Genomic DNA, 143,193 nt, shown 5'->3' on the forward strand with positions numbered 1-143,193 from the left:
TAGAGCAAACAATGATGCTTCAGCTATTCAGAGCTGTGATCATGAGGAATGCAACATGTCCACTTAAACATAGTAATATCCATTCTATTGAAATTAAAATTGAAAACTGAATGTAACATGCTGACACTGACCTGAAAGACAAGTTCATAAATTCATAATTTGTCAGATTTTTAAAGAAACATTAGTCTAAAGGTTCTTTTTCTCCTGCCTGAAAACCAATTAAATGCTATTTAGTTTTAGAAATAAAAAAATCTGAGGTTAAATGAAGGGGTTTTTGCTTCATTGTGCTAATATCTATTTACATGTTAGATAGACACTGGCTGTACTCATTTGGACACAAAATGTTATTTAGTGCAACTTTCTCAGCTCTACTGGGGCGGTGAGATGGAGAGTCGAAAAAGAGGAGTAAAGACAAGCAAGGGTAAGAAGCTGTAGCTAGTGCTTTTTTTTTTTGCCCCTCTGGCTTTGAACACCCAGCGGTTCATGCCTCCACCGGACATTCAGCTGACAATAAACACCTTTGATGCTGACTGCTGTTGGGCTGTAAAGTTCCTACTAAACCCCTACGGTCTGGGTGTTGGGGAACACATCCAAGCCGACCGCCTCAGATCCCTCATGACTTAATTAGTGCTCTCTGATTCTCCGCATTAGTTTACTGTATAGGAACAACTTTTATCCTTAACTGTAATCAGCTTGCCCAGAAGAATAGAACACAATAAGAAGCCTGTTTGAAGTTTTCTTTGTGTTATCTCTAGCACTTCAACAAAAGCCCAGTGCAGCTTGCCGAGAGTATAATCTTGGGCCAGTAGGCAGCCCAGTTGTTGAAAACCTGCACTGTTGCACATGCCACCTGCAGTTCCTTTTCCCCAGACTAAGCTTGGAAAAGCAATTGTTTTTATTATGCCTTAATCATAAAACGAGTGTTCTCAAGCTCAGGGGCTGATTAGTTCCTAAAGGATGTGTTTTTGTGGATAGGTAATCATAGCCCATCACACACACACACACACACACGCACACAGACAAAAATCGATTTTCTTAAATTATTTAAGAACTCAAGCAGCCTGCCTACCAGTCTCATGAAAGTTTCCTCCCCTGATTAAAGGAATTATTCCTAAAGTGAATAAATTCAGCCATTTATTACCATTTGCCCTCCTCGCCCACTGAAGAAAGATTTTTTTGTGTGTGATGAATTCTTGAGGTGTCATTAATATGCATAATCAAGCAAAGCTGGACATTAGTCTAGCCTTTTAGGTCTGCTATCAAGAGATGACCATGACAGACTGCAGCGCTATAATATAATATTATAAAATATTCTGCTCCCACTGATGATCAAGGTGACCGCTAATTTGATGGCAGTCCTCTTCATCTGTCCTAGCCAGTGCAATTATGACATTTGCTTGGAGTGTCTGAATGTAAAATTATTTATTCCATGTGAAAAGGGCAGTAACTCAGTCTTTTTACACTGACGACCTTTCTGAAAAATAAGCTGGTGGTTTTTGCGCAGAGAGAAATCTGTCTTCTTCTTTTTTTTTATTACAGATTACACAACCTGTTAATGAGAAATCAGATTCTGTTTTGTTTTGGGGAGTTTAAATTAAGAATCTATGAGATTTGTCCTTTAGGTTCTTTTTTCCCTGCATCCTCCAAACACAATAACTCCAGCACCAGTGTGGCAAGTCAGCCAAAGTTAGTGATGGTGTCTTTATTCTAAAATGGTTCTTTTATCGGGCTGTCCCTCTACCCATGTGGGCTAATGATGGCCTCTATTTATGGTACAACTGCGCCATCTAGTGTCAAAAACCAAATTTTTATACTTTTCTTTTTAAGTAGACGTACAACACTGATGAGCAACTCCTTTATGGATTGTTTGGAGATGATAGCCTTTCTTAATGTTCTACAGTAAACACTGTCAATCAATGCAAGGAAGCAATTAGCTGTTCTTTTTGTACAGGAACCAGCAACAATCAAACAGTCTGTGGAAAACATGCAAAGATGTTTATACACCGATCAGGCGTAATATTAGGACCACCTGCCTAACACCTGGCTGGTTCCCCCTATTGCTGCCAAAACAGCTCTGACCCATCAAGGCATGGACTCTGAAGGACAGCTGAAGGTGTCCTGTGGTGTCTGGCACAAAGATCTTAGCAGCAGATCCTTTAATTCCTATAAGTTGCTGTTCCTGTAAGTGGAGCCTGCATGGATCGGATTTGCTTGTCCAGCTCATCCCACAGATGCTCGATTGGATCGAGATGTGGGGAAACTGGAAGCCGAGTCAACATCTCAAACTAATTGCTGTGTAGGCTACACATCCTATAGCATTAAAAAAAATATAAAACACAAAGAAATAAAGCAAAATGAAAACAAATAAGAACAAAAAAACGGTCCCTGTGAGCTAACATTTGACAACAGCGGGATGGAAAAACTAAACTTCCATTTAACAGAAAGAGTTCTTTGAGCTCAGATTGTCCCCAGTCTATGGGCAGCACACAGAGCATTGAGTCTTTTTGAGTATGATGCTAAAGGCTTGGCACACTAGTTTTGGGCAGTTTCTCACAATCTTCTTTGCAGAATCTCTTGAGCTCCATCCCGAATGATGAGGAACATCTGTGCACATCCGTTTTCAGATATGTCTACCACTCAAGTATGTTCACAGAGTGGGCCTGAAGCTGCTCCTTTGTTATTTTGGCTTAGTGTCCTGCTGGAAGATGAAGCGTCACCTCAGTCTGAGGTCCAGAGAGATCTGGAGCAGGATATCTTCATGGATGCCTCTTTATGTTGCTGCATTCATTGTTGCCTCAATCCTGACTAGTTGCCTCAATCCCAGTTCCTGCTGCCAGAAAACATCCCCACATCATGATGTTGTCACCACCATGCTTCACTGCAGGGATGATATTGGGCAGGTTATGAACAGTGCCTGGTTTCCTCCAGGCATGACACTTGGCATTCAGACCAAAGACTCTAATCTTTGTTTCATCAGTCCAAAGAATTTTGTTTCTCATGGTAGGAGAGTCCTTCAGGTGCCTTTTGGAAAACTAGTTTTACTGAGAAGTGACTACTCTGTCTGGCCACTCTGCCATACGGGCGTGATATGTTGTATATGTAGCAGTCAGGTTGGTCGGGCTGTCAGCTCCAGGAAGAGTCCTGGTGAGTTCTAATTTCTTCAGTTTATGGATGATGGAGGCCACTGCGTTCACTGGGACCTTCAGTGCAGTAGAAACTTTTCTGTACCCTTCCCTAGATCTGTGCCTTGATATAATTCCTTGGACTTCACGGCTTGGTTTATACTGTGACATGATCAGTCAGCTATGGGACCTTATATAAACAGGTGTGTGCCTTTCCAAATCATGTTCAATCAACTGGATTTACCACAGGTGGAGTTTTAGAAAAGTCTAGCAGATGATCAGTGGAAACAGATCAACTGAACACACCTGAACTAGCGTTTGAGTGTCCTGGCAACAACAATGCTTTATTTCTGTATAATATAGCATGTACCCTGACTGATCTGTGACCATGCAGTCCCATACATAACAAACTGAGACACAGTTTTGTTTTGTTTTTTAATGCATTTACAAGAATTTCAAGCAAACTTTTTTCATTTAGTCACTACAGGGTTGTGTGTAGAATTTTGAGGTAAAAATGAATTCAATCCATCTTGAATCAGGCTGCAACGTGACAAAATGTGGAACAAATGAAGCACTGTGGATACTTTCTGTTTAACAGCAGCAATTTTAACCCTCACAGGTGCAATATGGTGGAGAAAACCCCGAGGAGGTTAGTGTTAAAATGATGGAGCCGGTCATCCACAGACTCTGCTGTTATATTGGATATCATAGCAATGGCCTCCATAAATACAGTAGCGTGTTCATTGAAATGCCTCTTTTTGATAGTTTTCTGTCTGGCTCTGGTGACTGAGGTGATCAGCCCATCAAAGAAAACACAAAAATGATTAGACAGGGCGTCATTCACCACAACATTAATAAAAGTAATACTAAGGTCATCACCATGAAATTATCATAACTGAATCAAAAGTACGTTTTTACAAAAACCTGTCCACCAACGAAACCAAAAAAAAGTTTTCCCTGAAGGACACCTCCGGCACTCCAGGTTTGATTTACAGTCGTTGTCTTAAAGATCAAAGAGATGACACCACATTATTGTATTTTTCCTCAGATTACCAAAATGATGCAGGAACAAAAATCTTATAGGTTCTCCCACTAATTAATCTAATACTCTCAGATTTTAATACTTAAAATAGGTAATGTTTTAAAAGAAAAGAAAGAGAGAAAAAAGAATAACAAACAATAAAAGTGTGGTTTTAGTGTACTGCAAAAGAGGCCAGTCTGTACTCAAATAGAAATCATATGATGCTATTTATATTTACTGCCTGAAATGTCCACCATTGACAGCAGATCGTTTCTGTTGAAGTTTCTGTGGATGTTATTCCACCTTACATCCAACAGAGGGAGCCACTGTGCTCTGTTTGAGAATTGTCCACCGAATCACCAGGTATGTGCTATCATATGCTTGGACAACTAAATGCTGGAGGTGTGTGATTGTGACGAAGTAGCTGCAGACGACTGCGCTGCAGTCAGATTTCCTCTATTTTATTTATTGGTACAGGCAGTAAATAAAAACACATATCTTTATCTTTCTTATACGAATACTTAAAGTATACCTATAGTACATATAGGTGTCAAACTCTGGCCCGCGGGCCAAATTTGGCCCACAGCCTAATTACATTTGGCCCGCGAAGCCATACCAAATTATTATTAGAGCTGGCCTACTGGTATTATACAGCTAATATATATATTGTTTAGTATTAAGCTTTTCTTGTCCCATATTCAGTTTTTCAGCAAAACTTGTTTGAATTTTGGCCCACTGTGTATTTGAGTTTGACACCCCTGCTATAGTAGGTTTACTCAATTAAGTTCTGGAGCGATCTAAAAAACAATCCTGATTTACCATTAAAAGAGAAAAAAAACAGATTTTGAACTGCAGTAATTATGATTGCTTTGTGGATTTGATTGAGCAACATGCTCTCTTTGTTCACCAGAGGCACTGAATATTTGAATGGAAGAAATTTTTCACAAGTCATAGCAGGAAGAACGGGACTAATTATGAAGATTAATTATGGCTTCACTTCCAAACTTTCTCAGAACTGTGGCTTACAGAGCATGAAAGCGATCGTTGCGCACAAACAGACATATTCAGCCCTGAAAACATGGCAGCGAACTCACGTTATAAGTAGCAAACCCATAGTTGGATACCACGGGGTTGCAAATGTCAGTTTTTTGCCACCACGAAACTCTCATTAAAGAAAGTTAGTTGGTATGAATGTGTTTGTTTTATCATCTGAAAGTTGTTCATGTGGGATGAAAATTTTAGAATTAGGGCTATCTGGTGTTTCCAGAAGTGTTTTCAATATTGAACTTTAACTTTCCTAAATTGATATTAGGAAGATTTTTTGCACATTCATGAAAAATCACAATAAATCAAGATCAACACAGTGTCAACAGCAGTAAACCAAACCAACACTGTTAGACTTGCACTAGCCCGTTTTCCTGTAAACCTGGTTCTGCCTGATTAACCAGCTCAGCTGACACTTAGGCAAAGACAGAATATTGGATTTAATTTATCCACTATTTTTCTAAGAAATGAGACTACGCACTATTCATTTGCCCTGCTACACATTCATTCAGTCTTACAGATACCTGGAAGCTCTCCTGGAAAACTGGTCTCCCTTTGACTACTTTGTACTTCAAAAGTACAACAATGGTTTAGCAGATGGAGTCAAATTTAGATGCAACCTAACATTTGGACCTGTGGTGACATCTATGGTGGAGTTGTTTAAATTGCAGATAAGAATCGACAGCTTGAAACATTCTGCGAAGCGATAAACTCAAAGAAAGGGCAGACGCTGTGTGGGCATGGGCTGTAATGTATGCAGTTGCTACAAAAACATGTGAAAACAGGGCAAGGCACAAGAATCAGATATTTATATCGTTTTTTTTCTCTCTTTTTCACTACCTGAGTTGCCCAGTACTTGTCCCAACAGCAACAAAGAATGCTTCATATGAAGGCATGCAAAAACAAATTCCAAAACTTCAGGCAGACCGTTCCAGAAAAGAAGTGAGTCCCTCTGTGCTCTTGTGGAAGTTTACAGTTGCACACCCTGTACTACTAAAAACTGCAGACGAAAGGAGTTTTCCTTATTCCAGATATGCTCTCTTACTTGTATTCTTTCAAGGCAAATACTCTTTCTCTTTGTAGTTAAGATGTCTACTGGCATGCTTCTCCATCTTCTGGCGTAGTATCCCCATCACTGAAAAGAGCTCTCCTTACACTGTAAACTTTCCAAACAAAGGCTTTCTCCTTGACCTGTCTGTGGAGGAGATTTCACAGACTTCACAGGTAATAATAGGTGGAAAAAAATATTCTTTAGTTTCATGTTAGTTATGAATTTCATACCTTTGCACTGAGGTATAACATAAAACACAGCATTCAGATTTCGTATTGTGCTTGTTAAATAAAATAATTCACAGTCAAAACACAATTTGCTTTCCTCGTGATTATACAGGTTTTTGGGGGGTAAAAATATGCCATCGGTACAAGGGCGCTGACACCATCAAATGTATTCTAAGAATTAAGACTAAATCAACAAAGCAAATTATTAATTACAATAATTAGTTTTTAATTGCTTTTTGTTACAAAATGATCAAATTTAGTTACAGGTGATATTTCTTTTCTCATTTTTATGCAGTATTCAAGGTGTCGTGTCAGGTTGCATCCATATCCACAGCATGTCTCCAAAGTAAACAGCCTGTAGCATATTAACCCTCCTGCTGTCTTGAAGATATCCTCCTTTAATAATTTAATATTTAATAATAATTTGGAATGACACCAACTTATCTTGCTCTTCGCTTTTTTTCTGTCATTCACTTTAAAGATGGGGAAGCGCTCTGTTATGCACACATGGTGATGAACTTTGTGATTTGTGCCCATAGTTAAATATTCATTTGACAAATTCATTATCATAATCATGATAATCATATCAGCTGTGTGGATTGGAGAGACTTGGGGGGTAGTGTTTTGATGATTATGATGATGAACATAGAAGAACAAGTACAATATTCCACTTTATAAAATTAATTATATTACGCTTTTTTTCACTATTGCAAAAGTCTTTTTCTCTGGTTTTAATGTGCACCAGTGTTTTAAAGGGTAATTCAAGACGGGCTCGTACTAAATGATTTGTGAGTTTGTCAAAACATTCTGTAATAGAGCTCAAGTGAACAGACCATGAAATACCTTTTATATGATAAATTTATGAGATAAGAAGCGGGATTAAAAATTCTGGCTGAAGCAGCCGGGATAGCGTTGGGGTCTGTTGTCAGCAAATTAAAAATATGTGAAGAACTTGCAAGTCTTCCCTATAATTAAATGATACTCCAGGGATGCGGAGGATTTACGGAATATAAAACAGAGCAGAACGCTTTTTCTGGATCCTAACTGGGGTGTTCAGAGACATGGGATGGATTCCTGGCTCAATAAGATTAAAATGTGAAATGATAAAGCCAGTGGAGTCATCTGCTTAATTTGACAGAACAAATAAATAAGTAAAAGATGGGGTAAATAGCACAGTTGTTGCTGATTTGTCAGCTGCACATCCATTATGTGACTCTCCCTTTCCACCACATCCCAAAGGTGCTCAGTTGGATTGAAATCTGGACACTCTGGAGGCTGTTTGTGCAAAATGAACGCATTGTCATATTAAGAATCTAGTCTGAGATGATATGAGCTTTGTGACGCTGCATGTTATCCTACAGAAAGAAGCAATCAGACGATTTGTACAAAAACAAAAGACATCATCAGCAATAATGCTCAGTTGGTGCCAAGTAGTCCAAAATACTCCAAAAACATATCCCCCACAGTGACTCTACCATCGGAATTTTGCAGCAGAAATCAAGACTCATTAGACCAGAGAATGTTTCGCCAGTCTTCTATTGTCCTATACTGGTGAGCGCGTGGGATTTGTAGCTCATTTCCTGTTCTTAGCTGATGGAAGTGGCACCTGATGTGGTGTTCTGCTGCTGTAGCTATATCCTCTTCTGCATACCTCGGTTGTAACAACAGATCATTTGAGTTACTGTTGTCTAATATTCAGACAAGATCCCTGTGCCAACAACAGTCACTCCATATGCAAAGTCACTTGTATCACCTTTCTTCACTGATGCTCAGTTTGAACATGGTGCATTGAGTTGCTGTCTGTCTTGGCTAAACAGATGCTTGCATTTGCAGTTGAGCAGTATCTCTAATAAAGTGTCCACTTGTTATATACTCAAAAAAAACTGACAACAAAAAAAAAAGTTTGGGGCAACTGAGAAACTTTGAAAAAAAAGAAAAACTTTATTAATTTAACAAGCATACAAAACAACAAATCATTTTCTTCAAACTATCAATGCAGTTTCAGTGCAATTCCAAAATATACATTTTCAGCAGGGCATGTTAATCAAAGTTATTCACATCCAGACACAGCCATTTAAATAGTTCTTCTGATTATCATTTGACAATTGTCCTAGCCAGAGGAAGCTCACGAGTAATACCTTCTTGAGGTAAAACTGCACACATTCAGTCTTTAAATGTACAAAACAAAGCACTACACAATTAAATATTAAATACAGAAACAGAGACATAAGTACTACAGCACAAAACAAAACAAGCAGTTGTAAACAAATTTTGTAAACAAAAAAACCCCAAAGTAAGTATGTGGTGATAGATATTTGGTTTGTGGATATAATAAATACCTAGCTGATGCACTGTATGGTATCCACACAGACAGTATTTGGTGTGAAAGTGTGACAGACTGTCAGTTATAATTTTTAAAAGGTGATAGATGTGGAAAATACAGAAAAAGTTTCCTCGTTTATGGGTGTATTTCCACAACTAAAGGCTATAGCATAGACAAACAGAGGCCAGTTAAACATTTTAAAAAGCTGCTTCCTTTCTTCTCCTCTTCCTTCACCTAAAAAGTGGGACATTCAACATTTGCTCATTTTTTCCTTTTTTAAAATAATGTTCACCGGCAACACAGGAAGTTGTCAATCACCCACAGAAACATTGTTACTTTAAGACAGGATCATAGTATTAGCAGGGCACAGCAGTGAAACAATAACAAGAGCTTAAGGATGGCACTGTGAAAAAGAGGCTTTGAGTTGAGTCTGTTGTGAATGGAGGATTTTGTAGCTTGCTGAGTAAATGGCCTGGTCACTCAGTGATGACAGGTTAATATACAGCAACAGCCCAGAGGTTACAGTTTAACAGAGGTTCATTTCAGTAAGGCTAAAATATTCAATTTTGGGAGCTTTGTAGCACTGGTTTAAGCATCATTTCAAACAGCTCACAAATAAAAAGTCAAAGGCTTTTCTATAAATCAGGCGCCACATGAAGTAATTATCTTTCTAGACTAGGAGGCAACCTGTAAGTTAAACACTGATATGTCCCATGATTCTTTGGAGTTCACTTTTTCCATCTCCTCAGTTGCTACAGGTATGCTGCTACATAAAAAGTGAACAGTTGTGCAACAGAAACAGAGCTAGGACACTCGCACCCATTTGAGCTCATGTTTTCACGATCTTGCTTCATGATCGGCATGCTTTTTTTAAATTGTCACAAATGTAAGCATTTGTTTATATTGAGCTATTTATTGTTTGAGCTCTGGGTGAATACTCCACTCAGCTGCTCCACAGGCTTGTGTGAAAGCACAACCCATTCATAGGTTAGTAAGTTAGTAAGGAACACTGCTACAGTCAGACTCGGCTGGGTGTTAAACACTTAAATGCTGCTATCACAAGTGCAGCAAACACTATGTCAGCATCTCAAAATCCACCAATGACAGAAGAGCAGATTGTAAGGTAACCTAAATTAAATATGCCCTTTACGACCAAGGAACATAAATAGATACATCACTCTGTAATTGTGCTATTTCTTCAATATGAGGGATTCAAAAAGAACTCAAAGTTTCAGTTAGCGCCTTTTCATTAATTTGACAGCATCTGAGCATGTTAGCTTTGTGCCTGAATGGGCACCCCGATAACTTTTAAGCAAAAGTCGTGACAGTAATTTTTCCGGGTAGAAAAAATTTGTGTCACATTCGACATGGCGTAAATCTGAATGCATGCCTCTGCTGCATCTGTGCGAGTTGAGTATCTCACGAGTTGATCCCAATAAGACAGAAAAGCTCTTTTTTTTCTTTACGCGTCAATAGCTGCTGCCAATAATTCGACATATCACTCAAAATATTACAAACACACGTTTGTCTCTTTGTCAGTCCCCTTAGTATATCTTAATAAAACCTCGAGGAACATGAACGTAAAAGTCACCCATGTCTGAAGAACAGAATGGTGTCACTTTAACATTTTAATGTCCCATATCTGAAAAGGCCTCCAGAGATTAAAAGATTACCGTTATTAGAAGTTTTACTTATTACAGCACATTCAACATAAAGATAAGTGCTATTAAAAAAAAGGATATAGGTAAATTTCAGACCTCCTACCCAGAAAAATCTGATGGTGTTAATGGTGTGAAAAAGCAAAGCATTCACTGGTATGTACCATTAATTAATCACACCACACCCAACTTTTCATAAGGCTGATCAAAACAATGAGCTCTGAAAAGCAGAACACACTACATTATGGAGTGTAGCTGTCTGTTATTTTCAATTTAATTCAGCTGCATGTTTTTTTTTTTTGTTAAAATAATAGCACACAAATGTACAAAAATGAGAGAAAGACTGAAAAGAATGTGTGAATGTGCGTGTCTGTGCTTTTAACAGTGAAAAGTGATCAGGAAAGGCATGGTCACAGGTTAAAGGGTAATTAAAACACTCAATTACGAGCACCAAAAGCTTCCCCTGTACCGCTCTCTTTGGGTTTAAACCTTCCAGTATTTACAGCCACACCCCAAATCACTAATGTCAAGGCAGGTGTTCTCTGCCAGCTTATAGTGGAAAAACACCTGCTGTGACACCACTTTTTTTTTCCAGGTAGGGTCATAAGTGAACAATGGTTTAATCTTTCAGCCCACACAGAGTAGTACAGCAGGATTGCTGGTCCCATGTAACTGGGTGTTCATTTACCCTTTTGGTTCCTCTTCTTTTGTCTCATCCCAGCATGGATTATACACTTTTTTTCTTTTTTTAAATCTCCACCTCTCAAAAGCTGGCACTCCAGGTCTCTCACATTGTCCATATCCCACTCTACCTAATACACTCCTCCTCTGATGGGCTTTCTGATTCTTCATTCTCGCTGTCATCTAGCTCAGGAAGATCTCCCCAAAGGAGCAGATTAAGGCCTGCAGACACATGTGAAGGGGACTTATGAAGTCTTATGTACACATCTCATGGACTATGCAATTGCATAGCTTTTCAGTTTTATCAAAGGTGAATTTATACTGACCCGTTGAATCCAGTCTGTTGAGAGTAGAAACAGCATCGCTATTGAACATCCAGAAGTGGCCGTTGTTACAGGAGAGCAGGCAGGGTTTGCAGGGGGCTACAACGTGATAGCCCACAACATTTCCACTAAAAGAGGGAGGGAGCGAGGATAAAGAAGAAACGTGAGTCAGCTATTTGCTGGGGGCACTTCTGAAAAGTGCCAACACTACTAGTGAGTTTCCATTATCTAACACATGTTTGTGTTTGCCCTGCGTACAATAACAAAAGCCCATGAACACAAATGAAGCTCTATAAAGGTTCACTGTTTACTGTACTGTGCTGTAAATATGATTTAAAATTAATATGTGCAGACATAACTGGCAATGGCTTTAATATTTATTTAACTGACATTTTTAAGTAAAGACAAGTATTTTCCGGTATCATTTGATCACTTGTGCTAAAGTGTATAAATTGTAATGTTGCTTTTCAAGCACTACCTAATGTTTAGTATAGCAACAGGCTCAAAAATAAAATAATCAGCATATAAACTTACAGTTGACAGGCCCAACAATTTGTACAGATATGTGTACATATGCAACTACCTGTTTGGTGTCCTTCTTATGAATATCAACAGATTATGTTTCCAAAGTAAACACTGCAAAGACGAAAAGGAATAATATAATATAATATATACCATTTGAGACATGCGATGTCTCTCAGTTTGCATTTACAGCTTTCAGTGGAGTAGCAGCTGGCCACAAAGTCAACAGTTCTGCGGGGAGGGTTCGTGCAAGGAGACACAAACACACCCATTAAAGGACAAAAAAACAACAACACACACACTTATTTTATATTGTCATACAACAAACCCTATTAATTATAACGGCAGCTTGGCCAGAGCATTGTGTATCTCCTCCAATCGGTTAAGCAGACAGACATCACTTTGCCACAGTTTTGCCACTTGCCTTGGAAACCGACATAAACAAAAACTAGCAGCACTACTAAGAAAATTAGCTCTTACCTATTGGGAGGTATGTCAGTGGAAAACAGCTCGACCTCGGTGTCTGCAAGAAGCACTGCCTTCATGCCTCTCGTGCAGAGCAGGCTGTCACAAAATATGCAGTTCACCTGGGTCACACACTTGTTTTTAAAATTAGCGTTTGAAGTAGACATTGTTGTTTTGCTAAATGCGGACTTCGCCCTTTTTTTCACGTTCTTTCTGCCTCCGGACAGCAAACGCAGAAAGGGAAAAAAGAACCAGACACTGAGAATTCTCACTAACCGTTCACTTCGGTTTAATAAAGCTGTAAATTAACTTTGCAAGCGTCAACGCTAGCTCCAATGTCCTTGTGCAAACGTTAGCCTTTCCTAACGATATAACGGAAGGCAGCTAACGTTAGCTTGTGAAACGAACATACGAAGGGATATATATATATATATATATATTCTCGCGAAACCCGCTCTATATGTATAAAACAAGCTGTACTGTTAATTAATCCACGATATCGATGAACAACTGGCCTGTTTTCACGGCTTACTGGGCATCCATTCATGTACTTAACAGCTAACTAAATAGCTGTCAGCTTTGTTTACAACTTCCTGGTATTTAACGGGACTTCCTTAAACTATCTTTAAAAGACCCTATACGCTATTTTGATTGGATGTACACTTTATAGTAACCAACGCTATTGGTCAAATTCATTACGGATTCTGAATGCGATTGGGTAAAAATTCAACTTGACGAACCCTGATTCAAAATTCTGAAAAAAGCTGATTGGTGGACTTGAATGTCGTTCACGTGTGACCGTTTGACCAATCGTGGTGGAGTGGTAGGTATGAGGCGGGGTCGTAGTTTAGCCAGTGTAAAAGAAAAAGAAAGTTGACGTAGTAATAGGCTGAAGATGGAATGCATTTTAATATATGTATACAGGTATTCTGTTCTTATAAAAGCTGAATTTATGAAGGAATGTATGTATTTATTCACAACTAGCGTGTTACCGTTTAAGGGTTAGAATTTACATGCATTTACGCTAATGTTCATAGCTAAATAAAGCACGAGGCTCTCTTCAGCCACATTTGCAGTGACCTGCTCCTAAATAGGTGTTCCTCTACCAACACATTTAAACTAAGCTCACCTAGGCAAATAAATACCCGTCGGTCCTGCAGCATGCAAGCTAAAGGCTTGCTGTAGCAGATGTAGTTGTATGTACTCGTGAATGTGTGCATCCATGCCTGTCCTGCGCACTGGGGGCTGACCAGCAGCCAGCCCCTCCATCTCTCCACTTGGTTTCCTCTTTCGCACTTCAGGAGGTGGGTGGTGGAAGAGAGGGTAGCACTTTAGTTTAGACAAGCATACGGGCAGCAGTGAGATCGAGATTCGCTCGGGGCAAGTAACAAAAGAAAAAACTTTCCAAAGTGCTGAGTAAGAAGTTAATCGGGTTTTTTTTTTCGTAAAGGGAATGACTCTCCTTTCTCATGAAGCTGTTGGCACCATTACTCTTGAGGAGGCGGTGAGGCGCGGCGTCGGGAAGGAGCACAGCAGCAGCAGCGCCAAACTCACAATGCGCCCTGAGTGAGCAGAGGCAGGGAGACAATACTTATCCACGGGAACACTGAAGAGCTGTAAATATCTCATTTTGGCTGTTTTGTTTCTTTTTTCCTTTTTTGAAAAACCGGCTCCAGATTGACAATCCTTCCATCTACGGCTGATTTGTTGAATTATTAAGAGAAATTTGACTTTACTGCGAGGACAAGTGGTTGATCTCCAAACTCAGCCATGACGTCTCCAGCGAAATTCCGAAAGGACAAGGAGATCGTGGCCGAATATGAGACTCAAGTTAAAGGTAAAACTTTTCAAAGCCCCTCAGATGTTTTCATGCAGTACAACCCGGAGAGATTTAGCGTCAAATCTGTGCTTACTTTACTGCGTGCTGTGTTTGATCTGACTTGGCGTAATGCATCCCATTTTTTTCTGTTACCCTCACCTCTCCTATCCTACCAGGCGTAAAGGACAGACTTGCCTTTGCATTTCACCAACCATTCGAGAAGGTTGTCATTGTGCAGACGTGGCGGATCACTTTTTGTGTGTATAAATAATGGCAATCATAAATGGTACATGATGATCAGCGTGCCCCCAAGCGTGTGATCGCTCTCCTTTAAGGCAACGCGCCGATGGCCAACAAAAGGCGAAAGGAAACGCTCACAAATTAGGTGTCGTCCAGATGTGGTCTCACCGCGGCCTCCTATCAAAGCATACGTTAAGGTGATGTGTGTATGTTTGCGTAGAGGACCCACAGGGCTGAGGTTTCGACACTGTACAAGGCAGGGCGTTTTCTTTCCCCTTCTGTGTCTCCTGCGTGTCTGTGCTGCTGCTGTGCACCGGCACCGCTCGCTCATGCGTTAAACGCAGACTGCAATTAAATGATCGATTTGTGCCCTGGCTTGTTCATCGATCGCAGTTCATCGGTGCAGCTTCTGCCGGTGATCAAGGACACGAGAGGGCTGGGAGAGTAGATTGTAGCTGTTAGGAAGGATCGTTTGAGTTGTTAACTAGTCGCTAGCTGATTGTTGTGTTTGTTGATTTTTTTCCCTGTCATCAGGCAGTCACACTGGATCCAGCACCCACTGTCACTCAGAGTGACAGTGTGTGCTTATCAGATCTTGGGGGGTGAGGGGTTGTGTGGTATGTACTTGAGGCTGGAGAGGGAAGGAACAGGCTCAGAGGTACCAGGAAGGGGAGTGGGTGTTACAGCATGTTTGCACTGTTACTGCAGTGCCAGATGACTAGATAAGATGGGCCACTGCTTGGCTTATCCCCCAACACCACCACCACGACTGCTTGATTCTTATTTCCATTTCGAAGAGAAGACACCAGCCCACTTCACGCCCTCGCCTCTTTACTGGCACCTCTCAGCACTCCTCTTCTGCCGAAGAAATTCCCCATGGCGTTCTTTGACGAAGCTTGATAGTCAGTAAGGAACAAAATACTTTTGAAGCGTTATCGGAGATCACAAGGTTGTTAAACTGGAATTACTGGTGTCAATGCACATATGAGTGGCAAACACAAGGAAGAGCGCTCGTCGAGTGTCTCAGTGAGGTGTGGAGCAACGGAAAGCAGACAAAACACACCTTTGATGTCCCCGTTGGCATAGATTTAACAAGTTTATGGAACCTCAGGTCATTGAAGCTAGTCATCCATAAGCTGTTGTTTATTTGTGCAGTTGAACTGAGGTTTATTTTAGACCTCTCAAACCTTTCCTTTCAATATTCTTTATTTTATTTTTCTGACACTAAATCTGCAACAAATCCTGGCAGAGGTTTGATTTGGCGATGCACTAAAACAGGTATTTCTGGCATCTGAACAAAACACCAGAGTAATTCAGGGTAACCTGGCTCACAGTTAACCATTTCTTCCTTCTTTGCTTCATTTGAAAACTTTGGCTGGCACCACAGTGGCATTAGCGCCGTTGTCTCTGTGTCCTTTTAGACTGCTGTTTATGCCCAGCGGCACGTGTAAAGACTTTCTGTCTGTGCTGTTTTGTGGGCACCGTCTGCTGGGTTTGTCAGACTGCGGACTTAATGTTTGCCCATCGACCCTCTGCATTGATTCCTCCTGTCACTTACCTCACTGCTCCCCATCCTATCTAGAAGGAACTGATTATAGGGTAAATCTGTGCATCCTCATATCTATTTGAGGGGTGTGTGTGTGTAGAGATGCATCGAGATGGTGTCTCTTCTGTGACATTCCCAACAGCATGCCTTCACTACAGCCTGTCATTATCCTGTGTGCTGCTGCTAAAGACTCTCTTGTAGAAAGCATCAGGCAGCTCTCACTCTTTTTCTCTCTGTGTTTGCTAACGCGTGTCTGTCTTGTTTCCCAAATCTTCGCTAGATCCGCTCTACAAATTTCAGTCCTGCTAGCCAAGAAGGGCTCATGCGTACCTGCATGACTCTGCTATTATCAGGCAGAAGGGATAGACTTTACATGTCGCAGCCATGCACTGCAGCATCATGGGGAAAATGGATTTAAATCCTCCCCAGATGACATTCATGAAGCGCTGCAGCAAGAGAGGGAGAGGCATGAATGCTCACGCTCTCACTGATGAGTGTGCTTGACAGTGTTTGTCAAGCACACGGTGAATGGATTTCTGCTGATTATTCTGGCTTATTAGCTACTATAAATTTGTGTTTGTGGCCTGTGGTTTATTGTTTCTACAGACTGGTCACACTTCTGCAGTATTGTCATACATACATACACTGATCATCTGTGCCATCATACTGTGTTCTAGCACAGTTGTTACTTGGTGGAAATAGAGATGGTATCCACGTGTTATGTAGTTTTAGTATTCCATGCAACATTAGGCAGTATTGGGCAGAAAAAGATGAAAAATCATCAAAAGCTCTGGTGAGATTTTGAGATTATTTGTTCCCTTTATATGGCTCAGTGTTTTAAAGCTTAAAATACACTCAGTAACTGGTGACTGTTTGACTTTTACAGATGGAAAATACTTGTATTTGACATTATGATTTGTAATGCTCTGTATTCTTTTGATTACCAAAAAATGATGTTGTGACTCGATACCACAGGCACGGCGATGTCAGTGGACGTGGTCACCTCATCTGTTGACAGGGTACCTGGATAAGGTTTTAAATGCACACCGGCGCTCGAATGCTGTCATCTCTTTGTCTTTGTTATTTCACACAGACAGAGTCCCGATATTCTAATATTGGATTCTGGCTGATGAAAGGAATTTTCCTACTTGGTTTGGAAGAGGGTGTGTGTGTGTGTATAAGTGCCTGAAGAGAGGCACACACACACACAGACAGATGTGCTGAGAAGTAAAAGACAGACAGAAAGAGAATCAGGAATGGAGAAAGAGGAAGAGAAAATACGACATATTTGCAGAGGGATAGAGAGGTTATGACTTCAGAGTATTGAGTTTTTTGGGAACCAAATAAAAAAAGCTGTGACTATTCACCAGCACTTTAAGTAGATCTTTCTATTGTAATTTTAAAAATCCACACGTGTTTGCAGGCAGGTAAACGAGGGTTAGGGTGAAAGCCTGTAAATGTGTGTCGACCAAACACTAGAGAGCAACTTCCTATATTCCAGTGGCAGCCTTTAATATCAGGAGCAAGAAATATTTTAGTGGAAAATTAAGGTGTGCCGAGTCTTTTAACAGATGTTTCATTTTTCAAATGCGTTTTGGCTCAGCCCTTAAGCAGCTGTCGGTGTTTTACACATCTGGGAATGTTAATAACTATCTGCCTTTGTTGCCACTGATCAATTTTGATTGGCCGTGGTGTTTTTGTGGTTTGCTGAAAAAAAATACAAAAAGGGTACGAGTGGCCATTCAATTTGACGTCGAACTGAATAACTGTTGCTGAGTTTTAGAGTAAATACTGAGAGACCCATTTAAAGAAACAGTATCCTTACTTTACTTACTTTTCCTAGCAGGCTAATAAGCTCAGTCATCTCTGCAAGTGTGATGTGCGTCTGTCTATGTGTACATATAAACTGCGTGTTTACGGTTGCCAGAGAAACATATGATTTAGGATAAATGGCTGCTTTCACTAGCACACAATAGGAAAGGTGGTGTCACAGCAAGAGGTTTTGTCTGCATGACTGTGGCTCTCTGTCTTTGTTTTATGTGAGGTTCTGTGCTTGGCCTGTATTTCTCTTTGCGACTCCATTGTTGTTGAGTGATGTTTATTTGAAGAGAAGGTGCAGGGACAGTGTGGAGATCTCTGTTTTGTCTTTATCCACGTTAAGGGGCAGAAGGAAAAGTGAAACGACACTTGAAACACTGACCCACTTTTGCAATGGCTTTCATATCAAATGGCTATGAACCAGGAATCAGGGTTAAGCTCTTAACTACTGCTTACTGACCAGTCAAGTTTAGTTGAAGGTCTTATAAACCATAGTAAGACACTGTAGGCCTTTTGGCGAATGTCTCCACCTTTTGGCTGTACTGCAGGAACATCAGGTCTAGACTCTTAAATGGTATGAACTTGCTGGGAAGCCAACATTTCAAACATTTAATTGTTCTATATGTCACATTTATTTTGTGGCATGGCAAGTGGAAAATGGAGAGTTCCAAGTTCTTTAGGCTACTGGACTTTATAAAAGATAGTTAAAGCCTACTTATGGTTTTAAATAATGTTTTCTTCCTCATATCTGTTATTTCAGTTGATAAACTGAGTCTGAAATAGTTATTATGTGTTACAAGAACATGTCTAGGTGTCATATCAGTTTAACAGTAAACAAAATTATAACCTGTTGCTTAATGCCAGGGAAGTGATAGCAATAATCTATTAACTCAGTCTGTGGTTTTTGGTGCTGTTTTCCTCATATTTGTTTAGGATTATAGTTTGCTCTTCTTTTGGCTCCTCATTCCTAGATTCTGAAAACCTGGGTTTACTCATTGACCTTATAACCAGTGTCATTTGACCATTTGGCGTGACTGTAGTTAAGTCAGATGATGAAAAGATATCCTGGTTGTAGAGCTGGGCGATATGAGATTTTTTCATATCACGATATGTTTTTTTCATTTCAGGCGATAACGATATCTATCACGATATAAGCCAAATAACTATATTTGTAAGATTTAAATGTGCCGTTGCTCACAAGTAAAATGTGAAATAATCAGCAGCTTGTTTTTATTTAAATATTTATTTCCCATAATAAGTTCAACAGATGTACTTAAGGAACATGAGACTTTTTCAGATAAATAAAGGCAAATATTGCAAACTACACAAAAGGCAGCCGCTAAAGCGTTTAAGTTTCAAAATAGAACAAACAAAACAGACTAAATTGTCAATTCCACTTAGAAACAAAATATTAATTCTAAAAATAAATCTTAGTTTGTTTTACAGAATAACAGACAAAACTGACTAACTTTTGTCAATATCAAATAAACTGAGAACTAAAAGGAAATTCTCAATCTCTCCTTGTTGTATAGCTGAGCTTTTCAAACAGTTTTAACAGTTACTTTAGTCTGACAAAAGCCGAATGACGAATTAGCGCTTCCAGTCAGACACTGAGGCTACGTCCACACGTACACGGGTATTTTTGAAAACGGAGATTTTCCGTTTTCGTTTTAAAAAATAATCCCGTCCACACATAAAGGCAGAAATGAAGGAAAACGCTGCTATGAACATGCCAAAGCAGCAGGTGGCACTAGATTCCTAACCGTGCCGAAATGTCGGCCAATCAGAAGTCTAGAAGCCTCGGTGGGAAAAGTAAACAAAGCTGGGGCATAGAAGCAGAACTGAGTCGTATGTGTGGAGGGACAGTAACTGTGTGTATATGTAAGCATTTAAACACTGCAGAGAGTAGGATTAACAGTATTGTAGAAATTCATTTCACCGAAACAATAACGTGGCGCACAGTGTGACGCATGCACCAGTTTATTGTATTTCCAGACTTGCTTTCGGCACAATTTACAGTGCACGCTACTCTGTTTTTTGTCAGACTTGAAATAGCCGAAATACCTTCACACTACGGAGCTTCTATGGCTCTTCCGTTTGACAATCTCTCCGGCGTTGGAACCATCATCTGTTTTCTCTTCGGTCACGCTCGGTTGATTTTTCTAGTCGGCACACTCATTTCCTCCATTACCCGCTGGCTGCTTCCCAAACAAACACACGTGCGGCTTGGCACTTGTGCTGTACGTAACAAGTCACGCGACGTGACGCTGCGGCTGTGATTGGTTCGGCTCTGCGCTACTTAGTTTGGATTGGCTGACCTTTTTTTTTTTTTTTGAGGACAAGAGCGGCGAGGTCTATCGCGATAGCTTAATTTCTCTATCGAGTAAAAGTTATATCGCGATACATATCGTTATCGTTCTATCGCCCAGCTCTACCTGGTTGTGTTGAACTTGTTTGCAGCACAGGCCCTGTTTGTGGGTGTGTGGTTGTGAGGACGAGGAAAAGCTTCATGTGTGTGATCTTTTTAACAACGTCTGGCTAACTAGAGCTTGACTGCATTGACTTAGTGGTGCAATTATCAACCGTGAGTCAGTCACACAAGTCTCTAACATTATTTGGCGTATCCTGTGTCAGTGTTTGTGTGTGTGTTTATTTATCAGTGTGTGTTGGTATAATGGGGCAGAGGAGGGGGGCCTTGGATTTGAATGTTGTATTGTAAGCTGACTAAAAATGCTGACAGAGCTTAAAATAATCACTCAGGAAGGATGTTTGTGTGCAACTTAGGTTTCGGAGGCCGGGACACACAGGAATCATACAGGAGTGTGTGAAGCTTCCTGTTTGGACCCATGGCTTTGTGTTTGGGCAAAGGAAACGAATGTCTTTCATGCACACACATATGCTGTGACCGTGATTCATGCGTGAGGGTCGTTTTCCCTGCAGTTACCGTATTTGCCTTTCATCATATAAAAGAACGGAGAGAAAGATTTTTAAAAACAAGTTTATATATATATATATATATATATATATATATATATATATATTAGGGGTGCAACGATATTCGTATCGATATTGAACCGTTCGATACAGTGCTTTCGGTTCGGTAGGCATATGTATCGAACAATACAACATTTGTAATTTATTGTATCAATTTTCCTTCTGACGATGCTGTCTGTGTTGAGCGCTCAGTGAATCTGCATTCGACTACTCCGCCTAGGCTCGACAGTGCAGCCTAGGCGGAGTAGTCGAATGCAGATTCACTGAGCGCTCAACACAGACAGCATAGTCAGAAGGAAGAGCGCAGGGCAAGCTAGCGAGACAGAAGTTAAGCTCTCCTTGCAACAGGCAAATTGAACCTCATTCAGATCTGGCGTTTGGAATTATTTTGGTTTTCATGTGACGTATGACCCTGAAGGTAAGCGAGTCATGGACTAAAGTAAAACAGTATGTTGGATGTGCCATGCAATGCTCAATTACATTGGTGTGAACTAGTGTGTTAGCGCAGTTAGCTCGTTAACGTGTTGGCCGTCTAGCCCCATGCACGGAGCGATCGGCGGTAGCTCATTAACGGAGATTTGCCGTGTTGTGGCGTTAAGGTCATTTCAACGAGATTAACCTGAAAGCACTAGTGGGAACACAACGAATATGACTGCACATTTACGCCGACATCATCCTAGTGCAAAGACAAGTGGAAGCAGAAAAAAAACAAGCAAGCATGCTACTAACTTTAGCCGAGTCATTTAGACAGCTGTTAGCACATGATTCTCCTTATATGTTTAATATGCTGCTGAGAATATAGCCCAGAAGAAGCGGATAGTATAGCTTTTATTTTGGAAAGAGCGTTTGAATTTGCGCTTGTTTTTTTGCTTTCACTTTGCAATCGCGCGAACTGTGTATAGAGAGCGACAGCACTGATCTGTGAGTGATGATAATTTGTGCACCAATTCCTCTGACATCGTCTTATTAATCGTTAGCTTACTATGCAAACATGACAAGTGAAATCTCCCGCAGCTTACACATGTGAGAGGTTGATCGCGCAGAGAATCGCTGAGCTTATGTGAGTGCGTGTGTAAAAGCATTTCAGTTCTGCTGAGCCAAATAAGACAGGTCAGGGTGAAGAAGTGACAGCCAAAGAAAAGCTTACCACAAAACGGAGAAGTTATGACAAATCAGACTATAAGGCAAAAAGAAAGTGCAGCTTTATGGTTTCATGGACAAAAGAATTTCTGTGGCTGCAATATGACGAGCTAAATAACCAGGGCTGCACATAAGTGGTCCGCAGGTGCGCATTCGCTGTCAAAATAAAAAACACGCACAAGGGTTAGGGTTAAATTTAAAAACTGTACTTTTGAGTTAAAATATATATTTATAATTTTAATAAATGACAAATTAAAAATGCATGAACATTTTTTTGTATCGAAAAAATATCGAACCGTGACAACAAAGTACCGAACCGAACCGTGAATTTTGTGTATCGTTGCACCCCTAATATATATATAGATATATATATATATATATCTATATATATATATATATATCTATATATATATCTCCTCAGTTCTCTTTGCAAAGTCACAATAGAACAATGTGTTCCAAACCAGGTGTCCCACTGTCCTTTCAGTTCTGTGTGTGGGACAGTGCGCAGTAGCAGTCGTCTTGTGCCATGTCAGCGGCAGACATAACATGGCTGAAAAATCGCATTGATTTTCTGTTCCCGTTTGCTTGTCTGCTTCCCCATTCTTCACTATTCAGTATGACAATTTACTGTGAGGCTCCTGCGGCACCTGAGAGAAAACACACAGCATTAAATTGACTAACTCTGTAAGTGCTGATCTGGCCTCCTTCAGTGCAGACACACACAAATGTAAACACAGATCACTAGTAAGTGAGTGTTTTGTTGCGATGTGGACCGAGATGTCTCACTGACGACGCAGTCGATTGCTGAGAGATAAAAGAGAAATGTCTGTTTCTTACCTGGTGCAGTAGCAGATCTAAGATGTGACAGCTCATCAGAGAGATGATGACATGTACGGTGCTTTAAAGTGAATGATAAACACAAGAAATAAAATAGCTGTTAGAGGGGCCAAGTGGGTAAGGACAGAGGTCATCTAGTCATCTAGATGACTGCTGTTAACTACTGCCAGATGTTCCAGATGCAAGGATTGGGTAACAGATGTTGTGTTTGCCCTGGTTGGCTACTCCCGACAGTTTGGCTGATACCCCTATACAAGGCCAACAGTGCTAGGGCATGCTGTGATTGGCTGAAATCTTCCCTCCCTCTTTTCAGGTGCCTCTGCTTTTTTTATTTGAAGAGCTGCTTGTGTGTGTGTGCGTGTGCACGTGTGTTTGCACATGTGTGTTTGGGTGCACCTGTTTGTCTGGTCAATATGTTGCCTCGTTTGTGACATTTTGAAACATGTGGAAGCTATTTGTTCATGCAGAACACACACACACACACACACACACACACACACACACACACACACACACACACACACACACACACAGATGAAGCCTTGCAGACTTTGTTGTTACCTGCTGTAGATTTTGTTTTTGCATAATTTCAACCGTAGCATTCCACCCAGACAGTTGGTTTTTGTAAGCTGATGAAGCTGAACAGTGTTGTGTTGGAGAAGTTACTACTTGCCTATGTTTGTGCGTGTGCAGGCAATACGTTTCAAATCCTTTTTTTAATATTGATCTGCTTTGTTTTTTTTATTGCTGTATCATATATTTCCAAGAAACTCAACAGATAAACTTTCTGTAGATAAAATGACCAGATGGAAGCGCTCGATTGTGGCTGATACTGAAATTACTAGATATGCAATCGGTGTCGAATCATACTTCATTACAAACCAGTAAATCTGTCTTTTTTAAACCAGAGATATGGAGTAGATGGTTACCTTAGAATAAAACAGCTGGCATGTATTAGTTGCAATAAAAGATTTCCGCAAATATCTACTTCCTTTTTTCTACAGATGTGCTGCTGGTAGTGGTGCCTAAGCTGGAATAAGTTCCTAACATTTCTTTAAAAAACAAAACAAAACACAGTCACAAAAAGACATATTTAAACACAACTATTTCATGATGAGCTTATTTGTACAGACCTGAAACGGTGCAACATCGCATAACCATTCCTCTGTAAACAATCTAACCCCTGAGGTATGATAGCAATGAAAAAGCTACAGGTACAATTCCACTTTGCAAAGCAAGAAAAGTTATATATCTTATCATTTGTCTTTTTTGTTTAATTTTATAAAAGCAAAATAAAAAACAAGCCTCAGATAAGCAAGCTTTTCCTAACGAGAATGCCCAGGAAGGACCTTGATGAAGGAGATTCAGTAAACAGGAGCCAGAACAACATTTCATTTTGTAATTATTTTTCAACCAGGATGCAACATCTTGACATCCAAACAATGATTACTGTGGGTCAGAATGTTTGCTTGTGTACACGCTCTGAAGCAAAAGGCTCTTTGCAGTATTTATCAGTTTGCTAAAGGGTTTTTTTTTTTTTTATTTGCTCTCCATCCACCCATCTGTCCATTTTCTTTCACTCAACCAATTCAAGGTCATGTAGAGGCTGCAACCTTTGCCACCTGTCATAGGGCAAAAGGCAGTGTATACCCTGGCCTTTTTGCAGGGTTTTTTTGTCTCTAAATAATCAAAATCTAGAGGAAAAAGGCGAGACATGTTCCCCAGAGCCCAAGTTAATCCAAGTAATAGTTCATTTTTGCATAAAAGACCAAAATCGAGTCAAACCAAGTTCTTGATTACAGATGTTTGTAGAATCACATCAGCCAGTGTGAATGTGCGTGTTACCCAAGCACCTTTGAGGTATTGACCTCTGTTTGGGTGCCTCTTTGCAGGTTTACTTTCTTTATCTGCCACACATAGCACCAGCAGAGCAGTCAATAACAGCCCCCCCAACACACACACCTTTTTTTCCAAATTGTACTTCCAGTTTTCACAAGTTTCACAAGACCACTGTGAAAGGCAAAGGCAAATGTTTACCCCCCCTTTAAATTATTTTGCTCTCCTTGCTCTTTCTCATGATGTTTGTCAGCAGTGATGAAATGTGATGCACACACATTTTCAACACACCTCCTATGGCAGCTTAAACCTATAATCATCACTTTATGATTACAGCACACGGACTGTGCGTGCATGAGCCTCACTACCGGACACTGACTCGCAACCAGCTGAGAGAGAGAGAGAGGATGTGTGTGTGTGTGTGTGTGTGTGTGTGTGTGTGAGAACATCTTTAAGAACAGAGGGATCTATATAAAGCTGAGCACGCAAAAGACAAAGCCCGCTCATATCCTCTATAAAACAATCGATTGGGGGGGGGGGGGGGGAAGACATCCAGCTGTAAATAAATAGGGGGGAGGCAGAAAGAAAGGAGAGAAAACACAACAGTAGGTTGGATAACACTCCCAAGGGATGCTAGAGGAAACAGGTTGTGTTTGAACAGCTCTCATACTGACCAGAGAGCAGGAGAAGAAAAAAGCAAGGGTTCTAACCGTGGAGGGGGAGAAAAGGAGCAGGGCTGGGAAGAAGGAGAATTAGGTGAAAGAAGAGGAGGAGGGATCTGCATGAGGGCTGAATAGCAAAGGATTGTGAAGAAAAAAAGTGAAGAAACCCCACTAGACTGTAAGATCCATCTGCTTACCTCAATAAGCGTGTGTGTCTAGTATGCACACTTATTAGCCTTTTCACTCCCCATCTCCATATCTCTTGCCTCTCCTTCCCCCTCCATCAGCAGCTTTTCTCAGCACGTAGGCAGAGTTGGTTGCTAGGGTAACTGAATTGCCCCCATTTTTCTAGGTTTGTGAGGAGCTGAGGGAAAATGTGAAAGAATAATGTAGGTTTGCCTAGCCTGTAGGGTCTGGTTAATCAGGTTACTCCTATACACATACACACACCCTGGTTCCATTCTGAACCTTCAGACCTCAGTCCTTTCAGGGGGGTTTTTCTCTTGCTTTGCATCCTTGTGCTTTGTGTTTTCTCTCATCTGCTGCCTTTATTCCCTCTTTTCATTTCTCTCTTTCTGCACGGTGTTACTGCTGTTTCCTCATCTCCCTCTGGCTCCCTCTTCCCATCAGTTTTTTTTTAAGCGGGGAAATTATTAAAGCCTGAGGTTGTGTTTTAAACCTGCATTAAGATCAAACACTGTAAATCGGTAGTAGTAGTAATAGGGGGTGGATGAGTTTTACAGGTACCAAGGAGAGAATTTCAGTATTGTGACAAGTGTCTGTGTGTTGGAACAGAGCAATCGCGGCACTTTGGCACTCGCCATTCGGGTTCACACCTCTCCTAATGCTGTTTTAATGAAGCCATTCATCACCCTTTCTCTCTGAAACTCCACACACGGACACGCTGATGCCCACACAAACATACACACACAGCCTCTTCCTCTCTCTTTTCTTCGGTATAACCGAGTGTGAGAACACAGAGTTCTTCCCCCTGCTATGTGAACCTGTTCTATTTTAGTTTTTCCCAGCGTCAGAGCTCCTCCGATGGAGATTAGTCCCCTCTTGTAGGCTTGTTTAAAGTGCTGATTCCTAGCTTTGGTTTAAATCTACTGTTGTGTGGGAATACTGTCGTTTTCTTTCCCACAGTCAATACATAATTTTTTGCTAGCATCATGATAAAAAAAATGTTTAGGGGGTAGGTTGCTGCTCTGAAGAGGGAGCATCCCCTGCTCTCTGATCCTTAGAACACAAAAAGCCAGCCCTCACATTTAGGCCCCTTGCCCCACACTCAGACCATATGCACCACCTCTACAGACAAACACTCGCTTTACTTAAACAGTGTTTTGGCTGAATGGCTCGCATTTTGAGTTAGCTGGTTTTTAGGAGCAGGAAATAGATGTGTCAATTAAACTCTGCCTTAAACTTTTATTGCATCATTGCGCGCAACTCATTACAGCGGGCTCTGCTTTGCCGGTAAGGAAACATGGCTGCATGTGAGTAGGAAGCAACCACAAAGGCTAAAGGCTCATTTGCTTTTTCTGCATGACACAGCGGGGGTCGATCTCTCCCACAGTCATCCGACCAATCTGGGAATGTAGCTCTGGTGCCCTCCGGGTTTGGTTAACATGTGTGTTTGGTTAACATGTGTGACGTTTCTATAGCGAAACACTGTATGAGCAAAAAATACTGGAGTCTTAATCTTTGAATTCAGGTGTTTTCAGTCCCAATGACACAGGTGTGTAAAAGCGCCCAGACATGCTGTCTGACTTTACACACAATTGTGAAAGAATGGGCTGTTGCAAAGAGTTCGTTGAATTGGAGCGTTGTTCTGTAATAGGATGCCACTATTGCAACAAGTCACTTCATGAAATTTCCTCCCTCCAGCTGTAAGTGGTGTTACTGCAAAGTGGAAGAGTTCAGGAACCCGTGTATCCCGGGCAAACAAATGTAAACCTTTGACCAGTCAAGTTTTTGAATGTGGTCCAGCGTGGTTCAAACACACCTTCTAGGATGTGCATTGTTTAATCACTCTCCAGCCTTATTTCAGGTACACTCGTGGGGGTGTGGTTGTATTAACACCTCTGATTGCTTACCTTGCAGAATGCATCTATATATTTGTGTTAGTAAGACGTGTCGGTGCTGGTGCCAGGCCTGGAGTGGATGACCCACCCTAAAATGTGGTTTACCTTGAGTACACGTTGTCCTACAGCTGTCAGAGGCTAGAGGCAGAAGCACATATACCATACCTAAGGTCTGATATTTATCTGAATGCAGGAGCTGTAGCTGACTGTCACTGAGCATGGCCAGGGGGCAATACTCTGTGTGTACCTGTAAGAAGAGCTTGCTTATATGTGCTCTTCACGTGTTTAAGTGTGGCTGGCTGTGGGCTGTGGAGTACAGTTGATACAGACAATAATCGCATACACTGATTTGCCATTTGTATTGTTGACTTATGCAACCAGATGCCATTTAACACAAATGCCCTGCAATCATTTGACTGTGTAGCCACAGTCAGTTTTTTAGTGATTCTGTGGTAGACGTGTGTTCGTTCAGGCTGGAGTTAGATGCTTTGCATGACGGGGCTTGGGGGAAATGCAGCGTGTTTTGATGTATGGCTATGGGATTTGTTGAAAAACAATTTGTGAACCATTATTTTTTCCAAAACTGATTGTAGTTCATTTCTCACTCTTGTCAGACTAGATGTTATTTATATTTTAGTGCTGCTTTTTTCCCTTTGTAAGTGGTTTAAACAGGGTGTTTTGAAGAATCCCGCATCATACAGTCAGGCGTGTTTTGAAGCTGCAGTGATGCAACTGCAAATTATTAGCCAGAAGAAAAATATCTGGGCCTGGGTCTAATTTAAAGAAAAATAGAAGAACAAACCCCCCAAAACATGCACATAAGTTAAAGCTAGTGACTTTGCCCTATTTTTGTTTATTAAAGGAGAAGTATCCCCTCATGAAGAAAGTTGGAAGCAGCAGAATACTGAGTTAAAGTTTAAAGTGTAGGCGAGAACATGACTTGGATATTTTTAGGGGAAGCAATGACTGTCATATTGTCATTAAACAAGCATCGTAGGTGGTTAAAGTATGATGTGGTGACCCCTTCAGTATGCGCTGCTGTATTCCTCTATTGAGGCCTGTGATTGATAGTGAAGACTTTTTTGCTGGCATCGCTCTCCTTGTGCACCAGGCTCATAGTAGTGTGTAAAGACCATGTGCTGGCCTATCACCGTGGGATACCTCTCTCAGATTACCGCCTTCACCCATCCCCTGACCCTCCCACTGCTGCTTCCTCCCCCTTCACATTCCGACTCAGCCCATGTGCTTCAAACAGAGTGGAAACGGGAACATCCCACCCCTCATACGTGTGCACACACTCATTCCTATTGTGCAGTGGCGCATCCAGGACAGGGGCTGGAGTGGGTCTCCATATAACTTTCCATACAGATAATATACCGTGTGTACTATAATAGAAGTTGTTTTTCACATGTATTACAGCCCTGAACTTGTCTAGACAGCACCTGGTGAAGTTGTACTTGGGAATGCAAACATCTGAATCAATCAGGCTGGATGTTATTGGTCTGCACTGACAGCTCTCTAGTACAAAGAGTGCATCGTGTCTGATTGAGCCCACGTGGGAGTAGAGCAGGTAACTGTCCTGAGAACTCACAGTGTTCACAGGTGTCATGCGTCCTGCCTCCTGACTAAATTCAAATGGAAGCAGTGAGGATCCAGAATACATGTAGAAGCTCTTGTGTTCTACATCTGAGAGATAATGCCTGGACCTGATTCTCTCGAGGTCTGTGATAATGGTTTATGTCTAAGAGACAGAAGTAGGGAGTCAGCCTCTGCTTGGATCTGTGCAAAACTGAAAATTGAGACCAGGAGGTTTAAAAAAAGCTATCCAAAAACCCAAACAAAAAATTCAGTAATGAAAAGCCCTGAAATTCTGGATGACAGAGATTTTGCCAAAGAAAACCTAAAGGCGGGGGGAAGATGAAGGATGTCCTTCAGCACAGAGAACCTTCCCATCAATCACTTCAGCACATTTGTGGCATAGCTGTTTGACACAAGCATGTTCTTGTGACCTCTATCCCTTTTCTCTTCTTCTTTTTCCCTCAGTAACTTGCTTCACCCACATCTCTTTGTTTTCTTTCTGTCTGAGGGCAGTGTTGCGTGGTAAAGGTTGCTGTCCATAACACATATCTACACAGGCATTCTCTGTAATGTAAAGGCTGAAGTGGGAGGCAGGCAAGTGACTCAGTGTGAGTGGGGCTCTTGTCATGTGTCGTTGGTATTCCCTCTAAAGAATGCAGAGGAGAGTTTCCCAGCCTGGAATGGTGGATTCCTTCTTGCTGAGTCTGAGTATGAATGTGGACCAAGAGGAGTCATTATGGTCGCGTCGCTTTGCACATTTATTGTACCGTTAGCTTTATCTTTTCTTTTTTTAAAGATCCTGTCGATAAATTGTGGCATCCCAGAAAGTTTTATGCAGACAGATGTGCATTAGGACTTAAGTGCTGGTTAATTTGGCAATAACTTTTAATAACCTACGTTTAAGAGTTCACTTGAAAATGTGCCACCTAGATTGGCTATTTTGAGTATCCAAACCAACAACAAGTCACAACTGTTACAAGTATTGTATTATACAACTCCAACTGCAAAACAAAAGTTGGGATGTAATGTAAAATGTAATTAAAAACACATTTCCAATAATTTGCAAATCTCTTAAACCTGTATTTTATTCATAAGAGAACAAATAAAACATATCTGACGTCTAAACTGAGACATTTTACTATTCAATGAGAAATATGAGCTCAGTGTACGAGTTTTAAAAAAGAGCGTCTTTGAAAGGCAGAAACATGGGCAGACATTCAGAAATCTGTAAAACTGTATCCTTAAAATTGTGGCATAACTTCACAATAATGGTCCTAAGTGTAAAACTGCAAAGACTTTGAATGTGTCATTATCTACAGTACATATTCTCATCAAAAGATAGAACATGAAGAAATCTCTGTGCAAATGGCAAGGCTAAAAATCAAAATCAGACGAATGTGATCTTCGAGCTCTCAGACTGCACTGCATTAAAAACAGGCGTGAGTGATTGTATCATAGAAATCACTGGAAGACCTCTAAATGGATCTAGTTCATGCAGCCCTGTGTGGCCACTTTCCCATCTGGAAGGGCATTGTCAATGCTGAAAGACTTCTACTGGTTTTAGAGCAACGTACGCTCCCATCCAGGAAAGAGCTTGCATATTTCAGCAAGGTAAACTCGACAGTGTTTCTCACCGTCTGTTCCTGATGCTGTACTTTTTAAAGACAGCTGATAGTTATGTTAAATATACAAAAACTGTAGTTAATGAGCCATGACAGGCAACAGCATGTGGAAATCCAGTAAAACCAAGGAATAACAGGCGGGTACAATTTTTTTTGTGCGGTAAAGCCGCTATTGTATCACCACACAGCACGTTGACACTTACCACCCATTGTTCAGTGCCTTTGTTACCGAAAACAGCCAGGAAGCCTTACAGTATGTGTGAGTCAGGTCCCTGGCTGTATCCCTCTCCATTGTGTCCTGCTTTGCTGGTGATGACAATGATAGCCACTGTCCTCTGATTGAAATACATCGTCAACATAGCTTACATAGCTACATGGTCCATATGCACGCAGTGCAGCTGGCCTCAGCGCAGCTTCTACAGCAGCGAGGCCATTTTGAATTCATGAATTATTTAGTTGTTTCTTGTGCAAGAGGGAGAATGTGTCTGATTTCTAAAAAGGAGGGGGGTTGGAGGGCCTGTGATTCTCTCTTTCTCTCTCTTTTTTTCTTTTTTTGTGAAGGAGTAAGAAAAAGGGAGCTCTCCTCTGTAGTGAGTGAGGGAGGAGTGTGTGCCTGGTATCTGGGAGCTGAAGAGCCAGAACAGCAGGACTCCGTTAGATCAAACAGGCTTCCACTGCGGATAAGAACGAGGACCTGGCAGGGAGACAGAAAAAACATGAGCAGGGAAGGGATAAAGCAAAGTAAGAAGACTGCTCTTTGTAGTATTTCAAGCTAATGAGAACTGCCAAATAATAAACGGTCCTAATGAGCATCTTATTTGCTTTGTGTACCTTGTGGCTTACTCCTAATACTCTGTCTGAGTCTGCTATTGCAAGTTTAGAACAGGTGTTGACCACATTCCTACCTCTGTTCTGCTGCAACCCTTGACCTTTTTGTTTTCCTGACAGCCACAGACTGTCCCTGGGGATCTGCTCCCATCTCTGGAGCCCATCCGGTTGTCAAGCATTAACGTCATGGTATCTTTTCCAGGTGACTCTACGTATATGAGCAGGCATGTTTATGGTACACTGGGAGATTACACTGAAAGTGCTCCTTCTTCTCATCCTTCTCATAGTCATCATCAATAATTCAGCTACACTTGCAGGACACAGCTCTGTGTTTTTGGTCTTAACCTTCCCTGTAGGTTCCCCTGTATTTATCTATGGCTTTTTAGACTATTACTGTACACCTATTTTGTTTCTTTCCATCCCCTCTCCCATTCTACTCAGTTTTGTCTTTAGAGTCTTGCTGTCAAGTTTACACCAAAGCTCTCAAATCTCTCACTCTTACTTATATTAGTATCTTATTTTCCCTTCTTCTCTCCCATGGTTTTCTTTTGCTTTTGTTGTGTTTAAAAAAGAAAAAGTCAGGGATTTTATTCCATCCCCTCCCTTCTTTTCCCACCTCTGTGCTTTTCTTTTCTTTTTTAAAAAATCTTGTCAAGGCAGTTTTTTGGGGGCCGGAGAAAAGTCTGTTAAGGGGAGCTAAGAGGAAAGGGTGTGGCCACCCACACTGCGGTACTCTATTGTGTTGCAGTGATTCCACCATGTCCTCTCTCTGATAAACACACATGACATCACGCACAAAATTGAACACACACTCAGTGCAGAGCCACTGACCTCGTGTTCCACTCTCCACTCACTCAAGAGGTATATTCTCTCTTGGTATCAGGGCTGTCCATTCCTGAGCACAGATAGCTTTGTTTTCTGTCATGTGTTTGAAACTCACTAGATAGCAGACTTCCAAAGTGTCAAAGGGCAGAAAGCATGAGAAAGTTGACCAGTCGCATTTAACCACAGGGCCGAAAACAACTGGCAGTTTAATCAAAAAATCTGACACTTCCAGAAGTTTATCTCGTCACTGTCTCTCCTCCTCGGGGAAGTCACCGCTCGGGGTCAGCTACCGAGAGGCGATCCTCTGCTCAGCGTCTTGCTTATGCACATTTCAGTGGACGTTTACTTGCTTTTATTGAGGATTCAACACAGACATGAAGTTTAATCATTAAGGCTGTCTTCACACTAATAGCAAGTGTGTGGGTTGGGACATGTTATTGAAGGTACTGAGGGAAAACAGAACTTGGAAGTCCAGTTTTAATCATGCATCCATGAATGTGAAGCCTCATGAGAAGGGACACCACTGCTCAGCAGGTTCTACTTATTTTGACCAGCAGTCCTCATATGTATCAAAGTAGATATAATTTTCTCCTTTGTCTTTTTGGACCTGTAAGTTAGAATAGTCCATAATAAGTGTAAGAGCTTTCAATCCACAGCCTGTCCAGATGGGTAGGTGAAGACTAGCAGACCAGCAACACAACTGGCTCAAGACCTAGCGTAGCAAATTAAGGAAATACACCTAACACAAAGGCTACAGAGACTCATGTTTGTACAATCCCAGAATATTGCATTTGGTCAGTGATCCTAGTTATAGGTCAAGTGCTTATTGGTTAAAAGGATCAAAAACATGAATCACAGTCTACATCACACAGAAATCTACAGAAATCTGCCACTGTGACAGCAAACTACAAGTAGACATGAAGACTTGGACGATAAATGGTTTTTAACCCTGTATCAAGTCTGTGTGATTGATTACTATTAGCATTGAGTGGATGCCATTCCTATATGGGAGCACCAGTGTCTCGGTTTATTTAGGTATCTGACTACAAAGAGTGAAGGATTATGGGTACCAGACGTGCTTTGTGCAGACCGAGTACCAAATAGCCTGATGGGGGTGATGCTCTGTGTGTGAGAGTTCACCACCTGTGGGGACAAGTGCAAAAAATACATCAAGGAACAAAGTAAAAGCATGAGAAGGGCAGACGGTGGGTTTAATCAATACTTTTAATTGATTCTTTTTTCAAATAGTCAATTTTTTTTCAAGTGAAGTAGACTGTTCATCCAGCACGTCTGACTGTGCTGATGTTCTGACATTGAATTAGAGGGTGATATTTGAGATGCTGATTTGAGGTGTTATGAGTATGTGTGAGAAAGTAAAAATAACAGTGTTTTTGTGTGTTTGAGGAGCACAGAGGTTGTGACACGGTGTATTAGCATATCCTCAGGCTTACCCTGCAGTGGCTTATAAACACATCCTCCAGGTATCATTTCTCTCAGACTTTATCTGAGAGAATTCTGACAGGTGAGTTATTTCTGAACCGTGTTTTCTTTTTTCTTTTTTTTCTAGGTTTTACTTCAGAGGTACAGTGAAGATTAGCTTAAGGCTTCCCTGAGTGTACAGTGAAAACATGCAGCCTGTAACACTAGCCTATACAATGTCTTTGTCCTGAGAGTGAAACGGTATCGGAAGAATCAGGTCTGGAAATTGCCTGAAGTTGCACTTTCTTACTTTATTCACTCAGCAACAGAAAAGAGCTTAAGTTACTGAACTTTAACTGACCCTAATTTGCTCTGCTGCAGGGAGGTTCTTTTTTTTTTTAGATCTTTATTTGGTAAACGATTAGTTATGTCTATAACTTCTGTTCCCTGAAGGAGAGGAACGAGGTACAACACATAAGTATGGGATATCACGCCCTCGCGTGTCCTGGCTGAAGAAACCTTTATTCACGCCTTTACGGCAGATGACGTGTGATGACACGCGCAAGGCCCCGCCCGCACATATAGCCGCTGCCATCACCGTCATCCCTCAGTTCGATAGCCGCTCTTCACCGAGCCAACTGCTCAGTGGGGCCACCCTGTGTTGTACCTCGTTCCTCTCCTTCAGGGAACAGAAGTTATAGACATAACTAATCGTTCCCTTTCAGTCGATTCACTCGGTACAACACATAAGTATGGGACCTATATACACGCCCCGCAGAGCAGCCACCGAACCGGAACGGGACCACCACATCCTTAGTGAGTGGTAGACCCAGCAGAAAGGACAGCATGAGCCACCGAAGGGGCTGTAACGTCCAACCGATAAAACCGCACAAAAGTGTGCGGCGACGCCCAATTAGCCGCTGCACAAATATCAGCCACAGGCACCCCTCTAAAAAGAGCCCATGAGGTCGCCATCCCCCTGGTGGAATGAGCTCCCACCCCGTGGGGCAACGCAAAACCTCCGGTGCTGTATGCCAGCGAGATAGCTTCTACAATCCAGTGGGACAGCCTCTGTCTGGACAGAGCTCTACCCCTATTCGGATTAGCGAAGCAGACAAACAACTGGTCACACAAACGCACATCCCGAGTGCGCTCAATGTAGGTGCGTAGCGCACGCACCGGACAAAGAGAATGCACCCTCCTCTGCTCCTCAGATTCAAAAGGAGGGGAGCAAAAGCTCAGCAACTCAAACTCCATTGAACTATAAGATGCAGGCATGACCTTGGGAAGATAGGCGGCATTCGGACGCAATACGACCTTGCGGCCATCAGGAGAAAACTGTGTGCAGGCAGGATGCACAGACAGCGCATGAAGGTCCCCCACTCGCTTCGCCGAGGCCAAAGCGAGAAGTAATGCGGTCTTATACGAAAGAAGTTTCATATCTACCGACTCAACGGGTTCAAACGGAGGGCCACAAAGGGCCTCCAGCACCAAAGACAAGTCCCAAGCCGGGACACTGGACTTAAGCACGGGCCTCAGCCGGCGAACCCCTTTCAGAAAACGCACGGCGAGGGGATGCGCACCTGGTGTCACCCCGTCAAAACCGATATGACAAGCAGATATAGCCGCTAAATAAACCTTGATCGTCGAAAACGAAAGGCCTTTATCCAACAGCTCCTGCAGGAATGTTAAAACATCCACAATAGAGCACTGAAATGGGAGAGTGTGGCGGTCCTGGCACCATCGCTCGAAGGCTCGCCATTTGTAAGCGTACAAGCCTCTAGTAGACGAGGCCCTGGCGCTCTGAATCGTCGCTACCACACTAGGTGGCAGACCCTTAGCAACCAAGTTTAACCTCTCAGCAGGTAAGCATGAAGGTGCCACAGATCCGGGCGCGGATGAAACACTTCCCCCCCCGCCTGAGAGAGGAGATCCCTGCGGAGAGGAAGCTGCCAAGGACTTGCTGCAAGCAGGCTGATTATTTCTGCATACCACGACTTCGCGGGCCACCAAGGGGCCACCAGGATCAGAGAGAGGGAATGCCGACGCACCCTCTCCAGAATTGGAGATATCATTTCCACTGGGGGAAATGCATACAGGAGCACGTCTGGCCATTGGTGCGCTAGCGCGTCCAAGCCCAAGGGTGCATCGTGGTCGATTATGGAGAAGTACAGGGGGCAGTGAGCATTCACCCTGGAAGCAAAAAGATCTATTTGCGCCTCGCCAAATAGATCCCAAATCTGAGCCACTATTGAAGGGTGTAACCTCCATTCTCTCACCAGAGGACCCCCCCTGGAGAGAAGGTCCGGCCCCAGGTTCAGGTGGCCCGGGACATGGGTGGCTCTTAGAGTCAGAAAATGAACACTGCACCATAACAGCAGAGAGCGAGACAGCTGCAACAGGGGAAGAGAGCGTGTTCCTCCCTGCCTGTTTATATAAGACACCACTGTTGAATTGTCCGTCCTGACTAAGACATGCTGGCCCTGCAGGACTGGACGGAAACGCTTTAGAGCTAAGAACACTGCTAACAGCTCTAAGTGGTTGATGTGCAGCTGGCGCTGAGCCGCGGACCAGATCCCTCTCACTGACGCACCCTCGCACAGCGCTCCCCACCCACTTAGGGAAGCATCTGTGGACACCACCTTGCGAAACAACACCCTCCCAATCCGAGAGCCCTGGTGCAGTAGCCCGGGCTCCCTCCAAGGACGGAGAGCTAGCATGCAAGACGCAGTTACCGGCAGCCTCCTCCGGAGGTGACGCGAAGCACACAAACGGTGAGAGAGAGTCCAGCGTTGAAACGCTCTCATTTTCAACAGCCCAAGCGGCACTACGGTGATCATAGATGCCATCATGCCCAACAAGCGCAATATCGTCTGGAAACGCAGTCTGCGTCCCAGCTGAAATTGAGCGAGGCAGCGATGAAACGCGGCCACTCTGTGCTCTGACAACCGTGCGCGGCTGGAAAGAGAGCATATTTCCAGACCGAGAAAAGCGATCTGTTGACCTGGGATTAGCGAGCTCTTCTGAAAGTTCACAGAGAACCCCAGTGTCTGAATGTGTGACAGAACCCGCGACAGCTGCGTCTCCGCCTGTTCTCTGGAGCAAGCCACGAGAGCCCAGTCGTCCAGGTAGGCCAAGATGCGGATGCCCCTCTTCCTGAGGGGCGCTAGCGCTGCCTCGGCACATTTCGTAAAGGTGCGGGGAGCGAGCGACAGCCCGAACGGCAGCACTAGGTATTCGTAGGCTACGCCCTCGAATGCAAACCTCAGAAACTGCCTGTGTTTCGGGTGTATAGCGACATGAAAATAAGCATCTGTTAGATCGATTGTCGCAAACCAATCTCCCGGGCCGACTGCACTCAGGAGCTGTCTGAGTGTTAGCATCTTGAACCTGTACGTTCGCAGGTACGTGTTCAAGACTCGCAGGTCGAGGATGGGACGAAGCCCTCCCCCTTTCTTCGGAATGACAAAATAACGGCTGTACCAACCTTTGTCCGTCTCCGAAGCGGGGACCACCCGTATTGCTCTCTGCTGTAATAGCGCCTGTATTTCCTCTCTGAGTACCAAGGCTGCCTCGGGGTTGACAATCGTGTTCACGACTCTTTGGAAACGAGGCGGCTTGACCCGGAACTGCAACCGGTAACCCATGGCAACGGTTTGCAGCACCCACGGAGAGGGGGCGCAAGCGCGCCACTGAGGGAAGTGAGCAGCCAGCCGGCTGGCCTGCAGCACTGACGGCGGGGCGCCGTCGCCCCCCAGTGTGTCTGCAGGGGACTGCATCCCCTGCCTGACCTGGCTCATTTCGCCTGCAGGTTGAGCATTTGAGATTGTTTGAGAGTAAACAACACTCTTTATTGATTGCAACATGGGAACATGTACATTTATACATTTTGTTGGGTGCACCTTTTCCGGGGCATAACAATGAAAAACAGCGGGAACACTCGATGTGGTCGCTTGAACATTCAACACATCTGAACCGTGTGCAGGGGTTATGTGCTTGGGAGACCGCGATAGGGAAGTGCAGCGCCTTCTGGGGCTGACAACCTGAACAGAACTTAAGCGGCACCTCTTGTGCGGCAACAGAGGGGTAAGAGCAGCGTCTCCCTGCTGCCGGATCCCTTCCCCACTCGCAATCACAGCTAGGAGGGCTGAGGCTTCTTCCTCCTGGGCGTCGGGTCCCGTCGGGGGCCCGGGGGAGGGCCTTTGCCCCAGGCCGACTGGCGTGGAGCTCGGGCCGGAGTACGTGCTCTCGCCGGCGGCCCTCCCACTCCAGCAGTGGGCGCCGGTCTCTTGCCAGCTGTCAGAGGAGCGGCGGGCCTGTGAGAGCTAGCAGTGGGCTTGGGCTGGGGCTGGCGTCTGGGGATGATGTCGCGCAGAGCTTCCGTCTGCTTCTTCCTCAGATCGAATCTAGCCTGAATGGCTTCAAGTGAATGTCCGAATAACCCAGCCGCAGACACTGGTGCGTCCAGATACACAGCTCTGTCTCTATCAGGGACGTCGGAGAGGGTCAGCCACAGGTGCCTCTGCGCCACCACTGTCGAAGCCATCCCTCTGCCCAGGGAGAGCGCTGCACAGCGAGACGCACGGAGGATGTAATCCGTGGTGACTCTAACCTCGTTAAGAAGAGGTGACAGCGGGCTGTCCTCCGGAACCAGCGATCCAAGCTCCGCCAGGCACATTGCTTGGTACGTCTGGAGCATGGTGACGGAGCTCATGGCTCGAGCGGTGCCGGCCTGAGCCCGATAAATCTTCTCCAGCTGCGAGGCCGAGAATCTGCAGTGCTTGGACGGCAGAGTTGCGGGGCCACCGACACCATGGTTATGGGACGGGGCCAGATAAGCAGCCAGAGACGGCTCCATAGGGGGTGGGTTAGCTAAACCAGCTCCCTCGGCGCCGTCCAATTCCATGTACTGTCCATAGCCGGGCACAGTGACGCGGGTAGACAGAGGTTTGTCCCATGACGCTGTTAGCTCGCAGAGAAAGTCTGGGAACATGGGAAGGCAGTTTTTGGCCGTTGCGGGCTCCGGTGGAAGGAAAAAACCCGCAAACCGCGACGGCTTCCGAGCTGGTGGAGGAGAGGGCCAGTCCACCTGCAGCTTCTCAGCGGCACGGCGAAACAGGGAGAAAAGAGAGGTGTCATCGTGGCCGACCGGCGCAGCAGCGGCGGCATATTGGGTCGACAATGAGCTCTCCTGCTCATCCTCCGACAAACCATGGATGTCCAGGCCGATGTCCAGCACGTCATCGTCTTCCTGGGGAGCGCTGGCGGGCTTCAACCCAGGCTGAAGCCCGTCAGCGCTCCTGCATGGTTCCGGTCCGTCATCGGCTAACCCGTCAACGTATTCCATGTGGTCAGCCCAGCTAATCGCGGGGACATCGACCTGAAAATTTTCGTCTTCGGACTCGGACGAAGCCGGGGCTCCAGACTCGGAAAGAAGAGGGTCATGCCGTGCGACAGCCGAGCGTCCCAGCACTCTTTCCACAAACGTCACCCGTCTTTCCAGGGTCGAGCGTCGGAGCTGGCGACAAAACGCACAAGCTTCGGGCTCCGTCAACGCTCTCCTAGCGTGGACGATCCCCAGGCAGACAGGGCAGGCATCGTGCTGGTCGCTGTCGTGCAAAGAGAAACCACATCCCTGAGGACAGGGGCGAACAGAAGATTTCTGCTTTGCTCGCTTCGGTTTGGAGTCCATTCCCAAAACGCAAAGCGAAACGCTGCACAAGAAAAACTTGAAAATAGCGCTCCGCGGGCAGCCTACGCACCAGCTGGGCGGTGGAGGCTAACACCAACAGGGGCAGTTAAGCTAGGTTCAAGTGGGCAGACAACGGAGCTAACTAGCAGTAGCTAACTAGCCCAACTCAGCAGAGGTGTTCTCAGCGAGGTGAAGAGCGTAAGAACTGAGGGATGACGGTGATGGCAGCGGCTATATGTGCGGGCGGGGCCTTGCGCGTGTCATCACACGTCATCTGCCGTAAAGGCGTGAATAAAGGTTTCTTCAGCCAGGACACGCGAGGGCGTGATATCCCATACTTATGTGTTGTACCGAGTGAATCGACTGAAAGGGAACCCCCAATCACGAATCTGCCATGTGCAAGAATGTCCTGCTAGGTGTGCAAAAGTCTGCTTTAGTTTGATGCATTTGTGTATGAAAGGATGCTGTATCTTCATTATGAAGAAGTTCAAATGACAACCTGTCCTGTGCTTTTAATGACATTTGGCCAGCTGCAAACTGTTACAGAATATCAAACTTAGAAGGTGTGAAAATAAATTATTTTTATACTGCTGGCCAGGTCAGGAAGTTCTTGCATGGTCTCTTGGTTTTTTTTCTGGTTTTGCATCAGCATACTGCATTAGCATCTCTGTACCTCAAATCCTAAAAATATATGTATAGAGTTCTAACAAGCTTGAGAAGTATTTAGTATGATCACCTTTATTCTTCAACACAGCTTGAACTCTCTTAGGCAGCTTTCTTGTTGTTTCTTTAAGTATTTTAAGTAGGGTTCAGGAATAATTATCCAGACTTGTTGAAGGACATTCAAAGCTCGTGTTTGGATGTTGGCTGCCTTTTGTTCTGTTCTCTGTTGAGATGATCCCACACTGCGGGGAGGCCAGTCCATGACTGATAGTGTTGCATTGGGTGGTTTTTTTACTAGGTATGTTTTTAGGTATGTTGGTAGTGTGTTTTTTCGATCACTGGTATGCTGAAAAATGAAGCTGTTGCCAATCAGATGCTTTCCAGATGTGTTGCATGCTGGATCAGAATTTGACCATATATCTGTGTTTATAATTATGAGTTTTAATTTAACACAATTCATTTTAAGAGCCCCAGCACTGCTGGCTGAAATGGACCCCCAACAGTGACGGGGGCTTTCAGATACTGTTCCTCTGCTGTAGATTGTGTTTTAAGGTCAGCTGCTTTTTCAGTTTCTTCTTTGGTTTTTGTGTTGTTTTGTTTCTCAGGGCAAATTGCACAGCATGCTAAAATGCTAAAAGCTCACACTATTTTATGCCTCTCAGACTGCTCTCAGACATATTTCTGTTAAAAAAGTGTGAACTAATGGTGTACATTTGTGGCAGCCTGCTAGTAGCAAATGGCTAAAGATACAATTTAAAATTGGTTCTGCGCTGCGTTGTCTGTTATGTGTAGGTACAACACTGGTTCATCGCTTAATTTAGATGATTTTTTTATGCTTAATGGTTCACAGGTCAATGTTGAGTTGCTGAACTCACGAAAGAGAAACCTTCCTTTAAAAATGGTGAGGACTGGACTGAAGTATTGTGCAAGACCGCTTTTAAAAAGTTACAAGAAAATCTGGCTCCATGGACACAAAATATAAAGAAATGAGACTTAGACTTTTTTATTGTCACTGTGCAGTTTCTTGCACAGCAAAATTGAGGGCTGACTCAGGACTTTTGCACAGTACTGCTTGCAGTCTATGATTATTGTAATCTTGTTTCACTCTCATAGCACTCTCCTAAGCCTGCTGAAATGAATAACCTGACTTCTGTGTTTTCTGTAATCTCATTTGCTGCTTTCCTTGGTAGGTCAAGAAGCCCAAAATATTCATTAAAGGGCTCAGCGCTAATGGAAGAGGGAAAAATGAACAGACAGAGTGTGGACAACTGAACAATGACCTAGCCCCCTTTTACAAAATTATCTGTTTTCATGACATGGGTACTTGGATACACCAAATCTGATAACCCATGATCGGAGCTTCATGGGTCAGTATGTGCGCTTGTGACTCTTCCTGCCGTCCTTCAGTCACTGCCTCAAATAGTTGGTTTTGTCTTCAGGACACTGTGATTCCATCGCACTTGAAGCAGTAACGTTCAGTAAAAATGTATTTAAATACTGTAAAAAAGTGCATTTATTGGCCGTCTGTGAGAAGTCTCTTTTGTAACCCTTCGTTGATGATTGGATAATCCAAACCAGTTGATGCTGCAAGCATCTCATTATGTCTGCACATGAAATAATTATGTTTAAAAAAAAAAGGGGTGTAAATGTGATAGATGGAAGCCAAGTGTCTAAAATGAAAGCTGGTTAATTGCTTTCCCCCAAGTTACCCATCCTAATCGCAGACGTAGGACTGTTGTTGTACATTGATTGCTCGGGGTGTAAGAAAAAGTTGTCCTCACCGTCTACTCTCTCGGTCCGCCCCAAGGAAGAAGAGTAACTGTTTTGTTTTTTTTATCGTGAAAATCAGTGGAAAGCCAGTTAAAGCCCGAACAGTGCTGCAGGGAAAAAGAAGAAGAGGAGAAACAAAAAAAAATCCCTGCGAAGTTTTTGTGCCGTTACACAGAACTATGTGTGGTGGTTTGTTGTGCTGAGGTGTGGAGTTGTTGTCTTTGCTGGTAGCCTCCTCTTGGAGCATGGCCCAGTTTCTATCGCTCTCTCTCGCTACTCCCAGTCCCTCTGCAGCAGTTAGACTCATGTCTGATTTCCATAATGTGTAAAAATTGCATGCATGCACACTTGCACACAGCAGAGAAATGACCATTGCACTAGTGGGTTGGAGAGATGGGTAGAGGTAGAGGCAGAAAGGCAGGTGACCGCATTAGCTGCACTGCAGTCTAATTGTGACATACGCTGTTTCCATCCACACAGAGGATGTTTTAATAATACGCGTGTACATATATGTTCTAAATACTTCTATCCCCCAACCAGTGATTACTTTCCTTATCCGTTATTGTTTTAATCGGTAAAATGTGAAGAAAATAGTAGTAAAAACATCACTACATTTTTCCTAGAGTGTCATTTACCATTGGTTTACCAAAATATAAAAAACTAACAGAAAAAAAGAAGAAGCAGATTTTAAAAGCCGGAACAAATTGCATTTCCTTTCTCCACAAACAACACAGACAGTCAAAATATGCTGTTGTTTTTCTGTTGATAATCGAATTCATTATTAAACCGCTCTTCACAGCCGAGTTCTTCAGGGATTTTTTTTTTTTATAATGGAAGAATAAAGATTCTTCCAGGAGAAAAATAGAATGCTGCAGAGATTTTTAAGTATATTTCTGCTCCCTTTTCAGCACCACGAGGCATGTGGCATCTTGTTTCATTATATTTAAGAGAAAGCAGACATCTCGGGAGCTGTTGTCTCCTAGACTGATATGTATGTATAAACAGCACCCTACTATCATAAGTTGGATATGTGGTTTAAAACATGGATAGATGGATAAGATTAAAAATATAAAAACAACGTCTATTTGATTTTTGGGGTGAGCTGTCGTTTTATATTAGGACTCATGTAGTTCTGCATTCCTTTATCTTGCGTATGTGCCCCTCCTGTTTCGAAGAGAGCCGCAGCTGAAGGCTGTGGCGATTTGACCTCGAGTCGGATGCGCTGATAGCATCTCATGTTATCATCTGCTGCTCTGGGTTTCATCCTTTGTGTGATGGTGCCCTTTGCTCTTTTTCTCCTGGCCTCCGTGCCTTCCGCCGGCGCTCGGATAAAGATCAGCAGCCATCAGCAGATACGGCCTTTAACTCGTGTGTTGCTGCCCAGCCTCTGCTCTCAGCTCTCACTGCGTCCTATCTTGATCTCTATCATTTTTCCTTCAGCCTTTTTCAACATGCCACTGATTTCTCATGCAGTGTCGCGATAAGACTTTGCTGCATAAGGACATCCATACGAGTCACTCACACGTGTTTAGTATCATGCAGCATTTCCTCGCTGAGAATATGCATGTGTGTTTCCCCTCTCCTGTGCGGCAAATGCTGCCATAGCTCTTTATTAAATGACAGAAAGGTTTCCATTACGCACTGTGTTAGGCTTCAAAGCCGTGATACTCCTCTCGGGGGGGCCTTAACGTGCACATGCCTACACAGCCCTCAAGGTCCCTGTGAATCATTAGTGATGACTGGGCTAATTCTTACTGAGGAGTGAAATAAAGATGAAGATGACTGCACGACTGATGACTGTTTAATCTAGAAGTAAGAAATGATTACACGCTGCCGCTCAATCGCTGGGATTATGACGAGTGTTAACACGCTAATAAAGACAGGGAAGAACCTCTACCCGCCCAGTGATGCTTCCGCACATGAAAGGCATCCTCTTCCCCATCCTTTGCTGTTTGAAACTAGCCTTGGATGATTGTGGTAATGCTTGTTGCTTTAAGAGAGTGTTGCCTGGAAATGTCGAGGCTGATTTAAGTTATTCCACGCACTGTCAGACAAGACCACTTGCACAGACAGACATACACTCAGTGGGCTTCTTCCCATGGTTGTGTTTTGGATTAGTCAAATCTCCTGACTGGCTGCTAAGCTGATTAACATGGGGGGGGGCGCGTTATGCACTGGCCATTTTGAAACACTGGAAAGGGTGTGGACGCACATGCACACTGGGAGAGCTCAGCTTAATATTGCTGTTGGCTCAGGGTGATATGATATGCGTGCGTGTGGGTGTTTGTCTGATACCTGTCCATACCTCCTCAGACAGATGGCATAGAGCTCTATACTGTAATAGTTTGGATCCCTGTGGAGAGTGTGTGTGTGTGTGTGTGTGTGTGTGTGTGTGTGTGTGTGTGTGTGTGTGTGTGTGTGTGTGTGTGTGTGTGTGTGTGCCTGCCAAAGCTGGAGAGTGTATGAGATGGAAACAGAGGGAGAGAGAGACGGAGATGAGGCCTGCTGGAACAGACTGAGGCCCAGATGGCTGTGTCCAACAGAGACAGGAAATAGAGGTGACACCAGGTGGATGGTACCCTTCAGCATGAACAGCATCCACAAACACACATACACACAGAAAGGACACTGAAATTAGCCTTGAGGCCAAGAATTCAAGATGGTCAGTCTCAAATCTTGTGCGTTGCTAAATTATAGGATAACGTGTGATCTCATTTAGTGCCGCTCATCTCGGTTGAACCGAGAAGTTGATCACAGACTCTGGATATCTGATTGCTGATTAGGTTGTCTGTGAAGTCCAGTACCTACACTTCAATAGCATTTTAAACTAAACTGGAAGATAATCGTTATTCGCTTCTTTACCAGAATTGCTTCCCTCCAGTTCCCGCGTGTGTGGGACCTACCCCCTCCCCCAGTGCCGTTCTCGACTGGGTTAGTGGAGCAGGCGGTGCCTGAAAGGGAGCGAAAGAAGCTAGTTAACTTTTGATAAGCAGCCTTTTTTATTATGCGTAGAAACCCCCAGCCCCCAGTCTTTAACCCCACATTCTGTCTGCCACCACACAAATGCTTGTGTGCTGTGCACGCGATGGCTAGAAAGAGATATGGGTGTCAGGAGAGGTAAATGCAAAGAAGTAGAACATACTCCTGGAAAGCATGACTGCAAAAAGAAATAACGATCTGGTAAAAGAATAGACTCTGCAGGAACACTTAGAAACAAGCTGAGCGTTCTTTGGAGCTGAAACCGATAGTTGTAACCAGCTGGTTGACATGGGAGACTGACCCCCTCCAGTAACTTTGCAGACCCCTGACCCTTGACCTGTGCTCTTTGCTCACAGAGTGCAAGGAACCCTGACGGTAGCTTGCATGGCCACAAAAAATGTAATCGATCATAGAAACGTCCTCTGTCTTTCCTACAGTTGCACATAAAGCATCCTACTGTCACGTAAAGGGTTAACGACTTCCTGATCTGACCACAGAGGTGTGGAGCAGTGCCGTGGAATTTACCCCCGCTGAGTACTAAACCCCCTGCAAAAACACCCCCCCTCTTCCTCCCCGTCACCTCTTTTTCATGTTTCTCTCACACTGCCTCCCCCTCTCCCTGCTCCCTCGCAACCACCACCAAAGAGGGCATCATGGACAAAGAGTAACAGTTACCAAGCAAAACTCAGTGGGGAGGGGAAGCGTATCTCCAATATCATGGTATGACTAGTAGTTTTTTCAGAAGTGCTTTTGTCTTATTTGATACTTAAAAGCTCCCATTTGATGTCTAATCTTCTGATGTAGTATATCTGGGTCACTGAGAGAAGCATGCTTTTCCCCCTTTATTGCTGAGAGCTGGATGGGAAAGTTAATATAGGAAACCTAGAAGAAGTCACCGCATCAGCACACACATAATACATCATTTGCCCCCTTTGGGTCTTTTGTAGATCGTATAAATGAAGAGTAAGATTGCCTATTGATTAGTGAGTTTTAGGAGTGCTGATATACAAATCCTGTTAGCGCTCAGCCATGCCTTAGAGGCTGTTTCCTTGCTTCCAGGGTAGAGGCTTTATGAAAAGCACCCTTAGATTTAATATAATGTTAAACATTTTTTTGTAATATTCTACTTTGCTACAGCGAGAGCAGAGGTAGAGTAGGTTGGTGGAGATAAAGAATGAAGAAATCTATTAAGTGTTGCTGGAGATCCAAAATACTTTCTTTACAATTGTGAAATAAATAAGGCCTCTCTGACGGCAGTGTTTAATTATCGCCTGGGTCAGAGTGACGTAAATTTGGTCATCAAAAGAGTCGGCAAGAGGCTCTGTGCAGATGTCAACTCTGCTATAATGCAGCAAATATGTTCTCCAGACTTCAGATAAGCAATAAGCACAATATGAACAGCTACTCCCCCATAGCTGTCCGGACGTGGGGCCAATCACTGCTTGAGTTTGTTCGAATGCAGACACACGTGCACTCGTGTTTTGGATTTCTAAACGCTGACAAAGAAAATGATAACCCTGCCTGCCAAGCAATCAAGCTTTAATGCTGCTTTGCTATATGAAAGTGTGTGTGCGTGTGAGAAAGGTCAGGAGCTTGCATCCTCGCCTTCCCGAAAGTATCACTATATATTCACTAGCATTATGACGTTAGTTGAAAAGGGAAACTAATAAAGTACCATAGTGACACCAGTAAACGTTGATGTTTTATGCCCTTTATTCGTTTATGCCCGACCATAGCCCAGCGTTTATTTCTCTGCCGTCGAACTCGCTGTCGGTCCCTCCTCTCCTCTGCTGAACAGTACATTTGCAGCGGTTTGGCTTCGGGATGGTTTTCCATGTCTACAAGTCGCGAAGCTTGTTAACTTGCCTTCTTAAGACGACACTACTTTTCCTAAAAGTTTTAGGGTCTGGGTGAGAGAGGAAATGCCTCTATAACTTTTAATGTATGCATGTGTGTGTGTGTGTGTGTGTGTGTGTGACAGAGAGTGAGACGCAGAGAGAAAGAGTGAGAGTGTGTGTGTTTGTTTTTGGAGGAAATGTCCAGACCCAAGAAAAAGGCATTGGCTGGAATCTTTCCATTCCTGCAATAGCTTTCCCTCCAACACTTACTGTACTGTAACTCTATCCTTTCCTCCCCTCTCCACAAGTGTGTGTACGTACGTGTGTGTGTGTGTCTGTGTGTGTATATACACTAAAGCAGTATTAGTTTGACATGTCTGGAACTAATAGAGTCCACCCTGCTGAAGAATCTTATTAGGAAATACTACCTGCAACTTGAGGCTTTAGTCTACCTACTCATTCAACGGCCTAAACATCGTGTCTGTTTCACTCTCACTCACACACTTTTGACTGCCTTCAACCTGTAAGCCCCTGGCCCATCTTCTCTCCCTCAGTCCATCTTCTCTCTTTGGTTGCCTGGTTCAGGGTTGGTGGGTTATACTGGTGAACTCCACAGCTGCCTGTTTTTCTTCAGGGCCTTTTAGTCTGAGAAAAACACAGCACACACACACATCAGTCCAACCCCTACACTCCCTCTTACACACACGTACACACACATATGCTTCCTGTAGTTGTTTTAGTATAACCCTCCCCTCTCGTGTTGCTCCCTGCTGGTAATAAACTGGTCCAGCTGACTTCCTGTCAACTGTGTCCTGTCTTCCTGTGTGTATGGGATGAATGGTCATATTATTCACACTGACGCAGTGCCCGCCCTCTTACTCACCCTTTACACTACTTTGTGCTTTTTCGTCCCCCTCTCTCTTCTTTTCTCTCTGCTTCTTTCATTCTTGTGAGGACAATGGTATGAGCTCACAGTGGTACAAAACCACTACCACCCCCCTTCTGCTTCCCCTCCTCTTTTATAAGCTTCTCCGTAGCCTGTGCTGCAGTATCAGTCCCCAGAGCAACAAAGACCAGGCCTTACTGCATAAACACAAACGTAGCAAGAAGAATGGGTAATATTGTACTTTGCTGGGAGCTACATCTCCTAATGTTTGACTTGGATTTCTTAGTCCTAGTTAACTGTACTGTGTGAGTGTGTTCTTGTGTTCCTGCTGTGATTACTGATTACCTGGCCCACAGTTTGTAGGCCCAGAGCTTGCAGAGAGATAATCCTGATGTATACAGCCAGGTTTTCTACTCTATATTAACATATTTCTCACCTTGCATTATTTTGCTCCAACAAAATAATGTCACATAAATAATGTCTGCAGAGAAAGGAAATGGGAATTTCCATACTTGAGCACACATAGAACGTGGTTACCAAAAGTAATAGGAGCCGTAAACCAGAACTTTACTGCACCCTGTAAATCAACACAACTGTGTGGACTGTCGTAGTTTGTCATTCCTCTGTTGTCTGTACTCTCTGTCACACTCCTTCTCCAGCCACTTCAAGCCTTGTCTCAAACACTCATCACATACTTGTAAACAGTTGTCGTGCGTGCGTGCGTGCGCGCGTGTGTGTGTGTGTGTGTGTGTGTGTGTGTGTGTGTGTGCGCGCGTGCGCGCGTGCGTGTGTGTGTCTGGAATAATAATATAGTAACGGAGGGGGACAGAACTAGGGCGGGGCTTCCAGGAGCAGGCTTGAAAGCTGCTGTCAAAACAGCTCAAAGTGACAACTTGGACTCAGAGTGTCACATTGCTGTGTGTGTGCGTGAGTGTGTGAGTGTGTGTGCCCATAGCCCAGGGTGTTTTCAGGTATAATGAGTCCTTGTAGCATTATGTGTAGCTTCTGTATGTAGGCCAGTACACAATGGCATCCAGGGCAACCATCACTTTTGTCAGTTACAAAACAAAACGGCGTTAAGCTGGTGGGAAATTTGCTGCAGAAATAACTCTAAGCAAAGGAAATGATGGGGGAAAGCTATGGTTAGCCTTCAGGCTGTGGTTGTCTATGTACTGTGAACTTCAGGTCGATGGTTGTAATGCCTTTTTTTTCTACTTTAATTTCCTCCTCAGTGGCCATCCACGCATTAATATGCAGCGACACATCTGTCTCAGGTTTGAGTTGAGGCAACACAGACAAGCTGCCTGCACTCTTAGTCCAATGAAGTGCCACCTTACTCAGAGTATTCTGTCTTCATCCATCATCTATTTTTGCCGTCTTCCTTTTTCTATGATGATGTATCATAAGCTCTGATGTACCATAGGGAGACGTGGGTGTAGGTGGAATAATCTAAATGGGAAAAAGACATTGAACTCCTCAGATTTCACTGCTACTTTGTGAGCTCACTAATCTTCCAGGCATATGATTTGCCCTGATATCATTTATACACAACCGTCTAACTTGCCCAAACACACCAACAAGTGGCTGCTATGTCTGGAGAGAGTCAAAGAGATAAATGAATAATAAAGACTGATCCTGAAAAAAGAAAAATGCAGTAGTGTGACTATATTCTATTGGGAGACAAATACACTATGTATGTTAATAGAAACCAAAGAGAGGATTAGCTGCTTCAAAGGTAGCAGTCATCTCTGCCTTTTCCAAACTGATCCTGTTTGTGAGTGTGGCTGGACGGGCGAACAGACTGAAAAGCGTATGGACGAGGCTCGTGCAAACAGAGCCAGACAGCCTTCAGCACTACAGACAGAGGAGGCGGAGGGGAGAGAGGGAAGAAAAACAGGGAGAAGAGCATCAGTAAAGTAGAATCCCAGAGCCTGATTACAAGACCTGCTCTCATCTGCCTGGAAAATGTGACTGGACTGTCTGGAGGGGGTGGAGGCGTCACATTCCAGTTCACATCCCACTTCACATCCCATTTCTTACTTGCTGGGGGATGATAGTCATTGCAGAGGGATGAAACCGAAGGGAAGACCTGTGCTGAATCTATTTGACTTGCTGCCTCTCCTTTTTGTTGTAGCAAACTCCCTTTCACTAAGCAAACGGCTTCTTTTGGTCGTAACGGTATTTATATGGTTAAAGACGGAAATGCATAGTGGTGGCAAATCGAATGAAAAGGCAACCCGCATGTTTTATCCCCTATCAGTCATGCTGACATGATTTGGAACCACTTGACCCTTTGTATTGACACATCTGAGTGATTACTTTAACTACGCGGCATGAGAGGTCAGTGACTGGTATGAAAATGCTCTCACTTACACGTAATGTCTTTTGTGCCCTATGAAGCTGAACACTGATGGGATATTTTCTATAGGCATATTTTACAGTGCCCCCCTCCCCCAATACAGGATGGCTTTATAACCCTGCAGTAGAGTTTCAGGGGCTTGGAGAATGAATATCAAAGCTCAATGAAGCAGTTCTGCTCACATGTGATGAGACTTTATGGTGGATTTTTCCTTTAATTTGTCACCCGTCTGTGCTTTTTACATCCCCTTAAGGAAATTGTGTCGAGCAGCCAGTACCAATAGGGTTTAGTGGGGAGAGCTCATGTAACGCAGCCATATATTTTATAAATGAAGCATGCCGTCAAACTCGCTCTTCATCCTAATGTAAATGTAAGGGGCCTGAGAGGGGTTTCAGGGCTCAGGGCACGGCCTCCCTATTAAATTAATTTCCCCCCCATTAAATCTGCTTTCTAAACATTTGGATCACATGGGACTCACCTGTTGCTTTTTTTTTTTTTTAATTCCCTCCTGTACATATCCTCCACCCCTCAAGCTGTTTCCAGGCTGATAACCATATGCTTTCTGTCACCTTCTTACGTTCCTTATGGATGGACAGGTTTGTTTTTGTTGGAGGTGTTGTGTGTTGTCGTCGTGGATGGGCTAATTACAAGGTTTTGTGTCACAGCCTTAAGGGGTGGGACATTGACTCACTCTGGATCATTGACAACGGCGTGCGACGAGAAAATTGCACACAAACACGCACGTATGCAGCCGGCGAGACAAAAACACATGTTGTGAAAGCAAATGTTCACACCAGGTCATTAGCACTGACACAGGCTCGGTGTGTGCATTCCTTTGCCCCCCTGCCCACAGTGTCTTAAAACTCCCTAACTCTGGTTTTTGAATCAGTAAAGAACGACAGTGGCCGCTGGCTGGTGGCACAGTGTTTAGGTATGTGTTTATGAGACAGAGCGAGAGAGAGAGAGAGAGAAGTGGGAGGAGTGGGGCGCTCACAGACACATTTAGAGATCCCACTTCTCTTTGTGGTAATGAGAAACTGCACTCTCAGCTGTTAAACACAAAGGCAGCATCAACAGTCGCTGCTGGCTGGACAGGCAGCTGACTGCATGACTGCGCGTGTGTGTCTATATGTGTGTGTCTGAGTGTGTGAATATTGTTGAAGGGAATCCATACATCACTGAAGCCAGGATGGAGACCAAAACCATCCGCTTTCTGTACAGCCAGCGTTGTAGAGGTATGACAGCTGTGGTAGATTAGCCATGATGACAATTAGAGAAATGCGTGTGTTGTTTCCTAACTCGTTTAAGGGATGCAGACTGCTCGGCATTGGCAGGAAGCTATGGGAGCGTAGCATTAATCTGTCAGCTGTCAGGACTGATCCAGCTTATCACCTCTGTGTGTGTGTGTGTGTGTGTGTGTGTGTGTGTGTGTGTGTGTGTGTGTGTGTCCTTGGCTGTGCAGAAGTGCTGCTGTGTATGATTTGTGTCTCCTGTTCTGTAGCTGCAATGAGCAGGATTCTCCAGAGAACTTTTTTGCGGCCCGTGATTGAATACGGTTACTGAATGTGCCTGCACTGAGTGCACTCTATTAATTTGAGGGCCAGACTGGAGAGCGGCGAGGAGGGAGGAGGCAGGAGGAAAATGAAAAGTGATAAGCTGGGATAAATGACTGCCTCTGGAGATATGTCTGTGTGGAAGATGATATCTGATCCCGCACTCACAGATGCACACTTATAAATATGATGATGCGCACGCACACGCATGCTTAGCCGTCTGTGCATTGCGGACGGGTGGGAGGGGAATGGAGTTCAGCCAAGCCAACACAGTGCCAGGTGTTTTACTGGAACATCCAGTCATTCAGTCAGCTGTAAAGGGGTTGTTTTAACATCTTACACATCGTTGTGAAATGTGTGTTAATGGTAGTGGTGTATAGCCAACAGCAACATATGAAAAGGCCTTTGATTTTTAGCAAAGACCGATTGCACATTAAACATCGATTCGTGTGTTGATTTCACCTGGCCCATGGCTATGTTAACCAAAAAGCTAACGTCATCTCTGACTCTACTCCTTCCTTTTACCCTTTCAGAGGTCCGTGCTCAGCTGGTGGAGCAGCTCAAGTGTTTGGACCAGCAGTGCGAGCTGAGGGTGCAGCTGCTTCAGGACCTGCAGGACTTCTTTCGAAAGAAGGCAGAAATTGAGATGGACTACAGCCGCAACCTGGAGAAGCTGGGTGAAAGATTCCTCACAAAGACGCGCAGCACCAAGGACCATCTACTCAAGTATGAGAAAATCACACAGACAGCACACGTAGTTTTATTTTGACAGTAAGCCTCAGGTTATGGCTTTTGGTCGCATACGTGTATTTTTAAGTGCCTGGGGCAATTAATATCCTGCCCCTGTAAAAGTCCCTATGTGAGACAAAACTGACCCAGCTTCCATATTTAGCATTTAAAGAAAAAAAAAAAACAGCATTGCTTCAGAGACTGGTGACTTCCTTCCTGATAAATGTGAAATAGCTGCTTGACTTGTAGCTGCGTGCACACTGCATTTTAAGGGCTCCTTTCGACTGTCTTTGTGGTCCTGTGAGTCAGTGTTCGTGTCTGAGGGAGGGAAATGACAACTTTTGCCAGAAATGGTCAGGTGGTGATTTTGTGCTCTGACTATTTTGTAGTGTCTTGCTGTGAGTGGATCATTGCCCAAACCAAGGATTCGCGCGCTCTCTCTCTCTCTCTCTCTCTCTCTCTCTCTCTCTCTCTCTCTCTCTCTCTCTATGTCTCTCTCTCTCTCCTGCTCTCTCGCTCTCTCTCTCTCTCTTTATGAAACTACTTAAGTTGCTCATCGGCATTAGCAGCCTCTGGTGCTCTTGTAGAATTGTCACTTTTTGAGTGGGGAATGATGTAGCAGTCTGCCTCCCTGTAGGGAAGGATTCACTGAACTGCTAGCTATTCATAAACTACACACACACAACATATCCTATTGGATAGTACTGCCTCACTGCATCTCACTTCCATCTTTTACCTTGTGAACAGGAATTTGACCGCCAACTCTGAGGATTGCTAAATGCTGAGATATAATACACAGGTTTATGCTGGCAACAGCCTTTAGATGCAATAGTACATATAATGGGCGATCCCTGCCGTTTAGCTGAACAAGCAATAAGCTCCTGTTGTCGTTACTGCAGTATCATTAATACGTCATTAACCAACCCATAGGGACACAAATAGCTCCACTAAATGTCTGATGACTTGTCACACAGCTGTGTGTCATCTGTAACTGCTTACTCTTAAATGAGCAGAGACAGCCCTTTCTGCAGAAACAATATCGTCATCCTTCTGTGCGTTTGTCTCTTTCGTGTTCCCTGCTAGGACTGAAGGCCCAATTAAAAGAGTCACATGAGAAAACAAAGAGACACACAGATTCTGTAAATTGAAATTTACCCTCATAGGGTTTCAAACCAGCTTTCAGGTTTTTTTTTATTTTTTTTTATGTTTGTCACGAAGGCTTTACATTAAGGGACAAAAACAAGCATTTGATTAGACAGAAACATAATTTAGTACTTTGATTTGCATTGCCTTGATGTAATTAAGGCTATCGTACAGATTAATATGTTTGTCTGTCATGCTCAGAAAATGGGAATTCATTCATGGAGCAGCAGCTTATGTTCAAATGCTAATTGATGCATTTTGTTAATAATAATGGACAGATACAGTGTTTAACCCTGTGTTTGTGAAACTAACTGGTAATAACAATAATCAAAAAATCATTAGCAGAGGCGCTTTTAGCTACCAGCTTTTGGTTTTAGAAGTGTTAGAGGTATAGCTCATTTCCACAGAAATGATCTTTTGAATTTTCGATACTCTGGATTTTCCAAGTTAACTGAAACTGTAACAAAGGACAGGGACTTTTTCCTGCTCAGCTTTTCTATATTTTCTTTGACTTCCTCTAAACTATTACCTCCTAAATACCAGCCTTCCTCTTTCTTCCATAGAGTGACTGTTCCCTTTTCTTAAGCACCATGCACCCTTCCAGAGATATTAATATCCCTGCTGGGGGCAAACCCATGTTTACGTGCTCTCTCGCAGACTCAAAAGGATCAATAGGTCCTCTAAACGAAACCCAATTCCGACCGTGAGGACATACCCCACATCACACACAAATTCACTCGGCCTCATACACACCCTCCAGCCCTGATCAATACTGAGACAGTTTCAGATTGTGCGATGCATATTGGTGGGGTGGGCGAGGGAAAGAAGATGATGAGGAAAAGGGAGAGCAATAAACAGAAGAGAAGATGTAGGTTACCTGCTCGACTGGAGCTCCAGCAGCAGCAGGTGTTCTCCCATCATATCCACTAAGTCATCGTAAGGCACCAAAAGTATGACTGAAAACTGTTCAGTTTGTAGTTTTCATTCATTTCTGTGCTCTTCTCCCACCCCGTTTGCTTTTCTTTTCTCCCAACATCTGTGTATTTAACAGTCTTGCTGCATCTGCTGCTGCTCAGTCCGGGTGCCATGCTGGAATTTCAGTTATTTTCCGGCTATTTGTGTGTGTGTGTGTGTGTGTGTGTGTGTGTGTGTGTGTGTGTGTGTGTGTGTGTGTGTGTGCGTGCCCGCCCTTAGGCTGACAGGCTGATTGGTCACATGGAGAAGCCCTCACAAGTTGTGCACTCATTCAAAGCCTGCCCTTATGTTAAATATTAGGACAGTTTGACTGTTAATACGATGCAGCCTCTTGCACAGTCCAGTACTTGAATGAGATTTTTTGATATCTGATCACATGATTGCATGACCACCCATGGGATGAAACAGTAAAAATCCGTTTTATATGTGCTGTTACTTTTTAAGTTTAAGTCCACGGCTTTATCTATTTGCTCCATTAAAATACCACAAAATCAAAAATCATGCACCAGGAATTAAAATCAGTTTTCACACAGATTCATGAAAGCACATTTTAGTTCTCCCAGATTTCACATATTGCCCCGTTTTTCTTTTTTTGTCATTTGTATTGTCTAGTGTCACTGTCTAAATCAGGCGCTCAAGTAATCCTCAAGCACAGATGCATTGCTGCAAAAGCTGTAATGCCTGCGAGGAAGTAATGAAAATAACTTCATGCGGGGATGAAGCCTTTGTAACAGTATGGAACAGCATCTGCACCATGTGACCTAAGGGGGGCCAATTATGTTTCAGTGTTTACCTTGCAGTAGCTGAAGGTCAGAGAGGGATTTGGATGATATTTCACCCAGTGCCGCAGTGCCATTGCCATGGTTATCGCTGGTGGATTCAGGGTGACGAGTCACATGGTGGCGTTGAGGCTGTCTTCTTGAGCTTACGGAGGAACTGGAGTCACATTTTGTGTTTGTTGTGCAACCAGTAAAGACAGACGCACCGGACATGAATCAGACAGAAGAGAGAAGTTTGAAAGGAAAGTGAGGTACATCCACATAACAAGTGCGAGACGGGTTCCAGTATTGAGGTGGTGCGGATGGATTGTCTGTTAGACTCATGTAGTTAGTCATATGACATTGAGACCAGTGTCACCCAGTACCAGTTTATCACATCACCACCATTGAGTCATCTCATTCGAACCACCCTTACACCCCCCCAGAAAACCTTCTTTACTCACACACATGCACACAGTCCCCTCACCGCCCCCGCTGTATACCCCCACTTAGTCAAATCAAAGACTTTCTCTGTCTGTTTGGCATCGTCTGTGCTGGGGTCACTGTTCTACTTTCCGTGACCCCTGTGTGTGTGTGTGTGTGTGTGTGTGTGTGTGTGTGTGTGTGTGTGTGTGTGTGTGTGATATAATTGCCTTGCAGCTCTTTGCTGTCTCTATCCAGTTAAAGCTCCTCTTAACAACACAAAGGCCTTCTTTCATCCACTTACACTCACTCATAATCCATTTTACCCACTAGATCATCCATAACTCATACTATAGTGCACACACACACACACACACACACACACACACACACACACACACACACACACACACACACACACACACACACACTTTTATAGTGTGCACACCCCATAAAAGCTGTTGTATTGTCATGTAAGCAGGGCATTAACAGCTTTGCATTTGTGTAATGGCTTTGAAACAAAGAGTGCAACACCACTGAACCATTATATCGTTAGTGAAATGATTACAGTCTTCAGATTGCCCTCTTTTTTCCATCTTTTTCTGCTCTTGCTTATTTCCCTCGACAGCAGCTGTGCTTGCAGGGGAGCCTTACCTCTTCCTGCTGGGTCTTGTACCCTGGCTGAATCCTGCGTTGGGGCTGGCTTACCAACCCTTTGTGTATGTATGTGTGTAAGAGAGTCTGTCTACAAACTCTCTGTCTATCCCTGTTATCCCAGTGCCCTGTCTCATGTTTGTAAAAGCTGTATTATGGGTGTACCGTTTGCTTGATTTTGCATATAACATAAAGTAGACCTGTGTGTACAAGTTTGCAGTGAACGTTAGATGAAGGAATTTAGATTACAGCTTCCCTTGAATAAAGACATGTCATTTCTCTCTGTGCATACAGGAAGGAGCAGAGCATTTTATCTCCGGTGAATTGCTGGAACCTGTTGCTGCAACAGGTGAAGAGGGAGAGCCGCGACCACGCCACTCTGTCTGACCTCTACCTCAACAACATCATTCCCCGCTTTGCACAGATCAGTGAGGACTCAGGGCGCCTCTTCAAGAAGGTAAGCACCCACTCAAACACGCAGAAACATCAGAGCCTCGCTCTGATTGTTTTTCCTCACTGTAATTTTGTTTAATTGTCCATCGCGGTTAGCTTGATTTATGTGGCGAACCTAACGGCGTAAGGATTTGCCGTTCTCATGTGTGAATACATTTTAAATCCATGCTGCTGCTAGCTAGATGCTCCTTCCCCATTCTTTCACTTCACGTAAAGAAGTGAAAGAATTCGGCCCGATGTGCTACATCCATGTCATATTTTGCCATGTCCAACCCCCCCCCAGCATCTGTTTTCTGTCTTGGCTGATTTATTGACTGACAGCGAGGCAGCAGAACCTCAGGCCAGGAGAGTTTATACTGTCTGTTTCATACCGAAACCTCCTCCTTGTCCGCCCTGATCTTTGCCTTTATAGTCTGAGAGATGAAAGAGTAAAAATGTGGAGGAAGAACAAAAAAAAAGAATAAAACAAAAGAACTGGAACAGAGCGAGTGGGCTTTACATGACAACAAATGGCAAGGAAGTATTCTCCCCTGGGAGTTTGCTGCTCATCTCCAGGATATGAGACCAAATAAACAAGCCCTTAGTGACAAAAATGCAAATAAAATTTCACTTACTTTTCTCCAGCGCTTCCTTTTTGCTCTGTGTGAGCTTCAGATTGTGAACATTTCTGCAGGGCATTCTGGCATTTTTTAGCAGCCGTATTGGAGCTTTGAGCGATGGACACAAAGGGCTGAATTTAAATTTACAGTAAGTGTTAGTTTGGATATTAAGAGTTGACTCTAAGGTAAAGGTCACATTGAAGAAGGCTAGGGATGGGCGCAGGGAAAAAATTTAATCAGAGGAAAGCCACTCCAAGTATAGAAAGATAAGTGTCTGCTCCGACAGCAAAGTGAGGCCATCTGTGAGTGGAATGTCACGGCAGAGGCTGCTGATTTCCAACCCGATAGGCTGTCTTTGAACTACATTTACAATCAGATCCCAAGTGGCAGGAGCGCACACAAACCTCTACTTTCATTTCTCTGCCTGTCCGACATGCAGCACTCATTCCTGCCCTCTAGCCTCTTGGACATTGATTTAAATTTTTCACGTTTTTTTTAATACTGGGTGCATGTGCATGTGGGTTGTTTCCATCATGTCTAGGCCATAAGCAGGCTGCACAGAGAATGCTCTGATGGCTAATTAAGTGGATAATTGGTTCATTTATAACATTTCCAGTCAGTGGCATGAATACCAGTAGTGCCAGGGGCTGTTATACACAAACACAACTCATGGAGATGCAAAGCACAACCCGTATTAGAGAAGCTAACACATTCATCTCAGGCTCTTGAAATAGAGTGGGAGTGTGTGAGATTTTAGTCACTGGCCAACAGGAAGCAGTAATGAATCAAGCTGCACTATTAACACGTACACAATCTCCACCTAAGCCACAAACATCAGGACTAATGAAGCCGTTGCTAGTTTCTGCTTTGTAGTACCTGTAGAGTGTAAAGTAGGCGACCACAGGCAAAACAGGAAGTTCAAAGGTCGACATCCACGGTAGGAGAGCTTAGCCATGACTATTGCTTTTTGATTGGCTGTGGTCTGGGCTTTGTCACCTAATGTGTGCCTCTTTAGAGGGCAGGAAAACTACAGTTATCCTGTTACCTCTTTTGTCTGCCGTGCTATCCTAAATCTCCTTCCGTACCACTTTATCCCCTCTGTTCCTGACCTTTTTGTCCCTTGTAATGATGTCACATAGGTTCGACATTATGATATCTGATCCCCTACACGCCTCGCCTTGTCTTTTTCATATACCACCTTCAAACCTCCCACCCTTAACCTTTTTTGTTTTCGCTGACCTGTAAGCCTCCGAGCCTTCTCTGCTCCTTTTTGCGCCCTCATCCAGGAGAAGACAGATGTTCAACATGCTCTGCTTTTGCTTTCAGTCTGCATTCCTCTTCTTTTTTTGTTACTTTCACTGTCCTATTTCTCTCCTCCTTTCATTTCCCCCCTCCCTATCTGCTGCTGTCTCTCACCATTGAAGCCAGATTGTGTACACAGATTTGCATTATGTGTAAATCTGTGTGCACACATATCGTAACCACTGCAAACACTTCCAATAGTAAAAGGGATATTGTTCAGTTAATGTGTCAGATATTGGTTTCCTTATTTCTATGAGTTCCAGTGGCAATCAATCTGACCTTTTACTCCCACGGCTAGATTATCACAGAGGTACATGCCACGTTTTACAGAAGGCACACATGCTCTGAAGCATATCTGCAAGAGGCTGCAATGCAATTGAAGTATATCGAAAGAGGAAGCTCATGTGTGAGTTTGTGTTGAGTGTGTTCTGAACCCTGTCAGTGTAATTTCATGTCATTCAATCACCAGTCCGAGCTACAGTGACTATGTCACAATGGAATGCAACGGCCTTTTTGGCCTTTTGGGTTTCTTTTTTTTTTTTCTGCAGAAACAATTATGAATTTAGAAAAAGTAGAAAATCACAAAAGAAAGAGAAAACAACAACATGATTTCCATATTTTCAGCTGCCATTGCAACCATCCATCCATCAATCATCCTTTTCTTATTTAAATCAGGTCCACGAGGGCGCACTGGAGCCTACTCCAAACTGATTAAAAGGCTGGGATACCCACTTGGACAGGTCGCACCTCTGTCACAGAGAGACCAAACAATTACTCTTGCTCACAATTACAGCTCCTTCATTGTCAGTTTAGAATTACTGCTTAACCTTACATGCATGTCTCTGGATTGTGGGAGGGAGCCTTAGTACCCGGAGACAATCCACACAGGCACAGGAAGAACATCTAAACTCCCCACAGAAAGGCCCCAGCCGGCCAGTGCTAGCAATGCTAACAGCTACACCGCCATGCTGCCCACATTTGCTACCAAATGTTTAATATGTTGCATAAAAGTTGGGAAATTGTGGGACTGTCTTGAAATATCAAATATTGATAATGTATCACACTCCAGTGTCTTCTTGTCACTCTAAAATAGGTCTGCGTGTCTGCTGGGAAAAACTGTGTAATGCAATCTTTTCTGCTTCCGAATTCTGATAAAACTAAAATGATCAAGAGCAAGAACTGACAGAAAGATTTTTGTTGGCAGTTATTGTACTCTTTCTTCGGATCAGCTTATCAAAGATATCACAAAGACTTAAAAATGTCTTTTCTGGTGTTGGCTGTCTCAGACAATAATTCATGCTTTTGTTTCATCCGAATTGATTATTCTAACTTTTTGTTTTTAAGGTACATAAAGTCTTCTAAGCATAAAACTCTTTGATTTGATCCCATCTCAACAATTTGGAACTTGACTTGAATTAATTCTAACCTAAACAGATCTGAAGGAGGTTTTGATGATGTACAAAATTCAAAATGGGAAAAAGTGGCCCTTCATCATTCTGAAACAGTCTGACTATGCTCTTAATACAGTGAGAAGCATGAGCCCTTTCCTATTCATATTGCGATTTGAAAAGAAATCAGCAAATTCCAGGGCAGTTTCCTGTCATGGCACCACAGACATCTGCCTCCATGACTCTGTTTAGGCCTTAAAATCTAACCCGGGGACGTCAAATACATTTTACGTCTTGAGCCACATACAGCCCACTTTGATCTTAAAAGAGTCGGACGAGTGATTTTCCTCTTTTTGTCAGTATAAAGATGTTTGACTACACATTACATCCCAGAGATATCTTAATACAAGAAAAGGAAGTGCAATTTCAGCAGCATGTTTAAGATTTTCTACATGATAAATGTGCAAAATTACAGAAAAGGTTTTGGTAGCTGCCCAGATTGTCCTGTGAGTATAGAGTTTTTGTTAATTCACACTGGAAATGTTCTTCTTTTTTTTTTAAATCAAAATTTGATAAAGAAAAATGTGATGACAAACAGGAACATTTCTATCATTTAATTCTCTGAATGGCCTTTGGGAAGGTCTTTCTCAATAGGAAATACAGTTAAAAACCCCAAAATGTATGCCCTCTTTTTCCAGCCTTCCAGTGGCCTGGATTGTAGTCTTTGTCGGGCTGATTTTGGCCCGCGGGCCCTATGTTTGGCACCCCTGATCTAAACCTGATAATAATATTTTCTCTTTATTGTTCAATCGGTTGCTCTTCTTTTACCTGTCACCAGTTATCATTTTGGTATCTTCCTACCTTGTATGTTCACACTGTACATTTTCCATATGGATCCATTCTGAACACACAAAGCATGCGTTGCCGGTCAGACAGAGGTATCCTTTGTCTGTTACTCTTCCTGTTTTTTGGGACAGGCACTGTCCTGAGGCAAATCTGTGATACTGAGTGATTTTAAAATTTTATGTTTCGGTTTGTGATAATATTAAACCCAAGTCTGGACCCTGGTGCCCTTTTAGCAGATTAGCAAAGTCCTAACATAGAAATGTTGAGAAGGGCTCTGAATGGATGTGTGTGTTTATTCATGTGTGTGCACTAATGTGTGTGGAGTCTACTCATCTGTGGGCTGCTGTGAAGTCATCAGTCAGTAGTGGCTCCTGGCAGTTATGTCTGGAGAATGGTAGCGCCTGTATGACTCCCTGTCCTCCCTCTCTTGTTTCTTTTTCTGTCTTTTGCCACTTCGTCATCCCACCCTGTCCTTAGCTCTTTTGTCCTCTCGCCATCTCGGCCATCATGTAGAGATCAGTATCTGTAGCTCCACATCCATCGGGACCATTACCGCCTCACTCATTTGTCTGGATTAGACACTTGTCCACTGCTGTTTGGCCAGATAATCTACTCTTGATTTATTGATCGACCACATGGCTGAGTGGGTATAGTGGGACCCCATCAGTGGACAGCCCTTAGAAGCTGCAAGTTATAACACTGTGTCAATGGTTGGGACTGTTTCACCACATGTGCTCTCTGTTTGTCTCTCTCTCTGTCTCATCAGAGCAAAGAGGTTGGCTTACAGCTGCAAGAAGACCTGTTGAAAGTTCTTAATGAGCTTTACTCGGTAAGGAAAACCCTTTTTATTACAGTCACAAGCAAGATTATAATTTTGTCTCACGATCGCCTGCATTTCATACAGAACAATGAGAAAGAGCCCTGCCCTTGTTGTGCTATGGGTAGGTGTTAGCAGACACTAAAACTGCTTTCTTTTACCTTTTTTCACAGTGTATTTAGACAAATATGAGCTCATAAGAAAGTAAACAGTTTAACTACAGTTACCTCAGTCATTTCCTTACGTTCTGTGGAGTACGACCACCAGGTGTGAATTTGAGCAGCATTTCTTGCCGTCATCAGCTTTATGGTGCCTTCAGGGCCCCTAAAGTTTTTAGTTAGCAGTATCGTCACATTCATATTTAATATTTTGCTCGATCTACTCCTTTGGTTCACCACCAAAATGCCTGCAAAACTAATGACATCAAATTCAACTGTACCCTGTTTTTAAAGCTGATTAGCGGATGTGCCAAAGCTAAATGGTGATCGTGTTAAACATGCCAAACCTCACTGTCTTCTTCCACCATCACGGGCATCTAAGAGTCTGGCTCCACATTTTCATGCTACTGCCAAAAGCACTAAAGCAGTCTGAGTGTGTTTCACTGTCTGCGTGTGTGGGTTTTCTACTACAGCTTAAAGCTTCAGCTAAGGCTCAGCCAGGCCCATAAAAGCAACTTTTGCACTGTAATTATAGTCTATAGTAAGAGATAGGAATAGATCTGGTTTGAGTGACGCTCACATGCTTGCTCATAGACAAACCAGTGTGTCTGTCTGCAGTGTTGCTGGAGGGTTTGAGCAGAACAGCATAATGATGGCTCTAGTGGTGGTCGCTTGAATAAGGCTGACGCTGCACACGCTCTCGTTTCACGTGTTTAACTCTTCACGGTAAACTCAAACCACACCCCTCTGCCGTCCAGCACGGTGCTGTGACGCCTTCTCTTCAATATTTTGAAGCCAGCCATTGCTCGAGGTTTATCCAGAAAAGAGAGCCAATTGGTGTTTTGAGCTGTGTGTGCACTGAGCTGTGTGTGCACTGAGCTTTGGTGCTTCGCTTGCTCACTGGCAAAAGGCCCGCTTTTGATACGGAGCCAGAAGTGAGCGAAGAGACACACATTTGTGTTTGTCTACAAATCTCGACCCTTGTTTCCAGGTGATGAAGACATACCACATGTACAACACTGACAGCATCAATGCTGAGTCCAAGCTCAAGGAGGCAGAGAAGCAGGAGGAGAAGCAGATGGGGCGCTCTGGTCGACAGGATGACCGCCAAACGCCGCGTTCCCCAGACACCCTGGCCAGCATAAAGATGGACGAGAAACCCGTCCGGCGTTCCAGCGTCAAAAAAATCGAGAAGATGAAGGAGAAGGTGAGCAAGCCTGCGTGGGATTAAGGGGGGAGGGCAAATCGAGGGGAGCGAGCAGATAGATGAGCAGATAGATGACGGCTGTTTCTGGGCTCCCCACCTGTTGTCAGACAGATCTATGTTTGTGTCTCATGAATGATTTATAAGTGTGCGCTTGGCTTATTGCTAACCCTGTTTATTATTACTGGAGCCTGTCACACCAGCACGGTTCCTCTCTTCTTATTACCGGCAATCAATACTGAGACGTTACACTGAAACACATATTAACCCTCTCTCTTCCTTCTCTCATTCTGTCCCTATTCTTCTTTCCTCTCTTATCAGAGGCAAGCTAAGTACACAGAGAACAGACTGAAGGCCATCAAAGCCAGAAATGAGTACCTGCTCGCCCTCGAGGCCACCAACAGCTGCGTCTTCAAATATTACATCCATGACCTCTCTGACATCATTGATGTGAGTATAAGCGCACCGCGTTGTTGTTGTGTCTGCGTTTGAGCCAGCGGTGGCTCCTCTGCTTGATTATAACGCGTCACGGCCTGTTGAAATAACGAAGCAGTCATCAGCACGTTTCATTTCTGAAGAAACTGACACGTGTCTGGACAAGCAACATTTAACTAGGTAGGAGGTGGCATGTAGCAATACATCAGTTCTATTTATTTGTTTGTTTGTTTTTTTACAGGTTTTTTTGTTTCGTTTTAGTTTAAAAATTGTGTATAATTTTGCTTGGAACCAGCAAGCAGGTACCAGCTGGAGACAGTGTTCCTATCATGCCTGTGAAGCAAATTAAGGAAGCAGTAATCATGCAATTATTCATGTGTATGCATAAACAGTTTCTGCAAGGGTGACCTGAAAGGGCAGCGAAACAGGCTCATGACCTGAGTGTCACAGAAAGCTCCAGCGGCCCCAATGGCACTGGACAGCTTCCTGTTGCTGGAAAAGAGGATACTTATCTCAGCATGTATTCAGCCTTTTTTCTGTATTTATTCATCCTGTAAGTAAACTGCTACACCTTTAGGTATTAGATTATATCCAGTTTTATGTTTTAAAAATGACACATCTTTATGGTACTTCATGATAAATAACCATGAAATCACTTAATAGTAGCAGGTACAGAGAGAGGGACATATGCTATCGTAAAACAGCAGAACCAATATTATTATCAGCACTTCTTTTTTCTTTTAGCAAGATATTCCTCCTCTCCAATATCACAATGTTCATTCATTCATCAGACTTCGAGGGTCAGGTTTAAAAAAGTTCTTTGTAACAGCTTTTTTAAAATATATTTTGAATGAATACCATTAAGGAGAAGTTAGGGTAGACTACGGTTATTGTAGTAAGACGATATTGATCGTACAGCACTTTCCACTTGTATTTGATAAATGATGCTGACATAAAAATACAGGTCAGCAATGTGTGGGAGAAGTCTAGTGACACTGTCATATACCATGTTAATTCAGTGTTTCTGGTCTGTTTCTGGCTTTCTCTCTAAACATTTCCCATGTGCCACTGAATAAATGAATGAATTGCAGAACAAAGGGGCAAAACTATAAAAATTACAAAGTTAAAGAGAGTGGGGTTGTTTTTTTTTTAACCAATAATGTTTATTCATACCATATGTCTGCATGTGTGATAGTGCTGTGACCTGGGCTACCATGCCAGCCTCCACCGAGCGCTGAGGACCTACTTGTCTGCTGAACAGAATGTGGAAACATCCAAACAAACAGGGCTTGGTGCTCTAGAGGGAGCCACAGAGAGTCTTGAAGCCAACGGGGACAAACAGAAACTGATGGAGACCTACAACAATGTCTTCTGCCCACCAGCTCGCTTTGACTTTCAGTCCCACATGGGAGACACGGTAGAGTCGCGTTGCTCGTTTGTGTGTTAGAGTAAGTGTATAAATGTGATTGTTCTAATATGTGTAGTTTTTATTTTTTTCATTTATAGATGGGAGTGATGTGTGCACAGTCGCCACTTGAAAGCGACCTGATCCAGAGGTGTCAGCAGCTGCAATCCCGCCTCTCCACGCTTAAGATTGAGAATGATGAGGTCGGGCATGTTTCTTTTCTTCTTCTCGTTTTATTTATACATTTAGCCTCCCATACTTTTCACCTGCGCTGCGTGTTAATCCCAGCCTGTTTTATATCATTGCTGCCATTCAGGTGAAGAAAACCATGGAGGCTACTCTGTCCACCATTCAAGACATGGTGACTGTGGAGGACTATGATGTCTCCGAGTGCTTCCAGCACAGCAACAGCATGGAGTCAGTCAAATCCACTTGTGAATCCTATCTCAGCAAACCCAGCCTGGCCAAGCGACGGGCCAATCAGCAGGAGACGGAGCAGTTTTACTTCACAGTCAGTTCCAATTAATGCTATCATTTATCTAGCAATGACTCTGGTCATTAATGTTCATTTGTGTTGGCTGGAAAGGATAATCTGCACAAACTGTAACTTCATCATGTGTGTCTTTGTATGTGTTGTAGAAGCTGAAGGAGTTTCTGGAAGGCAGGAACCTGATCACCAAGCTGGAGGCCAAGCATGACCTCATCAAGAAGACCCTAGGAGAGGGTGAGTATGACTGCCAAAATGTCCTTCATATCTTTTAGAAGTTGATCTTTTTTCCTTCCCATCTGGGTGAGTGTTTACGTGCTGGGAGTCCTCCAGTGGGACTGAGGAGGATTCAGGATTCATGAACAGTCTGGTGCCCAGAGGCTAAACAGGGAACAAATCTGAGAGATGAGTGGTGCAGTGGGGCGCATCAGTGAGCAACGCAGGGAAGCAGAATCACTTTAATATATCTAATATCCACACGTTCAGTGTGTGTGACAGAGGGCGAGGGTAGGTCAAAGTGACAGTGACCATATGTGGATGCAGCTGTTTGCTTAACTTAGTTTGTGTGTGGGGAAGGTGTAGCAGTGGGCTGAAAGTGCCATCCAGTTCACAGCGTTGTGGGAGAACCCCTCCTGAGTTGTGTGTGTGTGTAAAGCTAAAAGTGGGAAGTGTGTTTCTCTTTTTTTTCTGTTCCATCAGACAAATTTCCTCATGCGTCCTGTTTCTGCTATAACTGCCTATCTCTCTCTTCTCTGTCATAACTCCCTTTACCCCACTCCACCCCCATCCCCTTTTCCTTCCTGCTTCTCCCTATTTTAGGTCAGAAGACTGACTGTTGCCTTGCCAGGTAGGTGTGGCGTAGGAAGGAAATATGCTAATATACACATATAGGGACCCACACATGCGCGCACACACACATATATTCACACACATATTTACCAAAGCAGTGTTAAAGCCTGATTTCTTGGCAGGCAGGGTTATTATTTTCCTTGTCAGTGTTTATAGATATCCTCAACACATGTCCATGTGTGTCTGTGTATACAAATAGAGTATTACCAGAGTTGGGAGTATAAATAGACTTTCTCTGGAGACATAATGACAGAGTGCCGTTCTTTTTTTCCCTTTTCCCTCTCTGCTGCGTAGCGGACGGAGAAACTCAACAGTACGGAAGCAGGTAATTATTTTTTGAGCAGTGTGTGTGTGTGTGTGTGTGTGTGTGTGTGTGTGTGTGTGTGTGTGTGCTTTGTTTTTAACTCAGGCCACGTGATTTCTCACAACATCCTCCTCCCATAGGGTGAATTTGTACCTATTATTTGTATCGTATTACTCATTTTAATGTAACCCGATATAGCAATGCACAAACGTACATGTCTGCTTCTACAGTTGCATCTGTAGTAGCTGATCAGCAGGCAACCTTTTCATGAGAGAATCTGGTGTTTGTAGCTCCCCCTTGTGGTTGTGTTTGTTTTAAGCGCTGGCTTAAAATGTAATCCCAGTAATTGTTAATTTTAAATTATATCTAAAAAAAAAAAAAAACATAACTGTGATGAAATATCTTTATATTCTGAGCATGTACTGTCTAATATGGATTCCTTGGACTCACTGCCAGAGATTTTTTTGGAATCCCCAAACAAACAAAGGGAAAAGGAAAAGGTGCTGTCTCCTAGCAACAGCTGGGAACCCAGTGCCCACTGTCCTTCCCCCATGTCTGATACCCGTTCCTTCTAAATGTGTGCACCCATGCATGTGCATTTGCAGACATGTCAGAAGAAAGAAATGTGCCGTTTTCTTCCTCTGACAGGAGTAACTCTTTTCCCTCTTATTGCAGGAGTCGGGCGAAACCATTCCCCTGATGGTTGAGAGCTGCATCCGCTTCATCAGTCGCCATGGTGAGGAAATTCTGCGGTGAAGTGATAGGTTTAGGATCAGCTTTTTTCTCTCTGCTGATTGGTTAAACTACTACAAATGCGATTGGTTCTGGATCTCTTTGAACTGGAAAAAATGTATCAGAATTCTTCCCTCTAATTTCAGATTTGTGAATCTCTGAAATTGAACAAGGGAATTGATATTGACTTGTGTGCGGTTGTGTATGTGTGTAGGTCTGCAGCATGAGGGAATCTTCAGAGTGTCAGGCTCACAAGTGGAAGTCAATGACATCAAGAATGCTTTTGAGAGAGGTAACACTGTCCTGCAGGAAAAACAAGCATTTCCCCTCTGTTGTGTTTATCTAGCGCGTTATTATCCGTTGTGTCCCACGGTCCCTCCTCTTCTCATCCGGTGTAGGTGAGGACCCGCTCGCAGGGGACCAAAATGACCATGACATGGACTCAATTGCTGGTGTGCTCAAGCTTTACTTTAGAGGCCTGGATCACGCCCTCTTCCCTAAAGAAGTCTTCCATGACCTGATATCCTGTGTCTGTAAGTGTTACTTCCTTTTGGCTGTTTGTGTGTTTATGAATTTGAGAGTGTGAGTCATCTCATGGGGGTTCATTTTCATTTTCAGCAATGGAGAGCCTCACAGAGCGGGCAGTTCATATTAAGAAGGTTCTGCAGTCCCTACCAAGTAAAACCCTCATCATCATGAGATACCTTTTTGCCTTCCTCAACCAGTGAGTACCAGAGCGCTCAGAGGCCAGATGTTTGGGATTAAGCTATAGATGTATCACTAACTACAATTTTGAACATAGATGGTGTGTATTAATGTGGTAGCACAGTCTAGTGTAACGCTTTGTTGGGAAACCTACTGGGCCACACCTTTTAATCTTTGAATTCAGGTGTTTTCACTTCCTGTGTCGCACATAACCTGCTCCTGCTCTTTGACACAGTAGGAACAGTGGATTCACTAATCTTAAAACAAACAGCACAAAAGTAGGCATGCAAACCTATCACAGAGCTACTGCTAATAATTAAATGTCATCAAACTGTTGATTTGGACAACAGAGTTCAAAATGTATGTATAAAAATGTAAGTAATTCACTGAATCTTCATTCATGAAGAAATATACTTTCAGTATCAATCAATGTAGAAAGAGTCCACAGAGCAGAAGTCTAAAGGAACAATATCTACTACATAAAATCTAAAACTTGCTTAACCACGTGTAAAGGTCACTATAAGCAGCCCTATTCTGATCCACTTGACCTATAGCAGTGGTTCCCAAACTTTTTTGCTGGGCCCCCTTTTGTTTTACAAAAAAAGTGTTTGTCCGTGATTTGGAGAGCCCAGCGCTGCTCCCGATGCAAGGGAAACTAATTCTGTCGCAGAGACCTACCTCGGCAAAGGAAAGATATGCTTCACCATATTTTCTAGTCTTTGGCTTGGAATGAAGTTGGTTTGGAAACATATTTGGCGATGCTTCATCTCCAGCTTTGCGTTTGTGTGGGAGCCCCGTCACAAAACCAGTCAATGATGTCCAAGGGTTCTTTTTTTGTTTTTTGTTTTTTGCGGGCCCCACACTTTGGGAATCTCTGACCTATAGTCACTTGATTATTTGGTAAACATCCGATTTTATATGGCCATCTCACACAGAATCAAAACATCCTTCAACTTTCATGGAAAGTCAAGTTCGGGGTCATAAAAGTCCACAAAAGAAACTATAACAAGCCCTTTATTACTCAAGAAACTGTAAGCCTTCCTCTCCGTGAAATTAATAAATTTCCTCCATTGAGTTTATTTTAGTAGTTCAATATTCTGAAATGGACTCAGTTTCATCACACTAGCCAAAAATCCAATCTCTTTTAAAAAAAAAGTGAAGGGCAAACAAAAAAGCTTTTTTAACAAAGGTACTAATCTTGTATCAGTTCAAAGAAATATTAAACTAAGAGCAAGACCACAAAAAAACTGTCTGAGTGCATGTACGGCACGCAGAGACGCAATCCATTCTGTCCAGTCCGTCCTTAAAAGCCGTGACTAAACCCTTCAGTTAAAGGGAGAAAGGGTAAAAAGCAATATGGTGTGGGAGACGTGACATTTGAGACTCATGGGTAAACCAAGTGGTCCCAGACAGCTCATGTGGAGAAGGGGAGTTTCTTTTACGTGAGTGATTTACAGTCAACCCCTAAACTCCTGCTTCTTCTCACTCACTGAAACGCGCACACACATCGTCGGAGTCTCTCCATCACCAGGTTATAAATGACTTGTCATGGTTGTTTGGGTTTATATGTTGAGACTCTGCTTTCTCTTCTGCCCAGCCTGTCTCAGTACAGCGAGGAAAACATGATGGACCCCTACAACCTGGCAATCTGTTTTGGCCCCACCCTGATGTCTGTCCCAGAGGGTCATGACCAGGTTTCTTGCCAGGCCCATGTCAACGAACTCATTAAAACTATCATCATCCACCATGACACCATCTTTCCTGGACCGCAAGACCTGCAAGGCCCCATCTACACTATTCCTGGAGTTGGAGATGACTTCTGGTGAGGCTTGGGGAAGAAACCCCATAAATCACAATGGGATGAAACTTAAATTACTAAAGCTTCTTGAAGCTAACTGGATATATCTTCCAATTGTTTTTCAAACTGCTGTAGAAGGGACTTAGAGATGATGAGTAGGCCAGAAATGGGGAGTGGGGGTTGATTTAGAGGCTGCCGGGGAGTGATGGAGGCTCAGCTTGTCTGCCCTACTCTGGGTAAGGGGCCACGAGGATCAGCTTACCCTCTGTCACACTAAAGATTAAAGCCCCGCCTAACCACAGAGCACAGCGTGTACACACTCACACACCACAACGCACACAATGGTTACTTTCAGTTTTACTATAATGACAAGCCCGGGCACCAGTTATTATGATTGCTGGCAGTCATTCCGGTTGTACAGACTGTATGTCACACAAAGTATGGTGACTACATTCACGCTAGCATATGCTAACTTTATTTGAATCGACCAGAATGATTCTGTGAGCTTGTGTCATCGCTACAGAAAATATATCCACAGGGTAGTCGATTGTTTCATTTCAATATTTTAAACATCTTATACAATCCCTGCAAATGACAAAGAAATTCCAGCAGTCTGTGTTTTTCTGTTACATTCAATTCACCAACCTTCCAAAACAAATTTGTTTTTGATGGCAGGCAGCTCAGAATGGGTGAACACCACGTTAAGCACTATGAAGAACCTGTCTAACCTTAAAAGGCTCTATATAACTGCAGACCACAACTTGGTCTGCAGTTATAACTTGGTGCAGGATTTTGAGGTCAGATTGTGAGTTATCAGAGAAGTATGGCATCCTCTAACTCCTGCTGCCCTCCATTTACTGTAGTGACAGTCAACACTGTGAGCCCCCTCTTGTGGAAGAGCCAGCACCTGACACTGTCTCTGTCAGCCATAACAGCGAAGATGGTAAGTAACATACAAAACTAACTACATGCACTGTATGTGCTTTATATACTGGCTTGTTTTTCATTAGTTTAGGAGATCTCATGCTTTCCTAACCATTTACTGTGGCTTAAATTTTTTTGTGCAAGCTCACGTCTTGCTCCCATTAATCTGTTTTGTTATTGCGCAGCAATTTTTAACGTGATTGCAGTCACTGAATGAAACAGCACTAACCTGCCATGCGCTAATCAGGCTTCCTCTCTCCTACACCTCTCTATTCCCTCATTTTTGCGGCTCCTCTGCTCCTCCGCTCCTCTGCCACGTCCCCTGTCTCTCCGCCGTTCTCTGAATCTCAGGCTCCTTGGCTGTTTCAGAGTCTGATCCAATCGAAGCCATCGCTAGGTTTGATTACACAGGCCGGACCGGTCGGGAGCTGTCATTCAAGAAAGGTGCCTCTCTGCTTCTGTACCACCGAGCCTCTGATGACTGGTGGGAGGGACGACACAATGGAGTGGATGGACTGGTGCCACACCAGTATATTGTGGTCCAAGACACGTAAGATCTGTTCTAGTAATTAATCTACGTCATACATTTTAAGAGGCTGACTTTTGTATTCATTAAATTAGATGTTACTTTAAAATTTTTGTCTGATATGAATGTTGGTTATAATAATAATATTTTACCCAGAGAACAAAGAGGCCTCTGTCAAAAGCATAAACTGGAATGATGTCAAACACTGACCATGAGTAAATACAGAAACTAGTCCAGTGGAAATCCCCGTTGCTAAGGAAGTGCAGTCATACAGACTGCATATCATAGCAGATCAATTTCCTCTTCAGCTTAGCCTCTTGTTTAAACAAGCATGCAGAGAGGCTTGTTGCGTTAGTGTAAGGATTTTCCCTCCCTGCTACCCAAGCACAAAAATCTGAACCTCATGTTCACTTTGCTGTTGCTAACTGTTCTGCAACTGCATTGCAAATGACTACAATGAGATCTGGGATTTATATAGAGAAATACCTTATTTCTTTTGTACAAGTATAAATGTAAGAGTAGGTCAAGGCAGATTTCTATTATTTATTTAATGCAGCTAAGACTGTTTTTTTTTTGACTGCTCGTGGTTCGCGTGGAAGTAAAGAGCAGCTGCTATATAGCTTTAAAATAAGCTTTTTCTTGCAGATGTGTCAGTGTGCGTTATATTCTCTGCTTTGTAGGTTTGATGCAAGGCAGAGGCAGAGCGGGAGTAACGCGATTTTGCTGTGTTTCTTTTTTCCCTCCAGGTCTGATGTGGGGCGAGGAAGTCCAAAGCCAGACTTGGACAGCAGGGATCTGCTGGAGGATAGAGTACCCACTCGAGTCAGTGCTGCCTCTCCTACAGGAGCTCATGTAGCTGACATCTATCTGGCCAACCTGAACAAGTGTGTATCGTGTGCAGATACGTCTCAAAATATATACGTTTCAGTCAGATGACAGTTTGTGACATTAGTCATGTGTGGTTTTATTCTTTTCAGATTGTTTTTCCATTAGCTCCATGAACATTTCGTAATGATTCACAATAGTATAGAAAAGAAATGAGTAAAACATTTGTGTTATTCAGGCTGAGGAAACGGCCGGAGCCCGGGAACATCAGAAGAACGTTCCGCTCAGAGAGCGACAGCACAAGTCCAGGAACCAGCGGAGGCGGGGGAGGAGGAGTGAGGACCGCTTCTCTTCCTGTTGGCGGCGCTCTTGTAAAAGAAACCGGGGACAAGCGACCCGTGAGCGCTCATAGCATCCTCAACTCAGTTACTCGCCACTCCTCACTCAAGACCAAGGTACTGTAACTGGATCTCCTTTTGTATGCAGACATGGAGTGACTGCACTATTGCTGTCTGGGAAAACATTTAATTGAGGCCATTGTGCTGCTTTTAGGTGGAGAGTCCACAGTTGCGGAAGACGACTACAGCAGGGCGCTCCAAGAGCTTCAGCAACCACAGACCACTGGACCCTGAAGTCATAGCCCAGGTGGATCCCCTCTCACAGGTACTGCTTTCATTTCAGCTTCAAGTTTAAACATCTGGAACATTTCAGCTTTCTGTCTGTGTGTGTTTACTTTATGTCGGATTCCTTCATTACAGGACATTGAAACAACCTTAAATGAGTTCAGTAAGCTGGAAAGACAGAGCACCCCGAAACATACACATACCCCTGACGTGGTGCTGGACACCTTGGAGCAGCTGAAAAGCGGAGGAGGAGCTTCAGAGCCCTCTAGTCCACTCCACTCCCGTCTGTTGCGGGACAATGAGGGAGGCTCACACGCCCATTCACTCCAGCGCAGCGCCTCCTCAGCTAGCGACGTGCCCTCCTCCTTCCGCCCTGCCAAGAGCCAGCCACGGAGCCCCCTGCCCTCTGCCACGTCCCCGTCTTTGTCCACCTCTCACTCCTCATCCCTATCTTCCTTCAGAGAGTCGCGCCCGCCAGCAACAAGGCCCAAGCCGGTGGTGTTCCCAAAGGGTGGAGGAGGTAGCGGCAGTCCAGCAATGGGCTCCCCAACCTCCACTGTTCCCCCTACGCCTCCTCCTCCACCTGCAGGCCACACACACTCTCTCCCCCACACGCCTCCCCCTCCCCCTCCATCCCAGTCTAATGATAAATCTTGCCCTGCTTAAGTCCCAAAATGGAAATCCTGATTCTTGCAAACTCTTAAGATTCTTGCAGCTCTTCTGTCAGGTGCCAAAAGCGCTTCGCTTGTTACATAGGACCCATAACCCAATTCTCACATGTAGCATTCACTACTTGGAGACCAGATGAGTTCCTTATGATGCCATGTTCAATTTAGTGTCAAGTTTTTAATCTGCCCTCTCCTGCCAGCTCTGCTTTACTACAGCTCAACTATCACTGATAAAGCAAAAGACACTTCTTCTCTCTTTTTTTCCTTCTTGCCACCACAGAGATTCCAGACGTTGCTGGATTTTCAAATCTTGTACAGGGGAGCAGGACTCAGGGTGGACTCATACAGGCCCTGGAGCTTGCATACACTAGTTTGCGTTGTATGAAATTCCATTTGAGTGGGCGTGCAAGAGTGTTACTTGCCTTTTATACACAGATTTATGTGAGGAATAAAAAGCACTGTTTTTTTATTTGTTTGGTTTTTTGTATAGTAGATACAACAGCGTTTTTTATCTTTTTAATGACCCCGTGACTAGCAGACCAGATTTCAGAGAACAGACTGTGAAATGCTAACCTCTAACTCACACACTGACCTGCTGCTTCAGAAGTGGAAAGCTGGAGGTAAAGGCAGACTTTTGGGATGATAACAAAAAGAAAAGAAAACTGGTCCAAATACCTGTGCAAGTCATATGATGGAGAGCTTTACTTTGCCTTTTTCCTTCAGTGTTCAATATCATTTCGAAATATTCTTATTTTTTAATATTTCTTTTTTTGTATTCGCACCACAACAGGAGCATAAAATAACATGGTCAACAATAATTTTAAGTCTACGTAAAGCAATACAAATGCTAAACCCTGGTAGTTTGTGGCATTATGTGCTGCTCGTCTCCTGCAGCTCGGTTTTGTGTGTAGGGGACCACTGAAGACCCAGCATTTTCCTATGTAGTGTTGGACTGTACATGCAAACGTACGTTTTCTTTAAACGTATGTGCGTGGCAGTGCTTTTGTTTTGTGGCAGCTAAACCCCTTTCAGGTTTTCCTTGCATGCTGGGGGCCGCTGACTGCAGCCACTGCAGCAGCAGCAGCTGTCCGAGTCCAACTCCAAACAGAGCTACATTTTGCTCCTTTTAACGACATCCTTCAAACATAGCCGTAAAAAAAGGAGTTTTGATTATTCTAACAGTGTGTATGTATATTTAATAATCACAATGATAACTGGAAGCACGGAGCTGAGATTCCTCCTGAGTGTGTTTATATAAAAGCACAACCAACCACCTCATCAAATACGTTCTTAAGCAAAGTTTGTTTATATTCTCATTTGGGGTTTGTTTTTTTTTGTTTTTTTTGGGTTTTTATGCTCAGAATTTGTAAATTGTGGAGTTTTGTAGCCACCTGGGTAAATGCACATGCGTGCTCCTGTGTCAGGCACGCATTGGCAGAGTATGTATGCACCTCACCCAGCCCTTGCCTAAGCAAAAATGGATGCCAACCAACAGTGACTGCCTGGAGACACACAGAAACTTCTCCGGTGTTTTGGAGTGCTGGCCGCCTGAGCGCTGAACAAATATGCACTGTATAAATGTCACCAGATAAAAAGCGTACAGGGATACTTAAAATGTCTTCGTTTGCCAGTTGTCTTCACCCAGATCCAAGAAAGAAAGCCTTTTTTTGTAACCGTGTTGAACAAATGCTAAACTCACATTACCCAGCACATAGTGCACTCATGGATGCTCTCTCTCTCCCAGGCAATGATTTGTTAGTGTTAAGGTTTATTTTTAATCACTGTATACTGATTGTGTGTTACCTTGTGTATTTGTGTTGCTCTTACCTCATCATGAGAACTGGAGGGATTGTGCGCGCGTGCATGTGTGTTCGTGTGTGTGGTTGTGGTGCAGAAACATGAAATGACATTGTCGGCACAAACACTCTCGCACATACACACCATGCATGTGGGTGGTTGGTGTGTTTTGTCCCAGTTGTGCTGTCCAAAGGGAACTGGGAGCCTCTTTTGATCTCAAATCAATCATCGTGCACTTGAACAACTTGGCTTGCATGTGGACTAACTGTGTGGGGATGATAATGTAGGCGTTGAATATTGTTACATATGCATTTTTGTGTCAGTTTGAAAATGACAGAACTTAAAAACAAAACAAAAAAAAGACCGTAATGTCAAATCTATTTATAGTTGTCTCTGTATTACTGGAGAATCCTGTGTTCAGATTTACTTTGTAAATACAATGTTGTACATTACAGAGGTACACTCTTTTTTTGGTACAATATTGTACAGTAATAGCAATAGTAGTTTAATCAAATAGGCCTTATATAATATTCCACGTGTAGTTCTTGTTGTAGATCTGCTTTTTTGTTCTTTTGTTTTTTTTAATAAACATTGCTTGCTATAAAGATTCTTGATTTGTTTGTAACAATAAATTGACAACATGAAACTCCCAGGAAGTCGTTCTTTAAAACGTTATTTCCAATTTTATGTCTGTCCACTGTTATTTGTTTATTACGTCTTACTATTGTGCATTAGTAAGACGTAATAAACAAATATCCACGGCACGAAGATACAGCTGTCCAAAGGGGAGTTTAATCGATTTAATGTTAAGAAAGTCCGAAAATCCCTTAAGCCGTGCAGAACTCTCAAAGAACTCTGCAAAGTGCCACACAGAAAGTTGGATGAATGCATATATTATATATCTTCAACATTAGAAAAGACTGTGAAACGGGAGAAGAGTCGGTCAAATATGAACATTAAATGGGGGCAATGTAGCATTGTGTGGTGATATTATGTTTATACAGGGACACCAATTATCTATATTTTATTGAAGTATTAAAAAATATCATATTGCCATCAGTCTAAAAAGGTCTGATAAGGACTGGATGGATTATGGTGTAGTCACAATAACACAGTAATAAAGACGATTGCAAAATAAGTAATTTCTATATAACCCTTCCGTAAATCCGGTTGATTACAACATATTTTCCATTAGCAAATGCTTAACTCATCATTTATATCTCATTACTCCTCCTTAGTATGCCATTTATAAATACAGATCTGATACTATGATGATTATGATTAATGCTGGCAGTGATGTAGTAGGAGTGACAGCTGTACATAGTTACAGCATGTACAGCAGTGATAGCTGTACATGCTGTAACAGTAACAGGTGGCAATGGCGTGTCCAGCGGGGTGGCCTGGGGGGGCACAGGCCACCCCCCAAACCAGACTGGCCACCCCAGGTGCCACCCCAAAGGCAAAACAATAAAATTCAATCAAATATCAAATGTCCGATTATGTTTTCACGGTGACGCTCAGATATCCGAGTGTAAGTGAATGCAGCATCGCTTCTGCTATGCGCATCACGTTAGCAAAGGTAGGAGAGCCAAGCACGAAAGACGGCACTGCAGGAAACAATTTTTCGGTGAAAGAAAATGAGGACAGAATAAATGTCCCGGTAAGTAATATCAAGTTTGTTGAGTTTAGTAAACTTCAGTGAAATTAGAATACCAAGGAAAAAAATAACACTTAAAGAATTATTGCAGCTGTGGAATATTTCAAACAGTTTGCTACTGAGGGCAGCTAACATAAGAGTTATGAGTTATAAGATATAATCTAAGTCGTAACATTGCTGTATGGAGCTGCAGATTTGGTTGCAGGTTAACATAGCTGGACTGGCCATCGGGCATACCGGGCATATCCCCAGTGACTTATTTTTTATTTTTTTTGTAATGGCATGAACAATGAGAGGTGGTGGATTGGCCAGATGCAGGTCGATGTGTAGAAATAACTCCGTTGTTTGGTGGTGGCTATGGCGGGGCTTCCACAGAGGCCAGCAGGTGGATGAGGGAAGGGGAGGCAGGAGGAGAGACCCGAAGCAGCCGCCAGTCCGAGTGTCAGGTGAACTGAACTTCAGGTAAGAAGTTATGACCTGCAGTCTATCTGGGTCAGATATAAACCAAGTTTAGGTGGAGTTTATTTTCATGTTGCTGACTTTTTACTGTCAGTTACAATAACTCATACTGCGTTCTAGCCAGTTTGACGGAGTTTTTATACAGCTGGGTGGGTGCTATGATGTTACTGATAGTGAACTTTATTTTATTCATAAGGTTAGTAGAGTTGCCAACGGCTCCTTAAAAAAATGGAATGGTCCCTCATTCAGAGAAAATATTACGCGTTTCGTATTGAGCTGAGAAGAGACGCAGTTTGTCCTGGACTTTAGCTAGAATGGAAAAAAGACACAAAGCTGGATTTATTCTGTCTTTATGCTGCACAGCTGCCTCTTCTTCTCTCATTCTCTCCCCCTCCCTCTCCTGTTGCTACTTCAATCATGAAACTGATCAATGATCAGCTGATCGGCTTTTCTCTCTTGTTTGTTTATCGCCCACTTTGCGCCAGAAAGAGGAAACCAGCGGATATTGCGCTAAACAACAGCAGCACGTTTAAGCTTGATCAGCTGTTGTTAGAATGTATTTAATATTAATTTCTAGTATCAGCTGATGTTTGCTGGAGCCACAGCTGTAAAGCTGCTGGTCATGATGTCTGTTTAGATATGTGGTGAGAGGGAAACATGAAGATGAAACCAGGAGATGTCCTTACTGAACCATCAGAGCTGAACAGGTGATGGAGAAACAGGTTTACCTTTTAGGTGACATGAATGAGTTGAAGTTATCAACTGTTTCTGAGAGATAAATAACACCAGGATCCTTTTTTATGTAGCTGACAGCTGGTAACTGTGCAGGGGCGGGTCTAGCAAAGTTTTGCCAGGGGGCCAGGTAGGGCATTAACAGGGAAAGGTGGGCACAAAGAAATACTTTTCTTTCTTATTCTCATTTAAAATACCTAGTTTTTATTAAATAATTATCTAAATCTTACAACCAAAGTTTTTATCTGACGTAAAATGTATAGAAATCATACATATACCAACAAGACTGTACATCACTGTCACAACAGCATTTGTTTTCATTCAAAGTCTTTATGGCTTTACTACCTGGTGGGTCGGTCTGTAGTAAAAATGCCCAATTTTTTTGTCCCAGTCCAGCCCTGCAGGTTAATACTGGCAGTGTCACCATGCCAGCTGACTGTATTTTATCATCAGCCAGTGTTGTTCTTCATACATCAATATTACCAAAGTTTACCATAAGGCAGCATAGAAAGTATTTACTTGCTTTCAGGTTTTATTCAAATGTTAGTCTTTTCAGTTGTTTCTCCACTTTTTTCCTGTTTCAAAATCAAACACCAGTTTGTGAGAAGATTATCTTCTTTTTTTAACAGGCAGATAAAGTTTTGCATTGGCATTGGCTAATTTGTCAATTGTTTGTTACAAATGTTCGTATTTTAATTTTCAAAAATGTTTTTGCCCAAAACATATGTGCACTATATGTCAGTAAAAATACTATGCAAATATTGATGTCCTTGAATGCTGAGTAAGCACTGACAAAGCACTGATTGTATCTCTTGTACTTTATCAACGCAGTATCTAAAAACTTTGCACCGTAGTGGTTAAAATCTCATTCTAATAAGAGTTAAAAGTGCATTTGGTTATTAGGTTTATAGGATTATTGAATTATGGTTAAGGGTTGGTAGAATTTTTTTTTTTAAACATTATCTGCCAATTAAATCTGCCACCCTTCTCCAAATCTGTGCCCCTACCTGGCCCCCCCAACAAAAATTTTCTAGACACGCCACTGACAGGTGGATAAACATAACACAAATGGCATGCTAAGGAGGAGTAATGAAACACTTGCTAATAAAGCGCTAAAAACAGACAAACAGCAAAATTAAGCGGCCAATTTTCATTTTAATCTAATTCTTTGGGGAAGTCAGTGGTGAAAGGAGCAAAATGCACAGAGATAAATAAGAGCATTCATTACCAAGTACACTTAAAACTATTGTATGGTTATGTAAGAGAGTAGCAAAGTTTTGTTGGTGTTTTTTGTTTTTGTTTGTTTTTTTGCTACAACTTCCCTCTAGCAAAAACATAATCCCAGTATGGCTCCTGGGTTTTCCAGCCCCAGTTTCTCTGATCTGATCTGCGTACTCTCACGGCAGTCACTCTCACACAGGCACAGAGGGAAACTACATTTCCGCCTTCATCTAAAGTCCGTCCCACAACGTGAAGTCCGCACTTCCCAAACGATAACGCAATGCGGCCAGCTGCTGCCTCTGAACGAACCCTCCTGGATCCCCGTTACAAAAAGTGACCCACGGCACACTGAGCCCGTGTCCAGCAGCACCTCCTCTCCGCGTCTCACCTGTTCGGAAAGGAGCCCTTCCAGGTATGAAAGCTGCTTCTAACTGCGGAAGAAGTTTCACACGTAGGCGTATTTTGTTTTCAGACGAGCTGGATTTACAGTAACCCAGAGGGCAGTTGGAGTTAGTAACCAACCGTCAGGGCTAAATTAAAGGACGACTGACGAGCAGCAGCACCGGGTCCAGGTGAGGTCCGGCTACAGCTCCTACATAGGTTAGTAGCGCGAGCCCTGCTAAACTAATTAAACACCTAGCTTCAAGTAGCTAACCGCGTATTAACGTCGTTTTAATAGAGCCTTTGATGTAGAAGTTTAGTAAAATGTAAAAAATCGTGTTAGTGGAGATATCCGTGGAGGTATTTGTCTACTGACAGAGCTTTAATTAATGTAACACCTGCTTTTAATGGGAAAAATGGCTGCTGTGACGACATGAACTCAACTAGCCTGTTTAAAGCGAATAAATAAATGCAAATACTAGAGGTGGGCGGATCGATTCAAAAATTGAAAGTATCGATACCAACGCCGGTATTGGTGTCAGATCGATACTAGCATAATAGGATCGATACTTTGTTTTTCTATTCTCAGTTTGACATGTAGCCCACTGCATTGTGTTAAATTATTTATTTATTTTAGAAATATAAAAAAACCTCACCTCAAACATCAATCTATCCAACATTTCCTTTCCGTTTAACCTTATTAGTGTCTCGGGTGTGGGTTGGAGCCTGTCATGCAGTATGAAAGATGTCTCAACCTTGTTGTGTTGACTGTCACATTGATTTTGTTTATAGCCTACAGCACATTTTAATTAATAAAAGATGACCAAAAGTGCTTTACAGACAGGCACATTTACATTCCAGGCCTCCCCAAAAAAAAAAACCCAGTTTCACAATAAATGAAAAGCCGAAAGGTTTTGTTTTAACAACTAATTGTTGTAGAAAGTAAAAACCACCATGATTTAGTGATCTCTAAATCTGTTTAGAATACTTTTGTGCTGGTGCACCTAAGAAAAAAGTTAGGCACACCAGTGCAACTGTGGCAAAAAGTTGGTCTTAAGCCCTGATTAGATAACTGCTTGGCTAATGCTAAATGAATGCTCAGACAACGTGATTGGTCAGTTGCGATGGTGATTGTCGACCGACACCGCTATGATGATGTAGGAACAACACCAACGCTGGGATATCAGCAGATGTACATCTTCCATTAGGACAGCAAACAGAGGAGTTTTGTTTAGAATATGCAAATTGATCCTGGTGCATCTCGTATGTCATGATACACTGCTATACCCCAGGTAAAGTACCTTTACAAGTCAAAAGGTAATGCTGGCCCTGCATTACTTGGTATCAGATTGACACCAGAATTTGCAGTATGGCAATGCACTGACAAATACTACAACAGCAGGCCGTACGGTTATCCGATACTAACCTCTTTATTTTAGCATTTGTTTGTTTTATGATTGGATAACCTTGGTTCTGTCTCCCAAGGCTTTTCTAATAATAGTAACCCTCCCTTCTCATTTCTTCCAGTATGTCAGGTATTACAGCCAGTACAATAAGCTACCTGTGGTCTGTAGACGATGTCCTCGGGCAGGGGGCTACTGCCAGCGTCTACAAAGCACGCCATAAGGTAACCACAGGATGGTTTTATCATCTCATCGTACTCACAGGAAAAGTCATTCACATCAGTGCTGCCGTCATTATTGAAATTTCAGCCTGCTTTTCTTCTTCTTCTTCTTTTGCTCAGAGCAATACCAGGATGTACGATAAGAAAAGCTGTGGTTTCAGAGATGCTGTTGATTGCTGACACATTTGCGCAATGCTGTGATGTATCTGTGATGCAAATGTGCATGCGTGTTTGCAGAGGTCGGGTGAACTGGTGGCCGTCAAGGTGTTTAACATAATGAGCTACAACCGCCCCCACCAGGTCCAGATGAGGGAGTTCGAGATGCTCCGGAAACTCAATCACAGCAATATTATCAAGCTATTCACCGTGGAAGAGGTAAGAATACAAAAAGATATCTATATTAAAAAAAAAGAAAAATATTAGCAACATGTAAAAGAAGCACACCTCACGGTTAATCCCTCACCTTTCAGCTGCCCTCTAAACAGAAGGTGCTGGTGATGGAGTATTGTTCAGGAGGGAGTCTCCTAAGCCTGCTCGAGGAGCCGGAAAACGCCTTTGGTCTCGCTGAAACAGAGTTCCTCACAGTATTGCAGTGTATAGGTGGGTGTGTATATGTGGTATCGGTCTGTAATTTTATGCACCTGTTCCTGAAACTTTCCACCCTCTGTTCTCTTCAGTGCAAGGTATGAATCACCTGCGGGAAAATGGAGTGGTACACCGGGACATTAAGCCAGGGAACATAATGCGGCAGGTTGGGGAGGACGGCAGGTCTGTTTACAAGCTGACAGACTTTGGAGCAGCAAGAGAGCTCGAAGATGACGAGAAGTTTGTCTCCATTTATGGAACTGAAGAGTATCTGGTAAGATAGCGGACTCACTGAGCAAACCTCTGCCAGGTTTCCTACAGTGGGGCAAAAAAGTATTTATTCGGCCACCGATTGTGCAAGTTCCCCCACTTAAAATGATGACAGAGGTCAGTAATTTCCACCAGAGGTACACTTCAACTGTGAGAGACAGAATGTGAAATAAAAATCCATGAATCCACATGGTAGGATTTGTAAAGAATTTATTCGTAAATTAGGGTGGAAAATAAGTATTTGGTCACCTCAAACAAGGAAAATCCCTGGCTCTCACAGACCTGTAACGTCTTCTGTAAGAAGCTTTTCTGTCCCCCACTCGTTACCTGTATGAATGGCACCTGTTTGAACTCATCATCTGTATAAAAGACACCTGTCCACAGCCTCAAACAGTCAGACTCCAAACTCCGCCATGGCCAAGACCAAAGAGCTTTCGAAGGACACCAGGAAAAGTATTGTAGACCTGCACCAGACTGGGAAGAGTGAATCTACAATAGGCAAGCAGCTTGGTGTGAAAAAATCAACTGTGGGAGCAATCATGAGAAAATGGAAGACATACAAGACCACTGATAATCTCCCTCGATCTGGGGCTCCACGCAAGATCTCATCCCGTGGGGTCAAAATGATCATGAGAACGGTGAGCAAAGATCCCAGAACCACACGGGGGGACCTGGTGAATGACCTGCAGAGAGCTGGGACCAAAGTAACAAAGGTCACCATCAGTAACACACTACAACGGCAGGGAATCAAATCCCGCAGTGCCAGACGTGTTCCGCTGCTGAAGCCAGTGCATGTCCAGGCCCGTCTGAAGTTTGCCAGAGAGCACATGGATGATACGGCAGAGGATTGGGAGAATGTCATGTGGTCAGATGAAACCAAAGTAGAACTTTTTGGTATAAACTCAACTCGTCGTGTTTGGAGGAAGAAGAATACGGAGTTGCATCCCAAGAACACCATACCTACTGTGAAGCATGGGGGTGGAAACATCATGCTATGGGGCTGTTTTTCTGCCAAGGGGACAGGACGACTGATCCGTGTTAAGGACAGAATGAATGGGGCCATGTATCGTGAGATTTTGAGCCAAAACCTCCTTCCATCAGTGAGAACTTTGAAGATGAAACGAGGCTGGGGTCTTCCAACATGACAATGATCCAAAACACACCGCCCGGGCAACAAAGGAGTGGCTCCGTAAGAAGCATTTGAAAGTCCTGGAGTGGCCTAGCCAGGCTCCAGACCTCAACCCCATAGAAAATCTGTGGCGGGAGTTGAAAGTCCGTGTTGCTCGGCGACAGCCCCAAAACATCACTGCTCTCGAGAAGATCTGCATGGAGGAATGGGCCAAAATACCAGCTACTGTGTGTGCAAACCTGGTAAAGACCTATAGTAAACGTTTGACCTCTGTTATTGCCAACAAAGGTTATGTTACAAAGTATTGAGTTGTATTTTTGTTATTGACCAAATACTTATTTTCCACCCTGATTTATGAATAAATTCTTTACAAATCCTACCATGTGGATTCATGGATTTTTTTTTTTTTCACATTCTGTCTCTCACAGTTGAAGTGTACCTCTGGTGCAAATTACTGACCTCTGTCATCATTTTAGGTGGGGGAACTTGCACAATCGGTGGCTGACTAAATACTTTTTTGCCCCACTGTAAATACTTTGGGGACCTTCGAATAAGTGAGTGAAGACTGATTACAGTTTATTATGTTTTTAGTGCTGGTTTGCTTGTGATAGTAGCATTAGCAGGGCTCTAGAGTGCGACCAATTAGGTCGCACATGCAACCTAATTTCTGAATGGTGTGACTAAAAAATATCCTAGGTCACACCGGTGCGATCAGCCGTTTGAGTAAAAAAAGTCTCCGCAACTCTGTCTACGTGTGGTTAACAACAGACACACATTATGCCCATATCGTGGTCTAAACCAATCAGAGATAGTCAGGGGCGGGACCTCTCTGGTTGGCCCTGGTCCAAATATTCCTGTAGGCCTAGGTGTCTATACGTTTGAAAGTGCAGGCGGATAGAGAGAGGTGAGTAGTCAATAATCAATTTGATTCATTAAATCCTGATATAATATAAATATATTTTATCAGAAACGCCAGAATCTCAAGTTAAACCTCACAAAACTATTTCAAAAACCACCAAACAGCTAAAACAGTAAATGAGAGCAGGGAAAAGGATTCCGGACAAAGACGTAAACACAAAGCATGGACCCGATGCATCAGAATCTGTGAGATGTCGGTGTGGTGTGAATAAGTCACGGTGGGACCACAGATCATCATTTAGAGCCATTTATTGTTATCAGCTGCAGCTCTTAAGCTGCCAGCCACGCATCACATCACACCACAACTTCCAACCCACAACCCCTGCTCCCCCGTGTTTTAACACAGCGGGCGTGATCGCGGATGCTGTGCAGGTGCGTCTGCATCGATGACCACGCCTCACCACAGTCGGCTTTCTCACCCAACGGCACTTATGCCCCCACGCTGTCGGGGCTGAAAGCCGACAGCTCACAGTGAAGCTGCAGGTGTTGTCTCTCTCCAACCAAAATTCACTGAAGAAGATCAAAACTACACTTCACATTTGATAAACATTGCCATTAATTCCCTCTTACTTTTGCTGTTTTGCTTCCACCATGATAAAATAACACTTCCTTCACAGCTCTTTCTCTATTTTGAGAACAGTTTCCCATCTCAAATCTGTTTTCTTCGTTATTCATTCGCTTGTTACAAACAAGTCGTGTACAGCGCTGTCAGCCGCTGTTTTTTTTTAATTGTATTTTTCCCAAGAATGACCTCTGACAAGAAAACCGAATTTCTGCTGTTTAATACTGAAGAAATGTAAACTTTTTTAAAATTATGCCAAATTGCAAAACTAGCTGTGTCTCTAATAAAACCTCTGTAACACTGGTCCAGAGACAGCATCAGATAATGAGCCACATACGATTGACTCCGAGCCAGAGCCCATTGAAAGCAAAAGGGGGAAAGTATATACAATAGAAGAGTGGCTTGACCAGTTTCCCTGGCTAAGATACAGATAAAGCTGACAACATGATGCACTGCATTTACTGTGTGGAAGGACCATGGCCGGCAATACTGCAATTGTGACTGGTGCTAATACGTTTCGAACTGAAATGCTGAGACAGCACAGTGTATCCAGAAAGCACATTATATGCCGCGATAAATGCACTGCCCAGGTGTCCCCTCTCCCCACTGCCTTTCACAGCAGGAAACAGGTCATCAGAGGAGGCAGAGATCATGATTAAGTTTAACATTGCCTGCAATATTGCCAAAGAGTGGCAAAGTGCCAAAGCACTTTAAGCACAAGCACTTTTTCAGTAACTTATCTTTCTTGTAGAACTGTGCTCAAAATAAAGAACTTTGTGCTGACAAGATTGTTAGTTAATCATTTACAAATCAATATGTCTGTATGGACAGCAATTTAAAAAAAAAAAAAAAAAAGTGAATATGTAAAACTGTCGTGTTAAGCGATGCGGTTGAAAGATTTGGGTGCACCTAACTTTTGTGCTGGTGCACCTAAAGCCCTGATTAGATAACTGCTTGGCTAATGCTAAATGAATGCTCAGACAACATGATTGGTCAGTTGCGATGGTGATTGTCGACCGACACTGCTATGATGATGTAGAAACAACACCAACGCTGGGATATCAGCAGATGTACATGCTTCCATTAGGACAGCAAACAGAGGAGTTTTTAGCCACCGCACACGTGCTGCCATGCAGTCCTTCAAAATCCTACTGTACGGCACTGGACTTGAATCACCTAGGAGTCAATCGAATGCTGATTCACTGTCGAGTGGACCAGAATAGAAAAGGGAGAATGTGGAAAAAAAATCAAAGATTTAAAAAAAAATACAGCAGGAAACGCACAGACAATAGCTGTAGTGGATACTTTCCATCGTTTTTGTCTGTGGGATGAACAGCAGGACAGGGAAGAGTAGCCCACTCACTGACTGAAATACATGTTTTTTACACTGCCTTCATCGACAGCAAGTGCTCTGTGCAGGTCCACTATCCCGCCTAAAGAATAAAGCAAGCAGTGGTTAGTGGACATAGAGTTGTCTTATATTATTTTTTCAGGTTCGGGTTAGCCTGCAGGTGGCCTTGACATGGTCCGTTGCATTTATGCTCCATTTGCACTACAGTTAAAAACATTTATGATGATGCGTTTTTCCATCTGTAGGTACAGTGGTGAAAGAGTGCATTCATTCCCATCTAATAACTGGGGTCAATAAAAAGTATATAACATAACATGTTCGCAAGGAGTGTTGATTTTTAAAGTAAAAGCTTGAAATCGATACACTTTCATATTGCAATAATTAAAATGCTTCCTTCAGCACTCGGCTTGCAGCCTTGTCCCCACTGAACTATTTTGCTTTTCCCAATTTCCCCAATGGAATATCTTACCTTGTAAACTCTGATGTGAATCTCTGTGTTATGTTAGATTAGGTTGAGACCAACACCTCTGCGAGTGATTTAACCTGAGGTAGATGTGAAAATGTTTTGTTACCAGGGTCCGATTTCACAGCAAAGTGGACAGTATCCAAGTGACATTTAAATGACAATCTTCAGGAGCCCAAATTTGAATATTTAAAGGCAGCCTGCATGATCAGGACTAGGTAGCCATCTAGTGGTCAAATCTATTAGTTATAACAGCCATTCCTAAAATCAAGAGTGCTGCAGCCCACTTAAAAACCAGAAAATCCCATGGGGCTCATCTAGTCTTAAATCTTCACTCACTAATCAAAATACAAGTGATGTATTTTCTTGAAAATTTTATCAGAAAACCATAAAAAACACGATTATGGCTATAAATTTCAAATGCTACCCAGTCATATGTAACGTCTTAAAGGCCAATGTGTGACCCACCTGCCACTGGCACACAAACTTTGATACAAGAGCAGCGACTTTAGGCTAAAATAATGAGTAATATCCCAAACTCACAAGCTTTTATCGCCAGTTTTAAGTCACTTTTTATATAAATAAATATATTTATAAAAGTACATACATCTGAGGAATTTCAAACTGACCTTCTGTTGTTTCTGCGGCCCATCTGTGGTACCTTTGCACCCCACAAGGGGGCCCCAGCCAGGGAATCACTGCGTTATCAGAACAAAAGGTGAACTATGTAGACTTGACTGATACACAGTGCTGGATCGAAATGGCGCACTGTGGCTCACTATGAAGGTGCTTTGACTGTTTTCTCTTCTTCATGTGTGTGTGTAGCACCCAGACATGTATGAGCGCGCAGTGCTACGTAAGCCTCATCATAAATCTTACGGGGTGAGTGTCGACCTGTGGAGTATTGGTGTGACCTTATACCACGCTGCCACTGGGAGTCTTCCCTTCACACCATATGAAGGACCACGCAGGAACAAGCCCATTATGTAAGTTAATACATTAGAGTTCTTCAAGCCCCCAACTGAAACCACAGCTAACATCTGTACATCTACATGTACCAGCCATGATCAATGTTAGTAACTGTGCCTTAGGACATATATTTATGTATTTCCTCTGAACCATTTGGGGGGTTTTGTTTTATAGGTTCAAAATAACCACAGAGAAACCTATGGGGGCGATAGCTGGAATACAACGGAGAGAGGGCGGACCTATAGACTGGAGCTATCACCTACCTCACAGCTGCCAGCTGTCACAGTATGCCACCTAATAAAAACAACTAAATCCTATTTATACACACCTTGTCACCATCAAACCCTCATGGTTTTTTTTGTCTCTCTTTGTTGTTCCCTTTTCTTGCTCTCCCTGTCTCTGTGGCTGTAGGGGTCTAAGGGTGCAGCTGGTTCCAGTACTAGCAGGTATAATGGAGGCTGACCAGGAAAAGTGTTGGTGCTTTGACCAGTTCTTCACAGCCACCACAGATGTGTTGCAGCGGCAAGCAGTTCACCTCTTTTCTCTGCAGCAGGCCATGGCACATTGCATCTACATACACCACTACAACACGTAAGTCTGCAGAGGCCTTTATGGGTGGCCTTTTTTTTCCTTTGGCTGTTTTTGTTTATTAAAAAAATGTAGTGCAAGCTCAGTATCTTGATGAGAGTTTGAATTTGTTACTGACAATGACGTGAAACCATTTTGTTTTCTGGAATTTATACAAGAAATACGCAGCAGAAGAACTCGCAGAATAATGAGGTGTAATATGTGTTATAGTTTTAATGTGGTAATGCCAGTAAATTCTGTGCTGAGCTGTGGATTATATCTGTAATCTCAAATTGCTTTTTTAAAGCCTTTCACTCTCAGTTCATTGAATCTGTGCAGTAGAACTCAGAGCGTTTGAGGACAGAGCAGATTTGTATGTTACGTTTGTAATTTAAGAAATAGTGATTTTTATGCAAACATAAATGCTGCTATTTCCTCATCTTTTTTCACCCCATGTTTCCTGTTTTTGTCTCTGCCAGCACTGAAAAAAAGACAAAAAGCTAAAACAAATACAATAATTATTTTACATTTATTTTTGTATAAAAATATGTCTGCAACTCAGCTTTATGGTAATCTGACCATTATTATTTTGTCATTGTTTATGAAGCGAACTAAAGGTTTAAAAGACTTACTGACACATGTAATCACCGAAATTTAATACACTTTATTTGTGGGGATTTGGACATTAATAAGAAAAACACCAATGACAAGAACAAATCAAAAGGGTATTCAAAGCCTCCAGCTCCAGGAGAAAACTGTGTGTCAAAAAGAAAGAAGTTAACTAAATAAGTTTCACTCCAAACAGCAGCGACCAGGCGCACTGAGAACAGTCTTAAGAAGCAAACTTGCTCCTGAAATTTAAAAATGTGTCTAACAAAATTAAAATCTGTCTCTCTTCTCAACCAGAGTATCAATCTTCTTCGAAGAGGTGGCGTCTCAAACAGGTATAGGGGTACAGCAACAACATCACATGTACCTCGGACATGACCTGCTCTTGGAGGGCAGCATGAAGGTGGTCAATCTTCCACGAACTTCACCTTCTCAGCCCCTCATTCTGCTCAGCTATGCAACTGATGAAGCAAACACCAGCCTGCCATTCAGAGAACGTAAGACCGAGACTTGCATAACGGAAATATGTGTGTGTTAAGTTTTGAGAAAAAGGTGTCAGTTTCTGTCTCAACAGAAATATTTTAGCTGGTTTGGTGTGAGCATGCAGTTGTTATCACACAGTTGCACAGACATGATTGCACATTTTCATGAATTCTATATTTTTTGCGATGTATTTCTTTTGTCCTCTGCAGCAGAGAGTCCCGTCATCCCGGCCAGGTTTGACGTCATGGCAGATTACAATTTCTCCAAGGTAAATGCTCCCTGTTATTACCAGTAGTTTAAAATATTATTTAATATATTATTTTATATACTAAACACTTTTCATATCTGCCTTCTTTTCCCCCCGATCCCCTTTTATTTTTAGATTGTAGTAGGTGTAGTCCACCAGTATCTGAGGATAGTACGGCTGCTGCACACGCACCGGGAGTTGCTGCTGCAGGGATATTACAGCTACATGTGAGACACAAACACAGATAAAAATTATTTGTTAGTCTTCTTGGAATTCTAGGCCTCCCGGGTGTTATTTCCCTTCAGTTTATGTTCTGCGTTTCCCTATTTTTCTTGTTTCTTAGAATGAAATTGCGCAACGAGTGCAGAGAAGCCTTGCACAGTATTGCCATGGTCACCATTAGACTGCAGTCCTGCCTCAATGCAGAACACGGGATTCGCACACTGTAAGTTTGTCTGCACACTTTTTAACCCTAAGCTCTAAAAGGCTGAAGAGGTATTGTTGTTGCAGCAAGTTTTCTGGAAATCTTGTGAATGTGATAGCTCAAGAAGGGAGTCACCTGGGATTTTCAAATGAATACATACAGTGTATCTACTAGAAGGCTGAAGGGTAGCACTGGCACCCGTAAGTGTTTTTAGAATAAGCACAGAAAATTAATTCTGTAAAAGTGCACTCGAGATGGTAAAGTGCAGTGTTTGCAATAATTCGGGCATACTTGTTACCTGAGGTAGATTTTTTTTTTTTTTTTTTTATCTTGACAAATGAGGCTAGGTCTTGTGTAAACATAGACACAAAACATTTCTAATGTTCCTGATACTGTAATAATGCCATCTTTAACCTATAACCTTCCTTTCTCCTCCAATATCTGCTACATTTCTTAGAGACCCTTACACTTCAGAAAATCAAGGCTCAGCTGCTAATGGTCAAAGGTTGCGGCAGGTGAGTACCAAGAGCAAAAAACAGAGACAAGCTCGACTGATGCAGTTATACAGGTCCCAGTTAAAACTGTACAATTAAAACTCAAATTATGTCTTGTCTTTGTGAAGGTTTAATACCTTTTTGCTGGTACTGTAGTAGTAGTACTGGATGCTGCAGTTTGTGGTGCACCTGATTTACATGCTGTTATTCTAAAAACATCATAGAGGGAAAGCAGATATAATCATCCTGCTTTTTATGCTACCTATTGGCAAATATTAACACTGATTGAGTGTCTTTGAGATGGATATTTAGTTGCTACTAGAATTATAAGATACTGTATTGTAGTTCAAATTTTAGAGGATGCTAAATTTAGGTTTATTATGAATTTATATATAAACAGGCACATTGCCTTAGTGTTATAGTAAGATTTAAACCTGGTATGCAAAGGAGTTAGAGTTCCCTCGCAGTTGACTGAAATTCAATATCATGAGAGACAGGCAGACAGCATAGCTTATATTTGATGCGTCTCATATTGAATCCCCTAAATGTGAGTGCTTGAATCATAACTGATTGCACAGATTTGTGCTTTGTTGATGTGTTGTGTGTAAGAATCTGAGATGCTTGTCTCCTCAGGTTCATCAACACCTACCTTTGTACAGTGCTGGTATCCAAGAGTTTCAGAACCGACTTGATCAACTGCAGATAGAACAGGCCAAGTTGTCAGAGACTCTGGCCAATGATAAGAGGTACTATCGGGGGCAGGGATTCAAAACTGCAGAATGGACAATTGGTTTTATTTATAAGTGTTTATTAGAACTAATTTCTTTTCTTATAGCTGCCAGAAGATAGAGATGCTGCTACAGAAGATAACAGCAATTCATCAGCATTATCGTAAAGACAGGCTGACTGGCAGTATGCACAGCTTCTCTATAGATACTATAAATTTCTTGTTTGTGTTTCATATTATTCATCTGACAGATTTCTTCTTTTTCCCACAGAGCTAGCATACAATGATGAGCAAATCCACAAGTTTGAGAAGTGAGTGCGTGTGTGTGATTATGGATTTGTGTTCCCACAGCTATGCCCCAGCCTGTAAAGTACCTGCGCTGTCGTGTAATCTGTTTGTCGTTCTTCCTTGACAGAATCCACCTGTCGAGCCACATTAAGCGAGTGAAATCTCTGTTCAGAGAAGACTGTGTGCAGAGATACAAAGAGGTTTTAGACTCAACAAGAACATGGAACAGGTCAGAGCAAGCTACTCCTTCATTAAAATAACCTTTAGCAGTCATTCAAACAGTTGATCAAAGCTGATATTGTATGTTATTGATTAACCCTGGTCATCATCACTGTATATTTGTGTAACATGGAATACAGGTTACGTACTTTATGCACTTTGATTCTCTGTCTTTCAAATGTGTTTAAGTAGAGTAGAAACATTTTAATTTAAAATACAGGTTAAAAACATATATGGTATAAAAGATGGGTGGAGCCACGCAGCTTGTGAAGCCTCAAACTGAGAATTTTTGCCACCTTGACCAGACAAACGATTGTGATTGACAAGTCATTATCCAGTGAATACGTGGTGACTTATCCTTCTTTTTGGCTCAAGTAATGACCATAATAAGGCTGGGTGGTTCGCTCCCTACTCCAATCGTCCTCCTTTGGATGATAGCATCACCAGCAGCAAGCAAAGATGTTATCCACCCTCTATAATACACAATATGTGTTCCAAACAAAAACACACAAAGAAAACAATTCTTACTTCCACCATGAAGAAATGTCTCCATAGTTGACACACAATACTGATTGATTTAGCCATCTGCAATTTGTTGCTGGATTTCAGCTGAATCCAGTGACATTTTCTTCAGGTTTATTTATTACAGCTCCAAATCACAACAAGAGTTACCTCAAGGTAAGGCTTAATATTTTAAGGTGAAAAAACTACAATAGCACAGAAATAACATAGAAAACACCAACAAACAGAAAACCCCCAATGAGAAAGTATTTGGCGACAGTGGGAAGGAAGAACTCCTTTTTAACAGGAAAAAGCCTCCTGAAGTACCAGGCTCAGGGAAGGGCAGCCATCTGCCGGCTGGGGGTGAGAGAAGGAAATCTGTGGAAGAGAGCCACAGATTAATAATAATTAATAATTACATCAGAGTGCTGTATAAACACATGGACAGGGAAAAAGGTGAGTTTTTCATAGGAGGCTCCAAGCAGCCTAGGCATATTGCAGCGCGACTAAGGGAGAATTCAGGGTCACTTGATCTAGCCCTACCTATAATTTTTATCAAAAAGGAAGCTTTTAAGCCTAATCTTAAGGTTTGACTTCTCTGAGGTCCTCCTCTTTTCCCCCTGGCTGGCAGTTCAGTATTCTATATCCTTTATCCAATATATCCACGGTCCCTCCTTCAGTTCAGTTCAGTTTTATTTCAAACATGTGCATTCACAATCATTACAAAAGATCATTCCATTATTTTGTTTGAAAAGGAGTAGGCAGAAGTATACACTTATTAGTCCCTACCCCCTCAAGTTTTACGTCTCATTGATTTAATTTTCTTTTAGTCTTAAATTAAACAAACAACATATGAAGCTAAAGCAAAGACAAAACAAACAAACAATAAAACAAAACAAATAAACAAGCCCCACCACAGTATAGTTACTTTCATATAAATAAAGACAGAATGGTTACATTGGCAGATTCACAAATTATGAAACAAACAAACTAAAACACTATTACGAACAACATTACCGCCCCGGGATAACCCTGTTTTCTTCATTCTTATATTTGTTTAAAATGTGTTTTTTATATTTTATTTTAAACTGGTTTATGTTGTTACTTTCTTTAATTTCTTCTGTTAGACTGTTCCATAATTTAACTCCTGCTATGGAGATAGACATACTTTTTAAAGTTGTTCTAACACTTTGTATTTTAAAATTCCATTTCCTTCTTAAGTTATACTCACCTTCTCTTTCTATAAACAATTATCAGATTTCTTTTGGAATTCAATTCAATCCAATTCCATTTTATTTATATAGCGCCAAATCACAACAAAAGTCGCCTCAAGGCGCTTCATAGATACAGAGAAAAACCCAACAATCATATGACCCCCTATGAGCAAGCACTTTGGTGACAGTGGGAAGGAAAAACTCCCTTTTAACAGGAAGAAACCTCCGGCAGAACCAGGCTCAGGGAGGGGCGGCCATCTGCTGCGACCGGTTGGGGGTGAGAGAAGGAAGACAGGATAAAAGACATGCTGTGGAAGAGAGACAGAGGTTAATAACAGATATGATTCAATGCAGAGAGGTCTATTAACACATAGTGAGTGAGGAAGGTGACTGGAAAGGAAAAACTCAATGCATCATGGGAATCCCCGGCAGCCTACGTCTATTGCAACATAACTAAGGGAGGATTCAGGGTCACTGTATCCTGGATTATTTATTAATCTAGTGGCCCTTTTTTGTATTATTGTTATTGTTTGTGTATTACTTTTGTATGTGTTTCCCCAGACCTCTACACAGTAGCTCATATACGGCAGTAGTAAAGCACAGTATAATATGTGCAGTGCTTTCTTTCTCCAGTATTTCCTATCTTTCCCCAGGACGGCCATGCCCGGTGCCAATTTCCCTTGAACATAAGTAATTTGTGGTTTCCAACAGACCTTGTGGTCAATGATCACACCAAGAAATTTTATTTAATTCACTCTTTTTTTAAATATACATTGTCAACACATATTTTTACTTTGATATTTTTCTTTTGGTTTCCAAACAACAAAAATTTGGTTTTATCTAGATTCAATGATAATCTTTTTTATATCAAACTTCTTTAATATCGTTAAATCCTGTGTGATCATCTCCAAAACACAACTCCTCTGCACATGTACAAACCACCATTTTCTCAGTAATGCTTTTTTAAATTATCTTTCATCGTCGTTATAACGTGATTGGACAATAAAAATTAAAAAGAAAACCCACCACCACCATGATTGTTTATCTATAAGCATTTGTTTCATTTGGCAGCACTGTCTGTCAGTGGATATCCAATCTCCGTGGAAAATTACTTGATGCTTGAGCAACTAAAACAGGAACAGGATGGCATTTTTGTTTACTCGTGTGGCCAGCGATAGCTTTCCCATGGCAGGCAGTGGAATAACTGGAGCAACAGGAAACTCTGGCTTAGGAAAAGAAGGTGAAGGAGTGCGAGGCCAAAAGGACACAAGGGTGAACAACATTTTTGGTATTCACTTGATGGTTAAAAATTTGAAGAAAAGGTTATTTCTATGAGGTCGTTGAGCCTTAAACCCTGCCTAGTTACCAGCCTAATGATGGTGTTTAATAACTGAAAGCAGAGTGGTCTTTCCAAGAATGGTGCAGGATGGTGGGTGTGGGTTTGAAAACCTGTCTGTTACCAATTAGGTTTACTCAAGTGTGCTTCTACATTTGTTTGCAGCCTTATGCTGGAGCTGCAGACCCGACTGCAGGACTTCAGTTCTTTCTCTGCAGGCTTAATAGCAGACTTAGAGATGAGTGAGCAGTGCCAGAATAAGGTCAGTATCACTCTTTTCATGCCTAGGAGACAGTCTTGACACCTTATGCATAAACATGGAGACTGACATGCATTTTTCCTGTGCTGCCTTTTTGTTTGTGCTCAGTAGTTATTGTATTAGTGATGTCGAGCAAGTCAGTGACTATGTCATGTCTCATTTGTCGTCCTCAGGTTATGGACAGAATCCTTTACACTCTGCAGTCCAAAAGACCAGAACAACAGTCAGCAGTCATACCCAAAGACAATGACCAGATGGTCTCCAGGTAGGTAGGTGTGTGTGTGTGTGTGTGTGTGTGTGTGTGTGTGTGTGTGTGTGTGTGTGTGTGTGTGTGTGTGTGTGTGTGTGTGTGTGTGTGTGTGTGTGAAATTAAGACATTTCCCGACTGCCATTGCAGTATTTCTTTCTTTTTTGTAGGATGCACCATTTGAAGGAGGAAATGGAGATTCTGGTGAGGGAGCTACAGTGTAACAACGGTATTATAGAGAGGTCAGTGGTGTGACCACCTTACTGTTAACAAATCTCATCTGTCAAAGCACACGCAGCATGATGCTGATGGTATTTCTGTGGTTCCATAGCCTGGGAGCCGTGAACTCTCCTGCAGCTCTGGAGCCGACTCTGGCCAGACCTTCTACACTGTGACACAAGACCACTGTCTCTGGATCTTGCCTCTGAGAGGCGCACGCACACTCTCTGAAAATCACCTCATCTTAAGTGCCATTAATGAATGTACTGGCCTTTCAAGGACCATCTACAGTGTTTGTTTTTATCTGCTTCCTCTTCCTTTAATGATCAATGAAATGTCCTTTATCAATTTAGAAATAAGATAAGCACAAAGAGAAAGGAGGATAGGCTTCAGGTAGGTGTGTGTGTGTGTGTGTGTGTGTGTGTGTGTGTGTGTGTGTGTGTGTGTGTGTGTGTGTGTGTGTGTGTGTGTGTGTGTGTGTGTGTGTGTGTGTGTGTGTGTGTGTGTGTGTGAGTATAGCAGTAATAAGATCAATAAAATCTTCATTAATGCCTTAAGTGTTATTGTATTTGTAATAGGCTGCCATAGAGATAGTCAGCCAGGATCAATGAATGCATAGTCAGCTCTTACTCGTTTTTTGTGGTCCTTTGTTTCACAGAAGAGGAAGAGTAGGCTCTGGAGAACCTTGAATAGTATATTTATCCAGACAGAGTGTGTACTAGTATGCAGGTTTTGATTATATTTGGGATATAGAAACATTATTAAAAAACAGTATAAAATGTTTCTGTACAAATCTGCTTATAAACAGGGTAATGGTTGTGCTTGTAGACTCTGTTTTTCTTTGTGTCTGTGTGTTTTTGATGAAAAAGGCCTTCCAATGATTGATCATTCCACTTGATGATGAATTTGCTCTATTTCATCTTTTTAACCCACATTTGTTTCTGTTCCTGTTGGTTTTTAAGTGGAATGATAAAATAATTCTGTGTGTTTCATCATGGGAATCCCTGTAAAAGAGAAGCACGACCATGGGGAACTCAGGACTCACCACAGTGTCTTCTTTCTCTTTGCAGAAGGGCATTAAAGCTAACACTTCGATAACAGCTGACCAAAATGACATTATAAAGTGACATTAGCCACTGTGGTGTATGCTGGGGAAATCCCAGCTTTGTTATTTGTTGATTATGAAAGGCGGTATTTAGGGGGGAAATACTTGCTGTTTTTTCAACTTTTATTTATTTATTTGACTGTTTTGTAGTCTTTAAAAATAATTCAGTCAGAGCCAGATTTCAAACAGAAAAGTGGATGAAATCCTTTCCTGGCCCCTAATGTCAGGTTATGGTGGGTGTGAATGAATATCGTTGCTCTTAAACACCAAAAAACCCTGAAGTGAAAACGTAAAACAAGTGTGAGAAATTGAAAATGAAAGAAAGTGTGTGGGCAGGGCGTGGGCGTCCTCGTGGACTTTCTCAGATCAGTTGGGGGCGATGAGCTCAGCTGCCTCTGTGGTTATTTTTTTCAGCTCATGACGTGTTTCTGGCAAATTGGAAAACTTTACTGTTTTTAGCCCACACAAACAAGTGTAACAGACAGACTTTGTGATATTTTACATTGAGACAAAATTTGCGATACTGTCAGTCCAGAGTGAGGCCTACAAATCAGATTCATCAAATGTGTGTTTTTTACGCCTCCCGGTCAGTAATAGTTGTAGCCTGAGCCATTCTGGGTTTATTTTTTTGTTATGTGAAATAAAAACTATGCTTCTAAAATAAATATATACATATATTGGACAAGATTTGAGTTTTTGTCAGTTTGCTCAGTTTTGGTTTCACACCCTTCCTGATGAGGCTTTGGCACTAAGGTCTGTTGAGACTTGTCTTGTTGGTTAGAGACTTGTTAGTCTGCTGCCCAAAAAATGCTGTTTGTCTTGCAGTACCGAGTCAGAACCTTTCATTTTGCCCCTGACAAATCCCCTCCATGCAAAATAATACTAAAAATAATAGTGAAACTGAACAGAGTCAAACAGAAACAAAACAGACTCGACAACAAGAAACTCAAAACAGAAATCAAATCATTTGAAAATAATGTTTATTTCTAAGCCCCCATTAGAAATAAACACACATAATCACAAAAAGTGATTTTGTCCATAATTTAAGAATTTAAACCTTAAATATAAAAGGGATGTGACACAAGATGAAAATATTTACCTGAGGGGTCAAAGATGTAATCTTTGGTGTAAATTCAAAGTCTACATATCTAATCATCTTCCGTAACATATATCTGGACTCACAGCATAAACAGAACTTGACTGGATGGCGGAAGCATACAATCTCGAGGTGGTAATTCCACTTTTTTTAGAAAAATAAAATAAAATTGAGGTAAACGTGTGGCATGTCAAATATCTTGGCCTTTAATTTGCTGTCCCATTAAAAACAAAAAACACCAAAACAAAAAAACCCACTTGAAACGGACTATTTAAATAAGAGAAGATTTATCATTTTTAAGCTATTCGTTTCATTATACACCCAGTCCGTGGTATTTCTCTGCATATCCCTGAACTGTGATTCTTTAAGAAACGCATTTTCTGGTTTCAGGAGATTGTTGCTTTCCCTTCATTTACAGTAAGTGGCCGGCTGGAATAAAACAAATTTCACTGACTCGTCATCAAGTTCAATATCACCCAGTGATGCGGGCTGGTTAGCGTGCTAAAACGTTAAACAGAAATTCATGCGCGCTACTATCCCTCGTGTCTTTGGGGAAGCGCGCTCGCGCTTTAAAAGTGTCGTTTCCCTTGCGTCACTACTACAGGCGTGACACGGCGGGGAGAGCTGAGTTTACAGTCAGGGCACGGAGTGAAAACACGCACACTGACACCCCTCAAACAGACGAACACACGCGCTTACAGGAGGGGGTTTGACAGGATAATGGCGTCTGTGAGTGTGGTGGGGCAGCAGCCGAGTCCGCAGTTCTTCGGGCAGCTCGGTGGCAGGAAGAAAACCATCCTGCCGAGGAAAAAGTCCTGGGAGATGTTCAGGAGAAGCTCAGGGAGTGGGGAGGAAGATGTGTCTGTCACTGCTGGAGGAGACACAGGGACGGTGGTGAGAGGAGGAATGATGCCCGGTGAAGGATGCGGGGCTCCGTCCGCCCATTCTGCGCCACGTAGCCCGGAGCAGCAGCGGGACAGCGGCGCGGGCACCGCCGCTGGGGCACGGCAAAGTCACAACGGGAACATCACCGGCGACTGCAGCAGCAACAGCTACATGGACTGTCACGCCAAGCACACCGCCCGCGGGGGTCGGAGGAGCTCCTCGCTGAAGGGACCGGGCACTAATGTCATACCGAGCGAATCGCTGGCGAGTGGACATAAAAGATTGCACCGGCATCGGAGCGCGACGCAGGCAGATTCTGTGAACGGAGACAGCGGACGTCAGAGCATCTCCTTGCGGCATTCAGCGCCAGGGAAAAGCGGCGGTCTTCCACTGGAGCGGGTTACGCAGGGCAGAACCGGAGTGGTGAAGCTGGCTCGTCCCGAACCTCACCGCATGGAGGCCTGGTCCATCTTCTCTCAGGGGACGGACCCCCGGGTGAAGACGGAAAGGGGTGAAGGACACCGTTTCGAGGCCAAGCCCGTTAAGCAGGACTGGTGTGACGCGTGTAGCCGGCAGGTCACTGTGGAGGCACTCAAATGTCAAAGTAAGTAGTTAAAGCAGGCTACTGCAAGTGAGTTGCTTTTTTTCTTTCCCCGTGGAAATGAGTGATTATAGGCTTATGTGGTGCCACGCCACACACTCGGTGTATACCTGCTTCATTCACTTGTGTGATTACTGTTTCATTTCCCCACACGAGACATCGTGGAACAGACTGCGCACGTGAATGCAGAGTGTTTTGAATTAGAGATCCGCGTCTTGTTCCTGCAGCGCAGTTTTTATGAAGGGCACGTTGTAGCTGGGTGCCAAACCATAGCTGTGGTTGTGTGTTTGTACACACACACACACACACACACACACACACACACACACACACACACACACACACACACACACACACACACACACACACACACACAGACAAACACACAAAAATTGTGCATGTGCCTTTGTGAGTGACTCGGAGTGACAGGGAAGGACATTTCCAAAGATTTTTTCACCACAGGCAGCCAAAATCCTTCCACGGAAAGAGCTTTATCTAGTTCTGCAGCTGTGCCTCCCAGAGTTCCCACTTTGCTACCAGACTTAGAGAAAGAGGGCGAGATGGAATCCACAGTGGTGTACTGGTAAAATCCTGAGTAGTGGAAATGTCTGCTCAGACACATTTAATGGGGACAATATATTAAATACATCAGTCTGATGCTGTGGGATGTGAGAATATGTTCAGAGACAGAAAGCAGCATCTGATGATGCCACTCCTAACATATCTGCATGGCTCTGTCACAGACAGTTTGGACTAGAACTCAACCTGAGGTACCTTTGTGCTTCTCTGCACACCCACTGCACATGCGTTCATCCTCTGTGTGTGTGTGTGTTTGAGTGTATGCGGCTGCTGAGCAGGCATTGTGTCAGCAGTAGTTTGTCATGGCGAGGTTGGAGCTGCAGAGTAGTGTGAGATAAGGCAGGATAAAGGATGATTGGAAAGGGAGGGATAATGAATGAAGCAGGTTAAAAAACAAACAAACAGTGAAACAAAACCAGGAGGAAATGAAGGAGAAAAATAAAGGATGGCATGTGGTTGCAAACAGTGGGTGATGGCAAGTGACGGGAATCAGGAGAGACAAAGAGCTAAGAGCAGAGAGTGCACAAGAGAGAGGGATGGAGGAAAAAGAGCGCAAGTTTGCCGGCACTGCCGAGCTGTCTGATTTAGTGTGCTATCAGCAAGAGCTCACTGAGGCAAGAGCAGAAAGATTACTGGAGCATATATACCCACAGAAACATGCACACACACAAAACACACAGTTTCTTTAAATCTCAAAAACTTCACTAACTTTTTCACTCCTTCACAATTACTCTCTTCATGGATAAAACCAATTAGTTGTACATCTGCTCTCTCTTATCAGAAGACATCTGAGGTGAATGCGGTGAACAGCCGTGAAGTTCAGCAGGCAATCCAAATGTAGGCATTTTAAGGTATTTTTGCGGTGGAAGAAATGCAGCCGTGACTGCCAAAATAGAAACGGCACGCACGCACCCCGCTCCCTGCAAATGACAGGGAGTGAGAGACAAGAGGCCCTGCAACCATAAACAACCATCATTCTCCATCTTTGTCTGGTTGCCTCACTCGCTCGGCCTTGTCTGTGTTTGCTTTGTTGCATACGAAGCCCAAACAGCTGTGCAGCGTGCACCCCTGGGACAGTTGTGGCCTTGCTCTGCACTGGAATCTGTCAATCTCCCAAGAGTTCCCAGTCTTCTAGTCTGCTGCTCTGTTGGTGTACAGGCCTTTAACTTTCTTCTGCTGCCTTTCTTCTGTGTTTATGTTTTCTTTATCTTTATTGCGCCTCTTGGGTGATGGATGAGAATGTGATTTGTGGTAAAGCTTAAAGACTTTACTCACATATATGAGCCATATGTGACATCAGGCTTCAGTGGAGCACGACATATGAAAGCATAAAGACCAACACAGATTCTGATGACTGTGACAGTCAGGACATTTATGAGCTGCTTTACTGGCGCTAGTCTGTCCCAGTAGGAGACACCCCCCCCCCCCTTACCATTATAGGCAGAAAACATGCACACAGTTTATGTTGTGGGCCACATACGGCCCACTTTGATCTTAAGTGGGCCATAAAGATGTTTAACTAAACATTAAACCCTTAAAATATCTTACGATAAGAAAAAGAAGTACAATTTTAACAGCATGTCTCAGTTTTTTATCTGATAAATGTTGAAAACTTTACTGATATTTCCATAGATGGTGATTAAAAAGGAACATTTCTGTCATTTAATTTTTTAATTATTATTACTTAATTCCTTTGGTTTAGCTTGACTGGCCATGGAAGAGTTCTTTATCACCAGGAAAAGCTGAAAAACAGTCAAATGTCCAAAAATGTATGCACTGCTTCTTTTGCTTTGGCTGACTCTGGTCCCTAGCCCTTATGTTTGACACCGCTGCACTACACATATTATTACGACTTGTTATAAAATGCTAATTTAAACACACTAAAAAGAAATGAGTGTGTAGCAGATGCATACGTACATCTGTAAATCTATACACTATACCAGGGAGGAGGAGGGGTAGGGCACTCCCACTAATCTCAGCTCTGAGTGTCTCCAGCCCTGGGATTATCTCTCCAGAGTGGAATCACTGGGATTACAAACAGACAGGATCAGACGTCAGATTAATATTTAATTAAAGCTTTCAGGGAAGCGTGCTGTTGTGGCGCTCGTACACTGATATGCTGGATCTGGTCATCTATAAGACATGTGGCACTGTCTGTATTTACACTGTTTCTTCCTAAATGCTATTTTAACCTCTTTGGAGTTAATCCCTGAGCGTAACATTCAGGCAGCAGATGAACAATTCGCAATTTAATGTAGATGTAAGCTGATTTATAAGTGTCAAATGCAGCATAGCATGCTTTGGGATTTGTTAATGTGTTATCTGGGGCCATTATATGCTGTATAAGAGGGCTATGAGAGCCTCAGAGGAGGAAACATGACTACTGACAATTGCAGAGATGCCCTTAAATGTTTCTCTGTACATTCAGTTAAATAAACAGTTTGAAGGGATAGAAACGAAACATTTCAAAGTGAGACCAGAAGGAAGTGAAAAGAAAACTGTCAGAGTTAGCATTTTTCCTCATTGGTTATGTTGTCCCAGCACAGTATGATGTGCAATAATATAGAAAAAGAACAAAAGACCCCTGAAATGCCCCAAAGTTTTGAAGCAACAACCAGAGAATCTGAATCCTCATTTTATTTAACTGCTAGATTACTCAAGTAATTCAACTATTTTAGATCAATAAGTTTTTCAGAGATTGTTCACGGTGGCCATGTTTGCGAGCTTTGCTATCGGTTATTCTGCGTGTCTCTGCTTCTCATGTCAGAGGTCTGTTTGACAAGGTGAGCACCTGAGAGGTCAGTGATCCTCAAATTTATGACAACAGCAAAAGCATTCATGAACAAGTGTGTGAGCCCACACACGTCTCTGTATTTGTCTAACAGGAAGCCTGTGTAAGTGTACACACACACACACTTTTCACCTCGGGGCATACCCCCTGTCTGTCTAGGGACTGTATTATTTCCCTGAACTCCATCCTTATCCTACCTCTTCCTGTGGTCCACACAGTACAGGCCTTGTCTCAGCAACTGCTTTCCTTTTGCCTTTTTCACCACTGAAGAAGAAAACATGGGAGGAGGGTTGTGTTAAATGGTTCATAACCTTCTTGTCCCTGCATACCGCTGCTGCGCTCTGCCAGCGCTGAGCTGAATATAGTTTGAATAAGACTTCATCCAAAGCATTCCTTTGGAGCTCATGTGTCTAAAGTTGAAATCAAGTTGAGTCTGAGTACAAAGCTGCTTTGAGTATTGAACAGAGCTTGATTGAACACCTATATTATAATCTGTTTATTTTTAATGTCATTTCAGTGAGGCTTTACACATCAGGGTGATTAATATGTTTAGCTGTAATAGAAGCAGAAATGTAGGACATGAAGGGTTTTGTTGTATTTTTGCAGAAAGACCCGTGTGGTGTTTTGTGTTTGCCTCACTTTGCATTGCCACTCTGCTGTATGTATATGGGGGGGTTCAAGCAGGCTATATTTAGGTTGCCCTTGGTGGATATTGATAGCAGGACTGTGTAGGAAGAGGTGGTTAGAGCAGTAAGGACCAATGAAAACATTCTCAAGAACCTGTTAGGTGAGGTCGATTCGGGGGATTTTAGACTTTAGCAACACACATTACATCACAGGTTAAAAAAACAAACAAACAAAAAAACCAGGCACCTCAGTGGGGAAAAAGCAGTGAGAATAGATGAAAATTCTTGTAATGTAATGGATTTGTGTGAGAATGGTGAGCATCTCTTTCCTTTGTACTGCTCAGTTCTGTAAGTGGGGCAGGACGAGAACTCTCAGGAGCTTTCACTCTTTCTCTTTCACAGTGCATATTAAGAAGCAACGGACTGCGTGTCACAGCGAACCACACAAACTCACACACACACACAAGGTGAAGCATATCCTTCACACTGACAAGATTCAGTATGTCACTGTTGAGGGGTTAGACAGCATGGCTGACTCACTTCCTCTTCGCCATGATGTGGATTTCAAACCAAGGAGACAGAAAAGTGGGGAACGGCGCTGGGAGCGTCTGCAGTGATGCCTGTGACGTCTGAAGATGTCTTCAGATACTGAATGAAGTGAGGAAAGTCAGCCACTGATGGGACAGAAAGACTCCTGTTGCTATAAAGAGAGGAGAGAGGAGAGAGAGAGGGTCAGAGAAGCTAGGGCAGTGGTTGCATTTGGGGGTCTCTGTCTCTTTAAGCTGGCCGTTCTTCACTGCGGAGTGTGTGGGTGCTGCAGCAGAGACAGAGGGAGAGACGAAGAGAGGATGAGAGAGCAGCGGTGAGAGAAGCAGCAGGACGACAGCGGAACAAGTTGTACCGCAGAGATTTGGGGCTCGTGTCCTCACGCTGAGGGTTGAAGACGACTGTTTTCAGGGGTAGACCCGAGGAGGACAGTGTAGGGCGAGAAGAGGGGGTTGAGCACTGGGGAGGGTGTGAGAAGTACAGGTGGAGGGGTGGCAGAGCGTGTGGAGAGGGGGCTGTTTATTCGGAGCGTGGCACCGGTGGCAGAGTGGCTGCGCTGGGATGGCAGAGGGGGGCAGTGGGGGGGCTGGCGCTGGTGCAGTCCTCAGAGAGAGAGGGGCGGCCGGCGGCAGGACAGGAGGTCCTCCAGCGAGGGTTACGCACACAGGACTGTGCCTGCCGGATGGTGCCACCATGTTCCATCCATGGCACAGATAGCACCTCCCGTCCCAGGGCAGGAGGAGGCAAAGGGGGAGGCAGCAGCTGGAGTTGGGGCTGGGGGAGCAGAGCGCGTTAGGGTGGGCAGGACATTTCTCGGCCAGGTTTCACTGTGTCTAGAGGAGGTGACGGGTGAATCGGAAGGGGAGGCTGGCAGCGCCTGCTTCGGTCACGTGTCGCGGCGGCTGGGGCGGCTGCTGAAGAGGCTGCCCAAGTCTCGCTCCTGGAGCGACAGCTTGCGAATCCTCCGGCGATCATCCTCCAATGGATCTCTGCTTAACAACTCAGGTATGGAGATGATCAAGATGACCGCAGAGTGTGTACAAGTTGTGAAACCTGGAAATGTGGGCATAGGGCGTTGATTAGTTAGGGTCAGTGCTCTGGACAAGGGGAAAGATGATGAGTAGACAGGTTGAGCTGGGTTGGCCTCAGAGGTCGGCCATGTGCCAAAATATTTGTGTATTGTGCGCACCGAGCCATCTGTCTTTGAAATGAGCCGGTAAGCTGTGTTAGTCTTTGTCAGTACCCCTAACGGGTGATCAACCCCCTGTGTGCTTTTGTGTACAGCACACAGTAACTAGAGTTTATTCTTAACCTGCACTTTTTCAGTCTGCCTGGAAAAACCTCTGTAAGTCAATTATCATATTGACTTTCATATTTGTAGCAGAAATTTGAGATTAAAGTGAGCCTGCCTGAGGCTGCATGCCATTGATTTTTCCCATGTTTTCTCCAAATAGAGGACTAATGTAGCATCAGCACAAAGTGTGAATGGGTTTTAAAAAAAGAGGCAGGGAGTGAAATGGCTGGGTGCTGCAGAATCATTGATTCAGCCAGGGAGTGACAGCAGCTGCTTAAACCCCCACCACCACTAAAAAACAAAGAAAACTTCAGCTTATTTTGTGTGAATGTGTGTGCACATCTTTTGGGGGAAGGTGTAGGAGCGCCCTCCTGTGTGAGCCTGATAAGAGCCTAACTAAACATGACTCAAGGAGCAGGTCATCATTGCACCACCTGAGTAACGTCATGCTGCGGCCTCAAAAGCTTTAGAAACACCATCAGTAGTACAAGCTGCCACAGACAGATAGCAGCTATTTTTGGATGGTGTTCCCTCTAAGGAAACCCTATTCATCCTTTTAAGAATGAACCTGTCCAATTTGGATTCCTCTGTTCTGTCTTCTACTGCATCTTTAGTCTATATTTGTCTGCCAAAGAGTCTTATAAATGGTGGAGGATCCCCGGGGCGTCTTCTTAGATGCTGTAACCTGCTGAGAATATAATAACTGACCTGAAACAAAAGACACAGTTACATAATTATATCAGGGGAGGCTTTTGACAGTTCTTCCTGCCAACACGGGGCTATAATTTAGCGCTACTGCATATTTACAGAAATAACTAGAAAAAGTGCACTCTGTCAGTTTAAAACCACGTCGTCAGGGCTCGGTCTGTGTATCCGTAGCCCATCAGAGGTTGTGCTCAGAAGCCAAATGGAGGCCATTCCATTAACCATAAAGTACTTTTTAAGCATTAGCACACAGAACATGAAAAAAAAAAGAAACTGCACAACATATAAAACACCATATAGCTACGAAAATGTGCCAAATTTATTGCGCTGCTATAAAATCTTCCTGTTCTCTCAGTCTAAGTACAAGTAGTATCAAATCTGAGCGCTCACTGAGTCAAGCTATTAGTGGCTTATCAAGGCTTCTGTCGTGCACATTTTAAGAGTTTTGCCTCACTGGAACGCAGTTTAGTGCAGTTTACTACGCTGGACGTTCTTCTATTGAGGTTTGAGAGTCATTTGTGAATTAGAAACTGGGAAATATTAGCACCATAGAATGATGGGAAAACTCTCAAGACCTGCTTGCTTGTTCAGTTGTCAGCACAGAATGAAGCTTTACATTCGTGACAACAGATGGGGACATGTGTTAAGCAGCCTCAAATAAACGCTATATGGACATACTGTACAGTCAGTCTGCTTTACTGTAACTGTATTTCATTTAGCATGTAGTATCGATCCATCCATCCATTTATGACCGCACTTCAGATGGACTCATTTAGTTAATAGTAGGGTGATGGTTAGGTTGGGATCCATAACTTTATATGGAAATTTTGCTTATTTGACATTTATGGGGCCAACATGCATGTATGGACTTCATATTTTTTAAAAATGTGCTGTTTGTTTTTTTTAATCATGCAGCCTAACTGTCATCATTCCAAAACATTCACTAACGATGTAATCATTACCCACAAAAATATTCAGCTGTATTTATTTACAGCTCACAGCACAGACTAAAAAAAACAAACAAAAATAAAGCCCACTTCCTGTCTTGTTTGTTTTGCTTATTCTCAGAGCATCTGTAACCTCGCAGATGGGAGTTTTGCGAGAGGAGAAGACAGACTCTGCCGCGATGAAGATTAAAAATGTCAGAACGAAATATGAAATGACTGTTTACACAAATAAAAACAGATGTCAAAGGGGTAAGAGGGTCAGATTAAATTCAGATTTGGGATTAGATTAGATCTGTTCATGTCCGATTTGGCAGCATATGGAGGGGTGGTTTGAGTTATGAATAAGGATGGAGACAAGTATAAAAACGGAACGGTAATATTTTTATTCACCAATGTGCCGAGAGATGAAGAACAGCTACGCAGTAGGAGAACATGGATAACTGCTTCAAATCAGCTATGATGGGATCAGACTAGCTAAAGGCCCCCCAAAGACCCCCAAAGCTACTCTAAATCCTACAGAGCTCCCTTCAGGTTCATTAGTGTGTTAATATCCTCGCCCCTTTTTTATCGCTACCTAACCCCTGTGTAACCCCTTCATCCTCAGCCAGACGAGGAGTAAATACAATATGCCCCCCCTCGTTTCTATCTGGAACCATACAGACATCCTCCATAGCCAAAAACTCACTGATAATCTCTGTTTTTACCCACGCCTGTGTCTCCCACACCCACCATGTCGCAGAAAAAACAACCACAACCACCCACATGCCCTACCTGCCGATTCTTGGCATAGTCAAATTTGTTTGATTGCGTACAGGAACGTCTCAAAGTACTTCAACTGAAACTAAACAAGGAAGAAAAACCCCCCAGAAAGAATGAAAACAAACAAAACAGCCTCATCCTCCTCTGAGATCAGAATTTACTTCACAAATCAGAGCTCGTCCTCCTTCTTCTGCTCACAGCGGCTGTTGTCGACCCAAGCTCAACTGGTCTATCCGTGGTGACACTTAACACCAGAGCCCTTCTTCACGTTGAAACAGCACAGAAATAGCGCAGAAGGAAGCTAGGCTGGTGGCAGTGTACTTTGCTACATTCTCAGGAAAGTTTCTGAGTATCGTGTACCTGCTCTGCATTCTCTGCCAGCAAAGTGTCTCCACCTCATCCCCATTTAATCAGAAGTATTTTACAGGGGGAAAAACAACAATTCAAATCCTGAACCCTGTAATGATGGGAGAGAAAGCACCAAAAAAAGTCCCCACAGCTTTAGAAGAGTCCAATGTGGACAGTGGTTGAAGTTTTTTTTTTTGTTGTTGTTGTTTTTGAAAGGTAGTTTCCAGCCTAATTTCACATAAAGATATGGAAGTAAAATGGCATTTCCTGTAAATATCTCCTACTGCAAAAATCTAAAACTCCAGCAGGGTGGAATCTATTTAAGATTGAGGAACTTCTCCACTGAGTGGACGGCGTAAGAGTGCACTGTACTTTCCAGAATAGCAAGTGGAAAGCCCCTTTTGCAAGTCCCAGCGAGGAGCTCGGGGCTGGTGGGGTCAATTTGCATTCAACTGCAATTACTTAGAAAACTCACACAAGAAAAGTGCTTACTCTTCTCCTACTTACTCTTTCTGTTCTGCCTGTGCGTACGTCAGCACGCCTGCATGACCTTCAGAAACCCTCTGGTTCACTGGATCTGCTGCTACTCTTTTTTCCACCTGCTCATTAGCACTCATCTGAAGGAGTCTCATGTAATACCAGGCCTGCATGCACCAGCATGCCAGCAGATGCTCAAACATTTACCCTGAACATACAAGAAAAACCTGAGCTCAAACAATTCAAAAGAATGGGATAAGGAAGGTGCTGAAACCTGTACAGGAACACTTCTGTGAATTTTCAAAATACTCCAAAACGCTGAAATGCCATTTCCATTCTTTGTTTGTTTATGTGCGAGGCAGAGGTATGCTATCAGCGTGGGAATAACGTGGAGTTTAGGTGAACAACGTCTTGCTGACAGCGGTGTATCATGTAGGTGTGGAGCAGGGAAAGACGTTCCACCCTTACATTGTGGCTGTTTTCCTTTCAGCATGTCCCAACTTTTGCAGTTACTTATCAGAGAAAAGGGTGGGGTCCGTCTTTAAGTTGTCACCCAACCAAACACCAGCAGTGGTTTTTCTGTGTAAGCGTAGCCAAATGCAGAGGGAAAAAAGGCACAGAATGCCAGCCAGAGTGTGGATGGAGGGAGTGAATGAAGAAAAGCAGGGCAGGAAAGGAGTTTCTCCTTTTCCTTCCCCTGCGTGCTTCCTTTCTATCTCTCTTTCTCTGCAGTGACCTCTAAAGTGTCACGAGCAGAGCATCCCCTATCTGAACTCTCCTCTCGCTTCAACACATCCCTCCTGCCGGTGAGGCACTGACGTCCTTCTCTCTCTGCTGAAGCTACAGACACACACCAGCAGTTTAGAGGTCACTGCAGAGAGGCGTCTCAATCTGAAGTGACTTCTAAACTGTCATGGGAAAACTTTTTCCCCACGTAGCCCGGCTTTAAAAAGCAAGCCCACCATTATCCAGTGTCTTTAATGCCCACATAGACCTTTCTGTTTTTTTTAATCAGTAGCGGATAATAATGTGAAACTGCTAGCTAATTTTCCAATAAGAAAAGCTCCACACACAGCATTAAAGCCCTTCTCTTTAACAGTGGTCATTAATTCAATTCAATTTTATTTATATAGCGCCAAATCACAACAAAAGTCGCATCAAGGCGCTTCATTAACAAGCTTGTTACTATGGTTACTGATGCTGAGTGTGAGAGACGCAGTGATACCCCCCCCCCTCCTCTTTCCTCCCTCCCTCCTCTAAGAACAGCAGACAGAAAAACAACATGCAGGGCTCAGCCTGGCTTACTCATTCAGCTCTAGCTGCAGCAAAGAGGTGTAACAGAAAACAACACATGCGGATTGAGGTTTGATCTCGCCGAGCGCATGCAGTATAGCGCACTGTGTGTCCTTTATGAAGCTTTAAGCTCAAAAACCATGAAAGGCGTCTGACTCAGAGCTTCCACAAAATACACTTCTCTCTTTGTCCGTGCAGCTCTATAATAGTAATCTTTTTTTTTTTTTTGCTATATCCTTGTGCATGGATTATCTCACCGGCGGAGGAGAAGTGAGATCTGAGGCTGCGCGTTGCAATGGGGAAAGTCTCTGACCACAATAAAGTCAGCAGGGCATAAATAAACAGACGCTGACATACGCGGAACCACCTAGAAATTAAAGAACAACGATGGACTATTTGGGGACATTTTAAGGGGGGGGGGGGGGGGGGGAGTTGAATCTATTCTTTTCTAGCTGGGCGGTCGATGGGAGTTGACCAATGGCAGCATTGCACCATTTGTTCCCTTTAAATGGAGTAAGCCCATCAGTTGTTGCGGTGCATTAAAACTGTGTTACATTATGCATTTGATTTTTAATGGATGTGACATGTTCGTTATTGACTGACTAATGTAGTTCCACTGGAGGGGAATTTACTTCTCTGATCCCTTCTCTGAGCAGTAATATTATGACAGCCAGATTTCCCCCGGACTTAAATTAGTCAGTATCAGGTAAAGTTGCTTGATTAGAGCACATGTTCAGGTATCAATGCCTCCATTTTTCCTGAATCACTACACGCATGCATATAATCTCTTAGCAGTTTAACACTGTATAAGCTGTGAGTCTGCCCTTAGCCACTAGATGGAGCCAGATTTCTGTGCAAATGGATCTTTTGAATGATTTCACCTTTGATTAAGTCAGAACTGGGTCTCATTTATAACTTACATGCGACTAATCACCATTTCACACTTTCACAGGGGCCACATTATTAAATCACCACATGATTAAATTCGCTGCTGTTCCCTCTCGGTTCTGCGCCTCTGTTCTTGTCTCTGACTGGAGTGTTTTGTTTTTGTGTGTGTGATCAACAGACTGCAGCTACACATGTCACCTGGAGTGTAAAAGTAAAGTACAGATTGACTGCAACAAGAGGGACAGAGAGCCTGAGGAAGCTCCTTCTCCCAGACGGCACAGCTCCTCCACAGCCTCTCAGTTCAGGGTAAGTATTTTAAAAGACATGACAGGAAATGGGTGCCATTTTTGGGGGGGTACAGAGGAAGAGTAAGCACTTTGACGTGTGCAGCAGAGGTGTACGTGAGTCAGGGCTGGGTAATGGAAGAGTTCTTTCCTTCCGTGCCCACACTTTTACATAACCATCCTCCACTTTGACTGCATGCGGTCTCTCCTCCTTAACTCTCCACTTAAGAATGTATTTATGCACTCATTTGCTTTTTTTGGTCACAAAGTGTTCCCAGGACAAAATATGCTACGTCACATTAGCGTCTGCTCTCCTACTTTCATGACTTCTCTTGCCGCCCTCTCTCTCCCAGCTTTGGCTCTCCACCAACTCTCTCCAGAAGTGTAGAGGTTTGCTTCTGGATGTCCTAACTAGGGATGGGTATCGTTTAGGTTTTATCCGATACCGGTGCCAAATCGGTACTTTTGAAACGCTCAAACCGGTGCTTAAAGAATGGAGAACACAAAATTGGTCCAAAAACCTCTCATGTTCAGCTGTTTTTTGTAAAAATATAACAATGTTAGCCTTTTCTGCAGCTATGGGGCATATATGGTATCACTCTTGGCTGGAAGCAGTGCTTAAACAATGGAAAAAACACAAACTTTGTCCAAAAACCTCTCATGTTTAACTGTTTTCCACTTTTTCTTTGGTCATTTTAGCCTTTTTAGCCAGGGTGAAGGGAGTATCTGCCATCAAACAAGAGGACAGCCGCATGTAGCTATGATGATGTTTGCTAGTTCACCTTACATGCATTAATGTAATAACGTGGTTAGCCTACTCAACGTAAATTACACACAAACAACATTAAGCTACTCACGCAGAGAAGAACGGCTGCTGCTGCCATCAAATACGGCGCATTTCTCGGCTTTTAAAAAAAAAAACGCTATGCATTGCCAGGTGTTTCATCGGATTTGAGGTGTTACCTCCTTTGACAGTATCACAGTATCAGCTTAAAGCACTTGTTGCAGGCTGCTGAGTTTGCATATTTTGCTGTGAAGTACAGCCAGACTTTTGACCGCTTCGCCTTGGACATTTTTAATCTGTAGCTCTGCTCTAACAGAACGTACGTACCTGGCCCCGCCTACTATCCTCGGAAACGTAAAATGATTGGCTAGAATCTAAAGTGTATCACAGCTCAGGAAAAAAAAGCACCGAAATAAAGCACCGAAATGTGCGCTGCTTTTCGGTCTGGTTACTACCGTTGGATTGCTTAATGAGTTTATTAAGTGCTTTTTAGTTGCATTGACCACTCAAATGGCTTTATTCACACACCCATAAAGCACTTTATCAGTTCGGCATACAGACAGGAGGAGCCGGAGAACCACTCACACTGCAATTAGTGGACATTCCTTGTCCACAGCACTAACTCTGTGTACAGGAACCTTATTTGTTGCTTGCTCTATATCAGAGTTTTTAGATGTTAAAGGAATATGTAATTTTTAGTATCCATGGATGATGGTAAGTCAGTAACCTATATAAAGAAGAAATCAACAGTTTTAAACTTGAAATTCAAAGTTTCAGCTTTTAGCCTTGTTTCCTATTCTCCTACTGTACAAGTCCGGAGGCGTCCAAGTGATACAGTAGTTACGTAAAATCCATCGTCAAAATAGTGCCTCATTCACTCGTTGTGTAAGCACATGGTTGTGTTTAGGGACCTATAAGATTGTGAGTGTGCTGCTCTTGGCATGCCATCCACAGTCACCCACGCGATGTGGTCCATCCACACACGCACAGACACACAGATATCAGGCACAAGAGTACTCTGGCTAACCAAGCAGGCCTGCAGCAAAATGTTGGCAGCTCCTCTTATGTCCCGAGGTCATCTAGCGAGTGTGAGCGAATGCATAGAGCGTAATACGATCAAAACAGCGTGCACAGAATTGGAGCAAAGTGTGTTTGTCGTTTGATCCAATAGCACCACTTGTTCTCTATTGGTTTCAATCAAAATCTCTAGTGGAACATAAATGCCACAGTCCCAGTTGTTTCCCTTAGTTTTTAGTTGTTTCTGGTGTCATTTTGTTTCCGTGCATCATGTTTAGCATCATTTTCCTTGTTTCAGCGTGTTTGTTATTTATTTGTCTTTCAGTTATTTCCTGTTTTACTTTGAAGGTTTATTTTCTCATGTGTGGTGTTGTTTTATGTACTTCCTGTTTTTGTTGCTTTCCTTTCTTTGTGATTGTCTGCTCGCCTTTCATTAGTTTTATATGTGCTTTGTTTACTTCACCCGCTCCTTGTCCCTACCAGTGTCTCATTTTGCAGTTAACCCCAGAGGACAAAATCATTATGAATTTTTTTTTTTTTTTGGTCAAACTTTCCCAAGTGCTATTTTTAGTAGAGCAAGGGATTTTCATCACACCAGCTCCTATTTTATACAAACACTAGTTTTCTTTAGAAATTATAAATTATTTCTATTTGGCAAAAGCAAAAGACATCAGTTTAGACTTGAGAAAAAGAATTGTTGATGCTCATATAACAAGAGAGAGATATACAAAGTTGTCACAAAAAGTGTCAAGAACTGAAGAGAGCCACACAGTACAGAACGAGCCTGGCAGAGTTAGGAAGCAAAAGATTTCAAAGACTCTGGAAAGAAAACTAGTGAAAGATGTGTTTAAAGACCCCAGAACAAAATCAAAACTGAAATTCTCATAGGAGGGTTAATAGCCCTGTCTTCATCTGTCCATGTGGACTTTGTGTTTCCCTTTGTTTGTGCTCAGTGCTTTTCCCCTGCATTCCTTATGCTTCTTGTGCTCTTATTTTGGATTCTTGGTTTGCTGCTGTTTGGACTTTGTGTTTCTGTGTTTTTGTAATCGCCATTACCGGTTCCTGTTGTGTTTACTTCATCTGCCTTGGTGTCCTACATTCAGGTCATCTGTCCAGCTACACATGAACAAAACAATAACGACAAAATTGCTTTTATGTATTTTACATTTAGGCCATTAGTCAGCATGTCAGCATTAAAAGATTATGTCAGTTTTAGTGGCATATGAACTTAGTGACTGGTGTGCTTCAAATAAAGCCTCTTGAATGGCTAGAGGAGAGACGACACTTTGTTTCCTGCAGCCCCCTTTTTTCCATTGCTCTGTTTTATAACTGTAACCATGTGTGTGGTTAGTACGAGTCCTTTTTGTGTGTACATCAGCAGAAATTGATCGCCTTTTGCCCCATATGGACGGAGACTGCTGCAGCCACACAAAGGATCATCACGCTGACCAGGTTTCATCGACTTGAGACCAGTAGTGTGTGTGTTCTAGTTTGTGTGCAGCACCCCCTGCTAGCACTCTTCTCCTATACTGATTACGCTGATGGAAGCGAGGAGCAGAGCTGCAGGTTATCAGTCATCAGCTGACTTAAACCTGATGAAAAACACCCCAGTAAAAGGCTGACACACTGTCGGTGCATGCCACAGTTCTCCCAAAGCTTATTGTGTGATTTTAAAATCTTGCTACATGCACTGAAGCAGCCGACAGACAGATGGGCACATCAATCTCAGCAGCAGCAAGCGTCGGCTGCTTTTTGGCAAGGGGGTCGCTGCCAGAGTTAGAGGGCAGGTTGTAGGGTCGCTCTGAGGTTAGGGGTCACGGTAATCTCTATGCTAACAGCCATCATTCTTCATTTTCTTTCTCTCTCTGTGGGCACCATAAGCCTATCCCTCATCACCAAAACAGCAATGATTGTGCACCTTTTTGTTGTAGTACTGTGTCGGTCCCTGCCTGTGTTTCGGTGCTGACAAATTAAGAGTCGGGATGGTTCTACATAAAAGTGACATTTACGGCGGTTATGATGGTTTCCAGTCAACCGTTGCACGCTGCACCCAAATATCAGTTGCAGAGCAGCCATCTTGCCCGGCTTTTGTGCTGCTTCCTGTTTGTGCTCGTGTTTTGTATGTCATACAGAAGTTACGGGCCTTCATATCTCTCACTCATCAGCATTTCTTTCTATTTACACATACCTCTCTCTTTCCCCTCTGTGAGAGGAAGTGGCCATGCTTTGCAGGGTGCAGTCGCTTACAGGAAGAGAGAGAGAGAGGGAGGGAGAGAGAGTAGAGGGAGAAGGGGGAGGGCGCTTGCAGACTGATAACACGCTCAACCACAGATGGTTGAGCAAGGTTGCAAGAGAGTGAGGCGGTGAAGCTGGTGCAAAGACAGGCTGAGAGAAGAGGGAGAGGATAAGAAAGAGAGGAGCTGAGTGTGAGGATTCTGTCCTTTTTTTGGTAACATTGTCAAAACGATGGGAAGGAGAGCAGAGAGGAGGTAGCAGGGGATCTGTGAGCATCTCGTTTCTGCAGTCGAGGAGCTCTGCTGCTGCTATTTACCCAAGACCCTGGGGACGGATGGATGCTTACACAAATAAATGCCAGCATAATTGACTTGGTTGTGCATGAGGGACTTTAGTTGGACTGTTATTCGCTCCTTCTCAGTGGGTCTTCACAGAGACACAGAGCAGGATCAAAGCAGGATGTGGTGTTGCTTGCATGCATGCCTTAACGAGTGTGTGTTTGTGGGCATAACAGGTGCTCTCAGGTGAGCGAGCTTAACTTGAAACCAGTCTGTAAGCTGACTCCATCACTCCGCCGTGTGCCTACGTTTGTGCGTGCGTGAGTGTGAGGTAGTTACAAGCTTTGCGTAAAAGTGTCTGTATGTCTAGCTGAGAATACTCAGGTGCACATACAGAATGGCCTGTTTGTGACTCTCACACACACTCACACGCATGACAGGAGGAAGTGACACGTCTGTTGCTCGCGCTTGCATTTCCTGGTCGTCTCTCCGGTAGCACCCAAAGTGCCGAATCGAAGCAGAGTTCACCTGTTTCGCCCTCGCAGGTGGGATCTAAACCCTCTGGATGCATCAGCACAGGAGCGCAGACTATTTCTGGATGAGTAAAGGGCAGTTGTACGCGTGTAGACTCTGACTGTGCCCAAGCGTCACTTCGAGACAACCCATCGCTTCCTCGAGCTGCCAACGTGCTATTCTGGTGCTTTTCTGGTGCCAGAGGCTGTCCTCGGACCTCTCCATGACCGTCAACACAGTGCTGACCCCCTCCATGACCAGCAGTAACAGCATGAGCAGTGGGTACTGCAGCCTGGATGACGAGAGCGAGGACTTCACTTTCTTCACAGCCAAGACCTCGTTCTTCCGCAAGCCTAGGCAAACAACTAAGGTACAGAATCAGGAGTACAGTCAACCTGATAATTGAAATTTTAATATCGGAGCAAGCTCAGTCAGTGCGCCAATCGTGCCGGCAAACAAACTCTACTGCACTTTTTCTATATTTAAAAAAACAAAACTTTTATCCAAAAAGGAGAAGTTAGGAGAGGAAGCGGTGGCGTTTGTGCATGGTTAAGTAGGCCTCTAGGTGTGTGTGTGTGTGTGTGTGTGTGTGTGTGTGTGTGTGTGTGTGTGTGTGTGTGTGTGTGTGAGAAAGTAGGAAGGGGTTACTGTAATACAGCTGTATTGTTCAACGTTGATCTGTTGGCTTGTCAGGTTTGCTTGTTTTTAACAGACTGATTTCATGGAGGCTTCTTCTCTACAGTGTGTGGGAGTGGAGAGGTTTCCATAGAGGCAAAGCTGATACTTTTGCACGAGAGCAAGTGTGTGTGTGTGTGTGTGTGTGTGTGTGTGTGTGTGTGTGTGTGTGTGTGTGTGTGTGTGTGTGTGTGTATACTGTTTAACTGCACTTTTCTAGTTACCATAGCAACCCATTGCTGGTTTTACTGGCAGTCTTCACACTTCCTGAGATTTAGTTTAGCTCTACTGTACATTCAGTGACCTGATTGTGTAACAAACCATAACCAAAGTATTTAAAGTAGCACTTGAAAGAAAAGCAGCGCTGTCAATACTATAGACGAAAAAGAGAAAAGAGACCCAGGAAGTGGGAGGCGGCCTGACAAACCAACACAGACAGTTGGTGTTCATGTAAAACCTGCTCATCCCCCTTCTTTGCTGTCCTTGCCTTGTGCTGCCTTTGGTGTCTGACTTGGAGAAGGTATAATCTCTGAATAATTGACCAGCTATGCTGTCAGGTTGTGGAGTTAGGGTTGCAGCCAGGCTCACAGCCTAAGGAGGCTGACTTGCCTGATCTGAGAGAACAGAAGCTGCCAGCTGATTGAGACTGATGACCCCGACGCCCTGTAACCAAGAAATATTATATGAATTATAATGTAGTAGCACTGTTAGCTAGACAACATGGTAGCTAGTCTACATACCCAATAGAAACTGAATTGTGTGCTTGCGTTAAATGCAGCCCTGTGGGGCAGTGCGTCTTTAAAGAGCAAAGTGCTCTGTTTATCCTCGTGTTTGAATATGGAAAAGGAGTATGCAAAGATCTGAGATGCATCTTGTAAATAGAGACATTATCATAAGTTGTGTGTGTGTGTGTGTGTGTGTGTGTGTGTGTGTGTGTGTGTGTGTGTGTGTGTGTGTGTGTGTGTGTGTGTGTGTGTGTGTGTGTGTGTGTGTGTGTGTGTGTGTTTCTCTGGTATGGTCCAAATAAATGAGTTATAACACTGATATTCACCCGGAAACCTGTAACCTTTTATTCAGAAACAGACCGTGTTATGCTAATAAAACAAGAATATTGTGTCTATTACTTCCTCCTACATTATCTTAGCTAATAGAAACTCTGATATGATCCAAACACATCAACCTGTCGTGAAATCTCTCACTTCTTCAGTGTACAACCAAGTGTTACTGTGTCACGTAGCTTGCCTTATTAGCCACCTAGCTACCTGTGGGGCCCAGTCCAGAGCATCAAGTGATGCTAAATCCAAACCAGCTGAATCAACTGTAGCTCTCGTGTTAGTTAGTCATTGCACAGATGATTGTTACTGCTTGCACTCAAACATACAACATATTAAAAACTGAGCTACAATCCTGCTCTAAATTAGCATCGCAGTGAGACCACGAACAACAACCGTAGATATCTGCAGTTTCAGTCATCATAAAAAAATGCAATAACTTGTGGTAGTAAATCTATTTTGATGCTGGTGCTTAGGTTTTTGTGCGTTTGTTGTGTGAGTGCACACTCATGCACAGACCTGCACTGCTGGCAGTGATGGCACACACACAGCGCTCTGTGGGCTGTGAAATAGAATCAGCTTGCACTTCTCCTTGACACTTGACCCTGTAAAGACAGCGCTCTGAAACAAACTGCTGACAGTTTGCGTGTGCATAGGTCCATGTGTGTATTTTATGTATGTGATTGCATGTGACCATCGCACACTGTTCAAAATGTTTGTATTTTTGTGAAAACGCTCATCACTCGTCATGTTGTCGGTCTTACAAGTTTGAGTTAAAAAGCTGGTCAGGTGATACACACAGACAGGTGTGATACTTGATTTCATATCGACTACACTCCCGTGATATTTCAAGCAGTCGTAAAACCTCTTGTCCAGCTTCACAAGAGTGAGAGCATCAACACTTATCTGCGTCACCTTGGAGGGACTGTGTCTGTGTCTGTGTATGTGAGAGACTCTTATGTAACAGTCAGAGATATTTTATTTATATTTTTCATGCTTTTTAGATACACATGTACCTTTAGATGCATTCAGCAACAAGAACAAATTTGAGTTGCTTCAGGTTTGCCTCAAGCGCCCTCGCCAACACAGTGAAGCTCAATCAAGTAGCATAATAAAAGCTGTTTATGTGGTAAAAGTGTGGTATCTAAATTATGAAAACAGGAGCGTTTAAAAACCAACATGGCAACAAGAGCTGATTGTTTCATATGAGACTGAGACAGTATAATCAGATAACTTATTACATGTATGCATTAGATGATGGAAGTGTGCTTGCACATTGGCTAAGAGACTTTCAAGCACTTACAGTCTAAAGATATCTAACTATCTAATGTAGTGAAACACTTAGCTCTGGAGCCAATAATCTACAGTGCAAGTCCATCAGATGTGTTTTCCTGGAATGCCTCTGCAGACTCTGTGCGCCTCTGCGACCTGGTCACAGTCAGGGCTTTTGCCGACCTCACAGGAGCGAAAACTGTACTATTGTCCGGCTCTATTGTCCTCTGATCACTCTCGCTGGTATGCAGACAGGCAGGGCAGGGCACTGCTTCTGATACATTTATAAACTCACATACAAACGCAGGAATTCCTGCGAGGTTCTTTGCATTTTGTTGCTTTCCACTGCACGGAATTCTCGATACGAGTCCGCTCCTCCGTATCCCTCAGATTCCTTTCCTAACCTTGGATTGCACAATGTGCTCTTTATTTTATTTATGTTTTTATGAATGCAGCTGGGTCAGTAAACTCAGTGGCTTTTTATGGGTCTTGTGAGATGCAGAACAGAAGGCTTCAAATTCCCCCATGACAGAGATACTTACATTCATGATCCAGATATGAGGCAAAAACACTCGTATTTGGGTCCTAATTAGTAAAACATTTTATTCTCAAAGGCGCCACCTTCATTCTGCTGCACTGCTGCAACTTTGGCATTTTTACAGAATTGTGGGACTATAATTGGGCAGAGTCTGGTAGCGCAATAAGAAGAGCAACAAAAAGAATAAGCAGTGCAGCGTTTCCCCTGCCAGATGCCCAGTTTTAGCCAGAATGGGTCCTTTTATTTGTGTCGTTTGTTACCATAAGGGTGCACTTATTGCATTTCCATTGAAAAAAGAAACAGTGACTTCATCTTCAACCTGAGGACTTCCCTCTAGAAACCATAGCTGCATCACATTTTCTCTCTCTCTCACACACACAAAGACACATAATCTCTCTCTCCCACCTCCCCGGAAAATGCAAACGAACAAGTAGAAGGGAGGAAATTTTACATAAATAAAAAAAAAAAAAGCTATTGTGAGATAGAGAGGATGCATCCCACTGTACTATAAATAACCTAGTCAAACTCTGTGTTGCTAAGGCTGGCTCAGCAGCCGCTTTTTCATCACTCCTTACCCCTTCTTTCGCTGCCTCCCACTCTTTGACTCCCCCTCGTCTCCTTTCGTTGCATCCTTCCTTTCTCTCTCTCTCTTGTTCTCATCCTTATTCACAAAGGGAAATGAGTAAGAGGGAGGCAAAGCTGTCAATATTCTTGCGCTGAGATGCTGAATGCACGATTAGCTCCATTCACAACATTTCCTGTCCCCGTGCAGAGCTGCGGGCTAGTGTAACTATGCTTTAGCGCGTATTCAAAGCCCATAAGCTGCAGTCAGAGTCAGCTTTTTCTGTGTGAGGATGGCAAAGATGGAGGGCAGGGTAGTGTCAAGAGAGACCACCCTGCAGGAACTGGCCTAGATTCTCTTTAGTCTTATTTGTGAGCCAAGCATGACACCCACTAGGTCTGCAAGTCTGTGTGGAAGGTGAAAGGGTTTTTCCTGATTGTGGTTCATCTTTCTTCAGAAACTTGAGCAAAGACTATTAGACCGTTTTTGTTTTTCTGGATAGATTAAAGCGGCACCATCTGCTGGTTAAAGATAAAACATTCCTGCTACTTGCGACAGTGGTGCAGTGCTGATAATAATTTTTTCTTTGCCTCACAGCAGAATGCAGCAAAGGAAGAAGAGAAGGGAGCGACAAAAGACCTATCAGTGGAAGAAGTGCGGGCCAGGATTGAAGCGTATAACGCTCAAGTCACAGAAAATGGAATGAAATTGGTGAGAGTTTTGTTTTTTAAACAAATTTGTAAATTTGCACTATTCAGTCTCAAAGTCACAATGAAACCTTATTATTTTAGCTTCCCTTTTTTTCATTAATGCACACATATTAAAAACAACCAAACAAACCTGGATGTAGTGTAGAAAGTAAAATATTAAATTAGGAATAGTATTTCGGAATACTTAGTTTGATCAAATAAAGTAACACACTTTTATATATGTAGCTTTTAACTGTTAAAAACAAAAACAAAACAAAGTACGGGAATGATTTGAAAAACACAAAAGAGATGATAAAAATTGCTTCCCTGTTGGAAGCCTTGATTTAACTTAGCTTACAGGTGCAAACACCTGGGACCATTCAAAGTTCATTTTGGTCTGCTGGTCTGCAACATCACAAGAATAGCAATGCACCAGGAAGTGGCTGCTGCCGGCGAGAAACATTTTTCTCATGAACTATGCAAACAAGATTGAACATGTTAGAGTGCTTTCGGGGTGGTGGTTGGTGGTTTTTTTTGTAGTTTGTTTTTTGACAGGCCTGTGAATTTTCATGCAGTAGGTCTTTCATAACTAACTGCTCTGTCATGTTTTTCCACTTATATTAGAAAAAAAATCATAACTGTAACTAAAGATTCATTTTTTTTTAAAAACTGTATCTTTTGTTAAGTTCAGAAAAAAACACATCTTTCACATTTTCCTAATTTCCATGTTTCACTGCATTAACCTGTCTATAAATTGAAAGATCTTAAACCACCACAAGTTTGGTGGACATTAGATCCTAAACAGCATCATTAGGGTGCATTTTGTTACTTTGCACACATTAATGCACGACCTTTCCCTCTCTTGCTGTAGGCTTCAGACGGCTCATACACAGGCTTCATTAAAGTCCACCTGAGGCTCAATCGACCAGTCACCGTCCATGGCGTGGACCCGTCAGCCTCAGAGGGTGCGTCCAAGCAGGTCAGCGACCGCCTCCAAGCTCCGCCGAAGGAGCAGGAAGCTACAGACTCTGAGCATTCAGAGAAGAGAACGTCCTTCTATCTACCAAGCGACAGTGTGAAGCAGCTCCACATCAGCTCTCAAACCACCACAGGAGAGGTCATCAAGGGCTTGCTGAAGAAGTTCATGGTGTTGGACGATCCACGCAAGTTTGCGTTGTACAGGCAGACGCACCGCGATGGACAGGGTGAGGACAACACATGTGCAGCCGCTAGCTCGCGTGGTTTCCAGAAAAGTAACTGGTGATATCAACGCTATGTTTTTCTTTTTGCAGACCTCTTCCAGAAGCTTCCTCTCTCTGACCACCCTCTTCTTCTAAGGTTGATTGCGGGACCAGATCCAGAGCAGCTCAGCTTTGTGCTTAAGGAAAATCAGACCGGAGAAGTAGAGGTGAGAAGGCAAAAAAACATGCATAAGTTTATTACTAAGCTGCAAATGTTAAGAGGGTAAGTGCCTCCAGAAGTGTTATAAATCTGCTCCTTCTCTTTTCCCTCCTAATCCCACAGTGGCATGCATTCTCTGTCCCCGAGCTTCAAAACTTCCTGGTCATCCTTCAGAAAGAGGAGGCGGAGCGCATTAGAGCAGTGGAGCAAAAATACACTGTTTACCGAAAGAAACTACAGCAGGCCCTTCAACAACATACCCCCTGACCCCCGTCACACATAACGTCATGGCTTTAACCCAGGGAGAGACTGACCCTTTGAACTCCGACACCTTCGAGATCTATTCGCAGAGCAGAGCCCGAACTAGCTTTTCTTGGAGCTCCAGATATACACGCGGACGTGCACACATGTTCACACGTGGTTGCATAGCCTTTCTCAGGACGCATATGAGCCCCTCTCACCGCCACCACAACCCCTCATACGTCGCCTCCTTGTGAAGGGAATCGGGAGTCGAAAGCGTTGTAAAAAGCTACAGAGTGTGTGTTGTCTTCTAGCTGATGGGACAAATAGTGCCAAGGACGCTTGCACACACACACACATACACACAGAAAGATCTGTACTGTAACTCAACTCGAGTTGAGACTGATAGATTTTCATAATAAGTGGTGTTTGTAAAGATTCCCTCTTCTTCTGCTACCGCTGCTGCTGCTGCTGCTACTGCAAGTGTTACTTATGCATGAGTCTGAGCTCATCTTCCCTGCACATAGACTTAGGATTAGAACAGTAGGCATGATTACTTTTTTTCTGCATCATGCAGGGATGGAAGGACAATCATACTGTGTTGTTCCTGGAAATGATATATCAGTTATCAGCAGATGTGCTATTTTATCTCTCTGGAGTTCTAAGGGAGGTATTTAGGGTGGGAGTTGAAGTACTGGCAACCCGTGCTTCTCCTTAGAAAATGTTTTCTTAAGGAGTTTCGAAATCTCAGAACAGGTATAAGAAAGCGAGATCCATTCTGGGCTTTTTCTCAGGGAGCATGAATTGGGAACAGAGAAAAGCTAAAGGAGGAAAAAGATAGCCCTGTTCCACGTAGAACAAGCTCGTTTTAGCCCCTGCTTATCTGTTCTTATTTGCTAAATTCAGTCAGTGCTTCTTCAGCCACACCCAGTTGGCACCCTTCTCCATGCTCCTGCAAAACATACACATAATCCAGACATGTTCCAAGATGATAACTGTCATCTAATTTCCATTTCCCCTCTTACTTTAATCGCAATCAAACTTGCATGAATTCCACTTGCAAACTGCATGAACCCCACCTGCGGAGAAAAGCCTGCCGAGGGAGGTGAACCACAAACCTTTATCGACACACTTTATGTACACTGATGGAGTTGTATATTAAATGTTACAGGACTTTGATGCCAAAGCTTAGAGAGGGGGCACATCTGCCGAGAGTGATTAAAGCGATTACAGACAAAAGTTTGTTGAATTAAAGGTGGTGTATGTGAGGAAAACTGATTCTGTTTTGCACATTTACAGTAGACGCAGGTTAATGATGGTCCAAACATCTGGGGCTGGGCATGCGTTTAGGTTTTCTTGAATCTACCTGCCTTCCAACCTAAAAAAAAAAAAGAGGAAATAATAATATATAAATTTCATGAACATGGCTATGATGTACCAATGATGTGTTTGCAATGCATATGAATTATGTAGACACTGGAAAAAGAGTGACAAGGTTTAACTTAACTGTTGAAATGAACATTTTTAGGTATCATTCCTACTGGTTGGTTTGTGTGTGTGTGCGTCTGTGTGCGCGTGTGTCTGCACTCTCATTTAGGGCAGTGAGGATCATGTGAATAGTGTTTTAAAATGAGTGTGTCTGTCAACAGCGCTCCATCATTGGGCCTCACTTACAAAGATGTGCATTTAGTGCACGTATAATGTAACGGATCCTAACTGCACATTAGCTGGCTGCTAAAACATCTGGAGTGCATGCATCACAGAAAACATTCAACCTTGAGAAGTTCTTATGCTTCTTCATTTAGTGCATAAAAGTACTGATACACGAGGCCTGTTGTCCATGAGCACATGCGTCCCTCTGTACTGTTTGTGTGTTTGTTTGTTTTTTTTCTTACTTTTAACGCCACCACCCAAAGCCTGAGCTGTTCCTGCTGGCAGTGCCTTTTTTTTCTTGTGCCCCTGTGTATCTATGTACTGTGTTTCAGCACACAGGTGCCCGAGTTAAATGTATGGGTGCTTTCGCATGTGTGCAAACCTGTGTCCCTCGGGTGGTGCTGTTTCTCTCATTTTTCTTTCTGTCCTGTAACACTCATGTCTTTCCACCAAACCCTCCGTGTGTGTGTGTGTGTGTGTGTGTGTGTGTGTGTGTGTGTGTGTGTGTGTGTGTGTGTGTGTGTGTGTGTGTGTGTGTGTGTTATTTATTTCACGGTTCACACCATCCACATTGTTATTATGTGAGGGATGTGTAGACCTGATGCTTTTATTGCGATTTTATTTTGTTTTATTTGAAGAAGTGTGTGTGTGTGTGTGTGTGTGTATCAGTAGAATTGTACAAAATCTGAAAATGAAATTAAAAAAAAGGAAATTCCTTTATTGAAACTTTCTCCTTTGTTTGTTTGTTTTTCTTTACAGCAGTATAAAATATTTCAGTGAACAATCTTATACTGTTAAATCAATACTTATTAAATGCTTTACTGCGATACAAGAGAGGTCTGTGTACAAAAGACATAGAGCTTAACAAATTTATTATACCACCGCTCAATGTAAAGTCACAGCTGCTCTAAATCAACAGTACTCACCAGTATGTGCAAGCTCCTTAATCAAAATTATACTTTGGCAACACTTTATAATATGTCCCATAACTAAGGTCATAATTCCCCTGGAATTAAATTGAATTATGAATTTGTATATTTACCTAATGGTAGGTATGCTAGAATAAGGGGGTAACAAGTAAGGGTTTTTTGTTTGTTTGTTTGTTTGTTTGTTTGTTTTTACCCTCAAAACACATAACTATACTGTAAGTAAGTTTAAGTAGTGCAAAAGTAATTTTAGGTTCTGCCTAAATTCTGGGTGTTTTACAAAAAAGGAGACAGAAATTATACTGATGCTCAAGCAATTGTAAGCACTGCATGAATAATTTTATACAGTACTTGGTAATTTTGTGGAAAAACAAACAACATTTCCCAGGCTTACATTGTAAACACACTGTACTTTTTGGATTGGGCATTTTAGGGAGTGGTTTAACTTTGCCTGACTTCCAGGTATTTTACAGGGAAAGAGACACTCCTTTCCTGTGAAATCCTTTTGATGGCTTGAACAGTGATGTGAAAGGGAAAACAGTACATTAGCCTTAGCTCCATCAATGTAAGGTCACATAGCCCTGCAAAATGTTATGGTATTTATTTTTTCTTGTAGGTTAATAAGGGAGAAATAAAACATCCATCATGCACATCAACATAGTGAACATTAAGTAAAGACTTAAAAAGCCAAGTATGCCCTTAGTTGCAGGCCTTATTATAAAGTGTTATCAATGTTTTTAATGCTAAAATATGATTATTGTTTTTATCCATTGGCTTTTCACATTTACTGTTTTACATAAAAGCAGAAAAAAACTATAAAGCACATTCATGCTCATCAGTTACAAATAGCACATGCATGAGTAATTCCAGACACATAAATATAACCTTATAAAGTGTTAAATCAAATCAGTGTCTTTTATCAAATTTGAGGGCGCAATTATACATTTAAAATCAGGGTTTCCAAGTTCAGTGTCAATACGAAGCCCAGCTGATGTTGGAAAGTCTTGTGACCTGCACTCTAAGCACTGTATTCAAATTTAAGCAAAGAGCAGAGGTTACCCGGCCACGGTTGGATGAAAACCTTGTAAATGAACACCATCCAGTGCTGCTCTCTAAGGAGGAACATCCTACATTCTCATTCAAGATGTAATAATAAATTAAAAAAAATCACAAAGCACTCTGATATTCTGATATGAATAAAGAGGCTCTGTGGATGGTGGATGACAAAGTAAAATATATACGAAGCACAGACATGTGTAGATTGTACAATGATCTTACACCCTGTGAATGAGAGTTGTGGCACATGCTGAAGCAGGCAGACGTTACGCTACCGCACTATGATTCACTCATTATGCAACTGTTTAAGTAAAAATGAACAATAATCAAAGATGATGTTTGAGGATACAGATGCATTATTAAATGTTAATGAAAATATAACGGCCCACACGATCTGTGCTTTATTTACACTGAGTAAATGAACAAACTGTTGCAAAAATCATTTTAACACCGTCATAGTGGACTTTACTTTGGGTGAAAAGATGCTCAAGAACATAAAGTGATCCTGAGCACGGATGAAATGTTTGCGTAAAACATAAAACACATAAAAGTGTGTAAAAATACATCTTTTGGTGCCCCCTACTGGCAGATTTATGTACATGCAGCGTGAAACTTGTTTCCTGTGTACAAACCAACGACAAAATAACAACAGAGAGGTAGTAGCTGATAAGGCTGACCCAGTTACTGTCTGATCTCGGCAGTATAGTTTTTCTCAAGAAGAGCAAAAGAAAGATGAGGTTACTACAGACCCGGAGAAACTCCTTGTTTGTTGTTGGGCATAAGAGAGCTGGGTTTGTATGCAGCGCATCAGAGGCAGCATTAAGGAAATCAACCTTTGTGGTAACATTCAGTCCCTTTGCTTCCCTTTTCCCATAAACTGTGTGATGCACAGTGGTTCATTTTAAGGAACTGCTGAACCACTTAAGATTTGCTCTGTGAACTCTGTGGGACACTCCTCCCATCAGATGGTGCTATAAGTTTTAAAGATCTTAAAGGGTGAAAAGAATGAAATGGAAATAAAATTTGACATCATTTTTTATGATCAGTATTTGAATAATGAGTTTCTGGTTTTTACATTTTAATAGTGTACTGCCGTTACACATATAAGCATAAAAATAACCTTACTATTACCAATATTAAAAAATGTAATTGTTCTTCTTGTCTTGCTGTTTCTAACAAGACAATTATGCCTTCTCCGCCAGAACCAGCTTGCATTGCTGCAAAATCACCAGCAGGTGGCGGGTTCTTATAACAACAGCAATCACTAGTAATCACTGTGTAGTAACAGGTAGTGTGAGTTCATGCACAGCTCCATTATTTTGTTTTTATATGTTCTGGTAAGAAAGTATTCACATTTTGACACGTATCCTCCCAGATGAGATTGTTTTCAAGAGCATTTAAAATGTGGTGTCAGGTGAATAAACCCACAAGTGTCAGTGTCTGTCACACAGCCTCAGACTAAATACAGCCAGACCCCCCCAGACCCCCACCTCGAGGACCTATAGGTAGCTTTGCACCTGGTCCCATTGGGCCGCAGTTTTAAATTCACTTCACTGCGATTAAAAGTGGCACATGGTCCACAAGCTTACACCTTGAAACCTCTTGAGAGGCAAGTGCAATAAGCAGATCAGTTTATAGGCATTGTCACCCTACTCACTCTATACACCACCATCTAAGAATAAGCAACAGGTTTTAAGGGTCGGTTGCTGCCCCGGGGGGGGTCTAAATGAAAGTGTGTCAGTGTATGTATTTGTGGCAGCAAATATAGAGAGACCTCCTCTTCTCACCTCTGAGAAAGAGCTAAGATTAGAATCACCCTCTGCCCAGCATGTATCACTATCTGAATATAGCCTGCTCCCCTTCTCATGCCTGCTGGGTCTCACTCCGTCTGTCCTCTGCCCTGCCTCTAACTATATCCAGCCTTGTATAGATCTCCAAACACACTCCGGTTTCAATCCACAGCTTTCCCTCATAGGGTATGGAGAGGGAGAGGAGAAGCCATGCTTAATTCTTGGGCTGCAGATCACAGGTAATCATATTCTTAAAACATTAACAAACAAGCACGAAAAGGGTATTGGCACAGTATATTATGCCATATATGTGCATCTGACTTTATTAGCCCATCAGTGGACCTATTGTGCTGTAGAAATGTCTGAAAACAGTAAAAAACAAAAAACAAAAAAAACAAGTAAACAAAAAAAAACACATTTAGCATGTATCCACAGTTCAAATACAGGAATTAGCAAATTATTGACCCTTTTGCACCACTTTCTAATAAAAACCACTTTTATAATTGCTTTATAATATATAATAATTACTTTGAGATAATAGCATTGCTAATGAGTGTTGCTTATAAGCCTTTTACAGGACTCTTGCCGCAGGAATAGCCCGGGTGTTTCTGAAACTTATGGCTCTCTTCTACACAAGTGCACCACTTGCTAATTCTTTACATCAGTCTTTTGTTTGTTTGTTTGTTTTTCCCCCCTTGCTTTTTCGCGCAGTGATGTGAGAAAAAACAACCTGTGATGTTCTTATGCATGCAGAAGCTCGACCACTTTCCTGTTGGCTCCTCTGCAGATCTCCATGTGGACGCTGCAGGGCGCCCTTCTGCCTGCCGTCTGGATGCCCGGTAAGCGCCGCCCTGCTCCCTCCCTCCGTCCGCCTGCTGACTCTGAGCTCAGTGAAGACGCCCTTAGCAACAACACACAGCTGCACCGTCGAATAAGATACTCGCAGCGCACAGGAGAAGGATTTAACAGTGCAGCGTTACTGCACTGACCTCAGGTGAAGATTTTACGCGACGGGGATTCTGCTCCGGTTATTAGTGCAGTATAAACATGAGGCGTGAATACAGTTAGCCTGTTCTGGGCTAGCCATCCCCGAAGACGAGCGAAGCACCCCCCAAGCTGTCCCGAAGGAGGACAAATCCTGGGGGCTCTTGTTTGCTAACTACCAAGCCAGCTTACCAGGAATAGGCACGGGAATGGTGCTCTGGATCGACTCATTGTACTGTCAGAGAAAGGCGAGGGGCACATGGGTCAGACCATCGAGTTGTGATATTTGGACTCAAACTAACGGAGGAAGCGGCTCTCCGGCGGACGAGTGTTTCGTGGCTCTGCGAGCTAGCTGGCTAGTTAGCTGAGGGAAACGACCCCCACCGCCTGTTCATTTTTTTAATTGTAGCTTGGCCCATGTTAGCCAAGACGAGTGTGAGAGCAACACATGAAAACACAGTAAAACTAAGAAGAAACTACTGCTTACACTGGGAAGAAAGCTTGTTGATACAGAAAGGAAAACAACTTGAGTTCAGTCGAAAAGACAACTAACGGGTACTCGGACTGCTATCAAAACACTGCAACAGCAGACTTTTTAATACTAGTAGCTCAGTTTGCTAGTTTGAACTTTTATTCTCCTTTTTTTTTTAAATCTGATTTTTCCCCTCACTTTGGATGCTGGCATCTAATATTAATTGCAATCATGATGATAATAAGCCGGAAACCAGAGGGCCCAATAGCAACAGGTAACCAAAACAAAGTAAAACGTTGTTTGTCTGTACGTTCGCTTCCTCGTGGTCGTGTGAATAGGATTTATTTGGGGGTAATTTAGAGGTGAGTATGATTGGGATTTAAAAAAATGCCCTCCAAGTAGCTGCAGAACTGGTTAATTTCACAAGTGTCTTCGCGGTCACGTCGCGTCTGTGGGGATAGAGCACGTATATAAGCTACTGTAACAGTGCCGTGGGCTTCTCACAAGACCCGACATGTTAACAAGTTTTCTTTTCCTTTTGCTTACCCTGATCAGTTACAAGACTTTTATCTAAGAAGGTTTTGAATGTCACACCAGGAAGCTTATTTTATTTTCTTATTTTCATCTTTCTCGTAAACTTTTATTGTTCTATCAAAGGGTTGATAAGCAGTAATATCTCAGTTGGCATCCTTTTAAGACGCGCTTTTGGAATTTGTACTATGACCAGTGTTATTATTGTTTTATGACACTGTGACTGATCTGTTTTTGTTTGCTTATGTGCAGATTTTTTTTCTTAATTTTATTTTTTTAGCTGGTAATAAGAAAGAAGCCAAGAAAGAAAGAATGAAAAATGACAGAGCTGTCATCGTTATGTCATGTCATATGAACCCTGTGGTTTACCTTGCCTCTGTAAAACACACTTTGTCCAGAATGCCAGGAAGAGGACAAAAAGCTGAGCCTTTCCCCCACCACAGCCACGCTCACACGTTTTATGACACATGAGCTGCTGTGTTTGTTTGCCTGAACCCTGTTCTCTATCCTTTACAGTGCCGAGGAGTTTTCATAGTGGGGAGAGCTGGACATAGTGGGCTGGATGTTTGGGGTTACACAGATGTTTGCTCTCTGTTTCTTCTCTTTTTTTCCTTTCAAGCTTTGCTTGGACAACAAATTCAGATTCTGTACAAAAAGTGCTGAGCACCCACTGAGCGATTAGGAGTTTGCTAAGGGCTAATGGAGTCTGTGCTTGGCTAATATTGTGTGTGTAGTCCTAATGCCACTGTTTGCAGTGCTGTGCAGGTTTAATGCGTGCGTATCCAGGCAGCAGGTCTAATCTGTCCAGAAGCAAGCCTGTGCTGGGAACATAGTCTCTGACGCACCTACACATGGTTACAGCACTCTCTGGGACTCACGAGGGAGAACGCCAAACTCGCCACAACTTCGGCTAATGAGCTACTCACCCTGATTTCAAGCTGCACTTTACACAGTTAGTTTTAATCAGTTGGTGTATCAGCTAGCATGTAAGCTCGATGACTGTTGTGGTAAACAGTTGGCCAATGGGAGCGATTGCCATTTTTGTAATTGGCTTCCACCCACAGTCCCAAATGCCGTGCTCGTCCATCTACTGTAGCCGTATCATCTCGTATTAGGTGTTTGGCTCAATGCCAAAGAGGTGAGCATGAAACACAGCACTATTGAATGACAGGCACAAGCATCCCTCTATATTAGCTCTAATTCCAAACACACCTGGTGTGTGCGCCACATGATTTGGGCTGAATGGACAGATGGGCAGACGGAAAGATGCTGTCGTCACAGAGGCATCTGTTACCCCCATTAGGCCAATAATACCACTTGCAGCGCTAGCGATCTGGGACCCTAAGCCGCGTGTAAGCTGGTCAGGTTGGAGCGCTGGCCTTAGACACAATGTATTGGGTACAATAGCTACAGTGATGTATCTGATAATGGTGGTCTTTTCACTGCAACTGTGAGCTAGCCTGTTGTGGGAGACCGTATTCATCCCCACTGGCATACAGAGATCGGTGTAATGCAAGATGTCTTGCTGTGGTGGCTCAAGGGATTTGTCTAGTTGTACAATGCAGTTTGTTTTAGCATCAGGGTAACTAGAACTGCTGGTGTGATTGATGAGATGATTAATAGGACATTGCCTGATTTGGTCAAACAAGGATAGTGCGTCTCAGTGGAGAAAATTAAATTGCATTCTGTTGACGTCACCTTCGAGGATCGTTCTGTGCTTTTGCTGCAGATTTAATAGCCTCACATCATCACACTGATTGACTTTGTTCATCACTGTCCCTGCAGCTCGCCATGGTGACGGTCTGTACGACTCGTACATGAGGACCGACCACATCCTGAAAGACGAAGCAGACACAAACAGTCCGTCGGGGCTACCCCCAATGCCCAAACACACAGTAAGTATACACACACAAACACGCACGCATACGCGCATAGCCAGTTAAGCCCTATTTCCTGTGCTGGAGCACACTCTGTCTCCAGACTTCCTGCTCCTCTGAGAGATATTCCCTTGCCTGTGTTCCTGTTCATCACATTTGTACCCCCCCCCTCCCTCCCTCCCTCGTTCCACTGTGTTCTGGCTGCGTAGGATGGGCAGCTTATCTGTTTCCTTATCTCCAACATGTGACTTTCAGTAGATTTTTATACCCTTCATTTAATAGCATTGTGTGAGTAAGACTCATTTATTGTCCTAGGGCATCAAAGTTTGGTGCCCCGGCAGTTCTCGGTGCTTGCGTCAGGGAAACTACGGTGAATTGGCCAATTTGTTTTTTCGGCTAAAGTGAATACAGAGTGCGCTTATCTTGCCTTCATCTGTTTTTGGACACGTCATTTGACTCAAACCATGTTAATGAGCAGGTGATATATATGCATGTTTACGGTGCTTACGGTAACTTTCATTGAGGATACGACCTCATTAATCTCAATAAATTGACCCATATACCATAATTACTTTTTGCTGTTCTGTTAATCCATTCTGAAAGATAATTAGGGATTTGCTTTGAGTTTTTTAGGCAGTTTTACATTAAAGGAGGGTTATTACCAAAAATAAATGATCTGTTTTAGCCTAGGTAAATATATATATGTGATCTTATAAATGTCCCCTATGGCAAAATAAAATGCACATACACACAAACAACAATAGTCCACAGGCCTACATGTCAGTAGATGAAAAAGGCTGGTTTGATATATTGTAAAGATTTATTGGGCTTGAAAATGTGACCCACAAACAAACTCACCAATCAGCATTCTCCCCCTCTCCTCCCCTTCCCCTAGCTCGTGTAATCCTCCATCAGTGGGCTTGCACAGAGTTTAGGCCTAGTTTTCTATTCTAGTCCCATCCTTCTTCCTTTGTGTTTTGTGTCACGCTCACAGAGTTACTGTCCTCCGGTGAATGTGACTGACAGTAACTCGCCCCAGTTCAGCGTGTTCAGTCCTCAGACACTAGCCTCATGCTCTATTAAAGTAATAAACTGATAGATGAGGGCTTGATTTGCTTTAATAAATTGTACTCATAGTAAGTTGAATTCATGAGCCCCCACCTTTTATAGCCGTGTTCTGACTGTCACCCAAATTACGGCAGCGTAATAATACCATCATTTGCTTTGTTTGTGACAGAGGTTTGTGTGGTTGCTGCAACCTTGTGTGAGCTTCAGAGAGAGGAGAAAAAGATACTGAGGTGTTTCTGTAGCAGAAAGAGATTAGCTCTCCTCCATCTGTTGCACCATGCAGATTTGCACACAGGGGACTCCACCCTCTGTAATACCTGAGTGAGAGAAAATGCCGCACGCTCTGATTTCTCTTCCCGTTTGGAGCCCTCTTACGTTTGAATTTTTATTGTATTTTTCAGCCGGGTCAGTCAGTAATCCATCACAGACGCTGTTCCCCGTGTGGAGAGCTTTGATATGTATGTCAATATTTGTGTATGTGTCTGGGTGAAGGGGCTCGATCAGTGACATTCACTGTGTACTTTGGAACAACAGCTGCATGAGACCCTGGGTCAGCAGCAGAGCTGTTGTAATAAGTTAAGACTATATAGTTACATGTATGGAAACCCATCCCGCATTCCCACTCTATTTTTAGAGAGCCCAAACCTGGTACAAAAACACACTCTCAGCTGAGTCCTTTCTCCGTGGATGATCAACACCCACTTTTCCTAAAAAAAACAAAACAATCTTCCCAAAATCGGTCTGCCCTTAGAGTAAAAAGTGTACATGTGTAAGAGAGAGACAAAAAGCGCGAGGATATATCCCTCTCCAGTCTAACTCCTTGTACGAAGGCTTCGGTGAGTTCATGTCTTAACAGCCACACATCTTCTATAGTTTAACAATATAATTCAACTTTAATGACCATCATTTCCCTTGTGCTCCATAATCTTGCGGAGCGTTCTTTCCGCTAGAGAGAGAGAGAGCGAGGAGGAATGAATTCCTGGGGTTGCTGAAACGAAGCTGCTCTCCGGCGAGACTCGAGACCGTTCTTTAAACTCCTTTAACCTTCACCCCCAAGCAAAGGTGGAACTGTCACTTTTAAAGTTTGTGGACAGTTATATTGGGGGGGGAAATCGCCTAGTGACTGTGCGATCACTTTCTTTTATTCTGAACTTCATTTTGTATGTAGATGCTATTTGCAGTAATTAAGGAGTAAGTTAGAAGTTAAATGTTTATAGCAAGATTATGACAGCACTAACAATGATTAGTGGTATCTTTCATCTAAGCAAGGATACAAACAAGTAGGTGGGGATGTGGGTCGTTTTGCATGTGTTGGTAGGAGAAGAGGGGACGTTGCGCATTAGCATTTGCTGCCAGACTGGATCTGGATCCTGTCGTGCTGGTTAACCAACTGCAAACTGGATGTCTGCTCATTTCTCTCCACCTGAGACTCTACAGTTGGGTGTTGATATTTTGATCTGCATCAAATACAACCTTTTTTTTCTTGTTAATAATCAGGATTTAAAAATGTTGCAGACTCTGTCTTATATGTGGAGCTGGAATGATGCAGGATAATATTGAGTTTTGAGTCATTTTTAGAAGACCCTCAGTTAAGAAACTGTTTTCTCTTTGTAGAGCAAAATAAACTGCATTTGCTCTGATATTCACCGACTGCGTCTTGTAAAGTCTTGTTTTGCCTCTGTGTCAATAGGTTGTCAGTAACAAGGCTGTAATGAGGGATCAGGTGACCATCCGAGGTGCCCCGTCAAAGGTGAAGTACCTGTATGATGACTCGACTAGCAACCGCAAGGTCAACGCCATAACCACAGCAACCACACTGAACAGTGGGACCACTCATGAGACACCCACTAAACCTGCCCCAGCCTCCAGCCTGTCCAAAGAGCACAGTGTGGACAGGTGAGAAAGATGGACATGCTAACTAAGTAAAATGTTACAGGCGAGATGATGACCAGTCAAGCTGTCGGTTAACACATTTGTTCCATCCTCATTTGCCACAGCACTGAATCCAGTAAGGGCTCTGTCGAATCCTCTGGCCCGCATGGAGCCGGGAATGGCGTCAACAGCAGTAAAGTGTGCGGCCCACTAACTCCTGATCAGGCTCTGAGACTGTACCGAACTCAGCTCACCACCCTGGAACAGGCGGAGATCCACTCCTACCCAGACATTTACTTTGTGGGACCCAATGCAAAGAAGAGGCCCGCAATTGCCGGAGGTAGCAACAACTGCGGCTACGATGACGAGCAAGGAGGTTATATTCACGTCGCCCACGACCACCTGGCTTACCGCTACGAGTTCCTCAAGGTCAGATGTGTTCTGATGTTTGTGGCTTTAAATTTGTTCTTTCATTTTTAGCTAAACAAATGCTTGTCCTTTCTCTTACTCTCTACAGATCATTGGTAAAGGTAGCTTTGGCCAGGTTGCGAAGGTATATGACCACAAACTGCAGCAACACCTGGCTCTGAAAATGGTGCGCAACGAGAAGCGTTTCCACCGGCAGGCGCAGGAGGAAATCCGCATCCTGGAGCACTTGCGGAAGCAGGATCGTAACGGCACCATGAATGTTGTGCACATGCTCGAGAACTTCACCTTCCGCAACCACATCTGCATGACCTTTGAGTTGCTCAGCATGAACCTGTATGAGCTTATCAAACGCAACAAGTTCCAGGGCTTCAGTCTGGCACTGGTCAGGAAGTTTGCGCACTCCATCCTGCAGTGCCTGGAGGCTTTAAGCAGGCACAGAATCATCCACTGTGACCTCAAGCCAGAGAACATCTTGCTCAAACAGCAGGGTCGCAGCGGCATCAAGGTAAAGGCGGCGCCTTCTCGTCTGTGCTGTAATGGGTCTGTGCGTTTGGTTTTCATTTTCATTTATATCATTTCTTATTCTCTTGCCCCTACCAGGTGATTGACTTTGGTTCCAGCTGTTTTGAACACCAGCGGGTCTACACCTACATTCAATCTCGTTTTTATCGAGCTCCGGAGGTGATCCTCGGTTCACGTTACGGCCTTCCTATTGACATGTGGAGCTTTGGTTGCATTCTGGCCGAGCTGCTGACTGGCTACCCCTTGTTCCCCGGCGAAGATGAGGGCGACCAGCTGGCCTGTGTTATGGAGCTGCTGGGGATGCCGCCGCAGAAGGTCCTGGAGCAGGCCAAAAGAGCAAAAAACTTCATCAACTCCAAGGGCCACCCTCGGTACTGCGGTGCAAACACTTTGCCCACCGGAGCCACTGTGCTGACAGGGTCCCGCTCGCGCCGTGGCAAGATGAGAGGCCCTCCAGGTAGCAAGGATTGGAGTGCTGCACTCAAGGGCTGCGAGGACCCCGCCTTTACTGACTTCATAAAGAAGTGTTTGGACTGGGACCCGTCTTCTCGCCTCACCCCCAGCCAGGCCCTCAGACACCCTTGGCTGTATCGCAGGCTTCCCAAACCAATACCCGGGACAGAGAAGAGCCAAGGAGCGTCTGTGAAACGACTCCCCGAGCACCACAGCACCTCCTTTCCCTCTATTCTGGCCAAGGGGGGGCCTGGCTTAAGCTCTACAACTGCCAGTAACAACAAACTTAGAAGCAACATGATGGGAGATTCAGGAGAGGCCATACCTCTTCGCACGGTCCTACCTAAACTTGTCTCGTAGAGAGAAAGCGAGAGATAAAATCCTCTAATCTCCTCCCTCGCCACGTTTTCCCACTCCTCAGGAGGAGTCAGAGTAAAGGAGAAAGTGGTTTTAAAACAGCTTTGTTTGTTCTTTTATTTGTTTTCTACTGCGAGGTGTCGACACCCCAGTCTTTGGTTTTTAATAATAGTTGAAAAGAGAAAGAGAGGAATAATAAAAGAAACACTCAAAAGTTTTTATACAGCGGCTGTGGATTTTCCGTTTACAGCCACAGGACGTGGTTTGATATTAGATAATGCTTTTTAAAAACAAAAGAAAACTTCCTCGTGTGAGTGGACAGCTTGTTCAATGAGAAAATATCTCTAACCTGTGTGCGATCTCACGTAAGTGTTGTGTTTTGGTAAAACGCACTGAAGCACACCTGCACTGTCACTTGCCTCACTTCACTCTCTTAAACTTGAAAAGGGCTACAGAGATTACTCTTATCAAGTTAGACTTAGCGAGATTTGTTCAGCCAATGGATTTTAACTAGAAGACAAATTGTTAGTTTTTGGGTTCTGCGAACACTTAACTCAGTTATCCCTCATATATACAACAAAAATGCCTTCAGACTGGTAATACAGGATTGGCTTTATGTAGCGACAGATTCTGAAAACAGAAGTAAGAAGTTTATTTTTTCCTCTTTCCTTTTTCTCCCCACAAACACACACACATACACCACTTTTCCTCATCCCTTGCACTTGTGTGTCAGCTCAGTATGTGATGTTAATACTATGGAAAACGCTGAGAGGACATAGGACAACCTATTTATAGCCCACTGTCGTCCTCCTATTTTCACCGTACACGAGTGGGGAAAAAATGGGGAATCGGAAGAACAGTAGAGCTACTCGGACTCGGTCACAAAGGCGTCGCGTTCGGTACCTCACAACTGGTTTGCAAGATAGAGAGTGAGAGGGAGAGAGCCGTAAGTCAAAGCACCTAAACACCTTTGGGTTGATTGGCTGGAAAGTTTTGTATGAATGTCACCTGCCCGTGCCTGTAATTGGCTGCCGAGATTGTTAGCGGTAGTGGTCCTAATGGGTGGGTAGTGCAAGGAAAGATAGATCACGGGATAAAATGAAGGGCAGTATGTTCAATATGAGCCAGGATATTTTATTCTCTGGAGGAGAGATGTGTGGAAGACGAGCCAGTGACAAAACGAACGGTTTTAATGGTACTGTTGAAAGAAACGTTTCTCAGGGAGACATACTTGATACATCCCTTAATCTTAAAATTTACTGTGTTCCACTTATAGTCATGTATCCCGACTGTGGATGAAGATGGCATGCAAGCCCAGTCCGCTCAGAGCGAGAGCATTTACGAGAGTCTGTGAAGGGGGTCTGCATGCTCCACAATCTGACCTAGATTCTCTCTCCTCCCCCACATTCACTTTTATCGCTCCTCTTTTTTTCTCACTCTGTCTCATGTAGGGCAGGGAACCTCTTAAACTCTCACATACACAGTGAATAATGGTGCTGTCCAGAATGCACACGTACAGACGCGCACACAGAAACATGTCAGGTGCATGTTGGTATGGACCACACCATTCAAAGAGTTCTTTCTCTTGTCCCTCATTTTCTAAGTGAAACTGTCAGGGATTTCTACTCTGTCTCCATTTTTTTTTATAGAAGTGGTTTCTAATGCTTTTCACTCCTGAATATCAAAGGATGTCAAATGCAAAAAAAAAAAAAGAAAAAAAGAAGAAGAAAAAAAGAGAAAAGTCATATACTGTCATGTTGTACTAGTGGTGTGAGTTAGTAGGGAGGGTGTTTGGTGTTCAGCATGAAATCACAACCTGTTATCAAAACTGAGTGACTATGAGAGAAACTGTACAGTAACCAAATGAAGTTGTGATAGTTTCTTTTTCTAAGAAAAAATAAAAATGATTTCAGTGAACTGTTAAGCTTTGGGGTGATTTCTGGATTGAAATGGGCTTTTTTTAATGAATTTTTTTAATTCCATGAGACATGTATTGCTCATTTGTCACCTAGTGTGAAGCTCTCATCTCCAAAGAAACCAGGTGTGGGGGGGGGGGGTTGTTTTGGGTCTTTTTTCTGCCTGACATCAGGAGCTTGTGTCAGGAAAACAGTGGCTTACACTGCAGTCAGCATAATGAATCACTTTTAAGTGAACTGGATTTCAGTCAGCGATCAGGTTACAGACGGTAATGAATGAGTCAATAGCCTTTTATACTGAGGCTGCCTTGTTGTTATGCCACCTTTATTAAAGTCATAAAGATGTAAGGAACAGATGTGAGAAAATACGCAGCACACATACGGGAAGACGATTCAGCCTTCCAGGCTATTGGACTGCGTTTTAGTTCTAGGTAGTGAAACAAAGTAAGTGTACCTGCTACTTGTGTTTGTACCAGAGCCGAAACAGCTGCTCTGCCAACAAAATTAACAATGAGTACAGGCTATCTTAGTAAACTGATGAGGAAGTGCTGACAGTAATGTTTTTGTTGTTGTTCATTTACAGCTTCTGTGACATGTGAAACTTCATGTTGATTATGCTAAATTATGACCCTGCTGTCTGACTCCTGTTCCTAGCTGACAAAAGTGGCACCCGGTGTGGTCTTCTGCTCCACGGATCTAAGTGTTGTGCTCTCAGAAATGCTCTTCTGCATACCAATAAACAGTTATTTAAGTCACTGCTGCCCTCCTACCAGCTCGATGCAGTGTGACCTCTGACGTCAGCGGGGGACTTTTGGCGGGAGTGCAGCAGCTCACTAAATGCTTTCTCCTTTTTGGACAACACTTATCTAACATAAACAAAGATGCCATATTCCAAGTCACTTAAATCACCTTCCTTCCCTTTTCCGATCCTCAGTTTGAACTTCTGATCGTCTTGACCGTGTCTACATGCCTGAACGGCCTGATTTGCTGCCATGTGATTAGCTGATTAGATCTCATTATATATAGATTAAATTGCCCCTCCTCCTGATATTTCTCAACTTTTCTCTTGTCCTTTTATGTCCTTTGTGTCTCGTGTCCTGATGTGACACAAAACCAAAACACAAGACCGCTAAAAATAATCCTGTCAAGAAAAATTTGGAAGAAGACGCCTGCTTTCGTAAGATCGCAGACACTGGTGATTCATGGCTGTTTACACTGTGCAGGCTGGTGTCCAGTGGGATGAAAAAGTCAGGTACACATGCAACAGGAGGAGGAGAAACCGGTTGAGCAACATGACTGCATACAGAAACTAGAGAAGTGGTTTGTGATGACTAGGTAGCCGGGTATACGTAACAGAATTTGACACAGGTGTTTATTGCCAGCTGATCTTGAAAATACGAGGGTTGCCTTAGGGTAAAAATGATGTGTGTACCATTATTTTGCCTGAGCCTGGGTGTGGCACCTTCTTTCCATCAGCAGTAGGTCAGGGTGCCCTTATTAAAATCTTTATTCAAATATGAGGCTAAGCAGAACAAATAAGCAAGCAGACAATGCATGCGAAAAGACAGACCATCTCATTTTATTGTTCAGGGAATTTAAGCCTACAAGAAAACTTCTGTCTTTGTTTTGATGTGGTAACCCGTCCTTGTAAAAACGTTCTCATCTCACGTTGTTTGCGCTGTAGCAGAAGAACAGGTTTTACAGGGATGCATTTCTCCTGTATTCAGCTTTCCCTTTAAAATGATTCGTACAATCAGCTAGTAGAACTTGACAGACTCTAAAGCTAAGTGATTGAATCTTTCTCTCTTCATCTCTTTTGATTAACATAAAAGCAGATTAGACCAATCCCATTAGACATCAACCCAGTCACCTTCTGACCATATGGTGTAAAGCTCCTCTGTCCCTACATCCACTTTGACACACTGATTTCTATTTCTGTCAACCCCACACATCTCTCTCCCACACGAGAATCTCCCAGTGAGTCTAACCCTGCAGACCATATGGAGCCACAGCAGGATTTTTGGTGCTGAGTCTGAACGAGGAGGGGCAGAGTGGTGACAGGTTTCTGGTTACCTTGCAGGTTAGGAAATCTTGACCTGCTTCTTCCTAAAAGTTTGGCTCTAAGTGTAAACATATGTTTCTGTCTCTCTACAAGCTCCGCTATGCCGTCGATTCGATCGGATAACTTTATTTTTATTTGCCTGTTATTATACATAATAGGTTTCCCTGTAGTTTAGTGAAAACATATTAATTCCTTTAAGACTTTAAGGTTCTTTATTTGTGTGCAGAAGCTGTTGCAAACCTTTGCCAGAGCAATATAAATTAGTGTCATCTGCCAATGATTTTAACATTTTAGGCATGTTGCTTACAGTCATGTGAAAAAGATAAATCACCTCATGATTCAGTAGCCTGTGGAACCACCTCCATCAGCAGTAACTTGAAGTAATGGTTGTGTATGTCACTTTGTCAGTCTCTCACATCGTGGAGGGATTTGGGCCTGGCTTCTTAAAATGTTTCTTCTTGTTTCTTAAGGTCTCACCACAGTATTTCAATCAGGTTGAGGTCTGGACTGTGATGTGAAATTGAAATATGTTGATCGTTTTCTTTTTCAGCCAATCTGTTGTAGATTTTCTGCCGTGCTTGGCGGCATTGTCCCTGTTTCATTGCCCAGTTTAAGCCAAGATTTACCTGTCAAACAGACGACCTCACATATAACTCTAGAACACCTTGGCATACAGAGAGTACAAGGTTGACTCAATGAATGCAAGGTTTCCGAGCTCCTGTGGCTATAAAACAAGCCCAAATCATCACCCCTCCACCACCGTGCTTGACAGTTGGTATGACATGTTTGTGTGATATGTGTTTGAATTTCAGCAAACACGACGCCGTGTGTTAAGGCCTTCACACACCGGACGTGTAAAAAGATTCGTGTGAATATTTCATGCCTTTTTTCTGAGCTAGATTTTTCCCATTTTTTGCAGATGTGAATAAGTAAATGTATTCGTAGCTCAAAATGTGCACCAGTATTGACTATATAATTATATAGAAATATTTAAATAATGTTATTTTACCTCAGACACACAGCTAAATGCTGCTCTGGGTCAGTTGGTTCTCTGAATTTATTTCTCTGCCTCCTCAGATGCAGGTTAAGCAAGAAAAGCTTAACTGCCCAACTGAAATCATGCACTATCTACGACAGCAGTCATCCCGCTTCAACTCCTGAATCAAACCTAGAAATTCTCCCTGCTGATTCCTTCTTGTGAAAACTGGATAAACCTAGGAGCTCCTTTTCCTCCTTTTCTTGTTTAGAAACATCGGGATCATATATATGTGTTACACAACCAGAAAATGTGGTTGTTTGCAGTGTGTAAAGGCCTTTGCCCGCTCTATCTCCGCTCTACAGTCCAGAGGACACTCAAGTCTTGTGGTTTGTTCAGATGCCACTTTGTAAAGCTAAGCCGTGCTGCCACGTTCTTTTGAGAGAGAAGAGCCTTTCTCCTGGCAACCCTTTCAAAGGAGCTGTACTTGTTTAGTCTTTTGCTAATTGTACTGTCATCAACTTTAACATTGCTGGCTGAGGGCTCTGATATGTAGCTTGTGGGTTTTCTGCAGATTATTATACAGCCATAGACTGAATTTGTTGCGACACTCACAGGTGGAAATGCTCCAGACAAGCAAACTGCAAACAACAAAATATCTGCTTTCACAGAAATGCTCACATTTGCTGATGATCAGGTGCTGAAATGCATTTGATTAGTAGCTCCTGGCTGCTACTTATACCCTCTTAAAACCTGTGGAAGCAGTACTTTAAAATACATAAAAAGTGAAGCCCTACCTCCAGTTGTTTCTTGCCATGTAGCCAGTTTTCAGAAATTCAGTTCATTTGTCTCAGATTTCTGTCTTGCTCCCAATAAAATAAAAGTTTTAGTTTGTGTGAAAAATGACATTTAATCAAACACAATGTTGCAGTTAGACTGGACATAGAATGCTAACTTTCAGTCGACGCAAGAATACATTTAGGGCTTAATCTGCAACTTGTATCTGCACCAGAATTTGGTGCTGCTGGCTGGAGTTTCAGCAGCAGTTGTTAGGCCCTGGCACCTCCTTCTTTTAAAATAAATGGTGTTTCTAAAGACACTCGGGGTAGCATAGGGACAAGAGGATATGCCAAAGCTGGATTTATTGATAGATATTAAGAAACATAAATAAGAAAAACGTGGTTTTAATAAAGAATGAGGTCATTAGTAATTCTAGTGATTTATTAAGTAGAGTATCAGGTTTACCCAAAGAATTGGCCAAGAATTTGTTTTTTATTTTCTAGTGCAGTCATCTGTGACTGCAGACTTCTCTAGCCAGTGTTTAAGGATGAGACAGAGACTGATGTTTCTTGGTAAATTAAAAGGATGCCTTTAGGGGTCTGTCGAGCCTCTTTTTGATTTAGTTTGTTCACATATTTGCATGTTACAAAACTTCGTTACGAAGCTCGTTTTATGTAATTTTGAGCTCTGTGATGATCCACCAGCGGCAGCCTATTAACGCTGCCTGAACTGAACTGTCTACTGGAATGGCGATTCTCTGGTGAACTCCATAGCTCATTCTCTTATTCCTCAGTAGGCTCACTTCAGCTCTCCAGTTACACAAACCTTTCTTTTTTTGCACGATGTTGGAATGGACAATACTGTCACACACACACAGACACAGCCCCAGGTCACGGAGTGCAGACACACACCAGAGCTATGAGTGTCGTCTGGCTTCGGTCCACTGGAACAGCTGAGGTACGAACCAGGCGAGGGAAGCAGCAGGCGAATGCCACATTAGTCCCTGCTGTTGCACCAGTACACAAACTCACACACAAACACAACACATGCCTCCACATGCACAAAAGCAGACTGACTACAGCTCACTGTTCCTTACTCATGTGCACACTCACAGCTGAGCTCGCACTAGTCACACACACAAACACATGCACAGCTGAGCACATGTCTATACAGGCTGAACAGATGCAGATCGTTGCGAGAGGTGGGGTAGCACTTCAAGAACATTTGCCCACCCAACCCACCAATCTACATTCCACACAGACTGCATGATACACCGTGTGCACACTTTGTTCCCCCCCATTTTTAAAAAAATTTATTTTAAAAAGCATCCTATTGCAACCTTTAAATTAATCTTTCTGGTTGAAACTGTATCTATTCCTCAATGTATTTGCTGCCTGTACATACAGCCCCCATATTTAGTTTGCCAGCTTGCTAGACTTGTTTACATGACCCCGGCTGGATCACAGTTGGGACTGGAATAGAGGATGACTCATCCCCCTGTCTGCAGAGGTGAATCTGACTGTGTGTCTTTTTCTCTATATGTGTATGTAAGTTAGTGTGTGCTTTCTTATAGCCTTAAGTAACCGGTCTGCACAGCAACACTCTAGGAAGACGCTCCAAGGGCGCATCAAAGCAATCCTATCTCAAAATCTGTCTGCCCACCTACTCAAATTTTCCACAGTCTGGTCTTGCTCAACATATTTATTATTAACCAGGCGCTCGAGAGTGTTTTTCTTCTGACATTTTTGTTTTCATCCACCCAATAATGTGTCAGGCATGTGTATTTGTGTTGTGTCTTTCGACAACAGGTAGTTTGCATGAAAAAACATAATATAAGATAAACTTGAGGTTGTATAAAATTGTTTACTCAAATTGGATCTTAAAA

General features: G+C 43.0%; 5 protein-coding genes across 15 annotated transcripts; 4 read left to right on the forward strand and 1 right to left on the reverse strand.

Moving 5' to 3' along the window:
- Window positions 1–8,382: 8,382 nt before the first annotated feature.
- Window positions 8,383–13,222, reverse strand: LOC147330453 (protein FAM72A). Its single transcript, XM_086292000.1, has 4 exons — window positions 12,453–13,222; window positions 12,126–12,203; window positions 11,454–11,578; window positions 8,383–11,349 (listed from the first exon to the last, which is right to left on the reverse strand). The coding sequence occupies exons 1-4, from the start codon at window positions 12,602–12,604 to the stop codon at window positions 11,255–11,257; spliced, it is 450 nt and encodes a 149-aa protein (XP_086148126.1). The 5' UTR covers window positions 12,605–13,222; the 3' UTR covers window positions 8,383–11,254.
- Window positions 13,223–13,746: 524 nt separating this feature from the next.
- On the forward strand, window positions 13,747–75,601 carry srgap2 (SLIT-ROBO Rho GTPase activating protein 2). 5 transcript variants are annotated; one of them, XM_086291993.1, is made up of 25 exons: window positions 13,747–14,003; window positions 14,114–14,274; window positions 31,172–31,351; window positions 51,956–52,148; window positions 56,399–56,561; window positions 61,459–61,521; window positions 62,659–62,874; window positions 63,193–63,321; window positions 64,502–64,723; window positions 64,813–64,914; window positions 65,028–65,222; window positions 65,351–65,435; window positions 66,018–66,045; window positions 66,342–66,372; window positions 67,027–67,087; window positions 67,298–67,375; window positions 67,482–67,616; window positions 67,702–67,807; window positions 69,386–69,610; window positions 70,450–70,529; window positions 70,862–71,060; window positions 71,783–71,920; window positions 72,100–72,316; window positions 72,414–72,524; window positions 72,620–75,601. In XM_086291993.1, the coding sequence occupies exons 2-25, from the start codon at window positions 14,208–14,210 to the stop codon at window positions 73,148–73,150; spliced, it is 3,555 nt and encodes a 1,184-aa protein (XP_086148119.1). In that variant the 5' UTR covers window positions 13,747–14,003; window positions 14,114–14,207; the 3' UTR covers window positions 73,151–75,601. The 5 variants fall into 5 exon arrangements, with proteins under 5 accessions (XP_086148119.1, XP_086148120.1, XP_086148121.1 ...); XM_086291994.1 differs by lacking the exon at window positions 31,172–31,351 and having other exon boundaries at window positions 13,747–14,274; XM_086291995.1 differs by lacking the exons at window positions 13,747–14,003; window positions 14,114–14,274; window positions 31,172–31,351 and adding an exon at window positions 21,135–21,272.
- Window positions 75,602–79,128: 3,527 nt separating this feature from the next.
- ikbke (inhibitor of nuclear factor kappa B kinase subunit epsilon) lies at window positions 79,129–95,931 on the forward strand. 4 transcript variants are annotated; one of them, XM_086291997.1, is made up of 21 exons: window positions 79,129–79,430; window positions 80,927–81,026; window positions 81,261–81,398; window positions 81,494–81,623; window positions 81,701–81,882; window positions 87,127–87,287; window positions 87,445–87,555; window positions 87,682–87,861; window positions 88,744–88,943; window positions 89,139–89,197; window positions 89,312–89,403; window positions 89,520–89,621; window positions 90,058–90,115; window positions 90,728–90,840; window positions 90,930–91,006; window positions 91,093–91,132; window positions 91,237–91,338; window positions 94,545–94,641; window positions 94,812–94,903; window positions 95,056–95,127; window positions 95,217–95,931. In XM_086291997.1, exons 1-21 carry the CDS (start codon window positions 79,144–79,146, stop codon window positions 95,278–95,280), a joined length of 2,457 nt encoding a protein of 818 aa, XP_086148123.1. In that variant the 5' UTR covers window positions 79,129–79,143; the 3' UTR covers window positions 95,281–95,931. The 4 variants fall into 4 exon arrangements, 3 of the variants coding, with proteins under 3 accessions (XP_086148123.1, XP_086148124.1, XP_086148125.1); XR_015129088.1 differs by having other exon boundaries at window positions 79,228–79,430; window positions 94,812–94,907; window positions 95,217–95,254; XM_086291998.1 differs by having other exon boundaries at window positions 79,292–79,618.
- Window positions 95,932–97,870: 1,939 nt separating this feature from the next.
- rassf5 (Ras association domain family member 5) lies at window positions 97,871–125,365 on the forward strand. 2 transcript variants are annotated; one of them, XM_086292002.1, is made up of 6 exons: window positions 97,871–98,794; window positions 110,223–110,350; window positions 119,855–119,965; window positions 120,815–121,148; window positions 121,236–121,351; window positions 121,468–125,365. In XM_086292002.1, the coding sequence occupies exons 1-6, from the start codon at window positions 98,026–98,028 to the stop codon at window positions 121,609–121,611; spliced, it is 1,602 nt and encodes a 533-aa protein (XP_086148128.1). In that variant the 5' UTR covers window positions 97,871–98,025; the 3' UTR covers window positions 121,612–125,365. The 2 variants fall into 2 exon arrangements, with proteins under 2 accessions (XP_086148128.1, XP_086148127.1); XM_086292001.1 differs by having other exon boundaries at window positions 97,874–98,794; window positions 119,852–119,965.
- A 2,501-nt stretch (window positions 125,366–127,866) lies between these two features.
- On the forward strand, window positions 127,867–137,491 carry dyrk3 (dual specificity tyrosine phosphorylation regulated kinase 3). 3 transcript variants are annotated; one of them, XM_086292003.1, is made up of 6 exons: window positions 127,867–128,739; window positions 130,782–130,891; window positions 133,632–133,837; window positions 133,939–134,242; window positions 134,331–134,747; window positions 134,843–137,491. In XM_086292003.1, the coding sequence occupies exons 1-6, from the start codon at window positions 128,697–128,699 to the stop codon at window positions 135,575–135,577; spliced, it is 1,815 nt and encodes a 604-aa protein (XP_086148129.1). In that variant the 5' UTR covers window positions 127,867–128,696; the 3' UTR covers window positions 135,578–137,491. The 3 variants fall into 3 exon arrangements, with proteins under 3 accessions (XP_086148129.1, XP_086148130.1, XP_086148131.1); XM_086292004.1 differs by having other exon boundaries at window positions 127,873–128,003; XM_086292005.1 differs by lacking the exon at window positions 127,867–128,739 and adding an exon at window positions 128,801–128,827.
- Window positions 137,492–143,193: the final 5,702 nt, after the last annotated feature.

This window comes from Aulonocara sp. 'chitande type north' Nkhata Bay, linkage group LG5, assembly GCF_057382095.1.
Source record: "Aulonocara sp. 'chitande type north' Nkhata Bay isolate Kocher_YH1m ecotype deep benthic linkage group LG5, A_spYH_male_GT1.1, whole genome shotgun sequence".
NCBI classification, from domain to species: Eukaryota; Metazoa; Chordata; class Actinopteri; order Cichliformes; family Cichlidae; genus Aulonocara; species Aulonocara sp. 'chitande type north' Nkhata Bay.

Coding starts and splice junctions, on each gene's coding strand:
- LOC147330453 (XM_086292000.1), bottom strand. CDS start 12,604: ATGTCTACTTCAAACGCTAATTTTAAAAACAAGTGTGTGACCCAGGTG. Junction 12,204..12,452: donor ACTGACATACCTCCCAATAG/GTAAGAGCTAAT, acceptor CCCTCCCCGCAG/AACTGTTGACTTTGTGGCCA. Junction 11,350..11,453: donor CAACAGACTGGATTCAACGG/GTCAGTATAAAT, acceptor ATGTGTCTGCAG/GCCTTAATCTGCTCCTTTGG.
- srgap2 (XM_086291992.1), top strand. CDS start 30,985: ATGGTCCATATGCACGCAGTGCAGCTGGCCTCAGCGCAGCTTCTACAG. Junction 66,046..66,341: donor ACTGACTGTTGCCTTGCCAG/GTAGGTGTGGCG, acceptor TCTGCTGCGTAG/CGGACGGAGAAACTCAACAG. Junction 67,808..69,385: donor CTTTTTGCCTTCCTCAACCA/GTGAGTACCAGA, acceptor TCTTCTGCCCAG/CCTGTCTCAGTACAGCGAGG.
- ikbke (XM_086291997.1), top strand. CDS start 79,144: ATGGCTCCTGGGTTTTCCAGCCCCAGTTTCTCTGATCTGATCTGCGTA. Junction 81,027..81,260: donor TCTACAAAGCACGCCATAAG/GTAACCACAGGA, acceptor GCGTGTTTGCAG/AGGTCGGGTGAACTGGTGGC. Junction 87,862..88,743: donor TACATACACCACTACAACAC/GTAAGTCTGCAG, acceptor CTTCTCAACCAG/AGTATCAATCTTCTTCGAAG.
- rassf5 (XM_086292001.1), top strand. CDS start 98,026: ATGGCGTCTGTGAGTGTGGTGGGGCAGCAGCCGAGTCCGCAGTTCTTC. Junction 98,795..110,222: donor GGAGGCACTCAAATGTCAAA/GTAAGTAGTTAA, acceptor TGTGATCAACAG/ACTGCAGCTACACATGTCAC. Junction 121,149..121,235: donor GACGCACCGCGATGGACAGG/GTGAGGACAACA, acceptor TTCTTTTTGCAG/ACCTCTTCCAGAAGCTTCCT.
- dyrk3 (XM_086292003.1), top strand. CDS start 128,697: ATGATGATAATAAGCCGGAAACCAGAGGGCCCAATAGCAACAG. Junction 128,740..130,781: donor AGAGGGCCCAATAGCAACAG/GTAACCAAAACA, acceptor CTGTCCCTGCAG/CTCGCCATGGTGACGGTCTG. Junction 130,892..133,631: donor CCCCAATGCCCAAACACACA/GTAAGTATACAC, acceptor CTGTGTCAATAG/GTTGTCAGTAACAAGGCTGT.